This window comes from Phyllobates terribilis, unplaced genomic scaffold, assembly GCF_046119375.1.
Source record: "Phyllobates terribilis strain yellow unplaced genomic scaffold, ASM4611937v1 Scaffold_2__4_contigs__length_985480577, whole genome shotgun sequence".
In the NCBI taxonomy this organism is placed as follows: domain Eukaryota; kingdom Metazoa; phylum Chordata; class Amphibia; order Anura; family Dendrobatidae; genus Phyllobates; species Phyllobates terribilis.
Window position 1 is genome coordinate 978,513,450 of NW_027362762.1, and position 144,179 is coordinate 978,657,628.

At 46.7% G+C, this 144,179-nt stretch overlaps 1 protein-coding gene across 2 annotated transcripts; it reads right to left on the bottom strand.

The window, feature by feature from the left end:
* Window positions 1-28,772: 28,772 nt before the first annotated feature.
* On the bottom strand, window positions 28,773-104,171 carry LOC141253133 (uncharacterized). 2 transcript variants are annotated; one of them, XM_073670888.1, is made up of 5 exons: window positions 104,028-104,171; window positions 88,513-88,842; window positions 77,440-77,784; window positions 31,284-31,343; window positions 28,773-29,093 (listed from the first exon to the last, which is right to left on the bottom strand). In XM_073670888.1, the coding sequence occupies exons 1-5, from the start codon at window positions 104,071-104,073 to the stop codon at window positions 28,984-28,986; spliced, it is 891 nt and encodes a 296-aa protein (XP_073526989.1). In that variant the 5' UTR covers window positions 104,074-104,171; the 3' UTR covers window positions 28,773-28,983. The 2 variants fall into 2 exon arrangements, with proteins under 2 accessions (XP_073526989.1, XP_073526990.1); XM_073670889.1 differs by lacking the exon at window positions 31,284-31,343.
* Window positions 104,172-144,179: the final 40,008 nt, after the last annotated feature.

The window sequence follows — 144,179 nt, forward strand, 5'->3', positions numbered from 1 at the left end:
AGGCGGCGCCCTTGTCGGCAGGGCCTGTGGGAGCTGATGCGCAGGCTTTGGACAATGACCCGGCTCCAGACCTACACCATCAGGTCCAAGAGCTAGCTAAGAGCGTTGCTGCGCTAACCCGAACTGTGCAGTCTTTACAGGTTTCCACCCCAGGGAAGATCCAGCTGGCATCCGGACCGGAGGACATCCCATGGCGTCGACCAAGGAGGACCCCACCGGCCAGAGGAAGACCCAGTGACCGATACAGCGAGGACGGACGACCCATCTGCCGCCGCTGCAATCAACCCGGACATATGGCAAGGTACTGTTCTTTAAACGGGCACAACCTGGGGTAGAGGGCCAACCCCCAGGAAAAAGATCACCAGGCCCATCGAACTGGCGCGACAGATATGTGGGAGGACGTCCAGTCTTGCCGGTGGTACTGGATGGCATTCCCATGAGTGCCCTACTGGACACCGGGTCGCAGGTCACCACCATCCCGTACGTGCTCTTTAAGCAGTACTGGAATGACTCGGATATTACCCGCTACCCTGACGACGACTTGAGTATCATCGCCAGCAATGGCCAGCCCGTGCCACAGATCGGATTTAAAGAGGTGACCATCAAAATCGGTAGAGTCGAACTGGCAGCACAGGGACTGATCATTGTAGATATTGACAAACATGAGAGTCACCCAAAAATAACTCTAGGAACTAATGTAATTGAAAATTGTCTTGCAGAGGTGATTTTCCTTTTACAGCAGGTTGCCAAGAACGCCAGCTCCGGCGAGCAGCGGGTGCTCCAGAAAGAGATCCGGGCACTGATGCGACGGCAACAGGTGGAACTCTCCGGCGGTGAGATTGGTAGCGTAAGAATGTGTGACCCTTTTCCAATTGCCATGCCCCCAAAAAGTGAAATGATGATTTGGTGCCGGGCAGCTATTGTTCTGAGAGGTAGGGATTACCAGGCAATGGTAGAACCAGTTTACTCAGACAGTAGGCCCACCATTTTGACAGCACGGGGGGTGGTTGATGTACGCCATGGGAGGGTGCCCGTTCGCATAATAAATATCGGGGAGAGGGAAGTGTACCTGCCCCGGTATGCCACGCTAGCCAAATTATATACCATTAACCAAAATTCTATACAATCTGTGGAACCCTTGCCTCCATCTCACCCGGAGGAAGGTAACGGCTCTAAGAAAAACATGGAGGACTGGTGTCAGCAACTACATCTGGGTACTGACTCCACTCCCTCACACCAGAAACAAGGAGTCTATCGGGTGGTTCAGGAGTACGAGAGAGTGTTCAGTAAACACCCGTTAGACTTCGGGCGAGTCAAGGGGGTAGAACACCACATCCCCACGGGAGACCATCCTCCTATAAAAGAGAGGTATCGACCCGTACCCCCTGCCCACTACCAACACGCCAAGGGGATGCTTAGAGACATGAAGGAGGCTGGGGTGATCAGGGATAGCTGTAGCCCCTGGGCAGCTCCACTAGTCTTAGTCAGAAAAAAAGACAACACCATGAGGATGTGTGTAGATTACCGGAAAATCAACCGTATCACACACAAGGATGCGTACCCCTTACCAAGGATAGAGGAGTCATTGGCTGCTTTAAGATCTGCTAACTTCTTCTCTACCTTGGATCTCACTAGCGGGTACTGGCAGGTTCCTGTAGCAGAGGCGGACCGGGAGAAGACCGCATTCATCACCCCGATGGGACTTAGCGAGTTCACCTGCATGCCGTTCGGAATCTGCAACGCACCAGGAACCTTCCAACGACTAATGGAGTGTTGTCTGGGCCACAGAAACTTCGAGACGGTCCTGTTGTACCTGGACGATGTCATCGTATATTCCAAGACGTATGAGGACCACCTGAAACACCTGGCGGAAGTGTTCGAAGCTCTGGCGAGTTACGGCCTAAAGGTGAAACCCTCCAAGTGTCACCTCCTGAAACCAAAGGTGCAGTACCTGGGACACGTGGTGAGCGCTGACGGAGTGGCTCCCGACCCTGATAAGATCACCGCAATTAAGGAATGGCCAAGCCCCTCCAGCGTAAAAGAAGTGCGGCAGTTCCTCGGGTTGGTAGGCTACTACCGAAGGTTTATTCCCGGTTTCACCCAAAAGGCAGCACCTATGCAGGACCTCCTGATAGGCCAGTCCCGGAAGGCCAAGCACCAGAAGCCGCCCTTCAAATGGAAGGAGCTGGAAGAAGAGTCCTTCCGCCAGCTGAAGATGGCCCTCACGGGGGACGAAATCCTGGCGTACCCGGATTATAGCCAGCCCTTTATCCTCTACACCGACGCCAGTAACATCGGGCTAGGAGCCGTACTGTCCCAGATCCAGCAGGGGAAGGAACGAGTAATCGCCTACGCCAGCCGAAAACTGCGACCCACCGAAAGGAACCCCGAGAATTACAGCTCATTTAAGCTAGAGTTCCTGGCCGTAGTATGGGCAGTCACCGAGCGCTTTAAGCATTACCTCGCTTCTTCCCGGTTCACCGTGTACACGGATAACAACCCGTTGACACACCTGGACACGGCAAGACTCGGTGCTCTGGAGCAGAGGTGGATGGCCCGTCTGTCCAACTACGAGTTCACAATCAAATACCGGGCCGGACGCTCCAATACCAACGCGGATGCCCTGTCCAGGATGCCCAACCTGCCGGACGAAGGAGAAGATCCGGAGGGACTGGAAGAAGTTGAACTCCCTGCGTTCCACCGTCATGGGACTATCCAGTATTCCCACCGGGTAAGGAGTAAGCAGGCTGCTACGTTGAACCCCTTACCTCACTACAACTGGGCGGAAACGCAAGACAGCGACCCTGCCGTCCGACTGGTGAAGGAGATGCTGACTCGCCCGGAGGCTTGCCTTGAACCAGACGCTCCGGAGGAAGCCAAACAACTATGGGCAGAGAAGAGTCGACTGTTCCTTTACAAGGGGAAGTTGTGCCGCAGAATGGTTAACTCCCGGACGCATGAACTACTCTGGCAAGTAGTGGTGCCACGAAGGGACGCAGCCATGGTGATGGAGGCATACCACGACGGAGCTGGACACTTCGGGTGGAAGAAGCTGGAGTTCCTGCTGCGCGAGCGATTCCACTGGGTAGGCATGAGGGGAACCATTGAGAAGTGGTGCAGAGACTGTGGCCCGTGCAACCTGAGAAGGAAGGACCGTGCCAGCCAGAAGACTCCCCTGCAGTCCATCGTCACCCGGCAACCGTTGGAACTGGTAGCCTTGGATCATGTAAAACTGACCCCAAGCAGAAGTGGCTACGTCTACGCGTTAACCATCGTGGATCATTACTCCCGGTTATTGGTTGTCGTCCCCGTCAAGGACTTAACGGCTCAAACAGCAGCTAGAGCCTTCCAGCAGCACTTTTGCCGTCCACACGGGTACCCGGACCAAGTGCTGACGGACCAGGGACCTGCCTTTGAAGCGGAGGTCTTCCAGGAATTCTGCAATCTGTATGGCTGCCGGAAGATAAGGACGACACCCTACCATCCGCAAACTAATGGACTTTGTGAGAAAATGAACCAGGTGGTAATGGATCTTTTAAAAACGTTGCCCCTGGAAGAACGCAGTCTGTGGCCTGAGAAGTTGCCCGATCTGGTGGACCTATACAACCACATCCCGGTAGGTTCCACCAACTGTACCCCGGCTTACCTAATGAGGGCAAGACCTGGTAAGTTACCTGTTGACCTGGAAATGGGAGTCCTGACACCCGAGGACACTTCACCAGAAACAGACTGGGACACGGAGAGGCAGCAGCAGTACCGGAGAGTACAGGAGAGCGTGGAGCGAAGTCTCTGTCAGGCTAGGGAAAGACAAGAGAAAACTTACAACCAGTATGCTCCCGCTGTTCCCCTGGTACCCGGAGAGCAGGTCTTGAAGAGGAAGAGACGGCTCCACAAGTTGGACGACCAGTGGGAAAAGGACCCGTACACCGTACTGCCCTCAAGCCACGAGAACCCGAAGGTTTGTACCATCAGTAAAGACGGAGGGGAAACCACAGCTATTGTATCCCGGGACCACCTGAAGAAGTGTCCCGAACAACTGAGGAACCCTGAAGAGGAACAAGAAGACCATCGACCCGTAGAGGAAAGGGAAGATATGGTTAGTACTGTGCTCGGGGACTTCCCTCGGTCTTGGACTCAAGTCAATGGTGCAGTTGTGGTACCCGTACTCACCTTCCTCCAACCAGCATCCCAAGCACCTATGGAGCAACAGGTAGAGCTGGAAGAACAGCCGGTCCAGGAGGCAGAAGACCCCACACCCGCAGACCAGGAGAATCAACCCTCTGCTTGCAGTGAGCCTGCCATATCCCTAGTGAGCCAAAGAGCCGGTAGACAGCTGCCCAGTTTAGCCTTGACAGCTCCTACACCCTGTAGTTCAGGGCTAAGCAGTCAGCTCCGTAGGTCCACTAGGGCCACTAGAGGCCAGTTACCCGCACGGTGGAGGATTTGAAGTGTATAAATTGTTTTATTTATGTTTACCTGTGTATTGTTGCTTGTGTATAATTTTGTGTTTCTAGTTATTTGTAGGAGTCCTTGGTGGATTTACCGGGAATCCTTGTACATAGTTGGAGCGCAACCCAGGACGGACTAAAGACTGTTAAGGACTCGGGGTAGGACAAACCCCTACCTGGTTACGTCTCCCTGTTTTGGTGAAATGGACACCTTGCTTTTCTTCAAAGACTGCACCCGGTTACGGACATGCCGTAACCATCTTTATATGTTTTTCTTATTGTATTATTATTGTTTTTATCTTGTTATGTTTTTCTAAAATATGTTTAGTCCCGGAGTACTAAATTTCACTAGGGGGGAATGTGACACCCCAGGGGTCTGGTTGCCACAGTGATAGAGATGTTATGTCTGAGAGCAGATGGGAGGTCCTTTGGTCAGGGATCCTGTGCATGCCACACCTCCTGCCAGTCTTGGGAGGGGAAGAACTTCCCCTATATAAACCCGGGGCTGAGGCAGGGTTAGGAGTCAAGGAGAGTAGAGACAAGAGACAGTCATAGGAAGAAACAGCTGGAGCTCAGTGGGAGCAATACTACTACGAGTCAGGGGCTGGCAGCTGCAGAGCTCGCCCTGACTGAGAAGCTTTCTTACCGGACCCGGCGTCCGAGGCTGTGGGGACTAACTCTTACCCAGCAGCAGAAGCCGACCGGCAGGGGATTTCAGGTCCTCAGGCCCAGAAACCCGAAGGCACGGTCACACGTGTGGGACCAGCACCGTCATCGTGGAGCGGAAGCCAATAGAAGGCCCCGAGTCACCGGCCATACGGGTGAGCACCACACGGTACACTCAGGGACGTGGGCTACTTATATCCGCTTCTAGCAAGGTAGCCAGAAGAGTACAGTCAGTTTGGGAGGCCTACAACTCCGCCTGGCCAGGGGAGATCCCATCTGCTCAAGGACTGACCAGGCCCCGTTCGCTAGCAAGTACTCCGGGAGGGTCTATCGTTGTTACCAGTAAAGACCCTGAATTACACCGCACCGTCTCTGAGTGTTCCTGCTACCCCCATCTTCCACGTCGGCTGCCCTGAGGCCATACCCCTCCCGTTGGGGGTTATACTATCACGCTGCACAATTCTACACCGGCCTCAGCGGTCTGCCCTGCAGCGGCAGCTCCATAGCTGCAAATCAACGGGTGGCGTAGTCGACACTCAAATAACATCTATCAAGACTGCCACACACTGAGTCTGACCCCCTGGGCACGGACCGGGTCCCCGCCACTCGGAGACTACAACCCTCATCTGATCCGGTTCCGGGTAAGCCCCCGTGCGCGAGACGCTACGCGACACAGCAGGCCCAGGGGCGCGTCAAAAGCAATTTACAGATTCTAGAATTAAAGAATCAACAGGAAAGAACCGTAAAAAGTCAAAAAAGGCATAATATCCGCATGACTACACATACACATGCGGATATGAAGCGATTCAATGGTACCCGGGTCTGGAGAAGAGAAGACTGTACCTGTACCTGTAGTTAAAAAAGAATTAAAATAAAAAAAACATATACTCACCTTCCGATGGCCCCCGGTCACCTGTGTGGTGCGTTCGGTGTCTTCGGCAGCTCGCGGTAGTGTAAAAGGACCTTCCGTGACGTCATTTAGTCATGTGACAGGTCACGCGACCGCCGACGTCAGCGGTCGCGTGACCTGTCACATGACTAAATGATGTCATGGAAGGTCCTTTTTAGAGCATCGGAAGGTGAGTATAATGTTTTTTTTTATTTTTCACCATTCTTATTCTTTTTTTACTATTGATACTGCATTTGCAGCATCGTAACTTGGTCACACTATATATGCCGGTTGCATGGATTTACATAGTGTGACCAAGTTGTCAAGCATTTTTCCAAGTTATGCTAAAATCGCTTGATAACCCGCATGCGAAATCGCATGTTAAAAACGCTTCACAAACGCTTCTACCTGGCGGGAAAAACGCATGTACAATCCGCATGTACAATCCGCATGTACAATCCGCATGCGTTTTTTCTGCCAGGGAGATGCAGAAACGCTCCGCAGCATTCCTGCATCGTGGACACTTAGCCATATTGTCACGATTCCACCCCTCAATGTGTCTGGGATTCAGTTACTGACAGCTCAGCCGTTCAATTTGGTGCAGGAGTGTGCTCAGCTGTCGGTGTTTTGATTGACAGCTCGGCCGTCCAATCTATGACTGGGAGGTTCTGGGCTGCCTTCAGGTGTTCCCTGTCCCATATGTTCTGTGTGGTTTGTCTCTCTGTGCCTTGTGTTCTGGTTGTGGATCTTTTTGCTGCGTAACCTTAGACTTCATTCTGACCATCTGTTTTGCCTGCTCCCTTTGCTCTGATCCGCTTTCTCCTTTTATTCTGACCTCGGACCATTACCTGACTCCGACTTTGCCTCTTCCTTCTGTTTACATGATGTACCCTTCCTGGCTTTTGACCTCGGACTCCTCGACTACTCTAATTCTTGGTTACATCTGTCCTATAAGTTTTTTATTTTTCATCAGTATGGATCCTGTTCACACACTCTGTGACCAGGTGGTGAATTTGACGCTGATGATGCAGGATCTGGCTAAGGGATTGCAGAGTCTGGAATCATGGCAATATCAGCTGCAGGATCAGAAGATTAGTTTCATGAAGACTCCCAATAGCCCTCCACTGCCAGCAGTGGCTGTGAGGTCAGTACTCTCTGATACATAGTTGATCTCTCCCAAACCTGTAATGGCCTTCCCTGATAAATTTTCGGGAGAGAAAAAACTGTTTAGGGTGTTCATGGAGAGCTGTATATTATTTTTTACCCTACGACCCCATTCGTCAGGGGATGAGATTCAGTGAGTGGGAATAATCATGTTCCTACTGCGAGGGGGTCCTCAGACCTGGGTATTTTCCTTGTCCCCACAACCCCCTGAATGGCATTCTGTGGACACCTTTTTTGATGCTTTAGACCTGATCTATGATGAACCCAACAGGAACCAGGTCACCGAGGCAAAGATCATGAACCTGGCACAGGGGGGCCGCACTGCTGAGGACTACTGTGCTGAATTTTGGCAGTGGTCCACTGAAGTTCTGTGGAATGATGCAGCTCTCAGAAGCCCGTTCCATAAAGTCTTTCTGAGACTCTTAAAGACGCACTGGTTCTTCATGACGCCCCTTTGTTCCCTGGCAGAGGCCATGACCCAGGCTATTCAAATAGACCACAGAATCCATGAGAGATGTGGTGAACAGTGCACTTCCCATAATACTTCCCCAGAGCAGGTCCATTTACCAGAGGTGGAGCCATTGGAGGTTAGAGTTGCCAGTCTTCTTGTTGTGGAGAAAAGACGTAGACAAGATCATGGCCTCTGTCTGTATTGTGATTTCTCTGGACATTTTCTCAAGTATTGCCCAACTTGTCCTCGGGCAAGCAAACCATCGGGAGAATGTCTGGTTCTGAGTGACCCACCCACTTCCTGTCATCCCCGACCTATATAATCAGCTTCTGGGTGGTTTTCTAAACTTGATCTCAGAGGGGCTTACAATTTGATATGCATCCGGAAGGGTGGACTATCACTAAGCCCATTGACTCCATCAGCCCCATGAATTTCCTGTCCAGTTCAGCAGTGCATCTGTGACCAGCCATCTGCCCTTCACGCACTTCTGCGTCCATCTTCTCCTGTGTGCCAGAGGACACAATGCACCCAACAGCCCCCACAACAAATGCCGGAATGTCCTAAAGGGATATCAATATGACCTCCCACTGCCTAGAAAGATTGGTACATGTTGGCCCTAGCAGCCCACTGTACTTGAGCTTGACTTTGTCACTGTGCTTCCCTATTTGAGTCACTACCAGGAAGTGTCTGCTTTTCACTAGCGACGACCCCCTCCCATGGTGGGTTTTTGTTATGCTCACGCCTGGACTGTTTGGCGTGAGCGTCATTAGTGGTCCCACTGGGCCACGAACCAAGGCGTGACTAGTGGCCTCGCCAAATCCGACATTGGACACACGGCGGCCTAATCGACTCCGTGTTCCAAGGAGGGACATGGAAGGTAGCCCAGGTGCTACTCCAGGTCAGACCCCGGTCACACAGCTGTTGACCCACATCGGAGAATGCAGGAACGGACAGGTTTGGCTGGTATTGCAGACAAGCAGGTACTGGCAGGCATGGCTGGTATACAGATAGGCGGGTACTGGCAGGCACGGCTGGTATGCAGACAGGTGGGTACTGGCAGGCATGGCTGGTATACAGATAGGCAGGTACTGGCAGGAAGGTAAACAGGCTGAATAGGGACCAGTACAGACTGGGATACAGGAACAGAGCCGCAGGTGCGGAGGGGAAGTGGAGCAGGGCAGAGCAGAGAAGAGCGAAGCCGCAGGTGCGGAGGGGAAGTGGAGTAGGGCAGAGCAGAGCTGCAGGTGCGGAGCGGAAGCAGAGCAGGGCAGAGCAGAGCTACAGGTGCGAAGGGGAAGCGGAGCAGGGCAGAGCAGATCAGAGCTGCAGGTGCGGAGGGGAAGCGGAGCAGGGCAGAGCAGAGCAGAGCTGCAGGTGCGGAGGGGAAGCGGAGCAGGGCAGAGCAGAGCAGAGCCGCAGGTGCGGAAGGGAAGCGGAGCAGAGCAGTGCCACAGGAACGAACAGACAGGACAGGGCTTTGTTGACATGGAACAGACAGGGACAAGGAAACACAGGAAGATAGCTAGAACACAGGAGGTAGATACAGAGGCAGGGAAACGGGACAAGCAGAACCAGATACACGCAAGGTACTTACAATGAAGTAGCGAGTGGACACAAAACTCACAAACAGAAGTACAGAGACAACGAGTAGGAGTTAAGTATTGGTTCAGACACTGCAGGAAAAGGGAAGGATCGGACATGGAGACAAACAGGTAACGGACTAGGACACAGTTCAGACAGGAACTGACACAGGAACGAGATACAGGAAAGAGCCTGGGCATTCACCCCCAGGGTGGCAGAAATAGACTAAAAGTCACAGATTCAGGTAACGGACCTGGGTACTCAGCCCCCAGGGTGGGGGAAACAGACTAGAAGTCACAGATACAGGTAACGGGCCTGGGTACTCAGCCCCCAGGGTGGCGGAAACAGACAAGATACAGGACAGGACCTGGCAACTCAGTTGCACAGAACACACTGAAAGAAAGTGTTGCTCAGGCACCTCCTACTGGGTGGAGGAGGTTTAAGTATCCAGTGACTCACAGCAATAGGCTGGGGAGGCATTAGGAGTGTGCACACTGTAACTTTAAGAATCAGGAAGTAACAGCGCCGCCGCCCTAAGCAATCAGACAAGAGGCATGCACACAGCAGGTACTAGAGCAAAGTGTGCAGCCTGGACTGATAGGTAAGATGGCGGTCTTGCATGGTGGGAGATGGTAAGCCATTCCAGCACGCTGCCAGGGATGTTACAGCTTGTCTCAAACATTAACTGTATCTTATACCTGTAAGTTAAGTTAACTACAGTTACAATCCTATAAGAGTATGTACTAATCCTATTCTTATCTTGTGGTCTAGTCTATCTTAATCTATACAGTCCTATGTCTACCCTATGCACGTTATCCACTATACACTACTCACATTGTATGTTAGCTCTTCACACTATTTAAAAACTGTACATTACCATAACATAATACATGCAATTCACATGACACAATACATGTATGAAAGTGAATGACACTATACACATTACGCGATTGCTGTCTTCAGGGACACGAACAGGGCAATATAGTCCATACCCTTACAACTGATCATAAAAATCTAATTTACATTGAATCAGCTAAGTGATTAATCCTCAGTCAAGCCAGATGTTCCTTGTTTTTCTCTAAGTTTAATTTCTCTAATTAAACTTAGAGAAAAACAGTCTAAGAATGTGAAAGGTGACGCATTATCTTGCAATCTAGATTCAGTTTCTCCTCCAGAACCTCCATCCTCCATTCTTCCACAGGGCATTGTGGATTCTCGTAGGGTCCAAAATTCCCTCCATACCTCATCCACTGGAGGGGATAAGGACCAGAGGAGAGATCCTGGATCCCAGATCAAGATGTGAAGGCCAAGCAGTTAGTCAGGACCTTCCATCTGAGATTTCCTGGGAAACCTGGGGGTTCGGTTGCCTAGAAGAGGGGGGACTGTCATGATTCCTCCCCTCAGTGTGTCTGGGATGCAGTTACTGACAGCTCAGTCGCCAAGTCTGATGCAGGGGAGTGCTGAGCTGTCGGTGTTTTGATTGACAGCTCGGCCGTCCAATCTGAGATTGGGAGGTTCTGGGCTGCCTTCAGGTGTTCCCTGTCGCAGGTGATTTCCCGGCTACTTACCTGCTCTGTTAGTCCCAGACCTCGGCCAGACATCCACTCAGCTTTTGTGTGGTTTGTCTCTCTGTACTTTGTGCTCTCCTTTTGGATTTTTTTGCTATGTGACCTTGGACCTTGTTCTGACCATCCGTTTTGCTGGCTCCCTTTGCTCATCCGCTTCCCTCCGGGTATTTTGACCTCGGACCATTAACTGACTTCGCCTTTGTCCTTCTGTTTATGACGTACCCTCCTGGCTTTTGACCTCGGACTACTATCCTGATTCACAGCTTGTCTGTGAGAAGTGACTCGGCGTCACAGATATAATATATACATCACTCTTCATCCACTGATTTCTGCCATTCACATTAGTCTTTCCCCTATTTTGCTCTTTCCTCGTTTGTGTGCAACTTCTCCATTACACCCCATACATTGTAGAGGTGCATTCACATTATGCTGTTTTATATTTCCCACTGATTGATCTTCTTTTCTGATTACTGGACATTTATTCACCTGCTTGACACCCAATTATGTAGGTTTATATATTTATATATTATTATGCACCCCATTTTTCCTTTATTATGAATTGTTATATTTTATCACTATATGTTTATTTTATTTATTCTTTTATATTTCATCAATTGTATATTATTTTGAACTATTTAATTTTATATTTATTTTTCATTTTCATTTAAAATTTTCAATTGTTTTCTTTACTTTTATTTTCTTACATTGGTTCATTTGTTTCACTACCCCCTTTTGGTCACTGTTTAATTATGTCTATCCCACTATGTCTAGATATATCCAGATTTATCCTTATTCTTTTTGCCAGATGTTTGTTCTTTTATTAGTCCCAAAGTATTTATATTTTTGCTGCCATCTTGTGGCTCTGTACCATTACTACCTTCTCTTGCTTTGATATTGCACTTGACTTGTCTCATTGTATTTATGTCCATGATGCCATCTAGTGGCTTTTTATTGTAATAACATTAGTTCCAATCTACCATAGTTACCTCTGTCCTCAACAAGACTAGTTGGTTGGGTGGTAGTGGTGACAATGTGCGGCACTGCTACTGGTGTAGCACTATGAGTCACTATGGGAAAAGAGGGCAGTGTGGGTTGAGATCACTATGAAAAAAGGGTCAGCGTGGGGTGGGGTTCATTATGGGAAAAGGGGGCAGCATGGGGTGGCAGAACTATGGAAAAGTAGGCTGAGCACTGTTTGCAAAAGGGGGCAGCGTGGTGTGGGATCAATATGGAAAAAGGGACATCATAGAGTGGTTCAAATGCAAGAGAAACATTCTTGCTTGTGACATCATAGAGTGGGATCACTTTGGAAAAAGGGGCAGCATGGGATCACAATGGAAAAAAGGCCAGCGTGGGTGGGAATCACTATGGAAAAAAGGGGCAGCGTGGGGTAGACTCAGGAAAAGGGTCAGCATGTGATCTGTTCCGAATGGAAAGGGGGACAGTGCGGGGTGAGCTCTGTATGGAAAAAGGGGCAACATGGGATGAGCTTTGTATGAAAAAGGGGGTAACATGGGGTGAGCTCTGTTTGTTAAAGATGGCAGCATGGGATGAGCTCTGTATGGAAAAGGGGGCAGCATGGGGTGGGCTCTGTATGAAAAAGCAGGCAGGATGGGGGTCGGCTCAGAATAGAAAAGTGGGCAGTTTGGTATGGGCTCAGTATCAGAAAGAGGGTAGCGAGGGGGCTCAGTATGGAGAAAGGGGAACATGGGCTCAGTATGGAGAATGGTAACGTGAGGGAGACAGTTTCAAGAGGGGTCTGCATGGGGTGGGGACAGTGTGGATATTGTAGTTCATAAATGAGGAGGGTAATAATAATTCATAAGGGGGAACGATGTGGTGGTCATGGCATAAAAGGAAGAATGATGTGGTGGTCATAGTATATAATGGGGGACAGTGTGGAGGTCATAGTATATAGGGGGGATGGTGTGCAGGTCGTAGTATATAATGGGGATGGTGTGGCGGTCAGTATATAAGGGGGGCGGTGTGGAGGTCATAGTCAATGGGGGGCGGTGTGGAGGTCATAGTACTGTATATAAGGGGGATGATGGGGAAGTCATAGTATATAAAGGGGGGCGGTGTGTAGGCCATTTACAATAAGAGGGACAGTTTAGGGCCATTTTTTGTGTAGGGAGCACAGTGAGGGGCAGGTATTTATCTGAGACACAGCGGAGGGCTTATGTAAAGGGAATCTATCAGGTGATTTCTTCATAGCATACTAATAGTATCCTAAAATAAGGCTTGGGCTGCCCTTTCAGAATATGTAACGTTTATTGCTGAACCTTGCGGAGCGTTCAGCCTGATGAAGATGTCATGTGTGCGCACCCTTAGTCTGACTTACCAGTAGTGGGCGTGACAACTTAAAGTTCCTAGGAAAACATGGACACCATACAGTATATGGCCCTGCATGTACTCACACAGCGACTTCATTATTTTGGGTTAAGAAGATATGTTTGTGGGAGAATTGTATACCAAAAATTGGTTACATTTGTTAAAGTTTCGAAACAAATTAAAAATTATACTTCTGTCCAAAATGTATGGTAAGTGGTAATCTCAAACCTGCCACGGACAATGAACGTTGCAGGGAGACAGAAAAAAAACTATTATCACAGATAACGGTGCTTTCACATTGCGCTTTTCTCCAGATTCGGGGGTTAAGTCAGGGCTTGCATCCGAACCCCCCACAAAACAGGATTCGGGCTTATGGTGCCATAGACTATAATGGTGCCAGTAGGGCGAATGTGCGCTCTGGCGTCAATCATTTTCGGGAGTATATGCCTACTGGAGGCGGACACTCAGACATAGTAGACTGCTTCCAGTAGATATTTACACCCAAAAATGATGCACGAAAGAGTGCACGTTCGCTCTGTCGGCACCATTATAGTCTATGGCCCAGTCGACACATACGCACGAATTCCGTTTTGTGGGGCAGGAGATTCCCTGATGGGACTAATGAACGTGGAGAAAAGCGCAATGTGAAAGCACCCTAAGAAACTGAATGCCTCTAATAGCAGTTTTAACACCACCGGCAGGGGCGGACATATCATTGGTGTAGCATCACAGGGGCTCAAGAGGTAAGGGGGCCCATTTACACCTGCACAACAGGTGGAATTTTGAATTGTGAATGAGCTATTTGACTGAAAAGGACCCATATATTGTTCTAGCACAGGGGCCCTTTTCTGTTTGCATCCACCAGTGGCCACCGTTATTGCTGGCAGCAACCATCAGTAGCAGTGACCAAACACAAGTCACATTTGGCCTTCTTTGCAAAGTAAGCAAGCGCATTAGTGGGAGAAAGCAGAGGACATAATTGAGTATATGTTCCATCCCAATCACAGCAAGATGATGTAGCCTCTAACAGCGACACCATCAGCTGAAGTCAGCGCTCTGCTCTGTCCACATTCTCCGCCGCCACAACTGCTAATGTTGTGCAGAATAAAATTTTTAATCCTTCAATGACTCCTGTTTCTACTCACAAGTTCCCTAACCCACTGCACCCTGGTGACTAAGGAAGATCGTATGCCAGAAAAATTTCTTCCAGTTGATATTTTGGAAGACATGAACAGTCAGCCTTTGTTCTTGGTAGACATGGGGCCGGAAAAGATGGATAACACAATTCTAATGCCAATCCGCATTGAAGGTTCTGTGAGCGGGGGCGTGGCCTAGTCAGGGATGTAGGCAGATGTGTTCCGGTGCTCTCCCGCCGACTGTCGCTGTGTGCGCCGACCCGGTGTACCGCTGAGCCCTTCAGATCCTGTGAGAAGCTCTCCTGCCGCCCTGGGGAGCGTTTCTGGCGAGCAGGAAAGAAGTAATGACCTGCACCAGGCAGCGAGATCCCGGCCCTGGCAGAGGGGGCAGGGGCCAAGATGGCGCTGAGAATCAGGAGGAGGCGGCCAGAGAAAATGCGGAGTGCTCCAGGAGGATGCCCGCTGCTGCGCGCCTTGAGAGGTTTGCAAGGGTGGAAGTGGGTGAACACAGTGCTGGACTTTCAGAAAGGGAGGCTGGGGCAGAAGATGGTATGGAGGATCAGGAGAATACTGTGGGTGAAGGAGACTGTGAGGCTGATGGCTCTGGAGATGTGGTGCAAAAATATGGAGTCTGCTGCTGACCCTGCTGTGGAGGAACCCACTCTGAAAGATGTGTTCACTGTGGTGTCATATTGCAAACAGGCACTTACAAAGTTGTCAAAGCAGGTTACGGGTGTACAAGCAGAAATTACTAACATTAAAGCTGCCATGCAGAAAGCTGACGTCCGCACAGGAGAAGTAGAGGAAAGAGTGAGCACGGCTGAGGACACCATAATATCTGTACAAGCTGCTCAGAAAAAGCAGGACAAGCAACTAACAGATGTCATTGCTAAAAATGATGACTTGGAAAACAGGTCGCGACGTGATAATGTCAGGATAGTGGGGGTCCCGGAAAAAGCAGGGGGATCAAACCCTACAGAGTTTATTGAGAAATGACTGCTGGAAAAATTTGGAGTTGATAAACTGTCAAAGGTCTTTGTTGTAGAACGAGCTCACAAAATCCCACTGAGACCCCAGCCTCCAGGAGCAGCCCCCCAAGCCATGTTGGCTAGGCTCTTAAATTACAGGGACAGAGACACTATCTTACGTACGGCGAGGAAGATCAAGGATTTAACAATTGATGGACAAGACATCTCGTTCTACTCAGACTATTCACCCACGGTGCAAAGAATGCGCATGAATTATAGAGATGTGAAGAAAAAATTGAGAGACGTGGGACTTGTGTATTCTACGATGTATCTGGCCAAGCTGAGACTGGCTTCACTGGCTAGAGGACACTTTCTGCAATCTCCAGAAGAAGCTCTGGACTGGATTGAAAAGAACTCTGGAAGAGTGCGGGAGCACAAGGACAGCTGAAGAGACGCAGATTGTGTATTTGTGAATGTGATTTATATTTATCCTTTGTTATCCTTTGTCGGTTGCATTGAACTATTTGTTACAGGATACAAGTCTGTTCATGGGCTGGAGCGGCGTACTGGTGGTGCATACAGTTTATATACGTTTTATATAATATGTTTTTCATAAGGCAGGAGAGACCTTTGGGAAGATAGTTGGTGGAATAGGCCGATTTCATTCACCCACTCTCGGATAGAGAACGGAACAACAAATTTGGAGGTGAATTGGGGGAGATAGGGGCGGTCAGAGGAGTTTTGGTTTGGGGTATGGGGGGGGTTGGATGCGGTATGGCGGCATGGGGGACATCTTATGATATGATAATATACACAGACGTTGAATCTGATAAACAATGGCGGGTATGGTTAAGGTGTTAAGCTGGAACATACGTGGTTTGGCAGACCGTAAGAGACAGGCTATTGTTCTCCAAAATATTATGGCCCACGGGCCTTCTATTATCCGCCTCATGGAAACACACCTGACGAGGGACAAAATTGGGCTCCTGGCGAGGAAATGGGTTCAAAAAGCATACCACTCTACTTACTCTGCATATGCGATAGGGGTTTTAATCTTGGTGAATGTTGGGACTCCATTTGAGGAGGTTGAGGTTAAAATAGATAGAGATGGACAGTTCGTTTTTCTAGTCTGCAGACTTTATGGCAAATTATACTGTGTGGTGGCAGTGTATTTGCCACCGCCATTTACTGGGACAAAATTGCAAGAGATTATAGAACTCACGAGGCATTGGACAGGGACCCCTGTGTTGCTGATTGGAGATGTTAACAATATAATGAATAAAATTTGGGACAAAACTAGTAGGCAACCGGGAGGAACTGCCGGAGAGGGGGAGACACCCTTTGCTAAATATGTGTCAGAGGTGGGCCTGATAGATTTGTGAAGAGTGAGACATATGGGAGTGAAGACATACTCATGTTACTCCTCAACGCACGGCTCTATGTCTAGAATAGACTTAGCCTTGGGAAATGGGTAGGTTAACCAAAACATCGCTCATATTGATCATTTGCCTAGGATACTCTCTGATCATAGTCCCTTGCTGGTGGAAATGAGGTTCGGTATGTGTGGGAATGGTGGACGGAAAGGGTGGAATGTTCACCCGGTATGGCTGGAAATGGTGGATATTCAGAAAATAGCAGGAGAGGTGGAGGAATTCTTCCAGAACAATATGGGGAGTACAGCCATAGGAACTGTGTGGGACACAATGAAGGCCTATGCTAGGGGTTTATTGATTTGAGATATCTCCAGATGTAAAAGTCAGAACAGATTGGAGGAAAGAGAGGCGTTGGCTGCGCTGAGGGGGGCAGAGGAGGAGTTGGTGCTTAATCCCACCGTAGAGGCGCAACAGATCATGAAGGAAGCTCAAAAAAAGGTGGATAAAATATTTCTGGCCAATGGGGAATAGAAGAGGGAATTCCAAAAAATTGCCTTTTATGAAGAGGGTGAAAAAGTTGGTCACCTGTTGTCTGCTATAGCGGCAGCGCAGAGGGAACCGGGATTTGTGTATGGTCTCTTGGATCCAACTGGAACGAGAGATATCTTGAGGGTGTTTAGAGACTTCTATAGTGACCTATATAACTCTAAATTAAGGAACACGGGAGATGATATAGACCAATTTTTAAGGGGTACTCGGATATCTAGGCTTAGTGAGGAGGCTGGGGATAGCTTGGAGGACCCCCTGACAGTAGAGGAAATGGAGGAAGCTTTGGCTTCAATGGCAAATAATAAAGCCCCAGGAGCAGATGGCCTACCAACAGAATTCTATAAACATCTTAGAGATGTATTATTGCCAAAATTAAAAGATGTGATTTTGGCGGCTCTGGAGGTGGGAGAATTACCGGAGTCAATGCGGGAGGCTACGGTGGTGGTTCTGCCCAAGGCAGATAAGGACCGGACACAGCCAGATTCATATAGACCCATATCCCTACTACCAGCTGATATTAAAATTTTAGCTAAAGTAATGTCTAACCGATTGAGCCAGGTGGTTTCTGGTGTTGTACACCCGGATCAGTCAGGATTTATGCCGGATAGATCGACGGCCATTAACTTGAGGCGGCTATTCCTTAATATGCAATTGGCCGCTGATAATGCTGGGCATAGAGCGGTGGTCTCATTAGACACACGGAAAGCCTTTGATAGTGTGGAGTGGAGCTATCTCTGGCGTGTTCTCCAGTTGATGGGAATTGGTCCGGTTTTCTTGGCATGGATAAAATTATTATATACACACCCGGTGGCCAGATTGAGAGTAAATGGGGAGCGGTCAGATAAATTTGATATGACTAGAGGATCCAGACAGGGCTGCCCCCTCTCCCCGCTGTTATTTGCCCTGGCCATAGAGCCGTTGGCTGCTGTACTGAGACAGTCAGACTTGGTGAGGGTATTCCGGTATGGTGTGGCGGTGGAGAAGATAGCGTTGTACGCAGATGATATTTTATTATTCTTACAGGACCCTCAGATGTCATTACATGGAGCAATAGCTATTATTAATAGATTTGGTTTATTATCTGGGTTACAAATTAACTATGATAAATCTCATATTATGGGAATAGACTCCCTGGATAGTTTAGTTGTTGAACAGGTGGTACGAGAATTTAAGTACCTTGGAATTACAATAACATTACCAGTAAAGGAGTACCTTCAATTGAATGTATACCCGATACTGGGGAAATTAAAGGATAAAGCATCTACATGGAGCAAAATGCGCCTCTCGGTGGTGGGAAGCACCAATCGTCTTAAAATGGTGCTGATGCCCAAATTGTTGTACGTTTTACATAACTCCCCTGTGTGGATCCATCAGCCGGTGGTCCAGCGCATTAATGCAATATTTAGAGATCTGGTCTGGGGTCGAGGGCAACCTAGGATTAAGCTGGAGACTCTCCAGAGGCCGCAGGAGGAGGGGGGTCTCACCCTACCAAACCCATGGGTATATTTTTTGGCAGCACAGTCCCAACATATTAGAGGGTGGGCGCAGAGGGCGGTGAAGGGGACTATTCAGGCGGTTCTGAAACTTCATCTTAAAAAGAGTCCATTGGTAGTGGGTCTAGAAGCGGGACTTTTTGGGAGGATGGGCAAGTCATACCCGACCTGTGGCCTAGTCCATAAATTGTGGACAAGGGTAAAGAAGATTAGAGGCATAGTGGGGCTGACAACGTATACTCCTATCTGGGATAATGAAAACCTATGTGAATTTTACAAAATAAGAGAGCTGAGAGGCTGGGTGGCAAAGGGTATACGATACATCTACCAACTGATGGATAATCAAAGCATCAAAACCCTAGAGACGCTGAAAAAGGAATTTCACTTATCGGACGGACACAGCTATCAGTATACACAGTTTAAACATGCGTTTATTAAACAAGGGAATATTAGGAACCTATCTGTTCAAAGGGATATCGTCATTGATTATATTTGTATGGGGGGATGTACAGCAGGCATCATATCTATGGTGTATGCGGATCTGCTTCACACCTTTCTACTGAATTATCCTGTTTTGGCTAAGGGAAAGGGGGAAGCAGATGTTGGTACCAGTGAGGATGACAAATGGGAATCCATATTAGAATATATCAACAAGTTGTCTCTAAGTGAACCCGCCAGAATGTCCCAACTACTTCTTATTCACAGAGCGTATAGGTCGCCCGATTTTTTGTTCAGAATAGGAGTACGGGAGACCTCGGATTGCCCGAGATGTGGGTCAGAATCTGCCGGTATACTACATGTTATGTGGAGTTGCCCAAAACTTGCAAGCTATTGGTCTGAAGTAGCTGCCCCAATAGTTTGCCTGTTGGGATATGTGGAGGAACTTGTGGGGAATGATATCGCAAAATTGGCAATTGCCAGACTCTTATATGCAGCTAGAAAGGTAATAGCTAGGTATTAGGTGTGAATGGAACCTCCCTCTAGACAAGAGTATATAAGGCAGGTGGATTATGTGGTACGGATGGAGGAGAAAATTTATTTCAAAAGGAAAAATGCCAAACTCAGTGACAACCTATGGGCACCATGGAAGGTGTGATTAATGCTATTGAAGGGAAGATTCCGGTGAATACACTACAAAATTCATTGAAATGGTTATAAGATGTTTTGTGTGATATTAGATCATATCTTATATAATGATGAGGGATTATTGCTGTCTGTTAAAGGGGAGGGGGGTTGAGGGTGGGGTTCTTTTTGCTAATAAGAAAATGGAAAATTATTTTACTGAAGTTGTATTTCATTATTTTTTCTCTACATGAATAAAAATTTATCTGATTTAAAAAAGAAGGTTCTGTGAGCAGAGGTTGTAGGGACACTGTGTAGGGGGTCAGCCCTACTGGACACTGATTAACACTTTGGCTTTAAGAGATCATGCTCCCCTCTGCGTTTTCTGCTTTTGGATTAGTCACCCCCCCCCCTCAGTATTTTTGGTGTGTGCTGAGAGAGGGAGATGAACCAGGAACAGGGAGTCCTCATGTAGGTCTGAGGGAATAGAGGGACTCCTGCCGGTTCCCTGATAAGGAGATACTATAAAAAGAAACTGTTAATCTATGGAAAGATAAGAGTATGGACTTTAGCAAGATTTGTTGCCAGGACTGTGTCAAAGAGTAGAGAAATTCATCCCTTTTTGAATAACGGTTTCCCTGAAGACTGGTGATCTGAGGTAGCAAACAAAGGTAACAGACAACACAGAGTGCCAGCCATTTTTCAACAGTGACAGTGAATCAAGATTTGGCTGCCTGCAGAGGATAGAGATCCAATATAAAGGAGAAAGGCCTACAGTGAATTTATTCAACTCAGTTACACCAGGAACAAGCGGCGGCCGCCATCTGTGTCTAATCTGCACAATTGTGAGTGGCTCACCGGTGGTGAACTGTGCTAGGGTTTAGTGTGGTTTTCTTTAGTTAGGACACTGTAGCAGCATGGCCTGATTAGCAGAAAGGCAGATTGAGAATTAGCTTAGAGTAGTTTGTGAAACTTGATTTGTACTGCTTATATTGCGCTTTCATTGCCATAGCTGGAGCATAGTTTTGTGACTCACTTCAGCTATATCTTCCTATACACGTTTTTAATATTGTCTTTTGTAAATACTGTTATTCTCATTTCCTGGCATATAATCCCTTTGTACATAATAAAGCCGGAGTTTTGTTTCTGCCTCCTCGTCTGCTGTGCTGTACTTGAATCCTGCCTTGCGGTGTTCTTTGGACACTGCTACAACTGTCTGTGGTACACACAGAAAAAAGAACGAAAAAAGAGCCTGAAGTATTGCAAAACATATATAATATTTATTAGAATAAATAGTTAATCAGACATATATAGGAGCACAAAAAGAGGCTGCCACCAAGGAAGGACTAGCAGTAAAAGAGGTAACAACTAGCTATAATGCCCCCTGACGAAGGGAAGACCGAAACGCGCGTCGGGGCATCCCTGCTCAGCGTGTGCTGCCCCCTGGACGGACTTCTGCCCTCCTATTACCTCTGTCTATAGTTTCTAACCACATTCCTGGTATGTATACAGTGGTGATCAGTTTCTATACACTATATATGAATGGGGATTTTATATCTATGATATAGACAGTAGGGCTGTGATAACGTACATCAATAACAATATTATTAGATATACTATTTATCAAGATGTATCTATCATATTTGGTATGGGGATACTAGAATAACTTTGATAATGTTGGTGTACACACATTATGTTTTGATAGCTAGCTGTTACCTCTTTTACTGCTAGTCCTTCCTTGGTGGCAGCCATGCGGTGAGGGTTGTTGTGGTTTTTCTGCCTCATACCTCTTTTTGTGCTCCTATATATGTCTGACTAACTATTTATTCTAATAAATATTATATATGTTTTGCAATACTTCAGGCTCTTTTTTCGTTCTTTTTCTGTGTGTATCTTATGGTTTGACGATGGAGCACTATTGGTCCAATATAGGATAGTATAATCACCTTTGGAATAAGTATGTATGATATACAGTGCTATTTATACTATCTGCTCATGAAGTGTGTTATTTATTAAACTGTCTGTGGTAGTAGCGCCCTGAGACAAGGCAAACCTCAGGGTGGGAATTAGGTGGGAGACATGGAACGCTGACCATTTCACACACAAAGGCACATGTCAGCCAAATCATGAATGATGAGGAAGATGATGATTTTGTGTTAAAAAAAACCTGAGATCCAGACAGAGGTCAGGTGGAGTTGAGATCATCATCAGAGGAGGTTGCTGGCATCTGTAAATCATGGTGCAGATGCCATGCGTTAACCATCCTCTGGTTCAATGTCAGCTTTTCCTGCTGTCAGCTCTCGAGCAAGTAATGCTGCACATGCTGTTGGTCGGGGAGGATCTACAGCGCCTGAAAGGTCATGTCATGGTGGTGACAAATCATATGTGCTATTTTGCATGTTGCCACTAGACTATTTTTTTGGCACTCTGCAGGCTCTACAAGAGGAAAATAGTCGTCCGAGCTCTTATAGACTAAGAACTACAGCTCACCATCAGCACATGAAGCGACATCACCTGTTCATATGGCAAAGTCATTGCCAGCTAATGAGGGACACGCTTCATAGGGACTCGTGTAAAATCAGCGATGTGATCCTGCTAATATTTATCCTGAAAATAAAACACTCACCGGCATACAAGAATGGTGACTGCTTTATGGAGGAAGAGCACCAATTTGCACCTGTTCTGTGTCGCCCTGTGTCTGTTGGGAGCCATCAAGGTCCATGTCACATGCTGCAGAATTCATAGAAGAAAAAGGTGGAGGAGCATGTGGAAGTGGAGGATGACACAGACTTGGAGCAGGTAGGGGGGAGTAGCAGACCACCAGAGCGAAAATAATGATGACTACGATGTGGGCAATGACCACCAGCCATTGGAGTAGGGTGATGACAATGAACAATGGTGCCCATGTTTGGGCTTGTTGGTATGGTAAGCTGTATGCTTTAATGCTTGTGGGGGGATAGGCGTATTGTTAACGTGAAGCAAAGTGCCGACTATTGGATAACCATGCTTTTAGAAACCTTGCTATTAAAACAAAATGGGGGAATTTTTTCCAACTTCTGAAATTGAGTCCAATTTGGCTTACTACCAGGATAAGCTCTGTTACCTGCTCTGTGAAGCTTTTGCTGAGCAAACGCCTGCAGCTCGAACAACTGACCAGCAGACTCCTCCGAAATCCATGCAGACACATCTTTGCCCCCCAGGTTCCAGCGTTAAAGCTACAACAAGTAGCTGAGGAAGCAGCGCCTTCGGAATATTTGACTCAATGGAGCAGATGTTTTATCTTCCATTGCGATAACCTGGTGCACTTCAACAAACACAGACGCATTTTCTGAACAGCCAGGTTAGCTTGTACCTAGTCTGTGTCCTTTCTCAGGTAGATACCCTGAGACCTGATCCTATGGATTTCTGGTTCATCAAATTGGGATAGTGGCAAGAACTGGCCCAGTTTGTTATGGGAGTACTGTTGTGTCCAGTAAAATGTCAGAGAGGGTGTAGAGTGTGGCCGGTAGATTTGTTACACCAAAGCAGAGCAGGTTATCTGCCACAAGCATGGAAACCTAACATTTGTCAAAATTAATCGGCGTGGATCAGTGCAGACTTTCATGCACCGACGGCTGATGCCAATGATAAAATCAGCCACATAATCTGTCTGCCTGTCCAGTCACTGACACCTGCACTGCTCTACTGCAGCTAATGCCGATGTAACACACTGCCAGGCATCTACTCAGTGTCCATCATGTCATCTATACTGTAGTACTGCTGCTGCTGGGGCTGCCGATACCGCCCCTAAACTGCCAAGCACCTCCTTAGTGGCCACATCTTAACTCTCTACCGTGCTGCTCCTACAGCAGCCACTGCGCAGCCACGCCAGCCACATACTGTATCTCCTGGCTGTGTTTCTTAGTGCTTGACTGTACTACTGATGCTAGGAAACGTACTCATGTTTTTGTACCCTCAAGAAACCGCTCTGAAAACAGAACTTATTTTTGCAAAAACTTAATAACAACCAGCCAAACTTATATTCAAAAGAGTGCCACTGTCTCCTGAAGTAAGGGGATAATTTTTGGACAGCTTGATAAAAAGGATTTGTAATTGCCTAATAATTTTGTAATTCGCAAACCAGCTGCCGACCACAAAAAAGGGATAATATTTTTTTTTACTTCTATTCAAGAGGCCTTTACTTCTTCACATTCAAAACAGTACAGTACACCTGTTTTGTCTCCCTATGAAAGGATAATTTTTGGACTGCTTAAGAAAAAAAATTGTTTCTTCATTTAGCAAAGTACAAAGCTCTTTATACTCCACAAACTGAGATAATTATTGCACCCAACTTTGTGAAAATGTCAGAGCTTCCTCTGAGGCACCCCTTATCTATAAATAACAGCAAGTATTTATCTGATCCCCCCCCCCACAAAAGGGAACATTTTTACACTTTTTATACAATTTAGGTAGCCTCTAAAGTCAGTTACTGCAGTGTGTGGTTAAATACGCTGTTGGTTACGTCTGGTTCTCAGCTTTCCCATAGCCAGATAGGTTGGAGTCATATGGACATTAATAAGGCTGTGTATGCTGTACAGAGATCAAAACATGATCAGTTGACTCCAAGGGGAACTGTTACTGTGCTGCAGATGTTTTCCGGGCAGCTAGCGGCTTTTTAATCAGGTGATTCACGCAAATCAATTTTGATGAATTCGAATTTCAAGCGATCTGCTCATCTCTATTCATGACCATAGACCACTGGAGATGTCGCCATGTAATATTCACATCATTCCCTGATGGTCTAGAGTCATGAGGTTATAATGGCTACAACCCAAGTGATCACGATATGGCGAAGTAACGTTCCCTGGTGGTCAAAGATGGTGATGTAATAATGGTATCATCCTTGGTGGTCTAGGATGATTATGTAATTGTACTAGTCTAGGGCGGTGAAATATCATGGTATTACCCCTGGTGGTCTAAGGTGTTGGTACAATAATGATTATGATCCTGGTGGTCTGGTGTGATGGAGTAATCATATTAACATCCCTGGTGGTGTGTTGAAGTAATAATGGTAACAACCCTGGGGGTCCGGAACAGACATACTATTTGGGCTATATAATAATTTATCTCTTTATGATTATATTTTGTGGGTCGTGTATAACAGTAATATTTGTAGATATTCTATAGCCATTGGAACGTCCGCTCTGTCTGTAATAAGCTACATGTTATTCACGACCTCTTTACCTCCCGTCATCTCTCCTTCCTGGACATCACCGAAACATGGCTGACGCCCTCCGACACTGCCTCCCCTGCTGAGCTGTGTTACGGTGGCCTCCACTTCACCCACACTCCTCGCCCTGGAAACAGACATGGTGGAGGAGTGGGTCTTCTCCTTTCTAACAACTGCATCTTCAATCCAATCTCACCTCTACCTTCCCTCATCCTCCCTTCTTTTGAAGTCCACTCTCTCCGCATCTACTCTCCCTCCAACCTCCAAGTGGCCGTCATATACCAACCTCCAGGCTTGGTCACTGCTTTTATTGACCAATTCTCCGTCTAGCTTCTTCACTTTCTCTCTGCTGACATTCCCACCATCATCATGGGCGATTTTAACACCCCCACTGACATACACCAGTCAACAACCTCCAAACTTCTGTCGCTTACTTCATCTTTTGGACTTACTCAGTGGTCCTCCTCAGCCACCCACACAGACAGATATACCCTGGACCTTATCTTCACCCGATTCTGCTCCTTATCCAACCTCTCAATCTCCCCACTCCCCCTATCTGACCACCATCTACTCACGTTCCCATCCCTGTCCTTCTCACCTGTCACCCATGTCCAGCAACTAGCATACCCCCGCAGAAACCTTGCACATCTAGACCCTCACACACTCTCTGACTCTATTCTACCACTGACGTCCATCAGACAGCGCCACTGCTTTCTACAATGCCACTCTCACATCAGCTATTGACTCGGTCGCCCCTCTTGTGTGTGGCAGAGTGCGATGTATCAATAGACAACCCTGGCACAATAATCTCATTAAAAAGCTTCGGCAAGCGTCCAGAGTTGCAGAGAAAGAAAACACATTCTCAAGATGACTTCACTGCATTCAAACAAGCAACACTTGCATTCAAATCAGCCCTCACCTCCATTAAACAGGCAGACTTCACAAACCTCATATCTTCCTTATTCTACAACCACAAACAACTATTCTACACTTTTATCTCCCTCCTCCGCCCTCCACTGCCCCCGCCAACTTCCCTCATCACTGGTGAGGACTTTGCCACACACTTCAAAAACAAGATTGACCAAACAAGGCAAGTTTGTTTCCCAGACCATTGCCCTTCCCACATAACCTCCCTTCCCAGCATCACGGAAAGAGACCTTACTCGTCTCCTCTACAAATCACACCTCACCACTTGTGCACTTGACCCCATCTCATCCCATCACCTCCCCAACCTCACCCCCACACTCATCCCATCCCTAACCCATCTCTTCAACCTATCACTAACTTCTGGTACCTTCCCCTCTGCTTTCAAACATGCCACAATCACACCTATCCTCAAAGAGCCATCCCTTGACCCAACCGCTTTGTCTAGCTATTGCCTCATATCGCTGCTCCCATTCGCCTCCAAACTCCTTGAGCAACATGTTCACGCTGAACTTTCCTCTCACCTGTCATCAAACTATCTCTTCGACAACCAACAATCTGGCTTCCGTCCCTACCACTCCACCGAAACTGCCCTTACCAAAATTACTAATGACTTACTTACAGCCAAAGCTAAACGACAATTCTCCATACTCCTCCTTCTAGACCTGTCCTCTGCCTTTGACACAGTTGACCACTGCCTCCTACTACAGATTCTCTCTTCCTTTGGCGTCAAAGACCTTGCCCTTTCCTGGATCTCCTCATACCTTTCCAACGACACATTTATCATCTCCCACTCCCACACTACCTCCTCATCCTGCCCTCTCACTGTTGGAGTCCCTCAAGGCTCTGTCCTAGGACCCCTACTCTTCTCAATCTATACCCTTGGCCTGGGACAGCTCATAAAGTCCCATGGCTTCCAGTACCATCTGTACGCTGATGACACCCAGATCTACCTCTCTGGCCCAGACATCACCTCTCTGCTGTCCCGAATCCCAGCGTGTCTATCAGCCATATCCTCCTTCTTCTCTTGCTTCCTCAAACTCAATGTGGACCCATCTGAACTCATCATGTTTCCTCCATCTCGCATATCTTCCCCATCTGATCTTTCTATCACAATAAATGACATCACACTTTCCCCTGTACCGGCAATCCGCTGCCTTGGCGTACCCCTCGACTATGTTCTGTCCTTCAAACCACACATCCAAGCTCTTGCCACCTCCTGTCGCCTTCAGTTCAAAAATATTTCCAGAATCCGTCCTTTCCTCAACCCTCAATCTACTAAACTGCTTTTGCATGCCCTCATCATCTTCCGCCTCGACTACTGCAACATCCTCCTCTGTGGCCTACCTACTAACACTCTCACACCCCTCCAGTCCACCCTTAACTCTGCTGCACGACTTGTTCATCTCTCTCCACGCTACTCCTCTGTTTCCCTCCTTTGCAAATCTCTTCACTGGCTCCCTTTTGCCCAGCATATCCAGTTCAAACTATTAACACTGACCTACAAAGCCGTCCATAACCTCTCTCCTCCATACATCTCTGAACTAATCTCCCGATATATTCCCTTACGTAATCTCCGGTCTTCCCAAGACCGCCTTCTTTCCTCCACACTTATTCGTTCCTCATGCAATCGCCTCCAAGACTTCTCCTGAATATCCCCCGTCCTATGGAATTCTGTGTCTCAACACGTCCGATTATCCACCACACCTGGATCCTTCAGAGAGAACCTGAAAACCCATCTCTTCAAACAAGCTTACAGCCTGCCATGACCTCGCTGCCACCTCAACACCGGAGCTACAACCCCTGGCAAAAATTATGGAATCACCGGGCTCGGAGGATGTTCATTCAGTTGTTTAATGTTGTTTAAAAAAAGCAGATCACAGACATGGCATTAAGTCCATGCCTCAGAGACCGCAAGCTGTTATTAAAGCCAGAGGTGGTGCAACAAAATACTAGTGATGGATTGGAGTGTTCTTTTGTGTGTTTGTTTTTCATGATTCCATAATTTTTTCCTCAGAATTGAGTGATTCCATAATTTTTTCCCTCTGCTTGGTCTGAAAAAAATTACCCTTACTGAGTACCACATTTTTAATCTTGATTTCTTTCAGTGTTTCTTAAAGCCATAAAGTTGCCATTTGAAATGACTTTAGTTTTGTGCCATGTCTGTGATCTGCTTTTTTTCAACAACATTAAACAACTGAATGAACATCCTCCGAGCCCGGTGATTCCAGAATTTTTGCCGGGGGTTGTATTGCAACCCCCCAACCTACTGTCTCCTCCCCATACTGTAGAATGTAAGCCCCCAAGGGCAGGGTCCTCCTCCCTCTGTACCAGTCTATCACTGTTAGTTTACCACGGGCGCGGGCGCGCACTCAACCACGTCAGGATGCAGTATAACAGCACTTAGCTGGCCACTTCCGGGTACATGCCTCGCCGATCAGCTGTCCGCACTTTGGATCTTAAGGGGAGAGATGCATGCATATATATGCGTCTTGGGGCTCCATGAGGATAACACTTCTTGCCCTTGATAAAGCGGCCTGGGACACCGCGAAACGTACGTTGGGCTTCTCACCCTAATCACAACTTTTTTTCTCTTCCGTCTGTGCTGTGCTTCCTTGTCAGGTAATTATCCCTCTGGGTTAACATGACTTTGGTGTTTGGAGTTGGGCATAGAGCCTTATATTAAGAACATTGTTTCACCCCTATCCCTGTCTATTTATCAGCCAGTGGGATCATGATATATACACCTCTCTTGTATACATAGATGGCATTTTTGGTGTATCTGTGGTAGTAATAACCTGGCACTATATGTCATTACGCTCTCTGATGTATATGGCAGTAATACTTTGGCACTATATGGCGATGTTATGTGATATGTAATAATCTGGCATCATGTCCTTATTCTGTGTGATGAGCGGTAATATTGTGGCGATATTTTGCAGGCTGTATACTGGTAACTATTTCAGTAAAACATTTATTGTGTCAGCTATTTGCTTGCAGAACAGAATCCTATAAAAGAGGATCAGACGGAGCCCCGGGCCCCGCGGACAGAAGTGAGGGGCCCTGACAATGGCCACACATAGCTATGGTAGGATTGGTAAGCTTGTAAGCTCCTGCGGTTGGCTCCGGGCGCGGTTTACCGCCTCCCTCACCGCGACGCCTCTTTCTTCTTCAGCCTCTTTTCATGAGGTCAGTGATGAAACACACCAGGAGCGCAGAGAACAGGACGCACACCGCCGCGTGCGTGAAGACGTGCGGAGTCAACCTCTCCCGGAAAAAATCTACAGGAGAGAAATTCAGGAGATCAGGAAAATGTGCAACCAAAAAATATCACCATTGGTGAAAGAGAAGTCCACCCAACCCAAAGCGACTCCACCACCGTCTGTCCTGCTCCGTCCTCCGATCAGACCAGCAATGAAGACTCGATATCATGGCACATACTCCCCTCTGCCGCTCCGGCACCGTCTGTATCTGCTGTCAATGACATCAACACTGAGCAGCACATGCGCCTGACCATGAGCGTGAGGCCTCCACCTGCTTGGAGGCCAGCCTCATGGTATGTGAATATTATGTCGCCAGACTAGGTCTTACTTGCCGGCCAGTGGTTTCGTTAGTCAGCAGGACCAATGTCACGGGTGTGTCAGAGGTGACAGAAAGTCGCCCTGCAGTGGGTTGCAGGAGAACTCTATGTTTGACATTACAGACAGCTTCTTAGATAAGAGGCTGTCTTTAGGACCGAGCGGCTGCCTCTCTCTTGCTAATTAGCTCTCTGCCTGGGTGTATATATACCTGGTGTGTCTGAGAGGGAGTCGCCGGCTAGATTCATTTCTACTTGTGAAGGCTTAGCAGGAGCAGTACTTCATCCTCTCTGGAGCTTGAGGCCATGTGCAGATTTGGAGTTCATCTAAAGCTAAGCCATTTCCCCTGTTTTACCCACCCTTGGTGTCTATACACTGTGTTCCAAATTATTATGCAAATAATATTTTCTCAGATTTTCCCAAATTACCTATATGAATTGCAGTCATTGTAATTTTCCAGTCAAATAACTATTAGAGTACAATTGAAAGGTTTTTGTACAAACTGCCGATGATAACAGGATATTTTTAAAAAAAATAAAAAACTCAAACTGCACTCACAATGCATGTTCCACATTATTCTGCACAGCAGAGTTTTCAACCTTTTCATTTTAATAAAGAACAAAAAAATGTTCATTTGTGAAATTATAAGCATTAGCCGGTTATTACACACTGATGTTACATTTGCACATAGGACCGCTTGTTGGAAAGGAGCTTCTGAACTCTCTCGTCCATTGAATTTGTCAGGTTTTGGATGGTTTCTGCTTCAATTGTTTTGCATGAGGACAGAATACCCTCCCAGAGCTGTTGCTTAGATGTGAACTGCCTCCCGCCATCATAGACACTCCTTTTGATGATGCTCCAGAGGTTCTCAATGGGGTTGAGGTCAGGGGAGCATGGGTGCCACACCATAAGTTTGTCCCCTTTTATGCCCATAGCAGCCAGAGATGCAGATGTGTTATGTGCAGCATGAGACGGGGCATTATCATGCACCTAGAATAAAGTTTTGAGTTGAAAACTGTTTGATTTCAGTGTGTAATAACCTGCTAATGCTTATAATTTCAAAAATGACCATTTTTTTGTTCTTTATTAAAATGAAAAGGTTGAAAACTCTGCTGTGCATAATAATTTGGAACATGCATTTTGAGAGCAGTTTGAGTTTTTTATTTTTTTTATAAATATCCTGTTATCATCGGCAGTTTATACAAAAACCTTTCAATTGTACTCGAATAGTTATTTGACTGGAAAATTACAATGACTGCAATTCATAGAGGTAATGTGGGAAAATCTGAGAAAATATTATTGGCATAATAATTTGGAACACAATGTAGAGTTTAATGGAGGTTGACTAGTGCTCATCTCCTTCCTTCCCTAGCCGTAGCCATACGCCAGGGAGAGTAGGGCGAGGCGCGTGTGCGGCGATTGCTGAAGAGGCAATATAGGGACGGTAGTTGAGACAGGTTGACGCTAGACCACACTAGGAGATCTCCCCTTCCCCCTTTCCCTAGTGTCTGGGCTTCCTTTACCTTTTCCCTCTGTGTTGCACTAAGTTTTTCTCACACCTGGCGTGACAACCAATGGCCGGACAAGATTCAGCTCCCAATGGACATGCACTGGGCCCTATGTAATTTCCCATATACTGTAGCAGTTGCCTGATGCCAGTTATCGTGTTTCCTGGCCCTGGTGCACCCCGCCCGGCTCGTCTCCTACCACTCTGCTGTGTAACCCCCGGGATTTATATTTGGAACTGACTCTGGACAATTTAACCCCTTTTACTGCCTGCTGATTTTGCTGTTACGTGCGTCCCTCTGGTCTGGACCCGGCTATCCTGACTGATACTGACAATACCGCGCTGTGGTGATTGTTGACGTCAGAAATGTCCCGGAGGTTCTCTACCTTTTGAAACTTTGCCTTTTGTACGCGAATCCTCATCCTCGGAGGTGGTCTTGGGAATCCCTTGGTTATGAAAAGAAAATCCTCTAATTGGTTGGCATCACTGCTCATCAAACTGCGTACTACATACACCCCATGCATAACACCGTATGCTACACACACCCCGCTCATTAAACCGTACACTGCACACACCCCAGACATTACACCGTACACTGCACACACCCCGCTCATTACACCGTACACTGCACACACCCCAGACATTACACCGTACACTGCACACACCCCAGTCATTACACCATACGCTACACACACCCCAGTAATTACACCGTACATTAAACACACCCCACTCATTACACCATACACTACACACACCCCAGTCATTACACCGTACACTGCACACACCCCAGACATTACATCGTACACTACAAACACCCCAGTAATTACACCATACACTGCACACACCCCAGTCATTACACTGTACACTAAACACACCCCACTTATTACACCGTACACTACACACACCCCAGTCATTACACCGTACACTGCACACACCCCAGTCATTACACCGTACACTAAACACACCCCACTCATTACACCATACACTACACACACCCCGATCATTAAACCGTACACTGCACACATCCCAGACATTACACCGTACACTGCACACCCCCCGCTCATTACAACGTACACTGCACACACCCCAGTCATTACACCATACGCTACACACACCCCAGTAATTACACCGTACACTACACACACCCCAGTAATTACACCGTACACTGTACACATCCTGCTCATTACACCATACACTGCACACACCCTGCTCATTACACCGTACACTACACACACCCCAGTCATTACACCGTACACTGCACACACCCCACTCATTACACCGTACACTACATACACCCCAGTAATTACAGCGTACACTGCACACACCCCGCTCATTACACCGTACACTGCACACACCACGCTCATTACACCGTACACTGCACACATCCCGCTCATTACACCGTACACTGCACACACCCCACTCATTACACCGTACACTGCACACACCCCAGTCATTACACCGTACACTGCACACACCCCAGTAATTACACCGTACACTGCACACACCCCAGTCATTACACCATACGCTACACACACCCCAGTAATAACACCGTACACTACACACACCCCACTCACTACACCATACACTACACACACCCCAGTAATTACACCGTACACTAACACACCCCACTCATTACACCGTACACTACACACACCCCAGTAATTACACCGTACACTGCACACACCCCACTCATTACACTGTACACTACATACACCACAGTAAATACACCGTACACTGCACACACCCCGCTCATTACACCGTACACTGCACACACCACGCTCATTACACCGTACATTGCACACATCCCGCTCATTACACCGTACACTGCACACACCCCACTCATTACACCGTACACTGCACACACCCCAGTCATTACACCGTACACTGCACACACCCCAGTCATTACAACATACGCTACACACACCCCAGTAATTACACCGTACACTACACACACCCCACTCATTACACCGTACACTACACACACCCCAGTAATTACACCGTACACTGCACACATCCCACTCATTACACCATACACTACACACATCCCGCTCATTACACCGTACACTACACACACCCCAGTCATTACACCGAACACTGCACACACCCCACTCATTACACCGTACACTACATACACCCCAGTAATTACACCGTACACTGCACACACCCCACTCATTACACTGTACACTACATACACCGCAGTAATTACACCTTACACTACACACACCCCACTCATTACACCGTACACTACACACACCCCAGTAATTACACCGTACACTGCACACATCCCGCTCATTACACCATACACTACACACATCCCGCTCATTACACCGTACACTACACACATCCCAGTCATTACACAGTACACTGCACACACCCCACCGTACACTACATACACCCCAGTAATTACACGGTACACTGCACACACCCCACTCATTACACCGTACACTGCACACACCCCGCTCATTACACCGTACACTGCACACACCCCGCTCATTACACCGTACACTGCACACACCCCACTCATTGCACCGTACACTGCACACACCCCAGTCATTACACCGAACACTGCACACACCCCAGTCATTACACCGTACACTACACACAACCCACTCATTACACCGTACACTGTACACCCCCCCGCTCATTACACCATACACTGCACACAGCCCGCTCATTACACCATACACCACACACACCCCACTCATTACACCGTACACTACACACACCCCAGTCATTACACCGTACACTGCACACACCCCACTCATTACACCATACACTACATACACCCCAGTAATTACACTGTACACTGCACACACCCCACTCATTACACTGTACACTACATACACCGCAGTAATTACACCGTACACTGCACACACCCCGCTCATTACACCGTACACTACACACACCCCACTCATTACACCGTACACTACACACACCCCAGCCATTACACCGTACACTGCACACACCCCACTCATTACACCGTACACTACATACACCCCAGTAATTACACCATACACTGCACACACCCCACTCATTACACTGTACACTACATACACCGCAGTAATTACACTGTACACTGCACACACCCCGCTCATTACACCGTACACTGCACACACCCCACTCATTACACCATACACTGCACACACCCCAGTCATTACACCGAACACTGCACACACCCCAGTCATTACACCGTACACTACACACACCCCACTCATTACACCGTACACTGTACACACCCCCGCTCATTACACCATACACTGCACACAGCCCGCTCATTACACCGTACACTACACACACCCCACTCATTACACCGTACACTACACACACCCCAGTCATTACACCGTACACTGCACACACCCCACTCATTACACCGTACACTACACACACCCCACTCATTACACCGTACACTGTACACACCCCCGCTCATCACACCATACACTGCACACAGCCCGCTCATTACACCGTACACTACACACACCACACTCATTACACCGTACACTACACACACCCCAGTCATTACACCGTACACTGCACACACCCCACTCATTACACCGTACACTACACACAACCCAGTCATTACACCATACACTGCACACACACCAGTCATTACACCGTACACTACACACACCCCAGTCATTACACCGTACACTGCACACACCCCGCTCATTGCACCGTACACTGCACACACCCCGCTCATTACACCGTACACTGCACACACCCCGCTCATTACACCGTACACTGCACACACCCCGCTCATTACACTGTACATTGCACACACCCCACTCATTACACCATACACTGCACACACCCCAGTCATTACACCGAACACTGCACACACCCCAGTCATTACACCGTACACTACACACACCCCACTCATTACACCGTACACTGTACACACCCCCGCTCATTACACCATACACTGCACACAGCCCGCTCTTTACACCGTACACTACACACAACTCACTCATTACATCGTACACTACACACACCCCAGTCATTACACCGTACACTGCACACACCCCACCCATTACACCGTACACTACATACACCCCAGTAATTACACTGTACACTGCACACACCCCACTCATTACACTGTACACTACATACACCGCAGTAATTACACCGTACACTGCACACACCCCGCACATTACACCGTACACTGCACACACCCCACTCATTACACCGTACACTGCACACAACCCGCTCATTACACCGTACACTGCACACACCCCAGTCATTACACCGTACACTACACACACCCCAGTTATTACACCGTACACTACACACACCCCAGTCATTACACCGTACACTACACACACCCCAGTCATTACACCGTACACTGCACACACCCCAGTCATTACACCGTACACTACACACACCCCAGTCATTACACCGTACACTACACACACCCCAGTCATTACACCGTACACTGCACACACCCCAGTCATTACACCGTACACTACACACACCCCAGTCATTACACCGTACACTACACACACCCCAGTCATTACACTGTACACACCCCAGTCATTACACTGTACACTACACACACCCCAGTGATTACACCGTACACTGTACACACACCCGCTCATTACACCATACACTGCACACACCCCGCTCATTACACCGTACACTACACACACCCCACTCATTACACCGTACACTACACACACCCCAGTCATTACACCGTACATTGCACACACCCCACTCATTACACCATACACTACATACACCCCAGTAATTACACCATACACCGCACATACCCCACTCATTACACTGTACACTACATACACCGCAGTAATTACACCGTACACTGCACACACCCCGCTCATTACACCGTACACTGCACACACCCCGCTCATTACACTGTACACTGCACACACCCCGTTCATTACACCGTACACTGCACACACCCCGCTCATTACACTGTACACTGCACACACCCCAGTCATTACACCGAACACTGCACACACCCCAGTCATTACACCGTACACTACACACACCCCAGTCATTACACCGTACACTACACACACCCCAGTCATTACACCGTACACTGCACACACCCCAGTCATTACACCGTACACTACACACACCCCAGTCATTACACCGTACACTGAACACACCCCAGTCATTACACCGTACACTACACACACCCCAGTCATTACACCGCACACTACACACACCCCAGTCATTACACTGTACACACCCCAGTCATTACACCGTACACTACACACACCCCAGTCATTACACCGAACACTGCACACACCCCAGTCATTACACCGTACACTACACACACCCCACTCATTACACCGTACACTGCACACACCCCACTCATTGCACCGTACACTACACACACCCCACTCATTACACCATACACTACACACACCCCAGTCATTACACCAAACACTGCACACACCCCAGTCATTACATCGTACACTGCACACACCCCAGTCATTACACCGAACACTACACACGCCCCAGTAATTACACTGTACACTGCACACACGCTGCTCATTACACCGTACACTGCACACACCCCGCTCATTACACCGTACACTGCACAAACCCCGCTCATTACACCGTACACTGCACACACTCCAGTCATTACACCGTATGCTGCACACACCTCAGTCATTACACCGTACGCTGCACACACCCCAGTAATTACACCGTACACTACATACACCCCAGTCATTACACCGTATGCGGCACACACCCCAGTCATTGCACCATACACTGTGCACATCCCACATTACACCGTACACTACACACACCCCACTCATTACACCGTATGCTGCACAAACCGCACTCATTACACCATACACTACACACACCCAAGTCATTACACCACACACTATACGTACACCCTGCTGATTACACTCTACACTACATGTACACCCCACTCATTACACCCTACACTACACGTACACCCGGCTCATTACACTCTACACGTACACCCTGCTCATTACACCCTACACTAAACGTACACCCCGCTCATTATACCCTACACTACATGTACACCCCGCTCATTACATCCTACACTACATGAACATCCCAGTCATTACACTCTACACTACATGTACACCACAGTCATTACATTCTACATGTACAACCCACTCATTACACCCTACACTACATGTACACCCCGCTCATTACACCCTACACTACATGTACACCACAGTCATTACACTCTACACTACATGTACACCCCACTCATTACATTCTACATGTGCAACCCACTCATTACACCCTACACTACATGTACACCCCACTCATTACACTCTACAATACATGTACACCTCGCTCATTACACTCTACACTACTTGTACACCCCACTCATTACACTCTACACTACATGTACACCCCGCCCATTACACTCTACACTACATGCACATCCCACTCATTACACTCTACACTACATGTACACCTCGCTCATTACACTCTACAATACATGTACACCTCGCTCATTACACTCTACACTACATGTACACCCCACTCATTACACTCTACACTACATGTACACCCCACTCATTACACTCTACACTACATGTGCACCCCAGTCATTACACTCTACTCTACATGTACACCCTGCTCATTACACTCTACACTACATGTACACCCCGCCCATTACACTCTACACTACATGTACACCCCTCTTATTACACCCTACACTACATGTACACACCACTCATTACACTCTACACTACATGTACACCCCGCTCATTACACCCTACACTACATGTACACCCCACTCACTACACTCTACATGTACAACCCAGTCATTACACTCTACACTACATGTACAACCCGCTCATTACACTGTACACTACATGTACACCCCGCTCATTACACCCTACAATGCATGTACACCCCACTCACTACACTCTACATGTACACCCCGCTCATGATACCCTACACTACATGTACACCCCGCTCATTACCCTCTACACTACATGTACACCCCAGTCATTACACTCTACATGTACACCCCAGTCATTACACTCTACACTACATGTACACCCCGCTCATTACACTCTACACTACATGTACATCCCACTTATTACACTCTATATGTACACCCCACTCATTACACTCTACACTACAAGTACACCCTGCTCATTACACCCTACACAACATCTACACCCCGCTCATTACACTCTCCCCACTACATGTACACCCCACTCATTGCACCCTACACTACATGTACACCCCGCTAATTACAGTGTACACTACATGTACACCCCACTCATTACACTCTACACTACATGTACACCCCACTCATTACACTCTACACTACATGTACACCCCACTCATTACACCCTACACTACATGTACACCCCACTCATTACACTCTACACTACATGTACACCCCACTCATTACACTCTACACTACATGTACACCCCGCTCATTACACTCTACACGACATGTACACCCCGCTCATTATACCCTACACTACATGTACACCCCACTCATTACACTCTACACTACATGTACACCCCACTCATTACACCCTACACTACATGTACACCCCGCTCATTACACTCTACACTACATGTACACCCCACTCATTACACTCTACACTACATGTACACCCCGCTCATTACACTCTATACGTACACTCCACTCATTACACCCTACACTACACGTACACCCCGCTCATTATACTCTACGCGTACAACCCGCTCATTACACCCTACACTACACGTACACCCCGCTCATTACACTCTACACATACACCCTGCTCATTACACCCTACACTAAACGTACACCCGCTCATTACACCCTACACTACATGTACACCCCGCTCATTACACCCTACACTACATGAACACCCCAGCCATTACACTCTACACTACATGTACACCAGTCATTACACTCTACACTACATGTACACGCCACTCATTACACTCTACACTACATGTACACCCCGCTCATTACAGTGTACACTACATGTACACCCCACTCATTACACTCTACACTACATGTACACCCCACTCATTACACTCTACACTACATGTACACCCCACTCATTACACCCTACACTACATGTACACCCCACTCATTACACTCTACACTACATGTACACCCCACTCATTACACTCTACACTACATGTACATCCCGCTCATTACACTCTACACGACATGTACACCCCGCTCATTATACCCTACACTACATGTACACCCCACTCATTACACTCTACACTACATGTACACCCCACTCATTACACCCTACACTACATGTACACCCCGCTCATTACACTCTACACTACATGTACACCCCACTCATTACACTCTACACTACATGTACACCCCGCTCATTACACTCTATACGTACACTCCACTCATTACACCCTACACTACACATACACCCCGCTCATTATACTCTATGCGTACAACCCGCTCATTACACCCTACACTACACGTGCACCCCGCTCATTACACTCTACACGTACACGCTGCTCATTACACCCTACACTAAACGTACACCCGCTCATTACACCCTACACTACATGTACACCCCGCTCATTACACCCTACACTACATGAACACCCCAGTCATTACACTCTACACTACATGTACACCAGTCATTACACTCTACACTACATGTACACGCCACTCATTACACTCTACACTACATGTACACCCAACTCATTACACTCTACACTACATGTACACTCTAATGATTACATTCTACATGTACAACCCACTCATTACACTCTACACTAAATGTACACCCTGCTCATTACACCCTACACTACATGTACACCCCAGTCATTACACCCTACACTACATGTACACCCCGCTCATTACACTCTACACTACATGTACACCCCGCTCATTACACCCTACATTACATGTACACCCCAGTCATTATACTCTACACTACATGTACACCCTACTCATTACACTCTACACTACATGTACACCCCAGTCATTACACTCTACACTACATGTACACCCTGCTCATTACACCCTACACTACCTGTACACCCCGCTCACTACACTCTACACTACATGTACATCCCGCTCATTACACCCTACACTACATGTACACCCCGCTCATTACACTCTACACTACATGTACACCCCGCTCATTATACTGTACACTACATGTACACCCCGCTCATTACACCCTACAATTCATGTACACCCCACTCACTACACTCTACATGTACACCCCGCTCATTACACCCTACACTACATGTACACCCCGCTCATTACACTCTACACTACATGTACACCCCAGTCATAACACTCTACATGTACACCCCAGTCATTACACTCTACACTACATGTACACCCCGCTCATTACACTCTACACTACATGTACATCCCACTCATTTCACTCTACACTACATGTACACCCCGCTCATTACACTCTACAATACATGTAAAACCCACTCATTACACTCTACACTACATGTACACCCCGCTCATTACACCCTACACTACATGTACACCCTGCTCATTACACTCTACACTACATGTACACCCCAGTCATTACACTCTACACTACATGTACACCCCACTCATTACACTCTACACTATATGTACACCTCACTCATTACACCCTACACTACATGTACACCCCGCTCATTACACTCTACACTACATGTACACCCCGCTCATTACACCCTATATGTACACCCCGCTCATTACACTCTCCCCACTACATGTACACCCCACTCAATACACCCTACACTACATGTACACCCTGCTCATTACACTCTACACTACATGTACACCCCACTCATTACACTCTACACTACATGTACACCCCACTCATTACACTCTACACTACATGTACACCTCACTCATTACACCCTACACTACATGTACACCCCGCTCATTATACCTTACACTACATGTACACCCCGCTCATTACACTCTACACTACATGTACACCCCGCTCATTACACCCTATATGTACACCCCGCTCATTACACTCTATACGTACACCCCACTCATTACACCCTACACTACACGTACACCCCGCTCATTATACTCTACGAGTACAACCCGCTCATTACACCCTACACTACACCCCGCTCATTACACTCTACACGTACACCCTGCTCATTACACCCTACACTAAACGCACACCCGCTCATTACACCCTACACTACATGTACACCCCGCTCATTACACCCTACACTACATGTACACCCCGCTCATTACACCCTACACTACATGTACAGCACAATCATTACACTCTACACTACATCTACACCAGTCATTACACTCTACACTACATGTACACCCCACTCATTACACTCTACACTACATGTACACCCCACTCATTACACTTTACACTACATGTACAGCACAGTCATTACACTCTACACTACATGTACACCCCGCTCATTACACTCTACACTACATGTACACCAGTCATTACACTCTACACTACATGTACACCCCACTCATTACACTCTACGCTACATGTACACCTCGCTCATTACACTCTACACTACATGTAAACCCCACTCATTACACTCTACACTACATGTACACCCCACTCATTACACCCTACATATACACCCCACTCATTACACTCTACACTACATGTACACCCCACTCATTACACCCTAGACTACATGTACTCCCCGCTCATTACACTCTACACTACATGTACACCCCAGTCATTACACTCTACACTACACGTACACCCCGTTCATTACACCCTACACTACATGCACACCCCACTCATTACACCCTACATATACACCCCACTCATTACACTCTACACTACATGAACAGCACAGTCATTATACCCTACACTACATGTACACCCCAGTCATTACACTCTACACTGCATGTACACCCCGCTCATTACACCCTACACTACATGTACAGCACAATCATTACACTCTACACTACATGTACACCAGTCATTACTCTCTACACTACATGTACACCTCGCTCATTACACTCTACACTACATGCACACCCCACTCATTACACTCTACACTACATGTACACCTCGCTCATTACACTCTACACTACATGGACACCCCACTCATTACACTCTACACTACATGTACACCCCACTCATTACACCCTACATATACACCCCACTCATTACACTCTACACTACATGTACACCCCACTCATTACACTCTACACTACTTGTACACTCCACTCATTACACTCTACACTACATGTACACCCCGCTCATTACACTCTACACTACATGTACAGCACAGTCATTACACTCTACACTACACATAAACCCCACTCATTACACTCTGCACTACATGTACACCCCGCTCGTTACACCCTATACTACATGTACAGCACAATCATTACACTCAACACTAAATGTACACCCCACTCATTACACTTTACACTACATGTACACCCCACTCATTACACTCTACACTACATGTACACTCCACTCATTACACTCTACACTACATGTACACCCCACTCATTACACCCTACACTACATGTACGCCCCACTCATTACACCCTACAGTACATGTACACTCCACTCATTACACTCTACACTACATGTACACCCCAGTCATTACACTCTACACTACATGTACACCCCAGTCATTACACTCTACACTACATGTACACCTCGCTCATTACACTCTACACTACATGTACACCCCACTCATTACACTCTACACTACATGTACACCCCACTCATTACACTCTACACTACATGTACACCCCAGTCATTACACTCTACACTACATGTACACCTCGCTCATTACACTCAACACCACATGTATACCCCACTCATTACACTCCACACTACATGTACACCCCAGTCATTACACTCTACACTACATGTACACATCGCTCATTACACTCTACACATGTACACCTCGCTCATTACACTCTACACTACATGTACACCCCGCTCATTACACTCTACACTACATGTACACCCCGCTCATTACACCCTACAATACATGTACACCCCACTCACTACACTCTACATGTACACCCCGCTCATTACACCCTACACTACATGTACACCCCAGTCATTACACTATACACTACATGTACACCAGTCATTACACTCTACACTATATGTACACCCCAGTCATTACACTCTACACTACATGTACACCCCGCTCATTACACCCTACACTACATGTACAGCACAGTCATTACACTCTACACTACAAGTACACCCCGCTCATTACACCCTACACTACATGTACACCCCAGTCATTACACTCTACACTACATGTTCACCAGTCATTACACTCTACACTACATGTACACCAGTCATTACACTCTACACTACATGTACACCCCGCTCATTACACCCTACACTACATGTACAGCACAGTCATTACTCTCTACACTACATGTACACTACATGTACACCAGTCATTACACTCTACACTACATGTACACTAGTCATTACACCCTGCACTACATGTACACCCCAGTCATTACACCCTACACTACATGTGCACCCCACTCATTACACTCTACACTACATGTACAGCCCAGTCATTACACTCTACACTACATGTACACCCCGCTCATTACACCCTACACTACATGTACACCCCACTCATTACACTCTACACTACATGTACACCCCAGTCATTACACTCTACACTACATGTACACCTCGCTCATTACACCCTACACTACATGTACAGCCCAGTCATTACACTCTACACTACATGTACACCCCGCTCATTACACCCTACACTACATGTACACCCCACTCATTACACTCTACACTACATGTACACCCCAGTTATTACACTCTACACTACATGTACACCTCGCTCATTACACCCTACACTACATGTACACCACTCATTACACTCTACACTAATATGTACACCACTCATTACACTCTACACTACATGTAAAGCCCAGTCATTACACTGTACACTACATGTACACCCCGCTCATTACACTCTACACTACATGTACACCCCACTCATTACACCCTATACTACATGTACACCCCACTCATTACACTCTACACTACATGTACACCCCAGTCATTACACTCTACACTACATGTACACCCCAGTCATTACACTCTACACTACATGTACACCTCACTCATTACACTCTACACATGTACACCTCGCTCATTACACTCTACACTACATGTACACCCCGCTCATTACACTCTACACTACATGTACACCTCGCTCATTACACTCTACAGATGTACACCTCGCTCATTACACCCTACACTACATGTACACCCCACTCATTACACTCTACAATACATGTACACCCCAGTCATTACACTCTACACTACATGTACACCCTGCTCATTACACCCTACACTACATGTACACCCCGCTCATTACACTCTACACTACATGTACATCCCGCTCATTACATCCTACACTACATGTACACCCCGCTCATTACACCCTACAATTCATGTACACCCCACTCACTACACTCTACATGTACACCACGCTCATTACACCCTACACTACATGTACACCCCGCTCATTACACTCTACACTACATGTACACCCCAGTCATTACACTCTACAAGTACACCCCAGTCATTACACTCTACACTACATGTACACCCCGCTCATTACACTCTACACTACATGTACATCCCACTCATTACACTCTACACTACATGTACACCCCGCTCATTACACTCTACAATACATGTACAACCCACTCATTACACTCTACACTACATGTACACCCCGCTCATTACACCCTACACTACATGTACACCCTGCTCATTACACTCTACACTACATGTACACCCCAGTCATTACACTCTACACAACATGTACACCCCACTCATTACACTGTACACTACATGTACACCAGTCATTACACTCTACACTACATGTACACCCCGCTCATTATACTCTACGAGTACAACCCGCTCATTACACCCTACACTACACCCCGCTCATTACACTCTACACGTACACCCTGCTCATTACACCCTACACTAAACGTACACCCGCTCATTACACCCTACACTACATGTACACCCCGCTCATTACACCCTACACTACATGTACACCCCACTCATTACACCCTACACTACATGTACAGCACAATCATTACACTCTACACTACATGTACACCAGTCATTACACTCTACACTACATGTACACCCCACTCATTACACTTTACACTACATGTACAGCACAGTCATTACACTCTACACTACATGTACACCCCGATCATTACACTCTATACTACACGTAAACCCCGCTCATTACACTCTACACTACATGTACACCCCACTCATTACACTCTACATTACATGTACACCCCGCTCATTACACTCTACACTACATGTACAGCACAGTCATTACACTCTACACTACACATAAACCCCACTCATTACACTCTGCACTACATGTACACCCCGCTCATTACACCCTATACTACATGTACAGCACAATCATTACACTCTACACTAAATGTACACCCCACTCATTACACTCTACACTACATGTACACCCCACTCATTACACTCTACACTACATGTACACTCCACTCATTACACTCTACACTACATGTACACCCCACTCATTACACCCTACACTACATGTACACCCCACTCATTACACCCTACACTACATGTACACCCCACTCATTACACTCTACACTACATGTACACCCCAGTCATTACACTCTACACTACATGTACACCCCAGTCATTACACTCTACACTACATGTACACCTCGCTCATTACACTCTACACTACATGTACACCCCACTCATTACACTCTACACTACATGTACACCCCACTCATTACACTCTACACTACATGTACACCCCAGTCATTACACTCTACACTACATGTACACCTCGCTCATTACACTCAACACCACATGTATACCCCACTCATTACACACTACACTACATGTACACCCCAGTCATTACACTCTACACTACATGTACACATCGCTCATTACACTCTACACATGTACACCTCGCTCATTACACTCTACACTACTTGTACACCCCGCTCATTACACTCTACACTACATGTACACCCCGCTCATTACACCCTACAATACATGTACACCCCAGTCATTACACTCTACACTACAAGTACACCCCGCTCATTACACCCTACACTACATGTACACCCCAGTCATTACACTATACATTACATGTACACCAGTCATTACACTCTACACTACATGTACACCCCAGTCATTACACTCTACACTACATGTACACCCCGCTCATTACAGCCTACACTACATGTACAGCACAGTCATTACACTCTACACTACAAGTACACCCCGCTCATTGCACCCTACACTACATGTACACCCCAGTCATTACACTCTACACTACATGTACACCAGTCATTACACTCTACACTACATGTACACCAGTCATTACACTCTACACTACATGTACACCCCGCTCATTACACCCTACACTACATGTACAGCACAATCATTACACTCTACACTACATGTACACCCCGCTCATTACACTCTACACTACATGTACACCCCGCTCATTACAGCCTACACTACATGTACACCCCGCTCATTACACCCTACACTACATGTACAGCACAATCATTACACTCTACACTACATGTACACCCCAGTCATTACACTCTACACTACATGTACACCCCGCTCATTACAGCCTACACTACATGTACAGCACAGTCATTACACTCTACACTACAAGTACACCCCGCTCATTACACCCTACACTACATGTACACCCCAGTCATTACACTCTACACTACATGTACACCAGTCATTACACTCTACACTACATGTACACCAGTCATTACACTCTACACTACATGTACACCCCGCTCATTACACCCTACACTACATGTACAGCACAATCATTACTCTCTACACTACATGTACACTACATGTACACCAGTCATTACACTCTACACTACATGTACACCAGTCATTACACCCTGCACTACATGTACACCCCAGTCATTACACCCTACACTACATGTACACCCCACTCATTACACTCTACACTACATGTACACCCTAGTCATTACACTCTACACTACATGTACACTTCGCTCATTACACCCTACACTACATGTACACCCCAGTCATTACACTCTACACTACATGTACACCACTCATTACACTCTACACTACATGTACAGCCCAGTCATTACACTCTACACTACATGTACACCCCGCTCATTACACCCTACACTACATGTACACCCCACTCATTACACTCTACACTACATGTACACCCCAGTCATTACACTCTACACTACATGTACACCTCGCTCATTACACCCTACACTACATGTACAGCCCAGTCTTTACACTCTACACTACATGTACACCCCGCTCATTACACCCTACACTACATGTACACCCCACTCATTACACTCTACACTACATGTACACCCCAGTTATTACACTCTACACTACATGTACACCTCGCTCATTACACCCTACACTACATGTACACCACTCATTACACTCTACACTACATGTACACCACTCATTACACTCTACACTACATGTAAAGCCCAGTCATTACACTCTACACTACATGTACACCCCGCTCATTACACCCTATACTACATGTACACCCCACTCATTACACTCTACACTACATGTACACCCCAGTCATTACACTCTACACTACATGTACACCTCGCTCATTACACTCTACACATGTACACCTCGCTCATTACACTCTACACTACATGTACACCCCGCTCATTACACTCTACACTACATGTACACCCTGCTCATTACACTCTACACTACATGTACACCCCAGTCATTACACTCTACACAACATGTACACCCCACTCATTACACTCTACACAACATGTACACCAGTCCTTACACTCTACACTACATGTACACCCCGCTCATTATACTCTACGAGTACAACCCGCTCATTACACCCTACACTACACCCCGCTCATTACACTCTACACCTACACCCTGCTCATTACACTCTACACTAAACGTACACCCGCTCATTACACCCTACACTACATGTACACCCCGCTCATTACACCCTACACTACATGTACACCCCGCTCATTACACCCTACACTACATGTACAGCACAATCATTACACTCTACACTACATGTACACCAGTCATTACACTCTACACTACATGTACACCCCACTCATTACACTTTACACTACATGTACAGCACAGTCATTACACTCTACACTACATGTACACCCCGATCATTACACTCTACACTACATGTACACCAGTCATTACACTCTACACTACATGTACACCCCACTTATTACACTCTACACTACATGTACACCTCGCTCATTACACTCTACACTACATGTACACCCCACTCATTACACTCTACACTACATGTACACCCCACTCATTACACCCTACATATACACCCCACTCATTACACTCTACACTACATGTACACCCCACTCATTACACCCTAGACTACATGTACTCCCCGCTCATTACACTCTACACTACATGTACACCCCAGTCATTACACTCTACACTACACGTACACCCCGCTCATTACACTCTACACTACATGTACAGCACAGTCATTACACCCTACACTACATGTACACCCCAGTCATTACACTGTACACTGCATGTACACCCCGCTCATTACACTCTACACTACATGTACACCCCACTCATTACACTCTACACTACATGTACAGCACAATCATTACACTCTACGCTACATGTACACCCCATTCATTGCACTCTACACTACATGTACACCTCGCTCATTACACTCTACACTACATGTACACCCCACTCATTACACTCTACACTACATGTACACCCCACTCATTACACCCTACATATACACCCCACTCATTACACTCTACACTACATGTACACCCCACTCATTACACTCTACACTACATGTACACCCCACTCATTACACTCTACACTACACGTAAACCCCGCTCATTACACTCTACCCTACATGTACACCCCACTCATTACACTCTACACTACATGTACACCCCACTCATTACACTCTACACTACATGTACACCCCACTCATTACACTCTACACTACACGTAAACCCCGCTCATTACACTCTACCCTACATGTACACCCCACTCATTACACTCTACACTACATGTACACCCCACTCATTACACTCTACACTACATGTACACCCCACTCATTACACTCTACACTACACGTAAACCCCGCTCATTACACTCTACCCTACATGTACACCCCGCTCATTACACTCTACACTACATGTACAGCACAGTCATTAGACTCTACACTACACATAAACCCCACTCATTACACTCTACACTACATGTACACCCCGCTCATTACAGCCTACACTACATGTACAGCACAATCATTACACTCTACACTAAATGTACACCCCACTCATTACACTCTACACTACATGTACACCCCACTCATTACACTCTACACTACATGTACACTCCACTCATTACACTCTACACTACATGTACACCCCACTCATTACACCCTACACTACATGTACACCCCACTCATTACACCCTACACTACATGTACACCCCACTCATTACACTCTACACTACATGTACACCCCAGTCATTACACTCTACACTACATGTACACCCCAGTCATTACACTCTACACTACATGTACACCTCGCTCATTACACTCTACACTACATGTATACCCCACTCATTACACTCTACACTACATGTACACCCCACTCATTACACTCTACACTACATGTACACCCCAGTCATTACACTCTACACTACATGTACACCTCGCTCATTACACTCTACACTACATGTATACCCCACTCATTACACTCTACACTACATGTACACCCCAGTCATTACACTCTACACTACATGTACACCTCGCTCATTACACTCTACACTACATGTACACCCCACTCATTACACTCTACACTACATGTACACCCCAGTCATTACACTCTACACTACATGTACACCTCGCTCATTACACTCTACACATGTACACCTCGCTCATTACACTCTACACTACATGTACACCCCACTCATTACACTCTACACTACATGTACACCCCAGTCATTACACTCTCCACTACATGTACACCCCGCTCATTACACCCTACACCACATGTACACCAGTCATTACACTCTACACTACATGTACACCAGTCATTATACTCTACACTACATGTACACCCCAGTCATTACACTCTACACTACATGTACACCCCAGTCATTACACTCTACACTACATGTACACCAGTCATTACACTCTACACTACATGTACACCAGTCATTACACTCTACACTACATGTACACCCCAGTCATTACACTCTACACTACATGTACACCCCGCTCATTACACCCTACACTACATGTACAGCACAGTCATTACACTCTACACTACATGTACACTACATGTACACCAGTCATTACACTCTACACTACATGTACACCAGTCATTACACTCTGCACTACATGTACACCCCAGTCATTACACCCTACACTACATGTACACCTCACTCATTACACTCTACACTACATGTACACCCCAGTCATTACACTCTACACTACATGTACACCCCAGTCATTACACTCTACACTACATGTACACCCCAGTCATTACACTCTACAAGTACACCCCAGTCATTATACTCTACACTACATGTACACCCCGCTCATTACACTCTACACTACATGTACATCCCACTCATTACACTCTACACTACATGTACACCCCGCTCATTACACTCTACAATACATGTACAACCCACTCATTACACTCTACACTACATGTACACCCCGCTCATTACACCCTACACTACATGTACACCCTGCTCATTACACTCTACACTACATGTACACCCCAGTCATTACACTCTACACAACATGTACACCCCACTCATTACACTCTACACTACATGTACACCAGTCATTACACTCTACACTACATGTACACCCCGCTCATTATACTCTACGAGTACAACTCGCTCATTACACCCTACACTACACCCCGCTCATTACACTCTACACGTACACCCTGCTCATTACACCCTACACTAAACGTACACCCGCTCATTACACCCTACACTACATGTACACCCCGCTCATTACACCCTACACTACATGTACACCCCGCTCATTACACCCTACACTACATGTACAGCACAATCATTACACTCTACACTACATGTACACCAGTCATTACACTCTACACTACATGTACACCCCACTCATTACACTGTACACTACATGTACACCCCACTCATTACACTTTACACTACATGTACAGCACAGTCATTACACTCTACACTACATGTACACCCCGATCATTACACTCTACACTACATGTACACCAGTCATTACACTCTACACTACATGTACACCCCACTTATTACACTCTACACTACATGTACACCTCGCTCATTACACTCTACACTACATGTACACCCCACTCATTACACTCTACACTACATGTACACCCCACTCATTACACCCTACATATACACCCCACTCATTACACTCTACACTACATGTACACCCCAGTCATTACACTCTACACTACACGTACACCCCGCTCATTACACTCTACACTACATGTACAGCACAGTCATTACACCCTACACTACATGTACACCCCGCTCATTACACCCTACACTACATGTACACCCCACTCATTACACTCTACACTACATGTACAGCACAATCATTACACTCTACGCTACATGTACACCCCATTCATTGCACTCTACAGTACATGTACACCTCGCTCATTACACTCTACACTACATGTACACCCCATTCATTGCACTCTACAGTACATGTACACCTCGCTCATTACACTCTACACTACATGTACACCCCAGTCATTACACTCTACACTGCATGTACACCCCGCTCATTACACTCTACACTACATGTACACCCCACTCATTACACTCTACACTACATGTACAGCACAATCATTACACTCTACGCTACATGTACACCCCATTCATTGCACTCTACAGTACATGTACACCTCGCTCATTACACTCTACACTACATGTACACCCCACTCATTACACTCTACACTACATGTACACCCCACTCATTACACCCTACATATACACCCCACTCATTACACTCTACACTACATGTACACCCCACTCATTACACTCTACACTACACATAAACCCCGCTCATTACACTCTACCCTACATGTACACCCCACTCATTACACTCTACACTACATGTACACCCCACTCATTATACTCTACACTACATGTACACCCCGCTCATTACACTCTACACTACATGTACAGCACAGTCATTAGACTCTACACTACACATAAACCCCACTCATTACACTCTACACTACATGTACACCCCGCTCATTACAGCCTACACTACATGTACAGCACAATCATTACACTCTAAACTAAATGTACACCCCACTCATTACACTCTACACTACATGTACACCCCACTCATTACACTCTACACTACATGTACACTCCACTCATTACACTCTACACTACATGTACACCCCACTCATTACACCCTACACTACATGTACACCCCACTCATTACACCCTACACTACATGTACACCCCACTCATTACACTCTACACTACATGTACACCCCAGTCATTACACTCTACACTACATGTACACCCCAGTCATTACACTCTACACTACATGTACACCTCGCTCATTACACTCTACACTACATGTACACCCCACTCATTACACTCTACACTACATGTACACCCCAGTCATTACACTCTACACTACATGTACACCTCGCTCATTACACTCTACACTACATGTACACCCCACTCATTACACTCTACACTACATGTACACCCCAGTCATTACACTCTACACTACATGTGCACCTCGCTCATTACACTCTACACATGTACACCTCGCTCATTACACTCTACACTACATGTACACCCCGCTCATTACACTCTACACTACATGTACACCCCTTTCATTACACCCTACAATACATGTACACCCCACTCACTACACTCTACATGTACACCCCGCTCATTACACCCTACACTACATGTACACCCCAGTCATTACACTCTACACTACATTTACACCCCGCTCATTACACCCTACAATACATGTACACCCCACTCACTACACTCTACATGTACACCCCGCTCATTACACCCTACACTACATGTACACCCCAGTCATTACACTCTACACTACATGTACACCCCACTCATTACACTGTACACTACATGTACACCCCACTCATTACACTTTACACTACATGTACAGCACAGTCATTACACTCTACACTACATGTACACCCCGATCATTACACTCTACACTACATGTACACCAGTCATTACACTCTACACTACATGTACACCCCACTTATTACACTCTACACTACATGTACACCTCGCTCATTACACTCTACACTACATGTACACCCCACTCATTACACTCTACACTACATGTACACCCCACTCATTACACCCTACATATACACCCCACTCATTACACTCTACACTACATGTACACCCCAGTCATTACACTCTACACTACACGTACACCCCGCTCATTACACTCTACACTACATGTACAGCACAGTCATTACACCCTACACTACATGTACACCCCGCTCATTACACCCTACACTACATGTACACCCCACTCATTACACTCTACACTACATGTACAGCACAATCATTACACTCTACGCTACATGTACACCCCATTCATTGCACTCTACAGTACATGTACACCTCGCTCATTACACTCTACACTACATGTACACCCCATTCATTGCACTCTACAGTACATGTACACCTCGCTCATTACACTCTACACTACATGTACACCCCAGTCATTACACTCTACACTGCATGTACACCCCGCTCATTACACTCTACACTACATGTACACCCCACTCATTACACTCTACACTACATGTACAGCACAATCATTACACTCTACGCTACATGTACACCCCATTCATTGCACTCTACAGTACATGTACACCTCGCTCATTACACTCTACACTACATGTACACCCCACTCATTACACTCTACACTACATGTACACCCCACTCATTACACCCTACATATACACCCCACTCATTACACTCTACCCTACATGTACACCCCACTCATTACACTCTACACTACACATAAACCCCGCTCATTACACTCTACCCTACATGTACACCCCACTCATTACACTCTACACTACATGTACACCCCACTCATTATACTCTACACTACATGTACACCCCGCTCATTACACTCTACACTACATGTACAGCACAGTCATTAGACTCTACACTACACATAAACCCCACTCATTACACTCTACACTACATGTACACCCCGCTCATTACAGCCTACACTACATGTACAGCACAATCATTACACTCTAAACTAAATGTACACCCCACTCATTACACTCTACACTACATGTACACCCCACTCATTACACTCTACACTACATGTACACTCCACTCATTACACTCTACACTACATGTACACCCCACTCATTACACCCTACACTACATGTACACCCCACTCATTACACCCTACACTACATGTACACCCCACTCATTACACTCTACACTACATGTACACCCCAGTCATTACACTCTACACTACATGTACACCCCAGTCATTACACTCTACACTACATGTACACCTCGCTCATTACACTCTACACTACATGTACACCCCACTCATTACACTCTACACTACATGTACACCCCAGTCATTACACTCTACACTACATGTACACCTCGCTCATTACACTCTACACTACATGTACACCCCACTCATTACACTCTACACTACATGTACACCCCAGTCATTACACTCTACACTACATGTGCACCTCGCTCATTACACTCTACACATGTACACCTCGCTCATTACACTCTACACTACATGTACACCCCGCTCATTACACTCTACACTACATGTACACCCCTTTCATTACACCCTACAATACATGTACACCCCACTCACTACACTCTACATGTACACCCCGCTCATTACACCCTACACTACATGTACACCCCAGTCATTACACTCTACACTACATTTACACCCCGCTCATTACACCCTACACTACATGTACAGCACAGTCATTACACCCTACACTACATGTACACCAGTCATTACACTCTACACTACATGTACACCAGTCATTATACTCTACACTACATGTACACCCCAGTCATTACACTCTACACTACATGTACACCCCGCTCATTACACCCTACACTACATGTACAGCACAGTCATTACACTCTACACTACAAGTACACCCCGCTCATTACACCCTACACTACATGTAAACCCCAGTCATTACACTCTACACTACATGTACACCAGTCATTACACTCTACACTACATGTACACCAGTCATTACACTCTACACTACATGTACACCCCAGTCATTACACCCTACACTACATGTACAGCACAGTTATTACACTCTACACTACATGTACACTACATGTACACTACATGTACACCAGTCATTACACTCTACACTACATGTACACCAGTCATTACACTCTGCACTACATGTACTCCCCAGTCATTACACCCTACACTACATGTACACCTCACTCATTACACTCTACACTACATGTACACCCCAGTCATTACACTCTACACTACATGTACACCCCAGTCATTACACTCTACACTACATGTACACCCCGCTCATTACACCCTATATGTACACCCCGCTCATTACACCCTACACTACACGTACACCCCGCTCATTACACTCTACACTACATGTACACCCCGCTCATTACACTCTACACTACATGTACACCCCACTCATTACACCCTACACTACATGTACACCCCACTCATTACACCCTACACTACATGTACACCAGTCATTACACTCTACACTACATGTACACCAGTCATTACACTCTGCACTACATGTACACCCCAGTCATTACACCCTACACTACATGTACACCTCACTCATTACACTCTACACTACACGTACACCCCACTCATTACACTCTACACTACATGTACAGCCCAGTCATTACATTCTACACTACATGTACACCCCGCTCATTACACCCTACACTACATGTACACCCCACTCATTACACTCTACACTACATGTACACCCCAGTCATTACACTCTACACTACATGTACACCTCGCTCATTACACCCTACACTACATGTACAGCCCAATCATTACACTCTACACTACATGTACACCCCACTCATTACACTCTACACTACATGTACAGCCCAATCATTACACTCTACACTACATGTACACCTCGCTCATTACACCCTACACTACATGTACAGCCCAATCATTACACTCTACACTACATGTACACCCCACTCATTACACCCTACACTACATGTACACCCCACTCATTACACCCTACACTACATGTACACCCCACTCATTACACTCTACACTACATGTACACCCCAGTCTTACACTCTACACTACATGTACACCCCAGTCATTACACTCTACACTACATGTACACCTCGCTGATTACACTCTACACATGTACACCTCGCTCATTACACTCTACACTACATGTACACCCCGCTCATTACACTCTACACTACATGTACACCCCTTTCATTACACCCTACAATACATGTACACCCCACTCACTACACTCTACATGTACACCCCGCTCATTACACCCTACACTACATGTACACCCCAGTCATTACACTCTACACTACATGTACACCCCGCTCATTACACCCTACACTACATGTACACCAGTCATTACACTCTAGACTACATGTACACCAGTCATTATACTCTACACTACATGTACACCCCAGTCATTACACTCTACACTACATGTACACCCCGCTCATTACACCCTACACTACATGTACAGCACAGTCATTACACTCTACACTACAAGTACACCCCGCTCATTACACCCTACACTACATGTACACCCCAGTCATTACACTCTACACTACATGTACACTAGTCATTACACTCTACACTACATGTACACCAGTCATTACACTCTACAATACATGTACACCCCAGTCATTACACTCTACACTACATGTACACCCCGCTCATTACACCCTACACTACATGTACAGCACAGTCATTACACTCTACACTACATGTACACTACATGTACACCAGTCATTACACTCTACACTACATGTACACCAGTCATTACACTCTGCACTACATGTACACCCCAGTCATTACACCCTACACTACATGTACACCTCACTCATTACACTCTACACTACATGTACACCCCAGTCATTACACTCTACACTACATGTACACCCCAGTCATTACACTCTACACTACATGTACACCACTCATTACACTCTACACTACATGTACAGCCCAGTCATTACACTCTACACTACATGTACACCCCGCTCATTACACCCTACACTACATGTACACCCCACTCATTACACTCTACACTACATGTACACCCCAGTCATTACACTCTACACTACATGTACACCTCGCTCATTACACCCTACACTACATGCACAGCCCAGTCATTACACTCTACACTACATGTACACTCCACTCATTACACTCTACACTACATGTACACCCCAGTTATTACACTCTACATTACATGTACACCTCGCTCATTACACCCTACACTACATGTACACCACTCATTACACTCTACACTACATGTACACCACTCGTTACACTCTACACTACATGTACAGCCCAGTCATTACACTCTACACTACATGTACACCCCGCTCATTACACCCTACACTACATGTACACCCCACTCATTACACTCTACACTACATGTACACCCCAGTCATTACACTCTGCACTACATGTACACCTCGCTCATTACACCCTACACTACATGTACAGCCCAGTCATTACACTCTACACTACATGTACACCCCGCTCATTACACCCTACACTACATGTACACCCCACTCATTACAGTCTACACTACATGTACACCCCAGTCATTATACTCTACACTACATGTACACCTCGCTCATTACACCCTACACTACATGTACACCCCACTCATTACACTCTACACTACATGTACACCTCGCTCATAACACCCTACACTACATGTACACCACTCATTCCACTCTACACTACATGTACACCACTCATTACACTCTACACTACATGTACAGCCCAGTCAATACACTCTACACTACATGTACACCCCGCTCATTACACCCTACACTACATGTACACCCCACTCATTACACTCTACACTACATGTACACCCCAGTCATTACACTCTACACTACATGTACACCCCACTCATTACACTCTACACTACATGTACACCCCAGTCATTACACTCTACACTACATGTACACCCTGCTCATTACACTCTACACTACATGTACACCCCGCTCATTACACCCTACACTACATGTACACACCACTCATTACACTCTACACTACATGTACACCAAGCTCATTACACCCTACACTACATATACACCCCGCTCATTACAACCTACACTACATGTACACCCCGCTCATTACACTCTACACTACATGTACACCCCGCTCATTACACCCTACACTACATGTACACACCACTCACTACACTCTACATGTACAACCCAGTCATTACACTCTACACTACATGTACATCCCACTTATTACACCCTACACTACATGTACACCTCGCTCATTACACCCTACACTACATGTACACCCCGCTCATTACAGTCTACACTATATGTACATCCCACTCACTACACCCTACACTACATGTACACCCCACTCATTACACTCTACACTACATGTACACCCCACTCATTACACTCTACACTACATGTACACCCCGCTCATTACACCCTACACTACATGTACACCCCACTCATTACACTCTACACTACAAGTACACCCTGCTCATTACACCCTACACAACATCTACACCCCGTTCATTACACTCTCCCAACTACATGTACACCCCACTCATTACACCCTACACTACATGTACACCCCGCTCATTACAGTGTACACTACATGTACACCCCACTCATTACACTCTACACTACATGTACACCCCACTCATTACACTCTACACTACATGTACACCCCACTCATTACACTCTACACTACATGTACACCCCACTCATTACACCCTACACTACATGTACAACCCACTCATTACACTCTACACTACATGTACACCCCACTCATTACACTGTACACTACATGTACACCCCGCTCATTACACTCTACACGACATGTACACCCCGCTCATTATACCCTACACTACATGTACACCCCACTCATTACACTCTACACTACATGTACACCCCACTCATTACACTCTACACTACATGTACACCCCACTCATGACACCCTACACTACATGTACAACCCACTCATTACACTCTACACTACATGTACACCCCACTCATTACACTGTACACTACATGTACACCCCACTCATTACACTCTACACTACATGTACACCCCGCTCATTACACTCTACACGACATGTACACCCCACTCATTACACTCTACACTACATGTACACCCCGCTCATTACACCATACACTACATGTACACCCCACTCATTACACTCTACACTACAAGTACACCTTGCTCATTACACCCTACACAACATCTACACCCCGTTCATTACACTCTCCCCACTACATGTACACCCCACTCTACACTACATGTACACCCGCTCATTACAGTGTACACTACATGTACACCCCACTCATTACACTCTACACTACATGTACACCCCACTCATTACACTCTACACTACATTTACACCCCACTCATTACACCCTACACTACATGTACAACCCACTCATTACACTCTACACTACATGTACACCCCACTCATTACACTGTACACTACATGTACACCCCGCTCAATACACTCTACACGACAAGTACACCCCGCTCATTATACCCTACACTACATGTACACCCCACTCATTACACTCTACACTACATGTACACCCCACTCATTACACTCTACACTACATGTACACCCCACTCAATACACCCTACACTACATGTACAACCCACTCATTACACTCTACACTACATGTACACCCCACTCATTACACTGTACACTACATGTACACCCCACTCATTACACTCTACACTACATGTACACCCCGCTCATTACACTCTACACGACATGTACACCCCACTCATTACACTCTACACTACATGTACACCCCACTCATTACACCTTACACTACATGTACACCCCACTCATTACCCTCTACACTACATGTACACCCCGCTCATTACACTCTATATGTACACTCCACTCATTACACCCTACACTACACGTACACCCCGCTCATTATACTCTACACGTACACACTGCTCATTACACCCTACACTAAACGTACACCCGCTCATTACACCCTACACTACATGTACACCCCGCTCATTACACCCTACACTACATGAACATCCCAGTCATTACACTCTACACTACATTTACACCAGTCATTACACTCTACACTACATGTACACCAGTCATTACACTCTACACTACATGTACACCCCACTCATTACACTCTACACTACATGAACACTCTACTCATTACACTCTACACTACATGTAAACCCCACTCATTACACCCTACACTACATGTACACCCCGCTCATTACACTCTACACGTACACCCTGCTCATTACACCCCACACTAAACGTACACCCGCTCATTACACCCTACACTACATGTACACCCCGCTCATTACACCCTACACTACATGAACATCCCAGTCATTACACTCTACACTACATGTACACCAGTCATTACACTCTACACTACATGTACACCAGTCATTACACTCTACACTACATGTACACCCCACTCATTACACTCTACACTACATGAACACTCTACTCATTACACTCTACACTACATGTACACCCCACTCATTACACCCTACACTACATGTACACCCCGCTCATTACATTCTACATGTACAACCCACTCATTACACCCTACACTACACGTACACCCCGCTGATTACACTCTACACGTACACCCTGCTCATTACACCCTACACTAAACGTACACCCGCTCATTACACCCTACACTACATGTACACCCCGCTCATTACACCCTACACTACATGAACATCCCAGTCATTACACTCTACACTACATGTACACCAGTCATTACACTCTACACTACATGTACACCAGTCATTACACTCTACACTACATGTACACCCCACTCATTACACTCTACACTACATGAACACTCTACTCATTACACTCTACACTACATGTACACCCCACTCATTACACCCTACACTACATGTACACCCCGCTCATTACATTCTACATGTACAACCCACTCATTACACTCTACACTACATGTACACCCTGCTCATTACACCCTACACTAAACGTACACCCGCTCATTACACCCTACACTACATGTACACCCCGCTCATTACACCCTACACTACATGTACAGCACAGTCATTACACTCTACACTACATGTACACCCCTCTCATTACATTCTACATGTACAACCCACTCATTACACTCTACACTACATGTACACCCTGCTCATTACACCCTACACTACATGTACACCCCAGTCATTACACCCTACACTACATGTACACCCCGCTCATTACAGTCTACACTACATGTACACCCCGCTCATTACACCCTACACTACATGTACACCCCAATCATTATACTCTACACTACATGTACACCCTACTCATTACACTCTACACTAAGAGTACACCCCGCTCATTACACCCTACACTACATGTACAGCACAGTCATTACACCCTACACTACATGTACACCCCGCTCATTACACCCTACACTACATGTACAGCACAGTCATTACACCCTACACTACATGTACACCCCAGTCATTACACTCCACACTACATGTACATCCCGCTCATTACCCTCTACACTACATGTACACCCCAGTCATTACACCCTACACTACATGTACACCCCGCTCATTACACTCTACACTACATGTACACCCCGCTCATTACACCCTACACTACATGAACACCCCAGTCATTATACTCTACACTACATGTACACCCTACTCATTACACCCTACACTACATGTACACCCCGCTCATTACACTCTACACTACATGCACATCCCGCTCATTACACTCTACACTACATGTACACCCCGCTCATTACAATCTACACTACATGTACACCCCGCTCATTATACTGTACACTACATGTACACCCCGCTCATTACACCCTACAATTCATGTACACCCCACTCACTACACTCTACATGTACACCCCGCTCATTACACCCTACACTACATGTACACCCCGCTCATTACACTCTACACTACATGTACACCCCACTCATTACACTCTACATGTACACCCCAGTCATTACACTCTACACTACATGTACACCCCGCTCATTACACTCTACACTACATGTACACACCGCTCATTACACTCTACAATACATGTACACCCCACTCATTATACTCTACACTACATGTACACCCCGCTCATTACACCCTACACTACATGTACACCCCGCTCATTACACTCTACACTACATGTACACCCCGCTCATTACACTCTCCCCACTACATGTACACCCCACTCAATACACCCTACACTACATGTACACCCTGCTCATTACACTCTACACTACATGTACACCCCACTCATCACACTCTACACTACATATACACCCCACTCATTACACTCTACACTACATGTACACCTCACTCATTACACCCTACACTACATGTACACCCCGCTCATTATACCTTACACTACATGTACACCCCGCTCATTACACTCTACACTACATGTACACCCCGCTCATTACACCCTACATGTACACCCCGCTCATTACACTCTATACGTACACCCCACTCATTACACCCTACACTACACGTACACCCCGCTCATTATACTCTACGAGTACAACCCGCTCATTACACCCTACAGTACACGTACACCCCGCTCATTACACTCTACACGTACACCCTGCTCATTACACCTTACACTAAACGTACACCCGCTCATTACACCCTACACTACATGTACACCCCGCTCATTACACCCTACACTACATGTACACCCCGCTCATTACACCCTACACTACATGAACACCCCAGTCATTACACTCTACACTACATGTACACCAGTCATTACACTCTACACTACATGTACACCCCACTCATTACACTCTACACTACATGTACACCCCAGTCATTACACCCTACACTACATGTACACCCCGCTCATTATACCCTACACTACATGTACACCCCGCTCGTTACAATCTACACTACATGTACACCCCGCTCATTACACCCTACATGTACACCCCGCTCACTACACTCTATACGTACACCCGACTCATTACACCCTACACTACACGTACACCCCGCTCATTATACTCTACGCGTACAACCCGCTCATTACACCCTACACTACACCCCGCCCATTACACTCTACACGTACACCCTGCTCATTACACCCTACACTAAACGTACACCCGCTCATTACACCCTACACTACATGTACACCCCGCTCATTACACCCTACACTACATGTACACCCCGCTCATTACACCCTACACTACATGAACACCCCAGTCATTACACTCTACACTACATGTACACCAGTCACTACACTCTACACTACATGTACACCCCACTCATTATACTCTACACTACATGTACACCCCAGTCATTACACCCTACACTACATGTATACCCCGCTCATTATACCCTACACTACATGTACAGCACAATCATTACACTCTACACTACATGTACACCAGTCATTACACTCTACACTACATGCACACCCCACTCATTACACTCTACACTACATGTACACCCCACTCATTACACTTTACACTACAAGTACACCACTCATTACACTCTACACTACATGTACAGCACAGTCATTACACTCTACACTACATGTACACCCCGCTCATTACACTCTACACTACATGTACACCAGTCATTACACTCTACACTACATGTACAGCACAGTCATTACACTCTACACTACATGTACACCCCACTCATTACACCCTACACTACATGTACAGCACAATCATTACACTCTACACTACATGTACACCAGTCACTACACTCTACGCTACATGCACACCCCACTCATTACACTCTACACTACATGTACACCCCACTCATTACACTTTACACTACAAGTACACCACTCATTACACTTTACACTACATGTACAGCACAGTCATTACACTCTACACTACATGTACACCCCGCTCATTACACTCTACACTACATGTACACCAGTCATTACACTCTACACTACATGTACACCCCACTCATTACACTCTACACTACATGTACACCCCACTCATTGCACTCTACACTACATGTACACTTCGCTCATTACACTCTACACTACATGTACACCCCACTCATTACACTCTACACTACATGTACAGCCCACTCATTACACAATACATATACACCCCACTCATTACACTCTACACTACATGTACACCCCACTCATTACACCCTAGACTACATGTACTCCCCGCTCATTCCACTCTACACTACATGTACACCCCAGTAATTACACTCTACACTACACGTACACCCCGCTCATTACACTCTACACTACATGTACATTACAGTCATTACACCCTACACTACATGTACACCCCACTCATTACACTCTACACTACATGTAGACTCCGCTCATTACACTCTACACTACATGTACACCCCGCTCATTACACCCTACACTACATGTACAGCACAATCATTACACTCTACACTACATGTACACCAGTCATTACACTCTACACTACATGTACACCCCACTCATTACACTCTACACTACATGTACACCCCACTCATTACACTCTACACTACATGTACACCTCGCTCATTACACTGTACTCTACATGTACACCCCACTCATTACACTCTACACTACATGTACACCCCACTCATTACACTCTACACTACATGTACACCCCACTCATTACACCCTACATATACACCCCACTCATTACACTCTACACTACATGTACACCCCACTCATTACACCCTACACTACATGTACACCCCACTCATTACACCCTACACTACATGTACACCCTGCTCATTACACTCTACACTACATGTACACCCCACTCATTACACCCTACACTACATGTACACCCCGCTCATTACACTCTACACTACATGTACACCCCACTCATTACACTCTACACTACATGTACACCCCACTCATTACACTCTACACTACATGTACACCCCAGTCATTACACTCTACACTACATGTACACCCCACTCATTGCACCCTACACTACATGTACACCCCGCTCATTACACTCTACACTACATGTACACCCCACTCATTACACTCTACACTACATGTACACCCCGCTCATTACACTCTACACTACATGTACACCCCACTCATGACACTCTACACTACATGTACACCGCACTCATTACACTCTACACTACATGTACACCCCGCTCATTACACTCTACACTACATGTACAGCACAGTCATTACACTCTACACTACACATACACCCCACTCATTACACTCTACACTACATGTACACCCCGCTCATTACACCCTACACTACATGTACAGCACAATCATTACACTCTACACTAAATGTACACTCCACTCATTACACTTTACACTACATGTACACTCCACTCATTACACTCTACACTACATGTACACCCCACTCATTACACCCTACACTACATGTACACCCCACTCATTACACCCTACACTACATGTACACCCCACTCATTACACTCTACACTACATGTACACCCCAGTCATTACACTCTACACTACATGTACACCCCAGTCATTACACTCTACACTACATGTACACCCCACTCATTACACCCTACACTACATGTACACCCCACTCATTACACTCTACACTACATGTACACCCCACTCATTACACTCTACACTACATGTACACCTCGCTCATTACACTGTACTCTACATGTACACCCCACTACATGTACAGCACAATCATTACACTCTACACTAAATGTACACTCCACTCATTACACTTTACACTACATGTACACTCCACTCATTACACTCTACACTACATGTACACCCCACTCATTACACCCTACACTACATGTACACCCCACTCATTACACCCTACACTACATGTACACCCCACTCATTACACTCTACACTACATGTACACCCCGCTCATTACACCCTACACTACATGTACAGCACAATCATTACACTCTACACTACATGTACACCAGTCATTACACTCTACACTACATGTACACCCCACTCATTACACTCTACACTACATGTACACCCCACTCATTACACTCTACACTACATGTACACCCCACTCATTACACCCTACATATACACCCCACTCATTACACTCTACACTACATGTACACCCCACTCATTACACCCTACACTACATGTACACCCCACTCATTACACCCTACACTACATGTACACCCTGCTCATTACACTCTACACTACATGTACACCCCACTCATTACACCCTACACTACATGTACACCCCGCTCATTACACTCTACACTACATGTACACCCCACTCATTACACTCTACACTACATGTACACCCCACTCATTACACTCTACACTACATGTACACCCCAGTCATTACACTCTACACTACATGTACACCCCACTCATTGCACCCTACACTACATGTACACCCCGCTCATTACACTCTACACTACATGTACACCCCACTCATTACACTCTACACTACATGTACACCCCGCTCATTACACTCTACACTACATGTACACCCCACTCATGACACTCTACACTACATGTACACCGCACTCATTACACTCTACACTACATGTACACCCCGCTCATTACACTCTACACTACATGTACAGCACAGTCATTACACTCTACACTACACATACACCCCACTCATTACACTCTACACTACATGTACACCCCGCTCATTACACCCTACACTACATGTACAGCACAATCATTACACTCTACACTAAATGTACACTCCACTCATTACACTTTACACTACATGTACACTCCACTCATTACACTCTACACTACATGTACACCCCACTCATTACACCCTACACTACATGTACACCCCACTCATTACACCCTACACTACATGTACACCCCACTCATTACACTCTACACTACATGTACACCCCAGTCATTACACTCTACACTACATGTACACCCCAGTCATTACACTCTACACTACATGTACACCTCGCTCACTACACTCTACGCTACATGTACACCCCACTCATTACACTCTACACTACATGTACACCCCAGTCATTACACTCTACACTACATGTACACCCCAGTCATTACACTCTACACTACATGTACACCTCGCTCATTACACTCTACACATGTACACCTTGCTCATTACACCCTACACTACATGTACACACCAGTCATTACACTCTACACTACATGTACACCAGTCATTACACTCTACACTACATGTACACCCCACTCATTACACCCTACACTACATGTACACCCCACTCATTACACCCTACACTACATGTACACCCCGCTCATTACACTCTACACTACATGTACACCCCACTCAATACACCCTACACTACATGTACACCCCGCTCATTACACTCTACACTACATGTACACCCCACTCATTACACTCTACACTACATGTACACCCCACTCATTACACTCTACACTACATGTACACCCCGCTCATTACATTCTACACTACATGTACAGCACAGTCATTACACTCTACACTACACATACACCCCACTCATTACACTCTACACTACATGTACACCCCGCTCATTACACCCTACACTACATGTACAGCACAATCATTACACTCTACACTAAATGTACACCCCACTCATTACACTCTACACTACATGTACACCCCAGTCATTACACTCTACACTACATGTACACCCCACTCATTACACCCTACACTACATGTACACCCCGCTCATTACACTCTACACTACATGTACACCCCACTCATTACACTCTACACTACATCTACACCCCGCTCATTACACTCTACACTACATGTACACCCCACTCATTACACTCTACACTACATGTACACCCCGCTCATTACACTCTACACTACATGTACAGCACAGTCATTACACTCTACACTACACATACACCCCACTCATTACACTCTACACTACATGTACACCCCGCTCATTACACCCTACACTACATGTACAGCACAATCATTACACTCTACACTAAATGTACACCCCACTCATTACACTCTACACTACATGTACACCCCAGTCATTACACTCTACACTACATGTACACTCCACTCATTACACTCTACACTACATGTACACCCCACTCCTTACACCCTACACTACATGTACACCCCACTCATTACACCCTACACTACATGTACACCCCACTCATTACACTCTACACTACATGTACACCCCAGTCATTACACTCTACACTACATGTACACCCCAGTCATTACACTCTACACTACATGTACACCTCGCTCATTACACTCTAAACATGTACACCTTGCTCATTACACCCTACACTACATGTACACCCCAGTCATTACACTCTACACTACATGTACACCAGTCATTACACTCTACTCTACATGTACACCCCACTCATTACACCCAACACTACATGTACACCCCACTCATTACACCCTACACTACATGTACACCCCGCTCATTACACTCTACACTACATGTACACCCCACTCAATACACCCTACACTACATGTACACCCCGCTCATTACACTCTACACTACATGTACACCCCACTCACTACACTCTACACTACATGTACACCCCACTCATTACACTCTACACTACATGTACACCCCGCTCATTACATTCTACACTACATGTACAGCACAGTCATTACACTCTACACTACACATACACCCCACTCATTACACTCTACACTACATGTACACCCCGCTCATTACACCCTACACTACATGTACAGCACAATCATTACACTCTACACTAAATGTACACCCCACTCATTACACTCTACACTACATGTACACCCCAGTCATTACACTCTACACTACATGTACACCCCACTCATTACACCCTACACTACATGTACACCCCGCTCATTACACTCTACACTACATGTACACCCCACTCATTACACTCTACACTACATCTACACCCCGCTCATTACACTCTACACTACATGTACACCCCACTCATTACACTCTACACTACATGTACACCCCGCTCATTACACTCTACACTACATGTACAGCACAGTCATTACACTCTACACTACACATACACCCCACTCATTACACTCTACACTACATGTACACCCCGCTCATTACACCCTACACTACATGTACAGCACAATCATTACACTCTACACTAAATGTACACCCCACTCATTACACTCTACACTACATGTACACCCCAGTCATTACACTCTACACTACATGTACACTCCACTCATTACACTCTACACTACATGTACACCCCACTCCTTAAACCCTACACTACATGTACACCACACTCATTACACCCTACACTACATGTACACCCCACTCATTACACTCTACACTACATGTACACCCCAGTCATTACACTCTACACTACATGTACACCCCAGTCATTACACTCTACACTACATGTACACCTCGCTCATTACACTCTAAACATGTACACCTTGCTCATTACACCCTACACTACATGTACACCCCAGTCATTACACTCTACACTACATGTACACCAGTCATTACACTCTACTCTACATGTACACCCCACTCATTACACCCAACACTACATGTACACCCCACTCATTACACCCTACACTACATGTACACCCCGCTCATTACACTCTACACTACATGTACACCCCACTCAATACACCCTACACTACATGTACACCCCGCTCATTACACTCTACACTACATGTACACCCCACTCATTACACTCTACAATACATGTACACCCCACTCATTACACTCTACACTACATGTAAACCCCGCTCATTACACTCTACACTACATGTACAGCACAATCATTACACTCTACACTACACATACACCCCACTCATTACACTCTACACTACATGTACACCCCGCTCATTACACCCTACACTACATGTACAGCACAATCATTACACTCTACACTAAATGTACACCCCACTCATTACACTCTACACTACATGTACACCCCAGTCATTACACTCTACACTACATGTACACCCCACTTATTACACCCTACACTACATGTACACCCCGCTCATTACACTCTACACTACATGTACACCCCACTCATTACACTCTACACTACATGTACACCCCGCTCATTACACTCTACACTACATGTACACCCCACTCATTACACTCTACACTACACATACACCCCGCTCATTACACACTACACTACATGTACAGCACAATCATTACACTCTACACTAAATGTACACCGCACTCATTACACTCTACACTACATGTACACCCCAGTCATTACACTCTACACTACATGTACACTCCACTCATTACACTCTGCACTACATGTACACCCCACTCATTACACCCTACACTACATGTACACCCCACTCATTACACCCTACACTACATGTACACCCCACTCATTACACTCTACACTACATGTACACCCCAGTCATTACACTCTACACTACATGTACACCCCAGTCATTACACTCTACACTACATGTACACCCCACTCATTACACTCTACACTACATGTACACCCCAGTCATTACACTCTACACTACATGTACACCCCAGTCATTACACTCTACACTACATGTACACCCCACTCATTACACTCTACACTACATGTACACCCCAGTCATTACACTCTACACTACATGTACACGTCGCTCATTACACTCTACACATGTACACCTCGCTCATTACACCCTACACTACATGTACACCCCACTCATTACACTCTACACTACATGTACACCCCACTCATTACACTCTACACTACATGTACACCCCGCTCATTACACTCTACACTACATGTACACCAGTCATTACACTCTACACTACATGTACACCCCAGTCATGACACTCTACACTACATGTACACCCCGCTCATTACACTCTACACTACATGTACAGCACAGTCATTACACTCTACACTACAAGTACACCCCGCTCATTACACCCTACACTACATGTACACCAGTCATTACACTCTACACTACATGTACACCAGTCATTACACTCTACACTACATGTACACCCCAGTCATTACACTCTACACTACATGTACACCCCACTCATTACACCCTACACTACATGTACAGCACAGTCATTACACTCTACACTACATGTACACCAGTCATTACACTCTGCACTACATGTACACCCCAGTCATTACACCCTACACTACATGTACACCCCAGTCATTACACTCTACACTACATGTACACCCCAGTCATTACACTCTACACTACATGTACACCCTAGTCATTACACTCTACATACATGTACACCACTCATTACACTCTACACTACATGTACAGCCCAGTCATTACACTCTACACTAAATGTACACACCGCTCATTACACCCTACACTACATGTACACCCCACTTATTACACTCTACACTACATGTACACCACAGTCATTACACTCTACAATACATGTACACCTCGGTCATCACACCCTACACTACATGTACAGCCCAGTCATTACACTCTACACTACATGTACACCCCGCTCATTACACCCTACACTACATGTACACCCCACTCATTACACTCTACACTACATGTACACCCCAGTCATTACACTCTACACTACATGTACACCTCGCTCATTACACCCTACACTACATGTACAGCCCAGTCATTACACTCTACACTACATGTACACCCCGCTCATTACACCCTACACTACATGTACACCCCACTCATTACACTCTACACTACATGTACACCTCGCTCATTACACCCTACACTACATGTACAGCCCAGTCATTACACTCTACTCTACATGTACACCCCGCTCATTACTCCCTACACTACATGTACACCCCGCTCATTACACTGTACACTACATGTACACCCCGCTCATTACACCCTACACTACATGTACACCACGCTCATTACACTGTACACTACATGTACACCCTGCTCATTACACTCTACACTACATGTACACCCCGCTCATTACACCCTACACTACATGTACGCCCTGCTCATTACACCCTACACTACATGTGCACCCCACTCATTACACGCTACACTACATGTACACCTCGCTCATTACACTCTACACTACATGTACACCCCGCTCATTACACCCCGCTCATTACTCTCTACACTACATGTACACCCCGCTCATTACACCCCGCTCATTACACTCTACACTACATGTACACCCCGCTCATTACACCCTACACTACATGTACACCCCGCTCATTACACTCTACACTACATGTACACCCCACTCATTACACCCTACACTACATGTACACCCCGCTCATTACATCCTACTCTACATGTACACCCCGCTCATTACACTGTACACTACATGTACACCCCGCTCATTACACTCTACACTACATGTACACCCCGCTCATTACACTGTACACTACATGTACACCCCGCTCATTACACTCTACACTACATGTACACCCCGCTCATTACACTGTACACTACATGTACACCCCGCTCATTACACTCTACACTAAATGTACACCCCGCTCATTACACCCTACACTACATGTACACCCTGCTCATTACACCCTAAACTACATGTACACCCCACTCATTACACTCTACACTACATGTACACCTCGCTCATTACACTCTACACTACATGTACACCCCGCTCATTACACTCTACACTACATGTACACCCCGCTCATTAGACCCCGCTCATTACACCCTACACTACATGTACACCCTGCTCATTACACTCTACACTACATGTACACCCCGCTCATTACACTCTACACTACATGTACACCCCGCTCATTACACTCTACACTACATGTACACTCCACTCTTTACACTCTACACTACATGTACACCCCACTCATTACACTCTACACTACATGTACACCCCGCTCATTACACCCTACACTACATGTACAGCACAGTCATTACACTCTACACTACATGTACACCCCGCTCATTGCAACCTACACTACATGTACACCCCGCTCATTATATCCTACACTACATGTACACCCCACTCATTACACTCTACACTACATGTACACCCCACTCATTACACTCTACACTACATGTACACCCCACTCATTACACTCTACACTACATGTACACCCCGCTCATTACACCCTACACTACATGTACAGCACAGTCATTACAATCTACACTACATGTACACCCCGCTCATTGCACCCTACACTACATGTACACCCCGCTCATTATACCCTACACTACATGTACACCCCGCTCTTTACACTCTACACTACATGTACAGCCCGCTCATTACACTCTACACTACATGTACACCCCGCTCATTACACCCTACAAGTACACCCCGCTCATTACACTCTATACGTACACCCCACTCATTACACTCTACACTACATGTACACCCCGCTCATTATACTCTACGCGTACAACCCGCTAATTACACTCTACACTTCATGTACACCCCGCTCATTACACCCTACAAGTACACCCCGCTCATTACACTCTATACGTACACCCCACTCATTACACCCTACACTACACGTACACCCCGCTCATTATACTCTACGCGTACAACCCGCTCATTACACACTACACTACACCCCGCTCATTACACTCTACACGTACACCCTGCTCATTACACCCTACACTAAACGTACACCCTCTCATTACACCCTGCACTACATGTACACCCCGCTCATTACACCCTACACTACATGTACACCCCGCTCATTACACCCTACACTACATGAACACCCCAGGCATTACACTCTACACTACATGTACAGCACAGTCATTACACTCTACACTACATGTACACCCCGCTCATTAGACCCTACACTACATGTACAGCACAATCATTACACTCTACACTACATGTACACCCCGCTCATTACACTCTACACTACACATACATCCCACTCATTACACTCTACACTACATGTACACCCCACTCATTACACTCTACACTACATGTACACCACGCTCATTACACTCTACACTACATGTACACCAGTCATTACACTCTACACTACATGTACACCCCACTCATTACACTCTACACTACATGTACACCCCACTCATTACACACTACACTACATGTACACCCCGCTCATCACACCCTACACTACATGTACATTCCGCTCATTACACTCTACACTACATGTACACCAGTCATTACACTCTACACTACACATACACCCCACTCATTACACTGTACACTACATGTACACCCCGCTCATTACACTCTACACTACATGTACACCCCAGTCATTACACTCTACACTACATGTACACCTCGCTCATTACACTCTACACTACATGTACACCCCAGTCATTACACTCTACACTACATGTACACCAGTCATTACACTCTACACTACATGTACACCCCACTCATTGCACTCTACACTACATGTACACCCCACTCATTACTCCCTACACTACATGTACACCCCACTCATTACACTCTACACTACATGTACACCCCAGTCATTACACTCTACACTACATGTACACCTCGCTCATTACACTCTACACATGTACACCTCGCTCATTACACTCTACACTACATGTACACCCCGCTCATTACACTCTACACTACATGTACACCTCGCTCATTACACTCTACACATGTACACCTCGCTCATTACACCCTACACTACATGTACACCCCACTCATTACACTCTACACTACATGTACACCCTGCTCATTACACTCTACACTACATGTACACCAGTCATTACACTCTACACTACATGAACACCCCAGTCATTACACTCTACACTACATGTACACCCCACTCATTACACTCTACACTACATGTACACCTCGCTCATTACACTCTACACTACATGTACACCCCACTCATTACACTTTACACTACATGTACACCCCACTCATTACTCCCTACACTACATGTACACCCCACTCATTACACTCTACATTACATGTACACCCCAGTCATTACACTCTACACTACATGTACACCTCGCTCATTACACTCTACACTACATGTACACCCCGCTCATTACACTCTACACTACATGTACACCAGTCATTACACTCTACACTACATGTACACCCCAGTCATTACACTCTACACTACATGTACACTTCGCTCATTACACTCTACACTACATGTACACCCCACTCATTACACTCTACACTACATGTACACCCCGCTCATTACACCCTACACTACACATACACCCCACTCAATACACTCTACACTACATGTACACCCCGCTCATTACACCCTACACTACACATACACCCCACTCATTACACTCTACATGTACACCTCGCTCATTACACTCTACACTACATGTACACCCCGCTCATTACACTCTACACTACATGTACACCAGTCATTACACTCTACACTACATGTAAACTCCAGTCATTACACTCTACACTACATGTACACCCCAGTCATTACACGCTACACTACATGTACACCTCGCTCATTACACTCTACACTACATGTACACCTCGCTCATTACACCCTACACTACATGTACACCCCAGTCATTACACTCTACACTACATGTACACCCCGCTCATTACACTCTACACTACATGTACACCCCGCTCATTACACTCTACACTACATGTACACCCCAGTCATTACACTCTACACTACATGTACACCCCGCTCATTATGTGGCACCCCAGGGGTCTGGTTTCCACAGTAACGGCAGTGTTATGTCTGAGAGCAGGTGGGAGGTCTCTTGGTCAGGAATCCTATGCATGCCACACCTCCTGCCCAGTCCTGGGAGGGGAAGAACTTCCCCTATATAAACCTGGGGCTGAGGCAGGGTTAGAGAGTTGAGAGGGAGAGTTCAGCCAGGAGGGCTGACAGGGAGCTGTGGCTCCGGCTGGGCCCAGCTCCTGGGCCATGCCAGAAGTAGAGACAGAGAAGAGAAGCAGCTATGGGAAGAAACAACAGGAGCTCTGTGGGAGCAGTGTTACAAGGAGTCAGGGGCTGGCAGCTGCAGAGCTCGCCCTGACTGAGAAGATTTCTTACCGGACCCGGAGTCCGAGGCTGTGGGGACTAACTCCTACCCAGCAGCAGAATCCGTCAGGCAGGGGATTTCAGGTCCTCTGGCCAAGAAACCCGAAGGCACGGTCACACGCATGGGACCAGCACCGCCGTCGTGGAGCGGAAGCTACTAGAAGGCCCCGAGTCACCGGCCATACGGGTGAGCACCACACGGTACACTCAGGGACGTGGGCTACTTATACCCGCCTCTAGCAAGGTAGCCAAAAGAGTACAGTTAGTTTGGGAGGCCTACAACTCCGCCTGGCCAGGGGAGATCCCATCTGCTCAAGGACTGACCAGGCCCCAATCGCTAGCCAGTACTCCGGGAGGGTCTATCGTTGTCACCAGTAAAGACCCTGAACTACACCGTACCGTCTCTGAGTGGTTCCTGCTACCCCCATCATCCACGTCGGCTGCCCTGAGGCCATACCCCTCCCGTTGGGGGTTATACTATCACGCTGCACAATCCTACCACCGGCCTCAGCGGTCTGCCCTGCAGCAGCAGCTCCTTAGCTGTACTCAACGGGTGGCGTAGTCGTCCAACATCTACCGCTGATACAGCGCCACTCAGTTTGACTCCCTGGGCACGGACCGGTTCACCGCCACGAGACTACAACCCTCAACAGATCCGGCTCCGGGTAAGCTCCTGCATGCGCAACGCTGTGCGACACAGGCCCAGGGGTGCGTCAATTACACTCTACACTACATGTACACCCCACTCATTACACTCTACACTACATGTACACCCCGTTCATTACACTCTACATGTACACCCCGCTCATTACACTCTACACTACATGTACACCTCGCTCATTACACTCTACACTACATGTACACCCCGCTCATTACACCCTACACTACATGTACAGCACAGTCATTACACTCTACACTACAAGTACACCCCACTCATTACACCCTACACTACATGTACACCCCACTCATTACACTCTACACTACAAGTACACCCCGCTCATTACACCCTACACTACATGTACACCCCACTCATTACACTCTACACTACATGTACACCCCGCTCATTACACCCTACAATACATGTACACCTCGCTCATTACACCCTACAATACATGTACAGCACAGTCATTACACTCTACACTACAAGTACACCCCGCTCATTACACCCTTCACTACATGTACACCCCACTCATTACACTCTACACTACAAGTACACCCCGCTCATTACACTCTACACTACATGTACACCAGTCATTACACTCTACACTACATGTACACCCCACTCATTACACCCTACACTACACATACACCCCACTCATTACACCCTACACTATATGTACATACACCACTCAGTACAAGTCTCTCTTACCTTGTACATACAGAGCGTAATTATGTGTGAATATGATCTGTCCTCCAGGGCTGTATATGGCGACTGTGTAATTCCCGCTGTTGTTCCTGGTGACATTGATCAGGGCCAGACTTCCGTCCAGGGAGACATTATGATCAGAGATCCTCTGGAAGTTATGTTCTGTCACCTCACAGCCTTTACTCCTGGTGATCAGGGCTGATTCTGAGGGTCCTGAGTAAATCCAGATAAACTGATCACACTTCATGGGATCTTCATCCCTGATCAGGTTATATCTCATAGGTAGGAGAACATCGGAGCCCAGGTGGGCGTATATATCTGTGTGGGTACCGGCCCCGGGGTCCAGTCCTGCAGGAACCGAGAACATTCAGTGAGCGCATTATCTTACATTACAGTCACAGGATCACATAATATACTGTATTAGTGTAGCATGGGACGTCTCCACACATCAGTCCATACAGGACTCCTCTACTAGGAAGCCCCATACGTCTCCTCCGGTCACACATTGCTCCGCCATGCAGATTCTTACACAATTTCACTTTACATAGAAAACGTCATCAAATCTAAAGTGCATTAATGACAGATGAATTCTCATGTGACGGAGCCATGACTCTTGGGCCACGTTCACACATTCAGTATTTGGTCAGTATTTTATCTCAGTATTTGTAGCCAAAACCAGGAGTGGGTGAGAAATACAGAAGTGGTGACGTCTCTCTATTCTACTTTTCCTCTGATTTTTCCTCTCCTGATTTTAGAATAGAAATACTGAGGTAAAATACTGATCAAATACTGAACGTGTGAATGTGGCCTTTCAGTGACCAGCTGGTGTACAGACACTGTACACACAGGGTGAAATATTCTACGACGTTATAGGAAATATTCTATATAGGGCTCCTTATACACTCCACCTGACACATCCATCCATCCATACAATCAGCTACACAGATGACGCACCCCCGGGGCAATGGGGTACTCGGCAGCTGGGCCTATGGATGTCACAGTGGCGGCGGCCCGGTCCGTGGCCCAGGGCGGTCAACAAAAAGGGGAATGTTGTTTATATGGGGTTTGTAGTTTTAGGAAGTGTTTGTGACGCCACTTGTGGTACCTGGTAAGGATTACCAGCGCTGCTGTAGTCCTCCGAGGGTGATGGGATGGCAGCTGGGATGTATCTGCTCCCCACAGGTGGAGCGGGCCCCCGGGGCAGTGTAGGTGTAGATGGTGGTGATGCTGGGCGTTGTAGTGCAGAGGGAGAGATGGCGCAGCTGAAATAACTGACGGAGGTAGTGCAGTGCAGTCATCCGAGTCTTTACTCACAGTTCTCATGTATGTTCCACTGATACACTGCGCGGGTGCCAGCCTCCCATGTCACGCTGCGTTCACCAGACCGGGGGTTCAGCTCCTCCTCAGATGTGTCAGGAGTACCTGACAGAACCCCGCTTTCTTATGTTCCTCTCTAGACCAACTTCACACTGGGTCTTCTCCCTCCTGCCCTGCGCTTCCCCACACACAGTCCCTCTCGGGTGCTCTGAAGTCCCTCTGGGCAACCTGGAATTCCCGGACCTACTTGACCCTCACGGTGACTAGGATGAGGCTGTGGCAACTGCATTATAAACGTCAGAAGCCTCCGGTTTTTCTAGCCGAGACCTGGAGTAACACGGCTGGTCCAGGGGCCGGTCCCCTTCTTGCGGCCTGATCCCTCTGACACCTGGCAGATTCGGGGCATACGGGTGCCATCCTGCACTCACCGTACCCCCTGGGATCCCTTTTGCAAAACGGAGCCTTCCTCCTCTGCTCCCTGACTGACTGTCCTCACTCTCTCCTCTTACTGACTGACCTGCCACCCTAAGATGGCCTCCCTTTAAATACCTCCTACTATGGTGCTCCCCTAATCTACTTCCTCCACCCACACCCACTACTGGTTCCCCCTACCTTTGGTCCCTCCCACTCCAGCCAGGGACTGGGCTCAGCAGGAAACACATTGCATCTTGCCCTTCCAGCCGGCCTGGAGCAGTGTAGTGTTGAATGCGGGTGTTGGGGTCCCGGGCTGTACTCCCTCCTTACCTGAGAGAAGGAGACACCACACCTCTGGGTGAGGTGCAGTACCGCTGTGGCGACTGAACTCTCAGGGGCGCCACAACAGACACAATTACTCCTATCTCCTCACATTGTTACACATGTATAAGAATCACATTATATGTATATGTATATCTATAATATAATCGGCCAAGCGTCCCTCTGTCTGAAGCCTCTATAGACTGCGCATGCGCGACGCGCAGTCTGGCTCCAGACAGAAGACCGCATGGAGCCATTACAGGTAAGAGGAGTGTATGGCGCCGGAGATTTCGGTATGTGTAGACACTGAACGTATACCGCAATCTCTGGCACCGTACTTACATACCTGACCGGGAGGAGCGTTGCTGCGGCGTCTCTCTTCGCTGGAGACCGGGGCAGGAGTGAGGCATCAGATCGCCGCATGCGCATAGCTCTATCCGGCGCCATTGTACTGAAGACACATTTGCAGTGTGTCTTCAGCAAAATGGCGCCGGACAGCGCGGTATGGGCACACGAGTACTCCGACACCGCACTCCTCCCCTGGCCTCTGGCAGAACAGGACACCTCAACGCTGGAGCACAGAGAAGAAAGGTGAGTATAAGTGTTTATTTCTTTTGTATGTGTGTGCAGCGTCAAAGGGATGAGGGGCCACACATACCAGGATTGGGGGATGAGGGTGCCACGCATACCAGGATTGGGGGATGAGGAGGCCATACATACCAGGATTGGGGGATGAGGGGGCCACACATACCAGGATAGGATTGGGGGTGAGGGGACCACGCATACCAGGATTGGGTGTGAGGGGACCACACATACTAGGATTGGGGGGTGAGGAGGCCACACATACCAGGATTGGGGGATGAGGGGGCCACACATACCAGGATTGGGGGATGAGGGTGCCACACATACCAGGATTGGGGGATGAGGGGGCAACACATACCAGTATGGGGGGGATGAGGGGGCCACACATACCAGGATTTGAGGATGAGGGGTACCACACATACCAGGATTGGGGAATGAGGGGGCCTCACATACCAGGATTGGGGGGATGAGGGGACCATACATACCAGGATTGGGGGATGAGGGGGCCACACATACCAGGATTGGGGGATGAGGGGGCCACACAGACCAGGATTGGGGGGGATGAGGGGACCATGCATACCAGGATTGAAGGATGAGGGATACCGTGCATACCAGGATTGGGGGATGAGGGGACCATGCATATCAGGATTGGGGGGTGAGGGGTGCCATACATACCAGGATTGGGATGAGGGGTGTCATGTATATCAAATTTGGGATAAGGGGAGCCATGCATACCAGGATTGGGATGAGGGGTGCCAGGTATACCAGATTTGAAATGAAGGGTGCCATGCATACCAGGATTGGGGATGAGAGTGAAGGCGTCGGAATTGGCGCATGCGCATAGCGCTATCCGGCGCCATTTTGCTGAAGACACATTTGCACTCCTCCCCTCCGGCAGAACAGGACACCGCAGCGCTGGAGCACAGGGAAGAAAGGTGAGTATAAGTGTTTATTTTTTTTTGTATGTGTGCAGCGTGAAAGGGATGAGGGGTGCCATACATACCAGGATTGGGGGATGAGGGGGCCAAACATACCAGGATTGGCGGGTGAGGGGGCCACACATACCAGGATTGGGGGATGAGGGGGCCACACATACCAGGATTGGGGGATGAGGGGGCCACACATACCAGGATTGGGGGATGAAGGGGCCACACATACCAAGATTGGGGATGAGGGGGCCACACATACCAGGATTGGGGATGAGGGGGCCACACATACCAGGATTGGGGGATGAGGGGGCCACACATACCAGGATTGAGGGATGAGGGGTACCACACATACCAGGATTGGGGGGATGAGGGGACCATGCATACCAGGATTAGGGGATGAGGGGGCCACACATACCAAGATTGGGGGTGAGGGGGCCACACATACCAGGATTGGGGGGATGAGGGGGCCATACATACCAGGATTGGGGGATGAGGGGTACCACACATACCAGGATTGGGGGGATGAGGGGACCATGCATACCAGGATTGGGGGATGAGGGGCCACACATACCAGGGGATGGGGGAATAAGGGGGCCACACATACCAGGATTGGGGGGGATGAGGGGTACCATGCATACCAGGATTGGGGGGTGAGGGGTGTCATACATACCAGGATTGGGATGAGGCATGCCATGCATACCAGGATTGGGGATGAGGGCTGCCATGCATACCAGGATTGAGGGTGAGGGGTGCCATGCATACCAGGATTGGGGATGAGGAGTGCCATACGTACCAGGCCAGACAGAATAACTGAGGTGCAGGTCGGGGGGCACCTGGGAAATAGTGACCACAACATTATACAATTCCACATGTGCTTCAGTAGGGAGCCCAGCAAGGGGGTCACAAAAACACTGAACTTCAGGAGGGCAAAGTTTGATCAGCTAAGAGATGCCCTTCACCTTATAGACTGGGATAGTATCTTCAGTAATAGGAGCACGGATAGAAAATGGGAAATTTTCAAAGCAGTCCTACATAGTCACTGTAGAAGGTCCATACCTTATGGGAATAAAAGGGCTAGGAATAGGAGGAAGCCAATGTGGCTTAATAAGGAAGTCAAGAGGGCAATGAAAAACAAAAAAAGGGCTTTCGGTAAACTTAAACAAGAAGGCAGCAAGGAAGCGCTAATATCTTATAGGGAAAAAAACAAAATCTGTAAGAAACAAATAAGAATAGCAAAAGAGGAGACAGAGAGACTAATTGCCAAGGAAAGTAAAACCAATCCCAAACTGTTCTTTAACTATATAAACAGTAAAAGGATTAAAACTGATGGAGTTGGCCCATTGAAAAATCACCTGGGTAAAATCCTAGAGGGCGATGAGGGTAAAGCAAACCTACTCAATAGCTTCTTCTCCACTGTTTTCACAAAAGAAAACAATTTATCGGAGGAAATGCAGAGTGATAAAGTAAACCCTCCGCTAAATATCACCCACCTAACCCAGGAGGAAGTTCAGAAACGCCTAAATAATATCAAAATAGACAAGTCACCAGGCCCAGATGGCATACACCCCCGGGTACTAAAAGAATTAAGTAATGTGATAGACAGGCCGCTGTATCTTATATTCAAGCACTCTTTATGGACAGGGACTGTCCCACTAGACTGGCGCCAAGCAAATGTGGTACCAATATTCAAAAAGGGGTCTAAAAGTGACCCTGGGAACTATAGAGCAGTCAGCTTAACGTCTGTTGTGGGTAAATTGTTTGAAGGATTTCTTAGAGATGCTATTGTAGAATATCTTAATGATAATAACTGTCTAACTCCATATCAACATGGATTCATGAGGGATCGCTCCTGATGGCCTTCTACGAGGAGGTGAGCTCACAGCTGGACCGGGGAGAGTCAGAGGATGTTGTAGACCTGGACTACTCCAAAGCGTTTGATACCGTGCCACACAAAAGGTTGGTCTATAAAATGAGAATGCTTGGTCTGGGGGATAATGTGTGCAAGTGGGTAAATAGCTGGCTGAGTGATAGAAAGCAGAGGGTGGTTATCAATGGAGTAAGCTCAGGGGGTGTCAGGGTTACTAGCGGGGGGCCTCAAGGGTCTGTCTTGGGCCCTATATTATTTAATATATTTATTAATGATCTAGTGGAAGGGTTGCATAGTAAAATAGCAATATTTGCAGATGATACTAAACTTTGTAAAGTAGTTAATACAGATGAGGATAGGGCACAGCTACAGGAGGATTTAGATAAATTGAGGAGTTGGGCCAAAAAATGGCAAATGGGGTTCAATGCCGATAAATGTAAGGTCATGCACATGGGAAAGAAAAACAGCAGTCACCCATACATATTAAATGGGAAACCGTTGGAGAAATCTGACATGGAGAAGGACCTGGGCGTCTTGGTTAATAGCAAATTAAATTGGAGTGCCCAGTGTCAGGCAGCAGCTGCGAAGGCAAAATAGAGTCATGGCATGCATCAGAAGAGGAATAGGGGCATATGATGAGAACATTGTTCTTCCTCTGTATAAAGCGCTGGTAAGGCCGCACTTAGAATATTGTGCACAGTTCTGGGCTCCGGTGCTCAGGAAAGACATATTGGAGCTAGAGAGGGTACAAAGGAGGGCGACTAAGGTAATAAAGGGAATGGAGGGACTAGAATACCCAGAGAGGTTGTCAAAATTAGGCCTATTTACGTTGGAAAAGAGAAGGCTTAGGGGAGACCTCATAAACATGTATAAATACATCAGGGGGCAGTACAGAGATCTCTCCCATGACCTGTTTATACCAAGGATGGTGACAAAGACGAGGGGGCACACTATGCGTCTGGAGGAAAGGAGGTTCCTGCACCAGCATAGAAGGGGATTCTTTACGGTCAGAGCCGTGAGACTCTGGAACTCTCTGGGAGAGGAAGTGGTGATGTCCAACTCACTTAATGAGTTCAAGAGAGGCCTGGACGCCTTTCTGGAGAACAATATAATTACATCTTATGCTTAGTGATAGTTAATTAATCCAGGGATTTAATCTGACTGCCAGATTGGAGTCGGGAAGTGAATTTTTCCTCAGTGATGTAAATTGGCCTATACCGCATGGTTTTTTTTGCCTTCCCCTGGATCAACGCTGCGGAATAGCTGCAGCGCACAAGAAATAGGCTGAACTGGATGGACAATTGTCTTTTTTCGGCCTTATAAACTATGTAACTATGAAACTATGAAGGATAGGGAAGAGGAGTAACATGTATACCAGAATTGAGGGTGAGGCGTACCATGCGGACCAGGATTGAGGGTGAGGGTTGCCATGAGTACCAGGATTGAGGGTGAGGGGTGCCATGCATACCAGGATTGGGGGTGAGGGGTGCCATGCATACCAGGATTGGGGGTGAGGGGGGCCATACATACCAGGATAGGGATGAGGGCAGCACACAACAGGGTGGGGGAACAGGATGGGGGCAGCACAAATACCAGGATGGGGGCAGCATAAATACCAGGATGGGGCAGCACAAATACCAGGATGGGGACAGCACATACCAGCATGGGAGACCATATAGCAATAAAAATGCTCACCACCCGGGCGTAGAACGGGCTCAATAGGTAGTGTATATATATATATATATATATATATATACATATATATATATATATATATATATATATATATATACAGTGGTGTGAAAAACTGTTTGCCCCCTTGCAGATTTCTTTTGCATGTTTGTCACTTAAATGTTTCAGATCACAAAACAAATGTAAATATTAGACAAAGATAACACAAGTAACCACAAAATGCAGATTTTAAATGAAGTCTTTATTATTAAGAGAAAAAGAAATCCAAACCTACAGGGCCCTGTGTTAAAAAGTGATTGCCCCCCTTCACACCCTAAACATAAATTAACTATGGTTTATCACATCTTTGGAAAGCTGAGTTCAATTTCCCTAGCCACACACAGGCCTGGTTACTGCCACACCTGTTCTCAATCAATAAATCACTTAAACAGGACCTGCCTGACAAAGTGAAGTAGACCAAAAGATCCTCAAAAGCTAGACATCATGCTGAAATCCAAAGAAATTCAGGAACAAATTAGAAACAAAGTAATTGAGGTCTATCAGCCTGGAAAAGGTTCTAAAGACATTTCTAATGCTTTGGGACTCCAGCAAACCACAGTGAGAGTCATTATCCACAAATCTGGAAAACATGGAACAGTGGTGAACCTTCCCAGGAGTGGGCGGCCGACCAAAATTACCCTAAGAGCTCAGTGACGACTCATCCAAGAGGTCACAAAAGACCCCACAAAAACATGCAAAGAACTGCAGGCCTCACTTGCCTCAGTTAAGGTCAGTGTTCATGACTCCACCATAAGAAAGAGACTGGGCAAAAATGGCAGCATGGCAGAGTTCCAAGACAAAAAACACTGCTGAGCAAAAAGAACAGAAAGGCTCGTCTCAGTTTTGCCAAAAAACATCTTGATGATCACCAAGACTTTTGGGAAAATACTCTGTGGACTGATGAGACAAAAGTTTTGTATGTCCCATTACATCAAGCGTAGAAGTAATACAGCATTTCAGAAAAGGAACATCATACCAACAGTAAAATATGGTGGAGGTAGTGTGATGTTCTGGGGCTTTTTTGCGGCTTCAGGACATAGAAGACATGCTGTGGTAAATGGAACCATAATTTCTACTATACACCAAAAAATCCTGATGGAGAATGTCCGGCCATTGTGACCTCAAGCTGAAGAGCACTTGGGTTATGCAGCAGAACAATGATCCAAAACACACCAGCAAGTCCACCTCCGAATGGCTTAAGAAAAACAAATTAAGACTTTGAAGTTGCCTAGTCAATGTCCTGACCTTAATCCGATTGAGATGCTGTGGCCGGAACTTAAAAAGGCGGCGCATGCTCGAAAACCTCCAATGTGGGCAGCACGGTGGCTCAGTGGTTAGCACTATATGGTGGCTCAGTGGTTAGCACTGCAGCCTTGCAGAACTGGGGTCCTGGGTTCAAATTCCACCAAAGACAACATCTGTAAAAAGTCTGTATGTTCTCCCCATGTTTGTGTGGGTTCTCTAGTTTCCTCCCACACTACAAAGACTGATAGGGAATGTAGATTGTGAGCCCCGATGGGGACAGTGCCCATAATGTCTGTAAAGCACTGTGGAATTAATGGCGCCATATAAGTGAGTAAAATAAATAAAATGTGGCTGAATTACAACAATTCTGCAAAGATGAGTGGCCAAAATTCCTCCAGGGCGTTGGGGCCACGTGTCAGATCATCAATATGTCAGTAGTGGACATCTCCTTTAAGGATCTTGGGATCTATGTGCCCTGCTCTGCCCCATGAGACCCTGCAGCACGAGGCAGAACACTTTATAGATAGATTTCTAAGGACTTGTTCACACGTTGCGTTTTTCCTGCATTTTTCTATGCATTTTACAATAGCAGCAAAGTTAATGAGATTTCAGGAAAACCTCATTCACATGGCACATTTTTTTCCTTGCGTATTTTTACCCATTCAATAGAATGTATCAAAACTGCATCGATACCGTATAAAAAAAATGCATGTAATGTACTCAAAAAGATCAGCAAAAAAGCACTGTGTGAACATACCATTAGACCTGATGAAACTGGTAAACTTCTTCTGAAAATTCAAGTCAGAAAAGCTGTAAAATCCCCATAAAAGGTTTCCAGACCGAAATATAAATAAGCATTACTGTATTATTATTATGAATTCCCATCTTAATATCAGGATTATCAGCCATTCAGAAGTGAATTATCTCAGTAAGTACACGAGTCTCATCAGGTCTAAAATCTATTTAATAGCCCAGGCTCTGGAGCTGTGCTCTACAGCCGGCATCTACCTGTAACAGCAGCTTAAGTCACGCAGTTCATGTTGGCGGCTTATGGGGGTGCACTTAGCTCCATGCACCTATTGGCTCCCTGCGACTTGATCGTGCGGAGCCGATGGGTTGCCATGTCAGCCTGGAGCTGCCACCCCTGTCATGTGGATACTTGAGTGAAGCTCGGCCGTTGGCTCAGCTCCATAGGAGGCTGTGATTGTCTCTACATCCTGTGGCATTAAAGTGCATAGAACAAGTGACCAGATGAGCACCGGAGAAAGGACCCTAACGGAGCTGAAACGTAAAGTAAAAAATGATCGTTGGCTTTTATATAAACATTTTAATCCCCCCCTCCCCCTTCCTCTATAAAAGAAATAAAACATTTCTGGTATTCGCATCCGTCGCTGTCTGATCCAAATAGAATATTAATTACAGTAAAAGCCGTAAAAGGAAAAAAAATCACACGAGAAATGGCAAAAAATGCAATAAAAAGCGACTGAAACATCGTATGCAACGTAAATCGTAAGAATAAGAACGTCGCCTCGCTACGTAGAAAACAAGCCCTCCCGCAGCCCCATGGACCAAGCAATGAAAATGTCACCAGCCCTGGGAAATGGCGGCAAAAACAACCATATTTTATACAAATTTCCGAACATTTTTTCACCAGAATAAAAAATAAATAAAACAATATGTTTGGTGTCTCCATAATCGCAGCAACCTGGAGAATCGGAGCATTGTTACCAAACAATGAAGAAAATAAAGACAAGTCTCATACGGCTACAGAGACCGGAAAAGAGAAAAGTGATGTACAACAAAAGCGGAAGAGAAAGGAAAACTGCGTGAGGGAGATAAAGCTTCTCTGCGGCAGCTGCATCCCCCTCCTCCCCCTCTGTATCATCTCAGACTGATTTAGGCTGAACATTTACAGAAAGTGTCAGCGGTGGCAGGAAGGTGCGGAGGCTGACGCTCTCTTCTGACACTTCCATACAAAGCTTCCTACTGTCACGTACGTCCTAGTGATGCAGGAATAAGTGGCAGTGAATGTTGCCACCACATCCATCTGTAGGATCAGTGTCAGAGCCTCATGTATACGGAGCGCCCCCTACAGCCACCAATAGGTCGTCAAGATCTTTTAATGTGTGTATGGCGGAGTTGTCACAGCAAGGATCCAGCAGGACATGCCAGGCGGAGTCTCAGATTTCTGGCGCAGATGTGTCATCGGTGGTGAGATCATTGGCCCCGATTCACCGTCGCCTTTGCGCCTGTTTTTGTTTGGTTTTATGTGTTTTGCCCTTTTTTTGTTTGCACCCATATTACTATTCTACTTGTGCCTTTTCTGACGTCTATCGTCTACGTGCTCACCTGATTTTTCTTGTTTTCCGCTTTGTGCACAGAGTCTCACAATTCCAGATGTTTTCACCTGATTCATCAATTGCGACTTTTAAAAAAGTCTCAAACTCCATTCCAGTCCCGCTGGTGTCATGTTTGATTACACCAAAATTTTAACTGAACTTTTGTAGCTTTTGGCACCAAGACAGCTAGAAAGACCATTTTCTGACTTTGTGCCAAATTCATGAATCGCTTGTGCCACTTTGATAAATTTGGCGCCAAAAAACTGCAACTAATACCACAAGACAAAAAAGGATGAATTGTGGACCGAAGAGACATCGGACGTGGACTCACCCAAGACCTGGAGGATGAAGGTGTCCTCTGAGCTCTTCTCTCGCCTCACGTTGTAGGTGGTGACCTTGTACTGTCCGGCATCACCGAGCGTCACACCGTGCAGCTGTAGGCTGCCATTGCTGGACAGCGAGCAGTGCGGTTTCGTCTCGTTGGTACAGTCTCGTCTGTCACAATATTCGCTCACTTTGGCCAGCTGTCGGAGGTATCCGCCCGGAGCCTTGAACGTCCAGATGATCTGGTCACACAGAGCGCTGCCCGTGTACTGAAGCCTCGAGTACTGGGGAAGCAGAAGCGTCTCCCTGCTGGCGGCAAACACATTGTGGACGAGGGCTGGAAGGAAGGAAGGAACATATCAGGACCAGACAAACCGCAGCTGATTATAACCACAGCGAGGGCTTAGACTACACAGATAAGGGAGCAGAGCGCAGCTCTGGAGGGACGGGAACTACTGCAGCCGCCTCCAGGACTGTGGCGGTTTACTGGTGTAAAACAAAAACAAAAAAATCACCTACGTTGTATTACATCAAATTTGCACAAAATGTTGAACCTTTTCATCCTAGGATCCCTTTTGGAAAGTGTGAAGACTGGTGGTCAGAGGTAACGATAATGGCGCCGTTCTCCACCATCTAACTTACTGTGAAATGCACGTCTCTTCTGTGCAGGTGCAGACTCCAGTTTCTGATGGTGGAGGCTCCTAAAATGCTCCAGATTTATTAAGAAGTCAGCGTCTCCCTATATATGTGGCGCAGTTTTCTCTAGCGTAAATCATTCAATGTCTGGGGGGCAAGACGTCGTTTCCAGGGTACAGTACACACATCTCGTAATACTATGACATCAGGACAGGGGTGTCCCCCAAAACATCTACCCCGGCAGAGAACTCCAGTCTCACTGCCCTTACAGTGAAGAATACTGGTCCGTGTTGGTAACTGGACCTCCGTTTCACTAGATTTAGAGGATATCCCCCATTGTAACTAGATTATGGGAGTGATGCCTTCTTTATTCTAATCTCCACCCTATTCATTTTGACCATTTTTTCTGGGAGCTTTTGATGCAACTAATTATTTGCCTTGGCAGCAGCTGTCTGACGCTGGGTGCTAATTTACCTTTCACCTTCGTCAGTTCAGTGTTTGACCTCATGGACCTCTTCTCTGCCCAAATATCTCACCCCCTCAGACACTGACGTCAGTAGAGTGATAGGCAACCTTCAGTGCATCCTCTGCGGCGACCACATCCTGCCATCACACCCCAAATATGACACCATTAGAGCTACTATCATACATCTGCGGGGGGGGAGACATACCGATAATTTCTATAGAAGAATACAGACCAAAAGCTTCAGCGAGGATCCAAACCAGAAACCTAAAGCTGCCACATCATCTGCCACCATAAGTTAAGAAGAAGTCACCACGTGCAGGTGTCAGGGAAATATTGAGAAATATTGAAAATGTTCTTTCTCCCCCTGTCATAGATATTAAGAAGATATTTAGAACCTGGCCTCTCACCCCTCCCTTATCCACCTTTTGTCACAAGAGTTAGCAATCGACCACTTGTCAGTACAAGAGCTGTCTACAAGTAAATATCAGCACAAAACCCCCAGTTAACACACTCATGAGTAAGGCCTTGTACACAAAGGCTGGCAAGATAGGTGCCACCAGCCTATTTAAAATACGAGTAGATTTCTCCTGGCAAAGACAGGGGACAATTAGACGCAGGCTTGCAATAAATCTACAGATACCTGTTGAAATTTCATTCCCAGGATTTCAAAGAGAGTTTAACAAAAATCTCAAGACACTTCGGAGCCGAAAACGAAATATGGAATAACTAAAGTTACATACATCCGATAATGATGGGACCCATATTTTTAGTGACAGGGTCAGCTAGGGAACAATAGGGATATTTTTCTGTCGCTGAAAAACCCCTCCATGGAGCTGTAGCGCAAAAGCCCCAGAATGTTGGGTTGCAAATACGCCATGCGTGGTCCCTAAACAAAGGTAAAATCATAACGGAAAGAATGGCATCGTTTGCAAGCTTCTGCGATGAACGAGCGATAAGTTATTGCAGAAGTTAGAGTTTTTAATAAAAACATGAAGCGTGGAGCCCAGCCCCTGTGATGTCGACACAGGGGGGGTGTGGGCAGGTCTCTCCCTGCAGAATGAAATAGTTTGCTGAGGTTGGAGTAGTACTCATTGCCATGGGGGTATAGATACTATAAGCAAAGGGTCATGTTCGATAACGTCCAAAACAAATTGGGGAGCCCCTCCTCCACCTATGCTGATTCATCCCTGCGAATGGTATACAATAAGCTTCTTCTTTAATCCTTATTATTTTGTGTAACTGCTTATGCATTGTATGTCTCTTTGTAAAACTTTGTATATTTTTCTTAAACATTGCCTCCCTTTCGGATTAAATATAAAATGTAATAGCTCTGTTTCTTTTGTTCTGTAATCTCTCCCTCCTCCCGAAGCCATACACGCTACGAAAGCGCAGGCGTCCGCCCAGGCCTGTATTATATTTCAAATCTGGATGGCAGTGGCAGAGAATAATAATAATAATCGGGGTATCGTGAAGCTGACAGTGACAGTACGGGGGCATAAACACATATTCCATGCATTGGAATCCGGAGGTGTGACGCCATACTCTCACTGGTCGCTTGCAGATACCCCCGTAGTGAGTAGTCTGGATCGTGTGCTTGCGATTCCGGACAAAATCCGTGACATAGTGACAGCACGGTGAGATATTGCGTGATCTCCCCAGTGTCGTCCCGGTGGAATGCCTGACAGCAGGACACACATGACGTCATCCCCTCTATAATGACAAGGCACCATATACCATGAGGTCTTCTAATGAGTGTTGTCAGCACCTGGTCACTGGTAACTTCAGTCTCAGTCCTGGAAGATTAATGTCCCTGGTGGTCAGTCGGGTAAATTGAATCTATCAAATAGACTATATGTGGTCCCTGGAAGTAAGTGGTACAGTCATGATCCAGCCCTTAATAGTCATTGTACGGTCACCCATAATCAGTGAGTTATTAGGCCTCTGTGACTCATTGCAATAAACCCTGGTTGTCACATTGTCCCTGGTGGCCTAGGGAAGGCTCTGTAATTTCTGCTGGTCCAGTGAGTAGTTGTATTATCCCTAATGGTTTATGGAGACTCTGTAATCCCTAATGGTCCAGAAGGGTAGACATATAATCACTGTTGGTCTCAGGGAGGCTCCATATTGTTTGGTGGTCTGTCATGATCTTTTATGCCCTTGTAATTTTTGTTTGTTCTCTGCAAACAAGAATTACAAGGGCAATGTCAAGTATCTAATAGTGAGGAACTTCCATTCCCTGAGGCGCCTCCAGAATGTGATCCTATAGTCTGGGATGGTTCATATCAGGGATTGAGGTCTGCGACTGCAATGGGTTTGTGAACAAGCAGTATTAGGTCCGTGGGCAGATGCAGGGAGCTGGAGAAATGATGAAGAATTCAAGGTCAATGCACAGAGACCATGTCACAGAAAGCCAAAGGGAAGGTGTGGGACTTGGTGGTCTGCACGTGCAGAGAAAAAATTATATTTTTGTATGAGAAGTGGGGTATCGTGGACACAAGTAGCAGAGTATTGGTGTGTACAATGCAGTCAAAAGTAACACCCCCCTGACCAACCTGTACCCAATCATCCAAACTTTCCGGAACAGTGAAGCACGGCGGGGGCTTGGTGATGTCTACAGTGAAGCACGGCGGGGGCTCAGTGATATCTACAATGAAACATGGTGGGGCTTGGTGATGTCTACAGTGAAGCACGGCGGGGGCTCGCTGATGTCTACAGTGAAGAACGGCGGGGGCTCGGTGATGTCTACAGTGAAGCACGGCGGGGGCTCGGTGATGTCTACAGTGAAGTACGGCGGGGGCTCGGTGATGTCTACAGTGAAGCACGGCGGGGGCTCGGTGATGTCTACAGTGAAGCTCGGCGGGTGCTCGGTGATGTCTACAGTGAAGCACGGCGGGGGCTCGGTGATGTCTACAGTGAAGCACAGCGGGGGCTCCGTGATATCTACAATGAAGCATGGTGGGGCTTGGTGATGTCTACAGTGAAGCACGGCGGGGGCTCGGTGATGTCTACAGTGAAGCACGGCGGGGGCTCGGTGATGTCTACAGTGAAGTACGGTGGGGGCTCGGTGATGTCTATCACAGGCAAGACCAGACACCACACACAAAGTCTCCTTCTATCTCTTTCTCCCTGAGTCATCCAAGCTAATAGTGATGGGTTGTTCGCGACCGATCTGGTACAAAGAGCTGGCTCCCTGCTGTGACTGATGGGAGCCGGCACCCCAGTGAGCGCCACTAACTTCTCTAAATGGCTCTCACTTGGTGTAAAATCGCGGTGTTCGGTGTCCGTAACTCTGCCCACCCAATCCAAACTCTGCCCACTCTTCAATTTAATTGGCTAGTTGTCAGTGGGCGGAGTTTTGGCCATGGGTGGGCGGAGTTTTGGCGGCATCTACGTCATCTTAAACATTTTAGGATCCAAAAGAGCCGACTCTTTTTGGTGAGTGGAGCCAGAAGAGCCAGATCACCAAAAAGAGCAGGACTACCCATCACTACAAGCTAACCCAAGACCTGGACATGTGCTCTAACCATGTGACCTTATTGCCATATATTGAAAGCAGGGCTGGATTGTTAACTCTTTAGTAATCTGATAGCAGAACACAATAAGTACATCACTCTGTATATATAAACCATTCTGCACATTATCTGCAAAGAGAATGTGAACATTGTGCAGACGTAATGAGGTAGCTGCTGGCTCTGCTACATCTTAAAGGCACATACAACTTTGGGGCATTACAATTGGTGCCCTGAACGTTTACTGGCTCTGCTTGAATGGCCGCCAGTGCGTGCCGCCCCTTTATGGCTGTCTGTCCTGGTGCGGTATGTCAGACAGCTGGGGATATCACAGGACTGGTGAATCACAATGTACTAGCCCTCCACCTGACTCCTAATGTGATTGTTTTAATTCTGTGAATTAAATAAAGCTGTGAGCATTTTGACAACCAAAATAATGTGTTTTGTGTATTTATTCCAGTGTTGAGGTTTATTGTAGTTATAGTTGGTTTTAAGATGGAGTGGGGGTCCGTCCCATATCCAAAAGTCAAGAAAATTCTCAGTGCAGCCGGTGGACGGTTGGGAACTATGCCCACCTAGATGAGGACCCTCTGGACCTGGTCTTCCCCGACTCTGCTCAGTGATTGATTTCACTAACTCCCCTCTCCGCTCTCTGACCATAACCTTCCTTCCTTCTCTGTCAGTGGCTGTCGCCCACTCAGGACCCCCCACTTATCGCACATATAGAGACCTACGTGCAGGGGTGGTTTAAGAGCAGCAAGGGCCCCTGGCAGTTTAGAAGGCGCGGGCCCCCCCACACACATACCTGATGTATCACATGACATGTCACATGATCCCCTGTGATAGATCATGTGATAGTTCACGGGAAATTAATTTGCCACAATATTAATTATAATAATTTTTTTTAGGCTGTGTGCCCACTATGCGTTTTTTAAGCAATTCCGCTGCAGAAACACTTAAAAAACGCTTGGTAGAAGGTCTGCCATGTTCCCCAATGATAATCCGCATCTGCTGTGCACATGCTGCGCAAATTTCCGCTGCGGATTATCATTGCGGACCAATACGCAGCACTACCAATTATTTTGCGGAAGCACGGCGTTTTCGCCGCCATTGACTTGCATTAGAACGCATGGATTAAGTATCACTGCATCTGTACATGCAGAATCCATGCGTTTCAATGTGCGGATGGTACCCGGGTGTGGAGGACAGGAGACTCTCCTCCGGACCCAGGTACCATAGAACCTGTAAAAAAAAGAATAAAATAAAAAATAAATATGATACTTACCTTCTGATGGCCCCCGGTGTCTTTATCCGATGCTTCCTGGCTTGCCGGCAGCTCGCGATGGTCTGAAAAGGACCTGCCGTGACGTCGTTTAGTCATGTGACGGGTCACGTGACCGCTGACGTCGGCAGGCCATCAGAAGGTAAGTATAGATTTATTTTTTATTTTTTACCATTCTTTGGGGTCACACTATATATGCCGGTTGCCGGTTGCATGGATTTATATAGTGTGACCAAGTTGTCAAGCACTTTCTAAGTGATGCTAAAATCGCTTGTCAACCCGCATGCGGAAATGCAAGTGAAGAACGCTTCACATCCGCATGTCCCTGGCAGGAAAAACGCATGTACAATCCGCATGTACAATCCGCATGCACAATCCGCATGCACAATCCGCATGTACACTCCGCATGCACAATCCGCATGCACAATCCGCATGTACACTCCGCATGTACACTCCGCATGCACACTCCGCATGCACAATCCGCATGCACAATCCGCATGCACAATCCGCATGTACAATCCGCATGCACAATCCGCATGTACACTCCGCATGCACAATCCGCATGCACAATCCGCATGCACAATCCACATGTAAAATCCGCATATACAATCTGCATGTACAATCCGCATGTAAAATCTGCATGTACAATCCGCATGCATTTTTTCTGCCAGGGAGATGCAGAAACGCTCAAAAAAAATCCGGAGCATTTTTCTGCATCGTGGGCACATAGCCTTACATTAAATGTATGACTCAATATGGAGCACATGTAGCCATCTATTCACAGCAGGAGGCTGCACGGTGCCATCTATACACAGCGGGAGGCCGCATGTAGCCATCTATACACAGCGGGAGGCCGCACAGTGCCATCTATACACAGAGGGAGGCTGCACGTATCCATCTATACACAGCGGGAGGCCGCATGTAGCCATCTATATACAGCAGGATGCCGCACGGTGCCATCTATACACAGCGGGAGACCGAACGTAGCCATCTATACACAGCAGGAGGCCGCACGTAGCCATCTATACACAGCAGGAGGCCGCACGTAGCCATCTATACACAGCAGGAGGCCACACGTAGCCATCTATACACAGCAGGGGGCCGCACGAAGCCATCTATACACAGCAGGGGGCCGCACGAAGCCATCTATACACAGCAGGGGGCCGCACGTAGCCATCTATACACAGCGGGAGGCCGCACGGTGCCATCTATACACAGCAGAAGGCCACACGTAGCCATCTATACACAGCGGAAGGCCACATGTAGCCATCTATACACAGCAGGGAGCAGCACATAGCCATCTATACACGGCAGGAGGTCGCACATAGCCATCTATACATGGCAGGAGGCCACACGTAGCCATCTATACACAGAGGGAGGCCACATGTAGCCATCTATACACAGCGGGAGGCCGCAGGGCGACATCTACACATAGCAGGACGCCACATGTAGCCATCTATACACAGAGGGAGGCCACATGTAGCCATCTATACACAGCGGGAGGCCGCACGTAGCAATCTATACACAGCGGGAGGCTGCACGTAGCCATCTATACACAGCGGGAGGCCGCACGTAGCCATCTATACACTGCGGGAGGCCGCACGTTGCCATCTATATACAGTGGGAGGCCACACGTAGCCATCTATACACAGCGGGAGGCCGCACGTAGCCATCTATACACAGCGGGAGGCCGCACATAGCCATCTATACACAGCAGGAGGCCGCACGGTGCCATCTATACACAGCGGGAGGCGACACGGCACCATCTATACACAGCAGGAGGCCGCACATAGCCATCTATACACAGCAGTAGGCCGCACGTAGCCATCTATACACAGCGGGAGGCTGCACATAGCCATCTATATACAGCGGGAGGCCGCACATAGCCATCTATACACAGCAGGAGGCCGCACGTAGCCATCTATACACAGCAGGGGGCCGCACGGCGCCATCTATACACAGCGGGAGGCCACATGTAGCCATCTATACACAGCGGGAGGCCGCACATAGCCATCTATACACAGCGGGAGGCCGCACGTAGCCATCTATACACAGCAGGAGGCCGCACGTAGCCATCTATACACAGCAGGAGGCCGCACGGCGCCATCTATACACAGCGGGAGGCCACACGGCGCCATCTATACACAGCGGGAGGCCGCACTTAGCCATCTATACACAGAAGGAGGCCACAAGGCTCCATATATACACAGCGGGAGGCCGCACGGCGCCATCTACACACAGCAGGAGGCCACAGGTAGCCATCTATACACAGCGGGAGGCCGCACATAGCCATCTATACACAGCGGGAGGCCGCACGTAGCCATCTATACACAGCGGGAGGCCGCACGTAGCCATCTATACACAGCAGGAGGCCACAAGGCGCCATCTATACACAGCGGGAGGCCACACGGCGCCATCTATACACAGCGGGAGGCCGCACGTAGCCATCTATAAACGGCAGGAGGCCGCACGGCGCCATATATACACAGCGGGAGGCCGCACGGCCCCTCCCCCAGAGACAGCGGGAGGCCGCACGCAGTCACGCACACAGAAACATATACAAACATATACATACACACATTTGAAACACAAAAATACATATAAACAGACATCACACAATGATATCTGCCTACACACACACACACACACACACTCACTCAATCACACATACACGCACACTCTCACACATACACAAACACTCACACATACACACTCTCTCACACACACACTCTCTCACACACACACACACACTCTCTCACACACACACACACAGACACACACAGACTCACCATCCCCCGGCTCGGCTCCAGTCCTCCTGCTCCTCTTCGGTGCAGCACTGCAGGCCGGGCGCGCACTGCGTGATGTCACAGCTAGGAGAAACGGCCACGCACAGGGCCATGTCTCCTAGCAGTGACGCGGCCGGGCCAGCACAGGGAAGTTAACAGCTGCAGTGCTGGCCCGGCCGAAGAAGAAGCAGTGTCCGTGCGCCGCTGCTGTGGGAGCGGTCCGGGGGCCCCCCCACCACTGTCTGCCAGTATGTGCCGCGGCGCCGCACATACAGTGCCTACAAGTAGTATTCAACCCCCTGCAGATTTAGCTGGTTGACACATGCGGAATTAACTTGGCATTGTGACATTTGTACTGTAGATCAGCCTGGAAGTGGGAAATGCACTGCAGCAAATTTTTTTTTTTTTTTTTTAAAACGTAAAAAGTTAATTCAGAGTGTCATTTATTATTCAACCCCTCAAACCACAAGAATTCTGTTTGGTCCCCCTAAAGTATTAAGAAGTAGTTCAGGCACCAAGAATAATGAGCTTCACATGTGTGGATTAAAGATCTCTTTTGCCAGCCTTTTCTGACTATTTAAGACCCTCCCCAAACTTGTGAACAGCACTCAGACATGGTCAACATGGGAAAGACAAAAGAGCATTCCAAGGCCATCAGAGACAAGATCGTGGAGGGTCACAAGGCTGGCAAGGGGTACAAAACCCTTTCCAAGGAGTTGGGCCTACCTGTCTCCACTGTTGGGAGCATCATCCGTAAGTGGAAGGCTTATGGAACTACTGTTAGCCTTCCACGGCCAGGACAGCCTTTGAAAGTGTCCTCCCGTGCCGAGGCCAGGCTTGTCCGAAGAGTCAAGGCTAACCCAAGGACAACAAGGAAGGAGCTCCGGGAAGATCTCATGGCAGTGGGGACATTGGTTTCAGTCAATACCATAAGTAACATACTCCACCGCAATGGTCTCCGTTCCAGACGAGCCCGTAAGGTACCTTTACTTTCAAAGCGTCATGTCAAGGCTCGTCTACAGTTTGCTCATGATCACTTGGAGGACTCTGAGACAGACTGGTTCAAGGTTCTATGGTCTGATGAGACCAAGATCGAGATCTTTGGTGCCAACCACACACGTGACGTTTGGAGACTGGATGGCACTGCATACGACCCCAAGAATACCATCCCTACAGTCAAGCATGGTGGTGGCAGCATCATGCTGTGGGGCTGTTTCTCTGCCAAGGGGCCTGGCCATCTGGTCCGCATCCATGGGAAGATGGATAGCACGGCCTACCTGGAGATTTTGGCCAAGAACCTCCGCTCCTCCATCAAGGATCTTAAGATGGGTCGTAATTTCATCTTCCAACAAGACAACGACCCAAAGCACACAGCCAAGAAAACCAAGGCCTGGTTCAATAGGGAAAAAGTCAAGGTGTTGGAGTGGCCTAGTCAGTCTCCTGACCTTAACCCAATTGAAAACTTGTGGAAGGAGCTCAAGAATAAAGTCCACATGAGACACCCAAAGAACCTAGATAACTTGGAGAAGATCTGCATGGAGGAGTGGGCCAAGATAACTCCACAGACCTGTGCCGGCCTGATCAGGTCTTATAAAAGACGATTATTAGCTGTAATTGCAAACAAGGGTTATTCCACAAAATATTAAACATAGGGGTTGTATAATAATTGACCCACACTTTTATGTTTAAAATTTAATAAAATTCAACTGAGCAACATAACTTTTTGGTTTGTAAGATTTATGCTTCTGATCATAAAACCTACTCTCGTTTGCAGTTTGAAGGCTCTAACTTATTTGCATCTTATCAAACCAGCTAAATCTGCAGGGGGTTGAATACTACTTGTAGGCACTGTATAATGAGGGCAATCTGGCCATAGACACCCCGGAGCCCCGGGTACCATGGAGGGCCGAGGCCCGGGGCGGTAGCCCAGATTGCCCTCATTATAATCTGCCTATGCCTACGTGCCATCAATACCAAGCAGTTTATGAACAATCAACAGTCGTCTTTAGCTCCGTTCTCCTCCCTCTACTGTCCAGACTCTGCATTGTCACATTATAATAAGACACAAGAAAGTGCACTCAAAGAAATAGGACCAACTACACATAGAAAAAACTCAGCACAGACGACAGCGACTTTGCAATATGCGTTAATCACGTTTTCTCCAGCGGAGCTCCAGGTGCCGAGCGTCAGTGGAGAAAATCGCTTTCAGCAGAAGACTTCATCCACTACAAGTTCATGCTAAAAACTTATAACACTGCCCTCATCACTTCACTGGCCGACAATCCTAAATCACTCTGACATTTGGCACTCCCTCCTCAGTACTAAAGTCCTGGCCCTGATCAACAACTACATCGCTGATGATCTGCCAATTATTTCAAAGAAAAAATGTATCATAGGCCATGGAAATTGTCTGCCAATATCACGGCTCCTCTTCCCTCCTACATTTCACCAAGTTAGTTTTCCATCTTTGAATCGGTCACTGAAGAAATTGCCCAGATCCTCTCTTCATCTTGCACTACTACCTGCACCAGTGACCTTATTCCCTAATATGTCCTCCAATCCTTCTCCACAATGCCCTTCATCTCCTCCTCATCTCTGTCTACCACCTACCCGTCCTCTCCATAGTGCTACACTGTCCTACATCTTCTACTCATCTCTGTCTACCACCTACCCGTGTTCTCCACAGTGTTGCACCACCCTACATCTCCTCCTCATTTCTGTCTACCACCTACCCGTCCTCTCCATAGTGCTACGCTGCCCTACATCTTCGGTTCATCTCTATCTACCACCTACCCGTGTTCTCCACAGTGCTACACTGCCCTACATCTTCTACTCATCTCTGTCTACCACCTACCCGTCCTCTCCACAGTGCTGCACTGCCCTACATATTCTACTCATCTCTGTCTACCACCTACCCATGTTCTCCACAGTGCTACACTGCCCTACATCTTCTACTCATCTCTGTCTACCACCTACCCGTCCTCTCCATCGTGCTACACTGCCCTACATCTTCTACTCATCTCTGTCTACCACCTACCTGTCCTCTCCACAGTGCTGCACCACCCTACATCTCCTCATCTGTCTACCACCTACCTGTCCTCTCCACAGTGCTACACTGCCCTACATCTTCTACTCATCTCTGTCTACCACCTACCCATCCTCTCCACAGTGCTGCACTGTCCTATATCTTCTACTAATCTCTGTCTACCACCTACCTGTCCTCTCCATAGTGCTGCACCGTCCTGCATTTCCTCCCTCATCTCTGTTTACCACCCTACCCGTCCTCTCCACAGTGCTGCACCACCCTACATCTCCTCCCTCATCTCTGTCTACCACCTACCTGTCCTCTCCACAGTGATGCACTGTCCTACATCTCCTTCTCATCTCTGTCTATCCATATGTATGTCACTTGACAAATGTTAAGGTTTTAATATTAGAGTTAGGACTGTCCCATAAGAGTTACCGTGACGTGGTGGGATGGGTTTTACATTATTTTGATCAAAATTATGTTAACTAAATACCCTTTATTATTTATTATTTTTGCACTGTGCGATTTATTCATTTACTTCCAGTTATTTGGGTATTTTGCTTGTCTTTGGTTTTTCTCTGTCTAGTGGCCTTATGTGAACATGCATTTACATTTTGCATGCACATCAATTTACGATTCAGTTCAGACTCCCACGTGGTTTCTTTGTAGTTTAGTGTGCTTCAGTGCATATAAAGGTTTGTCCGCCCTTTGTCTGAGCTGAAAGGTTCATTCTGCCTCTCAGGTCCATGCTCTACTAGGGGTTCAGTCTCTCTGCCCTTATCCATATGTACATCACTTGACAAATGGTAAGGTTTTAATATTAGAGTTAGGACTGTCCCATAAGGGTTACCGTGACGTGGTGGGATGGCTTTTACATTATTTTGATCAAAATTATGTTAACTAAATGCCCTTTATTATTTATTATTTTTGCACTGTGCGATTTATCCATTTACTTCCAGTTATTTGGATATTTTGCTTGTCTTTGGTTTTTCTCTCTCTAGTACCTACCTGTCCTCTCCATACTGCTGCACCGTCCTACATTTCCTCCCTTATCTCTGTTTACCACCCTACCCGTCCTCTCCACAGTGCTGCACCACCCTACATCTCCTCCTCATCTCTGTCTACCACCTACTCATTCTCTCCACAGCGCTGCACCACCCTACATCTCCTCCCTCATCTCTCTCTACCACCTACCTGTCTTCTCCACAGTGCTGCACCACCTTATATCTCCTCCCTCATCTCTGTCTGCCATCTACTCATTCTCTCCACAGCGCTGCACCACCCTACATCTCCTCCCTCATCTCTGTCTACAATCTACCTGTCATCTCCACAGTGCTGCACCACCTTATATCTCCTCCCTCATCTCTGTCTACCACCTACTCATTCTCTCCACAGCGCTGCACCACCCTACATCTCCTCCCTCATCTCTGTCTACCACCTACTCATTCTCTCCACAGTGCTGCACCACCTTATATCTCCTCCCTCATCTCTGTCTACCACCTACCTGTCCTCTCCACAGTGATGCACTGTCCTACATCTCCTTCTCATCTCTGTCTACCTCTCCACAGTGCTGCACCTTCTATATCCTCTCATCTATGTTCACCACCCTACCTATCCTCTCCATCCCCATTGCAATACCGCCCTACATCTCCTCCCTCATCTCTGTCTACCACCTACCTGTCCTCTCCAAAGTGCTGCACTGTCCCACATCTCCTTCTCATCTCTGTCTACCACCTACTTGAGCTACACAGTGCTGCACCACCCTACATCTCCTCCTCATCTCTGTCTACCACCTACCTGAGCTATCGCAGTGCTGCACCACCCTACACGTCCTCTCCACAGTGCTGCACCACCCTACATCTCCTCCTTCATCTCTGTCTACCACCTACCTGAGCTATCGCAGTACTGCACCACCTTATATCTCCTCCCTCATCTCTGTCTACCACCTACTCATTCTCTCCACAGTGCTGCACCACCCTACATCTCCTCCCTCATCTCTGTCTACCACCTACCTGAACTATCGCAGTGCTGCATCACCCTACACGTCCTCTCCACAGTGCTGCACCACCCTACATCTCCTCCTCATCACTTTCTACCACCCTACACGTCCTCTCCACAGTGCTGCACCATCCTACATCTCCTCCTCATCACTTTCTATCACCCTTCCTGTCCTCTCCACAGTGCTGCACTGTCCTACATCTCCTTCCTCATCTCTGTCTACCACCAACCCATCCTCTCCACAGTGCTGCACCTCCCTACATCTGCTCCACATCTGTCTACCACCTAACCATCCTCTTTACAGTGCTGCACTGCCCTACATCTCCTCCTCATCTCTATCTACCACCCTACATGTCCTCTCCACAGTGCTGCACCACCCTACATCTCATCTCTGTCTACCACCCTACCCATCCTCTCCACCGTGTTCCACCGCCCTACACCTCCTCTTCATCTCTGCCTATCACCCTACCTGTCCTCTCCACAGTGCTGCACCACCCTACATCTCATCTCTGTCTACCACCCTACCCATCCTCTCCACCGTGTTCCACCGCCCTACATCTCCTCCTCATCTCTATCTACCACCCTACATGTCCTCTCCTGCATCCTCTATAATCCGAGACTCTCACTCCTGTTTCCAGGACTTTTCTTGTGTTGCGTCAGTTTCCTGGAATGCACAACCCTGGACAATATGGTTATTTCCCAGTATCCGTATTTTGAAACATGTTCTAAAAATGCATTTCTTTAGACCGATCTATCATATCACTAATTTACGGTAACTCTTCCCTGTTTTCCTTTCTTAACTTATCCTCAGAATCTGGTCCCTACTATTCAATTGTGGACGTAAACTGAAAAGGGCCCCTGTACAAGAACAGTATATGGGCATATTTAATGTGTGACCGAAGAGCTGGAAGTGGACCTCTTTATCTCTTGAGCCTCAGTGCAAAACGTTACACCAATGGTATGACCACCCCTGCTCCTGTCATCTGTTCCCTCATCCTCCATGCACTCAGTAGCACTTTGTATCTGGACATATAGATCCTGGCTGATGGCCGCTTCATCCAGCGTTACTGGAATCCCCCTATTTATTACAATGATGGCTGGAAGGTACACGTCAAGCACCTTTCACCTTTTATGTCCCCCCTATTTCCTGATAGATTGTAAGCTCTTGTGTTCAGGGCCCTCACTCTCACTCCTCTACTTATTGAATGATGTGTTCCTCTGTGATGGGGGATCTTGTCTGTATTTGTCCCCTCTGATGCGTCAATATGTGGAATTTACTGATGCTATAGAAATACAATTATTGTTACTGTCTCTGCGGAACATGAGCATAAAGCATCTGAGGTCAGAGACTTGGGGTGTTTGGGCGTCAGATGAGTGTTTCATCTCTACAATAACTTTCTCCCTGGTCTGGGGCTTCCATGCCAACATAGTCCAGGCCAAACTGGACGCGATGGATTGAATGAGAAATGTGCGATGGGCTTGGGGAGAAATGTGGAGAATTTTAGGCTATAAGACTCTTTTCAGATATTACCCTCTCTTCATCGATAGGAGCGACTCAATGTGATTGTAGAGAGTCAGGGGTTGTGTGTTGGTTTACAGTAAATCTGAAATATGTCTGCTACAGTTTCCTAAAAGAAAAGGGGCACAGCCAGGGTAAGGATAAAGCTGGAGACATTCCCAAAGCTTCCAGTGATATGGAGGGCCGTGCGTGTCGTAGAGAGGAGCCGGCCCAACCAATAATGGACAATACCATCGGTACCTAATGCACAACGCTACCCAATATGAGAGTGCCATATAAATAACTCCTAGATACTCACCGCTCGTCCCAGTGATCAGACACACATGGAGCAGGATGGATTTCATGACTCGCTGATCTGACAGTTGTGCTCTGTGCTGCACAGAAGAGGAAGAGTCCGGCCAGTTCCGGGTGGACGTGGTTTATGTGATTTTCTAAAGAATCCTTCTTGAGCTCTCAGAATTTCAGGTGTGAAATGTTTTTTTTTTCACACCTCATAGAACCATTCTCATGTAAAGTGTGAGAGGTGGGAGAGCAGTGAGGACAGGGCTCTCAACATGGGGGTCTGGAGACGCTCTGCAGCGTGTGGGGTCCAAGATGGCTCCTCCACCAGAGGATAAAGCCACACAGGACAGCAGTGAGGCCCACAAAAAACCCACACAAATGCATGGCAGAAATGTGGTGGGTTCCATTGTAAAGGAGGACCTTAGTGGTGAAGACCTGCAGTAAATATAGACATCCTGCAGGTGTGAAATCTGCACAGCAGCTCAGCTCTTGCTGCAGGTTTTCTGCACAGCGTGTGAATGAGAGTACATAAAATCCCATCCAAACTCTGATACCGTAATATGGAATCTGGAGGGAAAATGTGCCGAGCCCCTGCACACCCCAATGTAACTCACACCCCAACATAACACCCACCAACATATCTCACATCCTAATGTAACTCACACCCCATCATAAACAACCCCCCAACATAACACACACACACCAACATAACTCACACCCCAACAAATTGCACACATCCCAATGTAACACTCCCAAATATCTCACACCCCAATGTAACTCACACCCCAACATAACACACACACCCCAACATAACACCCACCAACACATCTCACACCCTAATGTAACTCACACCCCATCATAAACAACCCCCCAACATAGCACACACACCAACATAATACACACATCCCAACGTAACACTCCCAAATATCTCACACCCCAATGTAACACATACCCCAACAAAGCACACACATCCCAACATAACACTCCCCAACATATCTCACACCCTAATGTAACTCACACTCCAACATAATACACACATCCCAATGTAACACCCCCAACACATCTCGCACCCTAATGTAACTCACACCCCATCATAAACAACCCCCCAACATAGCACACACACACCAACATAACTCTCACCCTAACTTAACGCACACCCTAACATAAACTCCCCCAACATAACTCTCACCCCAACATAATACACACATCCCAACGCAACACTCCCAAATATCTCACACCCCAATGTAACACACACCCCAACAAAGCACACACATCCCAATGTAACACTCCCCAACATATCTCACACCCTAATGTAACTCACACCCCAACATAATACACACATCCCAATGTAACACCCCCAACACATCTCACACCCTAATGTAAGTCACACCCCATCATAAACAACCCCCCAACATAGCACACACAACCCAACATAACTCTCACCCCAACTTAATGCACACCCTAGCATAAACTCCCCCAACATAACTCACACCCCATCATAATACACACATTCCAACATAACACCCTCCAACATATCTCACACCCTAATGTAACTCACACCCCATCATAATACACACATCCCAATGTAACACCCCCAACATATCTCACACCCTAATGTAACTCACACCCCATCATAAACAACCCCCCAACATAGCACACACCCCAACATAACTCTCACCCCAACCTAACGCACACCCTAACATAACTCACCCGCCAACATAACTCACACCCCAACATAACATACACCCTAAAATAGCAGTCCCCAAATGTAACTTACACCCCAACATAACAGCTCAAAACATAACACACACCCTAAAATAGCTGCCCCCCAAGACACATCCCAACTAAACACCCCCAACATAGCTCACACACCACAATGTAACTCTCACCCCAAAGGAACTCAAACACCAATGTAACAATCAACACGTCAACGTAACACACACCCCAATGTAACTCTCATTCCAATGTAACACACACCTCAACGTAACACCCCTAAAGTAACTCTCATATCCCAACGTAACTCACATACTCCAACATGACACACACCCAACATAATTCACTCCCCAACATAACTCACGCATCCCAAGGTAACTCAGATACCCCAATGTGACACACACTACAACAATACTCACACACCCCAATGTACTGTATATCTGAAAGTATCTATCTGGGGTCTTAAGGAGCATTTACATAGGAAGATAATTGTGAATGAGTGTTGTTAATAACACTTATCTGGCCGTGTATACGAGCAAAACTCTCATTCATCGGGGGAAATGATCTTTTGTGCAGCATAAAGAAAATCATAGTTCTCGGTGATGCCTCATCGTGTGTAATCAGGATTCGCACTGCGGCCGCCTGTGTGCACCGAGTGATCTGCGACAGATCTATTACAGATTGTTCAATGTGCATCATTTACCACCGTCTGTCTGTGTAATCAGGAATTCAAATGACCACCAACAATAGAAGATTTCTGATAGGTGGTGTATCATGCTGCCAGGTGGTCCATGGAATCGGACCCTGACTTTATGTGCCTGGCTATAACTGTGTCTGTTACATCGCAGTGTGTCTCACTGTGAATGGTTGTTTATGGTTGTAAATGATTGTATCTGACTGTGTGCCAGGCTCTATATCCGACTGATACTATCTGTGTGTGAGTGACTGAATGTGTGAATCACTGTGAAAATCTGTGCATCTGACCGTGACTGTCTGGCTCTGACTGTCTGGCCCTGACTGTCTGGTTGTGACTGCCTGGCTGTGACTGGCTGGCTGTGACTGTCTGGATGTTACTGGCTGTGACTGGCTGGCTGTGACTGGCTGGCTGTGACTGTTTAGTTGTGACTGCCTGGTTGTGATAGTCTGGCTGTGACTATCTGGCTGTGACTGTCTGGTTGTGACTGTCTGGCTCTGGCTGTCTGGTTGTGACTGTCTGGCTGTGACTGGCTGGCTGTGACTGTCTGGATGTTACTGGCTGTGACTGGCTGGCTGTGACTGGCTGGCTGTGACTGTCTAGTTGTGACTGCCTGGTTGTGATCGTCTGGTTGTGACTGTCTGGCTGTGACTGTCTGGCTGTGACTATCTGGTTGTGACTGTCTGGCTGTGACTGTCTGTGACTGCCTGGTTGTGATCGTCTGGCTGCGACTGTCTGGCTGTGACTGTCTGGTTGTGACTGTCTGGCTGTGACTGTCTGGTTGTGACTGTCTGGTTGTGATCGTCTGGCTGTGACTGTCTGGTTGTGACTGTCTGGCTGTGACTGTCTGGTTGTGACTGCCTGGTTGTGATCGCCTGGCTGTGACTGTCTGGCTGTAACTGTCTAGTTGTGACTGCCTGGTTGAGATCGTCTGGCTGTGACTGTCTGGCTGTGACTGTGTGCCTGACTACATAGATAAGCTGCTCCTCACTGGTGACTGGTGAATGTGGCTTGCTCAGGCTTGTGGTTGTCATTGGTCTCCTATGTTCACTGTTATTTCACTACCCTCTGTATCTCCCCTTTTATGATTACGCTACATGGAGCCCATCCGTCCATATGTGCTGTGGGAGGAGATGGCACAGGCCCTTCTGGATGGACAACCCATTTATAAGGGGTGTTTGGGCACTGCTTATAAACAGCAGTCCATGGCCTGGAGCTTCCTCTTTCATCCTGGAAGCTTCGCTCCGGCCGCCCTGTCAGCAGTTCTGTAATTCTTGTGGTTTTACACTCCCGGTCAAGTTCAAGATGTTTACTCCGCTCTCTGTTGCAGATATTATATCATTGACGCGCCCCCTGGGGCCGTGGGGTACTCGGTAGTCGAGCCGGTCCTTTTCGGGATAGTCACAGCGGCAGTGACCCGGTCCGTGGCTCAGGGCGGTCAATCAATGAAAAGTACAGTTGGGGGAATAAAGAAAAGGGAAATAAAGTTTGTGATATGCGGCTATATGGGGCCACCGCTGCTGTTCAGATCCACTGGGGCTTATGGTGACGCAGCAGAGATGGTTCAGCTCTCCACGGGCAGAGCTCAGCTCCAGGGCAGTTTATAGTGATTGATGAGGTAGATGTTGCTGGTGTAGTGCAAGGCAGGTGACGCAGTAATTAAGTGAAGGACACAGCGGGGTGCAGTCTTCAAGTATTTACTCACAGTTATCAAGATGCTCCAGGTTACAACTGCCGAATTATAACCGCCGACGTCATCCTGCGTCCTCCGGGGAAGTGATCCAGCCAACTCTCAGATATCTTAGGATATAGCACTTGAACGGGTGTACCTTCCCAGGTCATCTCCCTGCGCTGGCTCTCACCCTCCTGCCATGCGCCTCACACACAGTGTCCCAAGCCAGTGGCCACGGGCCTTGTTGGGTGACGTCCTTTCTGTCCCCTTGGTCCTATATGGCCACCTTTTCAGCGATTGTGTGTGGTTTTTGGCTACGGCACATGAAGATATCTCAACCTCCGGTTTGCTAGCTGAGTCTTGCAGTCCTCCACTAACCTGGGGCCGGTCCCCTACTGTGGCCTGATCCCTCCACGGTCAGCGTGAACTCGGACGCACGGGTGGCATCCCGCACTCGCCGTGCCCCTGGGATCCTTTCTCTCTCTGGAGCCTTTCTCACTGCTCCGGTATTCTCTCCCCCTGGGCCTCTCTGACTGGACCCTACTCCTCACTCTCCACTGAACTCCTTTCAACTCCTCTAGAACTCCTAAATCCTTCTAGATGTTTCTACCCTTGCTTTTATACTCATCTGTCAGTGCTCCCCTAAACTACTTCCTCAACCCACCTCCTCTACTAAGTTCCACCCTCCTCACAGGGACCAGGCCTGTGCTCACCCTTAGGAGCTATCTGGACCTTCCCTAAGGAGTGGTGTGTGTTGGATGTGAGTGTTTGGGTCTCGGGTAGTGCTCCCTCCTTACCTGAGAGTGGGGTACCACACCTCTGGATGAGGTGCAGTACCTCTGTGGTTACTGGACCCGCAGGGGCGCCACATCATCATCAGGTCTAATAATGTTGAATAAAAGGTGGAAGGTGGATGGTGGACTTGTGTAATGGGAGTCATTTGGCAAATATACCTGCTTCCAGGAAAATATGATGTAACCATGTGCCTTACACAGCTGGAAAAGAAAACTGAAGCTGCGACCGACCCCTGGCCAACAAGAATTTTATGTGTTTTATTTGAGTTATAGCTCAACAGTCTGACTGTAAATGATTGTGACCAACTGTGTGTGACTGTGTGTGACTGCCTGACTATGAATGACTGTGAACAACTTTGTCTAACTGACTGTGACTGACTGTGTGTGACTTTGAGAGACTGCCCGACTTTGAATGACTGTGTCCGTGATCAACTGTGTGTCCAACTGAAACTGTATGTCTGACTGCGAATCTGTTTGAATCTGTTACTGACTGTGACTGACTGGCTATGAATCACTGTGTGTGACTGTGACTGGCTATGAATCACTGTGTGTGATTGTGACTGACTGGCTATGAATCACTGTGTGACTGTGACTGACTGGCTATGAAACACTGTGTGTGACTGTGACTGACTGGCTATGAATCACTGTGTGTGACTGTGACTGACTGGCTATGAAACACTGTGTGTGACTGTGACTGACTGACTATGAATCACTGTGTGTGACTGTGACTGACTGGCTAAGAATCACTGTGTGTGACTGACTGGCTATGAATCACTGTGTGTGACTGTGACTGACAGGCTATGAATCACTGTGTGACTGTGACTGACTGGCTATGAATGACTGTGTGAGACTGTGACTGACTGGCTATGAATCACTGTGTGTGACTGTGACTGACTGGCTATGAATCACTGTGTGTGACTGTGACTGACTGGCTATGAATCACTGTGTGTGACTGTGACTGACTGGCTATGAATCACTGTGTGTGACTGTCACTGGCTATGAATCACTGTGTGTGACTGTGACTGACTGGCTATGAATCACTGTGCTACTGTGACTGACTGGCTATGAATCACTGTGTGTGACTGTGACTGACTGGCTATGAATCACTGTGTTTGATTGTGACTGACTGGCTATGAATCACTGTGTGTGACTGCGACTGACAGGCTATGAATCACTGTGTGTGGCTGTGACTGACTGGCTATGAATTACTATGTGTGACTGTGACTGACTGGCTATGAATCACTGTGTGTGACTGTGACTGACAGGCTATGAATCACTGGGTGACTGACTGACTGGCTATGAATCACTGTGTGTGACTGTGACTGACTGGCTATGAATCACTGTGTGTGACTGTGACTGACTGGCTATGAATCACTGTGTGTGACTGTGACTGACTGGCTATGAATCACTGTGTGTGACTGTGACTGACTGGCTATGAATCACTGTGTGTGACTGTGACTGACTGGCTATGAATCACTGTGTGTGACTGTGACTGACTGGCTATGAATCACTGTGTGTGACTGACTGGCTATGAATCACTGTGTGTGACTGTGACTGACTGGCTATGAATCAATGTGTGTGACTGTGACTGACTGGCTATGAATCACTGTGTGTGACTGTGACTGGCTATGAATCACTGTGACTGACTGGCTATGAATCACTGTGTGTGACTGTGAGTGACTGGCTATGAATCACTGTGTGTGACTGTGACTGACTGGCTATGAAACACTGTGGGTGACTGTGACTGACTGGCTATGAATCACTGTGTGTGACTGTGACTGACTGGCTATGAATCACTGTGTGTGACTGTGACTGACTGGCTATGAATCACTGGGTGTGACTGTCACTGGCTATGAATCACTGTGTGTGACTATGACTGACTGGCTATGAATCACTGTGCTACTGTGACTGACTGTCTATGAATCACTGTGTGTGACTGTGACTGACTGGCTATGAATCACTGTGTTTGATTGTGACTGACTGGCTATGAAACACTGTGTGTGACTGTGACTAACTGGCTATGAATCACTGTGTGTGACTGCGACTGACTGGCTATGAAACACTGTGTGTGACTGTGACTAACTGGCTATGAATCACTGTGTGTGACTGCGACTGACTGGCTATGAATCACTGTGTGTGACTGTGACTGACTGGCTATGAATTACTATGTGTGACTGTGACTGACTGGCTATGAATCACTGTGTGTGACTGTGACTGACAGGCTATGAATCACTGGGTGACTGACTGACTGGCTATGAATCACTGTGTGTGACTGTGACTGACTGGCTATGAATCACTGTGTGACTGTGACTGGCTGGCTATGAATCACTGTGTGTGACTGTGACTGACTGGCTATGAATCACTGTGTTTGATTGTGACTGACTGGCTATGAAACACTGTGTGTGACTGACTAACTGGCTATAAATCACTGTGTGTGACTGCGACTGACTGGCTATGAATCACTGTGTGTGACTGTGACTGACTGGCTATGAATTACTATGTGTGACTGTGACTGACTGGCTATGAATCACTGTGTGTGACTGTGACTGACAGGCTATGAATCACTGTGTGTGACTGTGACTGACTGGCTATGAATCACTGTGTGTGACTGTGACTGACTGGCTATGAATCAATGTGTGTGACTGTGACTGACTGGCTCTGAATCACTGTGTGTGACTGTGACTGGCTATGAATCAATGTGACTGTGACTGACTGGCTATGAATCACTGTGTGTGACTGTGACTGACTGGCTGTGAAACACTGTGTGTGACTGTGACTGACTGGCTATGAATCACTGTGTGTGACTGTGAATGACTGGCTATGAATCACTGTGTGTGACTGTGACTGACTGTCTATGAATTACTATGTGTGACTGTGACTGACTGGCTATGAATCACTGTGCATGACTGTGAATGACTGGCTATGAATCACTGTGTGACTGTGACTACCTATGAATCATTGTGTGCGACTGTGAGTGACTGGCTATGAATCACTGTGTGTGACTGTGACTGACTGGCTATGAATCACTGTGTGACTGTGACTGGCTATGAATCACTGTGTGTGACTGTGACTGACAGGCTATGAATCACTGTGTGTGACTGTGACTGACTGTCTATGAATCACTGTGTGTGACTGTGACTGACTGGCTATAAAACACTGTGTGTGACTGTGACTGACTGGCTATGAATCACTGTGTGTGACTGACTGGCTATGAATCACTGTGTGACTGTGACTGACTGGCTATGAATCACTGTGTGTGACTGATTGGCTATGAATCACTGTGTGTGACTGTGACTGACAGGCTATGAATCACTGTGTGACTGTGACTGACTGGCTATGAATCACTGTGTGACTGTGACTGACTGGCTATGAATCAATGTGTGTGACTGACTGGCTATGAATCACTGTGTGACTGTGACTGACTGGCTATGAATCACTGTGTGTGACTTTGACTGACTGGCTATGAATCACTGTGTGTGACCGTGACTGGCTATGAATCACTGTGACTGACTAACTGGCTATGAATCACTGTGTGTGACTGCGACTGACTGGCTATGAATCACTGTGTGTGACTGTGACTGACTGGCTATGAATCACTGTGTGTGACTGTGACTGACTGGCTATGAATCACTGTGTTTGACTGTGACTGACTGGCTATGAAACACTGTGTGTTACTGTGACTTACTGGCTATGAATCGCTGTGTGTGACTGTGACTGACTGGCTATGAATCACTGTGTGACTGTGACTGGCTTGCTATGAATAACTGTGTGTGACTGTGACTGACTGGCTATGAATGACTGTGTGTGACTGTGACTGACTGGCTATGAATCACTATGTGTGACTGTGACTGACTGGCTATGAATCACTGTGTGTGACTGACTGACTGGCTATGAATCACTGTGTGTGACTGTGACTGACTGGCTATGAATCACTGTGTGTGACTGTGACTGACTGGCTATGAATCACTGTGTGTGACTGTGACTGACTGGCTATGAATCAATGTGTGTGACTGTGACTGACTGGCTCTGAATCACTGTGTGTGACTGTGACTGGCTATGAATCAATGTGACTGTGACTGACTGGCTATGAATCACTGTGTGTGACTGTGACTGACTGGCTATGAAACACTGTGTGTGACTGTGACTGACTGGCTATGAATCACTGTGTGTGACTGTGAATGACTGGCTATGAATCACTGTGTGTGACTGTGACTGACTGTCTATGAATTACTATGTGTGACTGTGACTGACTGGCTATGAATCACTGTGCATGACTGTGACTGACTGGCTATGAATCACTGTGTGACTGTGACTACCTATGAATCATTGTGTGCGACTGTGAGTGACTGGCTATGAATCACTGTGTGTGACTGTGACTGACTGGCTATGAATCACTGTGTGACTGTGACTGGCTATGAATCACTGTGTGTGACTGTGACTGACTGGCTATGAATCACTGTGTGTGACTGTGACTGACTGTCTATGAATCACTGTGTCTGACTGTGACTGACTGGCTATGAATCACTGTGTGTGACTGTGACTGACTGGCTATGAATCACTGTGTGTGACTGACTGGCTATGAATCACTGTGTGTGACTGTGACTGACCGGCTATGAATCACTGTGTGTGACTGACTGGCTATGAATCACTGTGTGTGACTGTGACTGACAGGCTATGAATCACTGTGTGACTGTGACTGACTGGCTATGAATCACTGTGTGACTGTGACTGACTGGCTATGAATCAATGTGTGTGACTGCCTGGCTGTGAATCACTGTGTGACTGTGACTGACTGGCTATGAATCACTGTGTGTGACTTTGACTGACTGGCTATGAATCACTGTGTGTGACTGTGACTGGCTATGAATCACTGTGACTGTGACTGACTGGCTTTGAATCACTGTGTGTGACTGTGACTGACTGGCTATGAATCACTGTGTGTGACTGTGACTGACTGGCTGTGAATCACTGTGTGTGACTGTGACTGACTGGCTATGAATCACTGTGTTTGACTGTGACTGACTGGCTATGAAACACTGTGTGTGACTGTGACTTACTGGCTATGAATCGCTGTGTGTGACTGTGACTGACTGGCTATGAATCACTGTGTGACTGTGACTGGTTGGCTATGAATAACTGTGTGTGACTGTGACTGACTGGCTATGAATCACTGTGTGTGACTGTGACTGACTGGCTATGAATCACTGTGTGTGACTGTGACTGACTGGCTATGAATCACTGTGTGTGACTGTGACTGACTGGCTATGAATCACTGTGTGTGACTGTGACTGACTGGCTATGAATCAATGTGTGTGACTGTGACTGACTGGCTATGAATCACTGTGTGTGACTGTGACTGGCTATGAATCAATGTGACTGTGACTGACTGGCTATGAATCACTGTGTGTGACTGTGACTGACTGTCTATGAATTAGTATGTGTGACTGTGACTGACTGGCTATGAATCACTGTTCATGACTGTGACTGACTGGCTATGAATCACTGTGTGACTGTGACTGTCTATGAATCATTGTGTGCGACTGTGAGTGACTGGCTATGAATCACTGTGTGTGACTGTGACTGACTGGCTATGAATCACTGTGTGACTGTGACTGGCTATGAATCACTGTGTGTGACTGTGACTGACTGGCTATGAATCACTGTGTGTGACTGTGACTGACTGTCTATGAATCACTGTGTGTGACTGTGACTGACTGGCTATGAATCACTGTGTGTGACTGTGACTGACTGGCTATGAATCACTGTGTGTGACTGACTGGCTATGAATCACTGTGTGTGACTGTGACTGACTGGCTATGAATCATTGTGTGTGGCTGACTGGCTATGAATCACTGTGTGTGACTGTGACTGACAGGCTATGAATCACTGTGTGACTGTGACTGACTGGCTATGAATCACTGTGTGACTGTGACTGACTTGCTATGAATCAATGTGTGTGACTGACTGGCTATGAATCACTGTGTGACTGTGACTGACTGGCTATGAATCACTGTGTGTGACTTTGACTGACTGGCTATGAATCACTGTGTGTGACTGTGACTGGCTATGAATCACTGTGACTGTGACTGACTGGCTTTGAATCACTGTGTGTGACTGTGACTGACTGGCTATGAATCACTGTGTGTGACTGTGACTGACTGGCTATGAATCACTGTGTGTGACTGTGACTGACTGGCTATGAATCACTGTGTGTGACTGTGACTGACTGGCTATGAATCAATGTGTGTGACTGTGACTGACTGGCTCTGAATCACTGTGTGTGACTGTGACTGGCTATGAATCACTGTGACTGTGACTGACTGGCTTTGAATCACTGTGTGTGACTGTGACTGACTGGCTATGAATCACTGTGTGTGACTGTGACTGACTGGCTGTGAATCACTGTGTGTGACTGTGACTGACTGGCTATGAATCACTGTGTTTGACTGTGACTGACTGGCTATGAAACACTGTGTGTGACTGTGACTTACTGGCTATGAATCGCTGTGTGTGACTGTGACTGACTGGCTATGAATCACTGTGTGACTGTGACTGGTTGGCTATGAATCAATGTGTGTGACTGTGACTGACTGGCTATGAATCACTGTGTGTGACTGTGACTGGCTATGAATCAATGTGACTGTGACTGACTGGCTATGAATCACTGTGTGTGACTGTGACTGACTGTCTATGAATTAGTATGTGTGACTGTGACTGACTGGCTATGAATCACTGTTCATGACTGTGACTGACTGGCTATGAATCACTGTGTGACTGTGACTGCCTATGAATCATTGTGTGCGACTGTGAGTGACTGGCTATGAATCACTGTGTGTGACTGTGACTGACTGGCTATGAATCACTGTGTGACTGTGACTGGCTATGAATCACTGTGTGTGACTGTGACTGACTGGCTATGAATCACTGTGTGTGACTGTGACTGACTGTCTATGAATCACTGTGTGTGACTGTGACTGACTGGCTATGAATCACTGTGTGTGACTGTGACTGACTGGCTATGAATCACTGTGTGTGACTGACTGGCTATGAATCACTGTGTGTGACTGTGACTGACTGGCTATGAATCACTGTGTGTGGCTGACTGGCTATGAATCACTGTGTGTGACTGTGACTGACAGGCTATGAATCACTGTGTGACTGTGACTGACTGGCTATGAATCACTGTGTGACTGTGACTGACTTGCTATGAATCAATGTGTGTGACTGACTGGCTATGAATCACTGTGTGACTGTGACTGACTGGCTATGAATCACTGTGTGTGACTTTGACTGACTGGCTATGAATCACTGTGTGTGACTGTGACTGGCTATGAATCACTGTGACTGTGACTGACTGGCTTTGAATCACTGTGTGTGACTGTGACTGACTGGCTATGAATCACTGTGTGTGACTGTGACTGACTGGCTATGAATCACTGTGTGTGACTGTGACTGACTGGCTATGAATCACTGTGTGTGACTGTGACTGACTGGCTATGAATCAATGTGTGTGACTGTGACTGACTGGCTCTGAATCACTGTGTGTGACTGTGACTGGCTATGAATCAATGTGACTGTGACTGACTGGCTATGAATCACTGTGTGTGACTGTGACTGACTGGCTATGAAACACTGTGTGTGACTGTGACTGACTGGCTATGAATCACTGTGTGTGACTGTGAATGACTGGCTATGAATCACTGTGTGTGACTGTGACTGACTGTCTATGAATTACTATGTGTGACTGTGACTGACTGGCTATGAATCACTGTGCATGACTGTGACTGACTGGCTATGAATCACTGTGTGACTGTGACTACCTATGAATCATTGTGTGCGACTGTGAGTGACTGGCTATGAATCACTGTGTGTGACTGTGACTGACTGGCTATGAATCACTGTGTGACTGTGACTGGCTATGAATCACTGTGTGTGACTGTGACTGACTGGCTATGAATCACTGTGTGTGACTGTGACTGACTGTCTATGAATCACTGTGTGTGACTGTGACTGACTGGCTATGAATCACTGTGTGTGACTGTGACTGACTGGCTATGAATCACTGTGTGTGACTGACTGGCTATGAATCACTGTGTGTGACTGTGACTGACTGGCTATGAATCACTGTGTGTGACTGACTGGCTATGAATCACTGTGTGTGACTGTGACTGACAGGCTATGAATCACTGTGTGACTGTGACTGACTGGCTATGAATCACTGTGTGACTGTGACTGACTGGCTATGAATCAATGTGTGTGACTGACTGGCTATGAATCACTGTGTGACTGTGACTGACTGGCTATGAATCACTGTGTGTGACTTTGACTGACTGGCTATGAATCACTGTGTGTGACTGTGACTGGCTATGAATCACTGTGACTGTGACTGACTGGCTTTGAATCACTGTGTGTGACTGTGACTGACTGGCTATTAATCACTGTGTGTGACTGTGACTGACTGGCTATGAATCACTGTGTGTGACTGTGACTGACTGGCTATGAATCACTGTGTTTGACTGTGACTGACTGGCTATGAAACACTGTGTGTGACTGTGACTTACTGGCTATGAATCGCTGTGTGTTACTGTGACTGACTGGCTATGAATCACTGTGTGACTGTGACTGGTTGGCTATGAATAACTGTGTGTGACTGTGACTGACTGGCTATGAATCACTGTGTGACTGTGACTGACTGGCTATGAATCACTGTGTGTGACTGTGACTGACTGGCTATGAATCACTGTGTGTGACTGTGACTGACTGGCTATGAATCACTGTGTGTGACTGTGACTGACTGGCTATGAATCAATGTGTGTGACTGTGACTGACTGGCTATGAATCACTGTGTGTGACTGTGACTGGCTATGAATCAATGTGACTGTGACTGACTGGCTATGAATCACTGTGTGTGACTGTGACTGACTGGCTATGAATCACTATGTGTGACTGTGAATGACTGGCTATGAATCACTGTGTGTGACTGTGACTGACTGTCTATGAATTAGTATGTGTGACTGTGACTGACTGGCTATGAATCACTGTGCATGACTGTGACTGACTGGCTATGAATCACTGTGTGACTGTGACTGCCTATGAATCATTGTGTGCGACTGTGAGTGACTGGCTATGAATCACTGTGTGTGAATGTGACTGACTGGATATGAATCACTGTGTGACTGTGACTGGCTATGAATCACTGTGTGTGACTGTGACTGACTGGCTATGAATCACTGTGTGTGACTGTGACTGACTGCCTATGAATCACTGTGTGTGACTGTGACTGACTGGCTATGAATCACTGTGTGTGACTGTGACTGACTGGCTATGAATCACTGTGTGTGACTGACTGGCTATGAATCACTGTGTGTGACTGTGACTGACTGGCTATGAATCACTGTGTGTGGCTGACTGGCTATGAATCACTGTGTGTGACTGTGACTGACAGGCTATGAATCACTGTGTGACTGTGACTGACTGGCTATGAGTCACTGTGTGACTGTGACTGACTTGCTATGAATCAATGTGTGTGACTGACTGGCTATGAATCACTGTGTGACTGTGACTGACTGACTATGAATCACTGTGTGTGACTTTGACTGACTGGCTATGAATCACTGTGTGTGACTGTGACTGGCTATGAATCACTGTGACTGTGACTGACTGGCTTTGAATCACTGTGTGTGACTGTGACTGACTGGCTATGAATCACTGTGTGTGACTGTGACTGATTGGCTATGAATCACTGTGTGTGACTGTGAATGACTGGCTATGAATCACTGTGTTTGACTGTGACTGACTGGCTATGAAACACTGTGTGTGACTGTGACTTACTGGCTATGAATCGCTGTGTGTGACTGTGACTGACTGGCTATGAATCACTGTGTGTGACTGTGACTGACTGGCTATGAATCACTGTGTGTGACTGTGACTGACAGGCTATGAATCACTGTGTGTGACTGTGACTGACTGGCTATGAATCACTGTGTGTGACTGTGACTGACTGGCTATGAATCACTGTGTGTGACTGTGACTGACTGGCTATGAATCAATGTGTGTGACTGTGACTGACTGGCTATGAATCACTGTGTGTGACTGTGACTGGCTATGAATCACTGTGACTGTGACTGACTGGCTTTGAATCACTGTGTGTGACTGTGACTGACTGGCTATGAATCACTGTGTGTGACTGTGACTGACTGGCTATGAAACACTGTGTGTGACTGTGACTGACTGGCTATGAATCACTGTGCGTGGCTGTGACTGACTGGCTATGAATGACTGTGTATGACTGTGACTGACTGTCTATGAATTACTATGTGTGACTGTGACTGACTGGCTATGAATCACTGTGTGCGACTGTGACTGACTGCCTATGAATCACTGTGTGCGACTGTGACTGACTGGTTATGAATCACTGAGTGACTGTGACTGGCTATGAATCACTGTGTGTGACTGTGACTGACTGGCTATGAATCACTGTGTGTGACTGTGACTGACTGGCTATGAATCACTGTGTGTGGCTGACTGGCTATGAATCACTGTGTGTGACTGTGACTGACAGGCTATGAATCACTGTGTGACTGTGACTGACTGGCTATGAATCACTGTGTGACTGTGACTGACTTGCTATGAATCAATGTGTGTGACTGACTGGCTATGAATCACTGTGTGACTGTGACTGACTGGCTATGAATCACTGTGTGTGACTTTGACTGACTGGCTATGAATCACTGTGTGTGACTGTGACTGGCTATGAATCACTGTGACTGTGACTGACTGGCTTTGAATCACTGTGTGTGACTGTGACTGACTGGCTATGAATCACTGTGTGTGACTGTGACTGACTGGCTATGAATCACTGTGTGTGACTGTGACTGACTGGCTATGAATCACTGTGTGTGACTGTGACTGACTGGCTATGAATCAATGTGTGTGACTGTGACTGACTGGCTCTGAATCACTGTGTGTGACTGTGACTGGCTATGAATCAATGTGACTGTGACTGACTGGCTATGAATCACTGTGTGTGACTGTGACTGACTGGCTATGAAACACTGTGTGTGACTGTGACTGACTGGCTATGAATCACTGTGTGTGACTGTGAATGACTGGCTATGAATCACTGTGTGTGACTGTGACTGACTGTCTATGAATTACTATGTGTGACTGTGACTGACTGGCTATGAATCACTGTGCATGACTGTGACTGACTGGCTATGAATCACTGTGTGACTGTGACTACCTATGAATCATTGTGTGCGACTGTGAGTGACTGGCTATGAATCACTGTGTGTGACTGTGACTGACTGGCTATGAATCACTGTGTGACTGTGACTGGCTATGAATCACTGTGTGTGACTGTGACTGACTGGCTATGAATCACTGTGTGTGACTGTGACTGACTGTCTATGAATCACTGTGTGTGACTGTGACTGACTGGCTATGAATCACTGTGTGTGACTGTGACTGACTGGCTATGAATCACTGTGTGTGACTGACTGGCTATGAATCACTGTGTGTGACTGTGACTGACTGGCTATGAATCACTGTGTGTGACTGACTGGCTATGAATCACTGTGTGTGACTGTGACTGACAGGCTATGAATCACTGTGTGACTGTGACTGACTGGCTATGAATCACTGTGTGACTGTGACTGACTGGCTATGAATCAATGTGTGTGACTGACTGGCTATGAATCACTGTGTGACTGTGACTGACTGGCTATGAATCACTGTGTGTGACTTTGACTGACTGGCTATGAATCACTGTGTGTGACTGTGACTGGCTATGAATCACTGTGACTGTGACTGACTGGCTTTGAATCACTGTGTGTGACTGTGACTGACTGGCTATGAATCACTGTGTGTGACTGTGACTGACTGGCTATGAATCACTGTGTGTGACTGTGACTGACTGGCTATGAATCACTGTGTTTGACTGTGACTGACTGGCTATGAAACACTGTGTGTGACTGTGACTTACTGGCTATGAATCGCTGTGTGTTACTGTGACTGACTGGCTATGAATCACTGTGTGACTGTGACTGGTTGGCTATGAATAACTGTGTGTGACTGTGACTGACTGGCTATGAATCACTGTGTGACTGTGACTGACTGGCTATGAATCACTGTGTGTGACTGTGACTGACTGGCTATGAATCACTGTGTGTGACTGTGACTGACTGGCTATGAATCACTGTGTGTGACTGTGACTGACTGGCTATGAATCAATGTGTGTGACTGTGACTGACTGGCTATGAATCACTGTGTGTGACTGTGACTGGCTATGAATCAATGTGACTGTGACTGACTGGCTATGAATCACTGTGTGTGACTGTGACTGACTGGCTATGAATCACTATGTGTGACTGTGAATGACTGGCTATGAATCACTGTGTGTGACTGTGACTGACTGTCTATGAATTAGTATGTGTGACTGTGACTGACTGGCTATGAATCACTGTGCATGACTGTGACTGACTGGCTATGAATCACTGTGTGACTGTGACTGCCTATGAATCATTGTGTGCGACTGTGAGTGACTGGCTATGAATCACTGTGTGTGAATGTGACTGACTGGATATGAATCACTGTGTGACTGTGACTGGCTATGAATCACTGTGTGTGACTGTGACTGACTGGCTATGAATCACTGTGTGTGACTGTGACTGACTGCCTATGAATCACTGTGTGTGACTGTGACTGACTGGCTATGAATCACTGTGTGTGACTGTGACTGACTGGCTATGAATCACTGTGTGTGACTGACTGGCTATGAATCACTGTGTGTGACTGTGACTGACTGGCTATGAATCACTGTGTGTGGCTGACTGGCTATGAATCACTGTGTGTGACTGTGACTGACAGGCTATGAATCACTGTGTGACTGTGACTGACTGGCTATGAATCACTGTGTGACTGTGACTGACTTGCTATGAATCAATGTGTGTGACTGACTGGCTATGAATCACTGTGTGACTGTGACTGACTGACTATGAATCACTGTGTGTGACTTTGACTGACTGGCTATGAATCACTGTGTGTGACTGTGACTGGCTATGAATCACTGTGACTGTGACTGACTGGCTTTGAATCACTGTGTGTGACTGTGACTGACTGGCTATGAATCACTGTGTGTGACTGTGACTGATTGGCTATGAATCACTGTGTGTGACTGTGAATGACTGGCTATGAATCACTGTGTTTGACTGTGACTGACTGGCTATGAAACACTGTGTGTGACTGTGACTTACTGGCTATGAATCGCTGTGTGTGACTGTGACTGACTGGCTATGAATCACTGTGTGTGACTGTGACTGACTGGCTATGAATCACTGTGTGTGACTCTGACTGACAGGCTATGAATCACTGTGTGTGACTGTGACTGACTGGCTATGAATCACTGTGTGTGACTGTGACTGACTGGCTATGAATCACTGTGTGTGACTGTGACTGACTGGCTATGAATCAATGTGTGTGACTGTGACTGACTGGCTATGAATCACTGTGTGTGACTGTGACTGGCTATGAATCACTGTGACTGTGACTGACTGGCTTTGAATCACTGTGTGTGACTGTGACTGACTGGCTATGAATCACTGTGTGTGACTGTGACTGACTGGCTATGAAACACTGTGTGTGACTGTGACTGACTGGCTATGAATCACTGTGCGTGGCTGTGACTGACTGGCTATGAATGACTGTGTATGACTGTGACTGACTGTCTATGAATTACTATGTGTGACTGTGACTGACTGGCTATGAATCACTGTGTGCGACTGTGACTGACTGCCTATGAATCACTGTGTGCGACTGTGACTGACTGGTTATGAATCACTGAGTGACTGTGACTGGCTATGAATCACTGTGTGTGACTGTGACTGACTGGCTGTGAATCACTGTGTGTGACTGTGACTGACCGTCTATGAATCAATGTGTGTGACTGTGACTGACTGGCTATGAATCACTGTGTGTGACTGTGACTGACTGGCTATGAATCACTGTGTGTGACTGACTGGCTATGAATCACTGTGTGACTGTGACTGACTGGCTATGAATCACTTTGTGACTGTCTAACTATGAATCACTGTGTGTGACTGTGACTGGCTGGCTATGAATAACTGTGTGACTGTGACTGACTGGCGATGAATAACTGTGTGACTGTGACTGACTGGCTATGAATCACTGTGTGTGACTGTGACTGGCTATGAATCGCTGTGTGTGACTGTGACTGACTGGCTATGAATCACTGTGTGTGACTGTGACTGACTGGCTATGATACACTGTGTGTGACTGTGACTGACTGGCTATGAATCACTGTGTGTGACTGTGACTGACTGGCTATGAATCACTGTGTGTGAATGTGACTGTCTGGTTATGAATCACTGTGTGTGACTGTGACTGACTGGCTATGAATCACTGTGTGACTGTCTGGCTATGAATCACTGTGTGTGACTGTGACTGACCAGCTATGAATCACTGTGTGTGACTGTGACTGACTGGCTATGAATCACTGTGTGACTGTGACTGATTGGCTATGAATCACTTTGTGACTGTCTGACTATGAATAACTGTGTGTGACTGTGACTGGCTGGCTATGAATAACTGTGTGACTGTGACTGACTGGCTATGAATAACTGTGTGACTGTGACTGACTGGCTATGAATCACTGTGTGTGACTGTGACTGGCTATGAAACATTGTGTGTGACTGTGACTGACCGGCTATGAATCACTGTGTGTGACTGTGACTGACTGGCTATGAATCACTGTGTGTGACTGTGACTGACTGGCTATGAATCACTTTGTGTGACTGTGACTGACTGGCTATGAAACACTGTGTGTGACTATGACTGACTGTCTTTGAATCACTGTGTGTGACTGTGACTGACTGGTTATGAATCACTGTGTGACTGTGACTGGCAATGAATCACTGTGTGTGACTGTGACTGACTGGCTATGAATCACTGTGTGTGACTGTGACTGACTGGCTATGAAACACTGTGTGTGACTATGGCTGACTGGCTATGAATCACTGTGTGTGACTGTGACTGACTGGCTATGAATCACTGTGTGACTGTGACTGGCTATGAATCACTGTGTGTGACTGACTGACTGGCTATGAATCACTGTGCGACTGTCTGGCTATGAATCACTGTGTGTGACTGTGACTGACCGGCTATGAATCACTGTGTGTGCCTTTCTGGCTATGAATCACTGTGTGTGACTGTGACTGGCTGGCTATGAATAACTGTGTGACTCTGACTGACTGGCTATGAATCACTGTGTGACTGTCTGGCTATGAATCACTGTGTGTGACTTTGACTGACCGGCTATGAATCACTGTGTGTGACTGTGACTGACTGGCTATGAATCACTGTGTGACTGTGACTCACTGGCTATGAATCACTTTGTGACTGTCTGACTATGAATCACTGTGTGTGTCTGTGACTGACTGGCTATGAAACACTGTGTGTGACTATGACTGACTGGCTATGAATCACTGTGGTTGACTGTCTGGCTATGAATCACTGTGTGACTGTGACTGGCTATGAATCACTGTGTGTGACTGACTGACTGGCAATGATACACTGTGTGTGACTGTGACTGACTGGCTATGAATCACTGTGTGTGACTGTGACTGACTGGCTATGAATCAATGTGTGTGAATGTGACTGGTTATGAATCACTGTGTGTGACTGTGACTGACTGACTATGAATCACTGTGTGACTGTCTGGCTATGAATCACTGTGTGTGACTGTGACTGACCGGCTATGAATCACTATGTGTGACTGTGACTGACTGGCTATGAATCACTGTGTGACTGTGACTGACTGGCTATGAATCACTTTGTGACCGTATGACTATGAATCACTGTGTGTGACTGTGACTGGCTGGCTATGAATAACTGTGTGACTGTGACTGACTGGCTATGAATAACTGTGTGACTGTGACTGACTGGCTATGAATCACTGTGTGTGACTGTGACTTTCTATGAATCACTGTGTGTGACTGTGACTGACTGGCTATGAATCACAGTGTGTGACTGGGACTGACTGGCTATGAATCACTGTGTTTGACTGTGACTGACTGGCTATGAATCACTGTGTGTGACTGTGACTGACTGGCTATGAAACACTGTGTGTGACTATGGCTGACTGGTTATGAATCACTGTGTGTGACTGTGACTGACTGGCTATGAATCACTGTGTGACTGTGACTGGCTATGAATCACTGTGTGTGACTGTGACAGACTGGCTATGAAACACTGTGTGTGACTATGACTGACTGGCTATGAATCACTGTGTGTGACTGTGACTGACTGGCTATGAATCACTGTGTGACTGTGACTGACTGGCTATGAATCACTGTGTGTGACTGTGACTGGCTATGAATCACTGTGTGTGACTGTGACTGACTGGCTATGAATCACTGTGTGTGACTGTGACTGACAGGCTATGAATCACTGTGTGTGACTGTGACTGACTAGCTATGAATCACTTTGTGACGGTCTGACTATGAGTCACTGTGTGACTGTGACTGACTGGCTATGAATCACTGTGTGTGACTGTGACTGGCTATGAATCACTGTGTGTGACTGTGACTGACTGGCTATGAATCACTGTGTGTGACTGTGACTGATGGGCTATGAATCACTGTGTGTGACTGTGACTGACTGGCTATGAATCACTGTGTGTGACTGTGACTGACTGGCTATGAAACATTGTGTGTGACTATGACTGACTGGCTATGAATCACTGTGTGTGACTGTGACTAACTGGCTATGAATCACTGTGTGACTGTGACTGGCTATGAATCACTGTGTGTGACTGTGACTGACTGGCTATGAAACAATGTGTGGGACTATGACTGACTGGCTATGAATCACTGTGTGTGACTATGACTGAATTGGTATGAATCACTGTGTGACTGTGACTGGCTATGAAACACTGTGTGTGACTGTGACTGACTGGCTATGAATCACTGTGTGTGAATGTGACTCTCTGGCTATGAATCACTGTGTGTGACTGTGACTGACTGGCTATGAATCACTGTGTGTGACTGTGACTGACTGGCTATGAATCACTTTGTGTGACTGTGACTGACTGGCTATGAAACACTGTGTGTGACTATGACTGACTGGCTTTGAATCACTGTGTGTGACTGTGACTGACTGGTTATGAATCACTGTGTGACTGTGACTGGCAATGAATCACTGTGTGTGACTGTGACTGACTGGCTATGAATCACTGTGTGTGACTGTGACTGACTGGCTATGAAACACTGTGTGTGACTATGGCTGACTGGCTATGAATCACTGTGTGTGACTGTGACTGACTGGCTATGAATCACTGTGTGACTGTGACTGGCTATGAATCACTGTATGTGACTGTGACTGACTGGCTATGAATCACTGTGCGACTGTCTGGCTATGAATCACTGTGTGTGACTGTGACTGACCGGCTATGAATCACTGTGTGTGCCTTTCTGGCTATGAATCACTGTGTGTGACTGTGACTGGCTGGCTATGAATAACTGTGTGACTCTGACTGACTGGCTATGAATCACTGTGTGACTGTCTGGCTATGAATCACTGTGTGTGACTTTGACTGACCGGCTATGAATCACTGTGTGTGACTGTGACTGACTGGCTATGAATCACTGTGTGACTGTGACTGACTGGCTATGAATCACTTTGTGACTGTCTGACTATGAATCACTGTGTGTGTCTGTGACTGACTGGCTATGAAACACTGTGTGTGACTATGACTGACTGGCTATGAATCACTGTGGTTGACTGTCTGGCTATGAATCACTGTGTGACTGTGACTGGCTATGAATCACTGTGTGTGACTGACTGACTGGCTATGAATCACTGTGTGTGACTGTGACTGACTGGCTATGAATCACTGTGTGTGACTGTGACTGACTGGCTATGAATCAATGTGTGTGAATGTGACTGGTTATGAATCACTGTGTGTGACTGTGACTGACTGACTATGAATCACTGTGTGACTGTCTGGCTATGAATCACTGTGTGTGACTGTGACTGACCGGCTATGAATCACTATGTGTGACTGTGACTGACTGGCTATGAATCACTGTGTGACTGTGACTGACTGGCTATGAATCACTTTGTGACCGTATGACTATGAATCACTGTGTGTGACTGTGACTGGCTGGCTATGAATAACTGTGTGACTGTGACTGACTGGCTATGAATAACTGTGTGACTGTGACTGACTGGCTATGAATCACTGTGTGTGACTGTGACTTTCTATGAATCACTGTGTGTGACTGTGACTGACTGGCTATGAATCACAGTGTGTGACTGGGACTGACTGGCTATGAATCACTGTGTTTGACTGTGACTGACTGGCTATGAATCACTATGTGTGACTGTGACTGACTGGCTATGAAACACTGTGTGTGACTATGGCTGACTGGTTATGAATCACTGTGTGTGACTGTGACTGACTGGCTATGAATCACTGTGTGACTGTGACTGGCTATGAATCACTGTGTGTGACTGTGACAGACTGGCTATGAAACACTGTGTGTGACTATGACTGACTGGCTATGAATCACTGTGTGTGACTGTGACTGACTGGCTATGAATCACTGTGTGACTGTGAATGACTGGCTATGAATCACTGTGTGTGACTGTGACTGGCTATGAATCACTGTGTGTGACTGTGACTGACTGGCTATGAATCACTGTGTGTGACTGTGACTGACAGGCTATGAATCACTGTGTGTGACTGTGACTGACTGGCTATGAATCACTTTGTGACGGTCTGACTATGAGTCACTGTGTGACTGTGACTGACTGGCTATGAATCACTGTGTGTGACTGTGACTGGCTATGAATCACTGTGTGTGACTGTGACTGACTGGCTATGAATCACTGTGTGTGACTGTGACTGATGGGCTATGAATCACTGTGTGTGACTGTGACTGACTGGCTATGAATCACTGTGTGTGACTGTGACTGACTGGCTATGAAACATTGTGTGTGACTATGACTGACTGGCTATGAATCACTGTGTGTGACTGTGACTAACTGGCTATGAATCACTGTGTGACTGTGACTGGCTATGAATCACTGTGTGTGACTGTGACTGACTGGCTATGAAACAATGTGTGGGACTATGACTGACTGGCTATGAATCACTGTGTGTGACTATGACTGAATTGGTATGAATCACTGTGTGACTGTGACTGGCTATGAAACACTGTGTGTGACTGTGACTGACTGGCTATGAATCACTGTGTGTGAATGTGACTCTCTGGCTATGAATCACTGTGTGTGACTGTGACTGACTGGCTATGAATCACTGTGTGATTGTCTGGCTATGAATCACTGTGTGTGACTGTGACTGGCTGGCTATGAATAACTGTGTTACTCTTACTGACTGGCTATGAATAACTGTGTGACTGTGACTGGCTATGAATCACTGTGTGTGACTGTGACTGACAGGCTATGAATCACTGTGTGTGGCTGTGACTGGCTGGCTATGAATAACTCTGTGACTGTGACTGACTGGCTATGAATAACTGTGTGACTGTGACTGACTGGGTATGAATCACTGTGTGTGACTGTGACTGGCTATGAATCACTGTGTGTGACTGTGACTGGCTATGAATCACTGTGTGTGACTGTGACTGACTGGCTATGAATCACTGTGTGTGACTGTGACAGACTGGCTATGAAACACTGTGTGTGACTGTGACTGACTGGCTATGAAACACTGTGTGTGACTATGACTGACTGGCTATGAATCACTGTGTGTGACTGTGACTGACTGGCTATGAATCACTGTGTGAATGTGATTGTCTGGCTATGAATCACTGTGTGTGAGTGTGACTGACTGGCTATGAATCACTATGTGACTGTCTGGCTATGAATCACTGTGTGTGACTGTGACTGACCGGCTATGAATCACTGTGTGTGACTGACTGGCTATGAATCACTGTGTGACTGTGACTGACTGGCTATGAATCACGGTGTGACTGTCTGGCTATGAGTCACTGTGTGTGACTGTGACTGGCTGGCTATGAATATCTGTGTGACTCTGACTGACTGGCTATGAATAACTGTGTGACTGTGACTGGCTATGAATCACTGTGTGTGACTGTGACTGACTGGCTATGAATCACTGTGTGTGACTGTGACTGTCTGGCTATGAATCACTGTGTGACTGTGACTAACAGGCTATGAATGACTGTGTGCGACTGTGACTGACTGGCTCTGAATCACTGTGTGTGACAGTGACTGACTGGCTATGAATCACTGTGTGTGACTGTGACTGACCGGCTATGAATCACTGTGTGTGACTGACTGGCTATGAATCACTGTGTGACTGTGACTGACTGGCTATGAATCACTGTGTGACTGTCTGGCTATGAGTCACTGTGTGTGACTGTGAATGGCTCGCTATGAATATCTGTGTGACTCTGACTGACTGGCTATGAATAACTGTGTGACTGTGACTGGCTATGAATCACTGTGTGTGACTGTGACTGACTGGCTATGAATCACTGTGTGTGACTGTGACTGCCTGGCTATGAATCACTGTGTGACTGTGACTGACAGGCTATGAATGACTGTGTGCGACTGTGACTGACTGGCTCTGAATCACTGTGTGTGACTGTGACTGACTGGCTATGAATCACTGTGTGTGTCTGTGACTGACTGGCTATGAAACACTGTGTGTGACTGTGACTGACTGGCTATGAATCACTGTGTGTGACTGTGACTGACTGGCTATGAATCACTGTGTGACGGTGACTGGCTATGAATCACTGTGTGTGACTGTGACTGACTGGCTATGAATCACTGTGTGTGACTGTGACTGGCTGTGAATCACTGGGTGTGACTATGACTGACTGGCTATGAATCACTGTGTTACTGTGACTTACTGGCTATGAATCACTGTGTCTGACTGTGACTGACTGGCTATGAATCACTGTGTGTCACTGTGACTGACTGGCTATGAAACACTGTGTGTGACTGTGACTGACTGGCTATGAATCACTGTGTGTGACTGTGACTGACTGGATATGAATCACTGTGTGTGACTGTGACTGACTGGCTATGAATCACTGTGTGTGACTGTGACATACTGGCTGTGAAACACTGTGTGACTGTGACTGACTGGCTATGAATCACTGTGTATGACTGTGACTTACTGGCTATGAATCACTGTGTGACTGGCTGTGAATCACTGTGTGTGACTGTGACTGACTGGCTATGAATCACTGTGTGTGACTGGGACTGGCTAAGAATCACTGTGTGTGACTATGACTGACTGGCTATGAATCACTGTGCTACTGTGACTGACTGGCTATGAATCACTGTGTCTGACTGTGACTGACTGGCTATGAATCACTCTGTATGACTGTGACTGACTGGCTATGAAACACTGTGTGTGACTGTGACTGAATGGCTATGAATCACTGTGTGTGACTGTGATTAACTGGCTACGAATCACTGTGTGTGACTGTGACTGACTGGCTTTGAAACACTGTGTGTGGCTGTGACTGACTGGCTATGAATCACTGTGTGTGACTGTGACTGACAGGATATTAATCACTGTGTGTGACTGTGACTGACTGGCCATGAATCACTGTGTGTGACTGTGACTTACTGGCTATGAAACACTGTGTGACTGTGACTGACTGGCTATGAATCACTGTGTGTGACTGTGACTGACTGGCTATGAATTACTGTGTGACTGGCTGTGAATCACTGTGTGTGACTGTGACTGACTGGCTATGAATCACTGTGTGTGACTGGGACTGGCTATGAATCACTGTGTGTGACTATGACTGACTGGCTATAAATCACTGTGTGTGACTATGACTGACTGGCTATGAATCACTGTGCTACTGTGACTGACTGGCTATGAATCACTGTGTCTGACTGTAACTGACTGGCTATGAATCACTGTGTATGACTGTGACTGACTGGCTATGAAACACTGTGTGTGACTTTGACTGACTGGCTATGAATCACTGTGTGTGACTGTGACTAACTGGCTATGAATCACTGTGTGTGATTGTGACTGACTGGCTATGAATTACTATGTGTGACTGTGACTGACTGGCTATGAATCACTGTGTGTGACTGTAACTGACTGTCTACGAATCACTGAGTGACTCTGACTGTCTGGCTATGAATAACTGTGTGTGACTGTGACTGACTGGCTATGAATCACTGTGTGACTGTGACTGACTAGCTATGAATCACTGTGTGTGACTGTGACTGACTGGCTATGAATCACTGTGTGTGACTGTGACCGACTGGCTATGAATCACTGTGTGAGACTGTGACTGACTGGCTATGAATCACTGTGTGTGACTGTGATTGACTGGCTATTAATTACTGTATGTGACTGTAACTGACTGGCTATGAATCACTGTGTGTGACTGTGACTGACTGGCTATGAATCAATGTGTGTGACTGTGACTGACTGGCTATGAATCTCTGTGTGTGACTGTGACTGACTGGCTATGAATCACTGTGTGTGACTGTGACTGACTGGCTATGAAACACTGTGTGTGACTGTGACTGACTGGCTATGAATCACTGTGCGTGACTGTGACTGACTGGCTATGAATCACTGTGCGTGACTGTGACTGACTGGCTTTGAATCACTGTGTGTGACTGTGACTGACTGTCTATGAATTACTATGTGTGACTGTGACTGACTGGCTATGAATCACTGTGTGTGACTGTGACTGACTGGCTATGAATCACTGTGTGTGACTTTGACTGCCTATGTATCATTGTGTGTGACTGTGACTGACTGGCTATGAATCACTGTGTGACTGTGACTGACTGGTTATGAATCACAGCGTGTAACTGTGATTGACTGGCTATGAAACACAGTGTGTGACTTTGACTGACTGGCTATGAATCACTGTGTGTGACTGTGACTGACTGGCTACGAATCACTGTGTGACGGTGACTGGCTATGAATCACTGTGTGTGACTGTGACTGGCTATGAATCACTGTGTGTGACTGTGACTGGCTATGAATCACTGTGTGTGACTGTGACTGACTGGCTATGAATCACTGTGTGTGACTGTGACAGACTGGCTATGAAACACTGTGTGTGACTGTGACTGACTGGCTATGAAACACTGTGTGTGACTATGACTGACTGGCTATGAATCACTGTGTGTGACTGTGACTGACTGGCTATGAATCACTGTGTGAATGTGATTGTCTGGCTATGAATCACTGTGTGTGAGTGTGACTGACTGGCTATGAATCACTATGTGACTGTCTGGCTATGAATCACTGTGTGTGACTGTGACTGACCGGCTATGAATCACTGTGTGTGACTGACTGGCTATGAATCACTGTGTGACTGTGACTGACTGGCTATGAATCACTGTGTGACTGTCTGGCTATGAGTCACTGTGTGTGACTGTGAATGGCTCGCTATGAATATATGTGTGACTCTGACTGACTGGCTATGAAATACTGTGTGTGACTGTGACTGACTGGCTATGAATCACTGTGTGACGGTGACTGGCTATGAATCACTGTGTGTGACTGTGACTGGCTGTGAATCACTGTGTGTGACTATGACTGACTGGCTATGAATCACTGTGTTACTGTGACTTACTGGCTATGAATCACTGTGTCTGACTGTGACTGACTGGCTATGAATCACTGTGTGTCACTGTGACTGACTGGCTATGAAACACTGTGTGTGACTGTGACTGACTGGCTATGAATCACTGTGTGTGACTGTGACTGACTGGATATGAATCACTGTGTGTGACTGTGACTGACTGGCTATGAATCACTGTGTGTGACTGTGACATACTGGCTGTGAAACACTGTGTGACTGTGACTGACTGGCTATGAATCACTGTGTGTGACTGTGACTGACTGGCTATGAATCACTGTGTGACTGGCTGTGAATCACTGTGTGTGACTGTGACTGACTGGCTATGAATCACTGTGTGTGACTGGGACTGGCTAAGAATCACTGTGTGTGACTATGACTGACTGGCTATGAATCACTGTGCTACTGTGACTGACTGGCTATGAATCACTGTGTCTGACTGTGACTGACTGGCTATGAATCACTCTGTATGACTGTGACTGACTGGCTATGAAACACTGTGTGTGACTGTGACTGAATGGCTATGAATCACTGTGTGTGACTGTGATTAACTGGCTATGAATCACTGTGTGTGACTGTGACTGACTGGCTTTGAAACACTGTGTGTGGCTGTGACTGACTGGCTATGAATCACTGTGTGTGACTGTGACTGACAGGATATTAATCACTGTGTGTGACTGTGACTGACTGGCTATGAATCACTGTGTGTGACTGTGACTTACTGGCTATGAAACACTGTGTGACTGTGACTGACTGGCTATGAATCACTGTGTGTGACTGTGACTGACTGGCTATGAATTACTGTGTGACTGGCTGTGAATCACTGTGTGTGACTGTGACTGACTGGCTATGAATCACTGTGTGACTGTGACTGGCTATGAATCACTGTGTGTGACTGTGACAGACTGGCTATGAAACACTGTGTGTGACTATGACTGACTGGCTATGAATCACTGTGTGTGACTGTGACTGACTGGCTATGAATCACTGTGTGACTGTGAATGACTGGCTATGAATCACTGTGTGTGACTGTGACTGGCTATGAATCACTGTGTGTGACTGTGACTGACTGGCTATGAATCACTGTGTGTGACTGTGACTGACAGGCTATGAATCACTGTGTGTGACTGTGACTGACTGGCTATGAATCACTTTGTGACGGTCTGACTATGAGTCACTGTGTGACTGTGACTGACTGGCTATGAATCACTGTGTGTGACTGTGACTGGCTATGAATCACTGTGTGTGACTGTGACTGACTGGCTATGAATCACTGTGTGTGACTGTGACTGATGGGCTATGAATCACTGTGTGTGACTGTGACTGACTGGCTATGAATCACTGTGTGTGACTGTGACTGACTGGCTATGAAACATTGTGTGTGACTATGACTGACTGGCTATGAATCACTGTGTGTGACTGTGACTAACTGGCTATGAATCACTGTGTGACTGTGACTGGCTATGAATCACTGTGTGTGACTGTGACTGACTGGCTATGAAACAATGTGTGGGACTATGACTGACTGGCTATGAATCACTGTGTGTGACTATGACTGAATTGGTATGAATCACTGTGTGACTGTGACTGGCTATGAAACACTGTGTGTGACTGTGACTGACTGGCTATGAATCACTGTGTGTGAATGTGACTCTCTGGCTATGAATCACTGTGTGTGACTGTGACTGACTGGCTATGAATCACTGTGTGATTGTCTGGCTATGAATCACTGTGTGTGACTGTGACTGGCTGGCTATGAATAACTGTGTTACTCTTACTGACTGGCTATGAATAACTGTGTGACTGTGACTGGCTATGAATCACTGTGTGTGACTGTGACTGACAGGCTATGAATCACTGTGTGTGGCTGTGACTGGCTGGCTATGAATAACTCTGTGACTGTGACTGACTGGCTATGAATAACTGTGTGACTGTGACTGACTGGGTATGAATCACTGTGTGTGACTGTGACTGGCTATGAATCACTGTGTGTGACTGTGACTGGCTATGAATCACTGTGTGTGACTGTGACTGACTGGCTATGAATCACTGTGTGTGACTGTGACAGACTGGCTATGAAACACTGTGTGTGACTGTGACTGACTGGCTATGAAACACTGTGTGTGACTATGACTGACTGGCTATGAATCACTGTGTGTGACTGTGACTGACTGGCTATGAATCACTGTGTGAATGTGATTGTCTGGCTATGAATCACTGTGTGTGAGTGTGACTGACTGGCTATGAATCACTATGTGACTGTCTGGCTATGAATCACTGTGTGTGACTGTGACTGACCGGCTATGAATCACTGTGTGTGACTGACTGGCTATGAATCACTGTGTGACTGTGACTGACTGGCTATGAATCACGGTGTGACTGTCTGGCTATGAGTCACTGTGTGTGACTGTGACTGGCTGGCTATGAATATCTGTGTGACTCTGACTGACTGGCTATGAATAACTGTGTGACTGTGACTGGCTATGAATCACTGTGTGTGACTGTGACTGACTGGCTATGAATCACTGTGTGTGACTGTGACTGTCTGGCTATGAATCACTGTGTGACTGTGACTAACAGGCTATGAATGACTGTGTGCGACTGTGACTGACTGGCTCTGAATCACTGTGTGTGACAGTGACTGACTGGCTATGAATCACTGTGTGTGACTGTGACTGACCGGCTATGAATCACTGTGTGTGACTGACTGGCTATGAATCACTGTGTGACTGTGACTGACTGGCTATGAATCACTGTGTGACTGTCTGGCTATGAGTCACTGTGTGTGACTGTGAATGGCTCGCTATGAATATCTGTGTGACTCTGACTGACTGGCTATGAATAACTGTGTGACTGTGACTGGCTATGAATCACTGTGTGTGACTGTGACTGACTGGCTATGAATCACTGTGTGTGACTGTGACTGCCTGGCTATGAATCACTGTGTGACTGTGACTGACAGGCTATGAATGACTGTGTGCGACTGTGACTGACTGGCTCTGAATCACTGTGTGTGACTGTGACTGACTGGCTATGAATCACTGTGTGTGTCTGTGACTGACTGGCTATGAAACACTGTGTGTGACTGTGACTGACTGGCTATGAATCACTGTGTGTGACTGTGACTGACTGGCTATGAATCACTGTGTGACGGTGACTGGCTATGAATCACTGTGTGTGACTGTGACTGACTGGCTATGAATCACTGTGTGTGACTGTGACTGGCTGTGAATCACTGGGTGTGACTATGACTGACTGGCTATGAATCACTGTGTTACTGTGACTTACTGGCTATGAATCACTGTGTCTGACTGTGACTGACTGGCTATGAATCACTGTGTGTCACTGTGACTGACTGGCTATGAAACACTGTGTGTGACTGTGACTGACTGGCTATGAATCACTGTGTGTGACTGTGACTGACTGGATATGAATCACTGTGTGTGACTGTGACTGACTGGCTATGAATCACTGTGTGTGACTGTGACATACTGGCTGTGAAACACTGTGTGACTGTGACTGACTGGCTATGAATCACTGTGTATGACTGTGACTTACTGGCTATGAATCACTGTGTGACTGGCTGTGAATCACTGTGTGTGACTGTGACTGACTGGCTATGAATCACTGTGTGTGACTGGGACTGGCTAAGAATCACTGTGTGTGACTATGACTGACTGGCTATGAATCACTGTGCTACTGTGACTGACTGGCTATGAATCACTGTGTCTGACTGTGACTGACTGGCTATGAATCACTCTGTATGACTGTGACTGACTGGCTATGAAACACTGTGTGTGACTGTGACTGAATGGCTATGAATCACTGTGTGTGACTGTGATTAACTGGCTATGAATCACTGTGTGTGACTGTGACTGACTGGCTTTGAAACACTGTGTGTGGCTGTGACTGACTGGCTATGAATCACTGTGTGTGACTGTGACTGACAGGATATTAATCACTGTGTGTGACTGTGACTGACTGGCCATGAATCACTGTGTGTGACTGTGACTTACTGGCTATGAAACACTGTGTGACTGTGACTGACTGGCTATGAATCACTGTGTGTGACTGTGACTGACTGGCTATGAATTACTGTGTGACTGGCTGTGAATCACTGTGTGTGACTGTGACTGACTGGCTATGAATCACTGTGTGTGACTGGGACTGGCTATGAGTCACTGTGTGTGACTATGACTGACTGGCTATAAATCACTGTGTGTGACTATGACTGACTGGCTATGAATCACTGTGCTACTGTGACTGACTGGCTATGAATCACTGTGTCTGACTGTAACTGACTGGCTATGAATCACTGTGTATGACTGTGACTGACTGGCTATGAAACACTGTGTGTGACTTTGACTGACTGGCTATGAATCACTGTGTGTGACTGTGACTAACTGGCTATGAATCACTGTGTGTGATTGTGACTGACTGGCTATGAATTACTATGTGTGACTGTGACTGACTGGCTATGAATCACTGTGTGTGACTGTAACTGACTGTCTACGAATCACTGAGTGACTCTGACTGTCTGGCTATGAATAACTGTGTGTGACTGTGACTGACTGGCTATGAATCACTGTGTGACTGTGACTGACTAGCTATGAATCACTGTGTGTGACTGTGACTGACTGGCTATGAATCACTGTGTGTGACTGTGACCGACTGGCTATGAATCACTGTGTGAGACTGTGACTGACTGGCTATGAATCACTGTGTGTGACTGTGATTGACTGGCTATTAATTACTGTATGTGACTGTAACTGACTGGCTATGAATCACTGTGTGTGACTGTGACTGACTGGCTATGAATCAATGTGTGTGACTGTGACTGACTGGCTATGAATCTCTGTGTGTGACTGTGACTGACTGGCTATGAATCACTGTGTGTGACTGTGACTGACTGGCTATGAAACACTGTGTGTGACTGTGACTGACTGGCTATGAATCACTGTGCGTGACTGTGACTGACTGGCTATGAATCACTGTGCGTGACTGTGACTGACTGGCTTTGAATCACTGTGTGTGACTGTGACTGACTGGCTATGAAACACTGTGTGTGACTGTGACTGACTGGCTATGAATCACTGTGCGTGACTGTGACTGACTGGCTATGAATCACTGTGTGTGACTGTGACTGACTGTCTATGAATTACTATGTGTGACTGTGACTGACTGGCTATGAATCACTGTGTGTGACTGTGACTGACTGGCTATGAATTACTGTGTGACTGGCTGTGAATCACTGTGTGTGACTGTGACTGACTGGCTATGAATCACTGTGTGTGACTGGGACTGGCTATGAGTCACTGTGTGTGACTATGACTGACTGGCTATAAATCACTGTGTGTGACTATGACTGACTGGCTATGAATCACTGTGCTACTGTGACTGACTGGCTATGAATCACTGTGTCTGACTGTAACTGACTGGCTATGAATCACTGTGTATGACTGTGACTGACTGGCTATGAAACACTGTGTGTGACTTTGACTGACTGGCTATGAATCACTGTGTGTGACTGTGACTAACTGGCTATGAATCACTGTGTGTGATTGTGACTGACTGGCTATGAATTACTATGTGTGACTGTGACTGACTGGCTATGAATCACTGTGTGTGACTGTAACTGACTGTCTACGAATCACTGAGTGACTCTGACTGTCTGGCTATGAATAACTGTGTGTGACTGTGACTGACTGGCTATGAATCACTGTGTGACTGTGACTGACTAGCTATGAATCACTGTGTGTGACTGTGACTGACTGGCTATGAATCACTGTGTGTGACTGTGACCGACTGGCTATGAATCACTGTGTGAGACTGTGACTGACTGGCTATGAATCACTGTGTGTGACTGTGATTGACTGGCTATTAATTACTGTATGTGACTGTAACTGACTGGCTATGAATCACTGTGTGTGACTGTGACTGACTGGCTATGAATCAATGTGTGTGACTGTGACTGACTGGCTATGAATCTCTGTGTGTGACTGTGACTGACTGGCTATGAATCACTGTGTGTGACTGTGACTGACTGGCTATGAAACACTGTGTGTGACTGTGACTGACTGGCTATGAATCACTGTGCGTGACTGTGACTGACTGGCTATGAATCACTGTGCGTGACTGTGACTGACTGGCTTTGAATCACTGTGTGTGACTGTGACTGACTGTCTATGAATTACTATGTGTGACTGTGACTGACTGGCTATGAATCACTGTGTGTGACTGTGACTGACTGGCTATGAATCACTGTGTGTGACTTTGACTGCCTATGAATCATTGTGTGTGACTGTGACTGACTGGCTATGAATCACTGTGTGACTGTGACTGACTGGTTATGAATCACAGCGTGTAACTGTGATTGACTGGCTATGAAACACAGTGTGTGACTTTGACTGACTGGCTATGAATCACTGTGTGTGACTGTGACTGACTGGCTACGAATCACTGTGTGACGGTGACTGGCTATGAATCACTGTGTGTGACTGTGACTGGCTATGAATCACTGTGTGTGACTGTGACTGGCTATGAATCACTGTGTGTGACTGTGACTGACTGGCTATGAATCACTGTGTGTGACTGTGACAGACTGGCTATGAAACACTGTGTGTGACTGTGACTGACTGGCTATGAAACACTGTGTGTGACTATGACTGACTGGCTATGAATCACTGTGTGTGACTGTGACTGACTGGCTATGAATCACTGTGTGAATGTGATTGTCTGGCTATGAATCACTGTGTGTGAGTGTGACTGACTGGCTATGAATCACTATGTGACTGTCTGGCTATGAATCACTGTGTGTGACTGTGACTGACCGGCTATGAATCACTGTGTGTGACTGACTGGCTATGAATCACTGTGTGACTGTGACTGACTGGCTATGAATCACTGTGTGACTGTCTGGCTATGAGTCACTGTGTGTGACTGTGAATGGCTCGCTATGAATATATGTGTGACTCTGACTGACTGGCTATGAAATACTGTGTGTGACTGTGACTGACTGGCTATGAATCACTGTGTGACGGTGACTGGCTATGAATCACTGTGTGTGACTGTGACTGGCTGTGAATCACTGTGTGTGACTATGACTGACTGGCTATGAATCACTGTGTTACTGTGACTTACTGGCTATGAATCACTGTGTCTGACTGTGACTGACTGGCTATGAATCACTGTGTGTCACTGTGACTGACTGGCTATGAAACACTGTGTGTGACTGTGACTGACTGGCTATGAATCACTGTGTGTGACTGTGACTGACTGGATATGAATCACTGTGTGTGACTGTGACTGACTGGCTATGAATCACTGTGTGTGACTGTGACATACTGGCTGTGAAACACTGTGTGACTGTGACTGACTGGCTATGAATCACTGTGTGTGACTGTGACTGACTGGCTATGAATCACTGTGTGACTGGCTGTGAATCACTGTGTGTGACTGTGACTGACTGGCTATGAATCACTGTGTGTGACTGGGACTGGCTAAGAATCACTGTGTGTGACTATGACTGACTGGCTATGAATCACTGTGCTACTGTGACTGACTGGCTATGAATCACTGTGTCTGACTGTGACTGACTGGCTATGAATCACTCTGTATGACTGTGACTGACTGGCTATGAAACACTGTGTGTGACTGTGACTGAATGGCTATGAATCACTGTGTGTGACTGTGATTAACTGGCTATGAATCACTGTGTGTGACTGTGACTGACTGGCTTTGAAACACTGTGTGTGGCTGTGACTGACTGGCTATGAATCACTGTGTGTGACTGTGACTGACAGGATATTAATCACTGTGTGTGACTGTGACTGACTGGCTATGAATCACTGTGTGTGACTGTGACTTACTGGCTATGAAACACTGTGTGACTGTGACTGACTGGCTATGAATCACTGTGTGTGACTGTGACTGACTGGCTATGAATTACTGTGTGACTGGCTGTGAATCACTGTGTGTGACTGTGACTGACTGGCTATGAATCACTGTGTGTGACTGGGACTGGCTATGAATCACTGTGTGTGACTATGACTGACTGGCTATAAATCACTGTGTGTGACTATGACTGACTGGCTATGAATCACTGTGCTACTGTGACTGACTGGCTATGAATCACTGTGTCTGACTGTAACTGACTGGCTATGAATCACTGTGTATGACTGTGACTGACTGGCTATGAAACACTGTGTGTGACTTTGACTGACTGGCTATGAATCACTGTGTGTGACTGTGACTAACTGGCTATGAATCACTGTGTGTGATTGTGACTGACTGGCTATGAATTACTATGTGTGACTGTGACTGACTGGCTATGAATCACTGTGTGTGACTGTGACTGACTGTCTACGAATCACTGAGTGACTCTGACTGTCTGGCTATGAATCACTGTGTGTGACTGTGACTGACTGGCTATGAATCACTGTGTGACTGTGACTGACTAGCTATGAATCACTGTGTGTGACTGTGACTGACTGGCTATGAATCACTGTGTGTGACTGTGACCGACTGGCTATGAATCACTGTGTGAGACTGTGACTGACTGGCTATGAATCACTGTGTGTGACTGTGACTGACTGGCTATTAATTACTGTATGTGACTGTAACTGACTGGCTATGAATCACTGTGTGTGACTGTGACTGACTGGCTATGAATCAATGTGTGTGACTGTGACTGACTGGCTGTGAATCTCTGTGTGTGACTGTGACTGACTGGCTATGAATCACTGTGTGTGACTGTGACTGACTGGCTATGAAACACTGTGTGTGACTGTGACTGACTGGCTATGAATCACTGTGCGTGACTGTGACTGACTGGCTATGAATCACTGTGCGTGACTGTGACTGACTGGCTTTGAATCACTGTGTGTGACTGTGACTGACTGTCTATGAATTACTATGTGTGACTGTGACTGACTGGCTATGAATCACTGTGTGTGACTGTGACTGACTGGCTATGAATCACTGTGTGTGACTTTGACTGCCTATGAATCATTGTGTGTGACTGTGACTGACTGGCTATGAATCACTGTGTGACTGTGACTGACTGGTTATGAATCACAGCGTGTAACTGTGATTGACTGGCTATGAAACACAGTGTGTGACTTTGACTGACTGGCTATGAATCACTGTGTGTGACTGTGACTGACTGGTTACGAATCACTGTGTGACGGTGACTGGCTATGAATCACTGTGTGTGACTGTGACTGACTGGCTATGAATCACTGTGTGTGACTGTGACTGGCTGTGAATCACTGGGTGTGACTATGACTGACTGGCTATGAATCACTGTGTTACTGTGACTTACTGGCTATGAATCACTGTGTCTGACTGTGACTGACTGGCTATGAATCACTGTGTGTCACTGTGACTGACTGGCTATGAAACACTGTGTGTGACTGTGACTGACTGGCTATGAATCACTGTGTGTGACTGTGACTGACTGGATATGAATCACTGTGTGTGACTGTGACTGACTGGCTATGAATCACTGTGTGTGACTGTGACATACTGGCTGTGAAACACTGTGTGACTGTGACTGACTGGCTATGAATCACTGTGTATGACTGTGACTTACTGGCTATGAATCACTGTGTGACTGGCTGTGAATCACTGTGTGTGACTGTGACTGACTGGCTATGAATCACTGTGTGTGACTGGGACTGGCTAAGAATCACTGTGTGTGACTATGACTGACTGGCTATGAATCACTGTGCTACTGTGACTGACTGGCTATGAATCACTGTGTCTGACTGTGACTGACTGGCTATGAATCACTCTGTATGACTGTGACTGACTGGCTATGAAACACTGTGTGTGACTGTGACTGAATGGCTATGAATCACTGTGTGTGACTGTGATTAACTGGCTATGAATCACTGTGTGTGACTGTGACTGACTGGCTTTGAAACACTGTGTGTGGCTGTGACTGACTGGCTATGAATCACTGTGTGTGACTGTGACTGACAGGATATTAATCACTGTGTGTGACTGTGACTGACTGGCCATGAATCACTGTGTGTGACTGTGACTTACTGGCTATGAAACACTGTGTGACTGTGACTGACTGGCTATGAATCACTGTGTGTGACTGTGACTGACTGGCTATGAATTACTGTGTGACTGGCTGTGAATCACTGTGTGTGACTGTGACTGACTGGCTATGAATCACTGTGTGTGACTGGGACTGGCTATGAATCACTGTGTGTGACTATGACTGACTGGCTATAAATCACTGTGTGTGACTATGACTGACTGGCTATGAATCACTGTGCTACTGTGACTGACTGGCTATGAATCACTGTGTCTGACTGTAACTGACTGGCTATGAATCACTGTGTATGACTGTGACTGACTGGCTATGAAACACTGTGTGTGACTTTGACTGACTGGCTATGAATCACTGTGTGTGACTGTGACTAACTGGCTATGAATCACTGTGTGTGATTGTGACTGACTGGCTATGAATTACTATGTGTGACTGTGACTGACTGGCTATGAATCACTGTGTGTGACTGTAACTGACTGTCTACGAATCACTGAGTGACTCTGACTGTCTGGCTATGAATAACTGTGTGTGACTGTGACTGACTGGCTATGAATCACTGTGTGACTGTGACTGACTAGCTATGAATCACTGTGTGTGACTGTGACTGACTGGCTATGAATCACTGTGTGTGACTGTGACCGACTGGCTATGAATCACTGTGTGAGACTGTGACTGACTGGCTATGAATCACTGTGTGTGACTGTGATTGACTGGCTATTAATTACTGTATGTGACTGTAACTGACTGGCTATGAATCACTGTGTGTGACTGTGACTGACTGGCTATGAATCAATGTGTGTGACTGTGACTGACTGGCTATGAATCTCTGTGTGTGACTGTGACTGACTGGCTATGAATCACTGTGTGTGACTGTGACTGACTGGCTATGAAACACTGTGTGTGACTGTGACTGACTGGCTATGAATCACTGTGCGTGACTGTGACTGACTGGCTATGAATCACTGTGCGTGACTGTGACTGACTGGCTTTGAATCACTGTGTGTGACTGTGACTGACTGTCTATGAATTACTATGTGTGACTGTGACTGACTGGCTATGAATCACTGTGTGTGACTGTGACTGACTGGCTATGAATCACTGTGTGTGACTTTGACTGCCTATGAATCATTGTGTGTGACTGTGACTGACTGGCTATGAATCACTGTGTGACTGTGACTGACTGGTTATGAATCACAGCGTGTAACTGTGATTGACTGGCTATGAAACACAGTGTGTGACTTTGACTGACTGGCTATGAATCACTGTGTGTGACTGTGACTGACTGGCTACGAATCACTGTGTGACGGTGACTGGCTATGAATCACTGTGTGTGACTGTGACTGGCTATGAATCACTGTGTGTGACTGTGACTGGCTATGAATCACTGTGTGTGACTGTGACTGACTGGCTATGAATCACTGTGTGTGACTGTGACAGACTGGCTATGAAACACTGTGTGTGACTGTGACTGACTGGCTATGAAACACTGTGTGTGACTATGACTGACTGGCTATGAATCACTGTGTGTGACTGTGACTGACTGGCTATGAATCACTGTGTGAATGTGATTGTCTGGCTATGAATCAC

Excerpts from the sequence above, each read along its gene's own strand:
- LOC141253133 (XM_073670888.1), bottom strand. The coding sequence starts at position 104,073 with ATGAAATCCATCCTGCTCCATGTGTGTCTGATCACTGGGACGAGCG. Across the intron at positions 88,843-104,027 it reads TCTGATCACTGGGACGAGCG|CCCTCGTCCACAATGTGTTT; the intron begins GTGAGTATCTAG and ends CCTTCCTTCCAG. Across the intron at positions 29,094-31,283 it reads AAAAGGCAAAGTTTCAAAAG|ATTTTTTCCGGGAGAGGTTG; the intron begins GTAGAGAACCTC and ends TCTCTCCTGTAG.